This window comes from Phodopus roborovskii, unplaced genomic scaffold (assembly GCF_943737965.1).
Source record: "Phodopus roborovskii unplaced genomic scaffold, PHOROB, whole genome shotgun sequence".
NCBI classification, from domain to species: domain Eukaryota; kingdom Metazoa; phylum Chordata; class Mammalia; order Rodentia; family Cricetidae; genus Phodopus; species Phodopus roborovskii.
Window position 1 is genome coordinate 14,321,174 of NW_026126469.1, and position 144,179 is coordinate 14,465,352.

General features: G+C 43.8%; 1 protein-coding gene and 1 pseudogene across 1 annotated transcript; one reads left to right on the top strand and one right to left on the bottom strand.

Annotated features, from left to right (window-relative positions):
* Window positions 1–9,764: 9,764 nt before the first annotated feature.
* Mb21d2 (Mab-21 domain containing 2) lies at window positions 9,765–108,334 on the bottom strand. The gene is made up of 2 exons (XM_051191259.1): window positions 107,585–108,334; window positions 9,765–12,609 (listed from the first exon to the last, which is right to left on the bottom strand). Exons 1-2 carry the CDS (start codon window positions 107,793–107,795, stop codon window positions 11,345–11,347), a joined length of 1,476 nt encoding a protein of 491 aa, XP_051047216.1. The 5' UTR covers window positions 107,796–108,334; the 3' UTR covers window positions 9,765–11,344.
* Window positions 108,335–132,543: 24,209 nt separating this feature from the next.
* Window positions 132,544–133,042, top strand: LOC127226842 (ubiquitin-40S ribosomal protein S27a-like; annotated as a pseudogene).
* The last annotated feature ends 11,137 nt before the right edge of the window (window positions 133,043–144,179 follow it).

The window sequence follows — 144,179 nt, forward strand, 5'->3', positions numbered from 1 at the left end:
CAGAAAGGAAAGTATTAGGGAGAGGAGGAAGGGACCAGGAGGAGGAGGAAGTAAGCAAAGCACAATAATGTATTACATATAATATATATTTGCATGTGTCTACATATTTGGAAATGTCATTATTAAAATTCATTATTTTATACTCTGTCTAAACAATAATTTTTAAAAGAGAGAGAAAAAGAAATTCCAGATACCGGCCAAAAACAAATGCTCTAATGTGGAATTTTAAGCTTAAAGAAAAAACAAAACACATGGGAAGGGGTAAAAAAATGAAGACTTTTAAAATGGCACCCAGAGTAAAATCAATCGTCAATTTCACCAAATGGCTTTAAGGTTCTGTTCTTGGCTGCTTTTCTAGTTTGCTTTTTGTTTCTATGATAAACACCATGACCAAAAGCAACTTGGCTTACAGGTGACCGCCCATCACCGACAGAAACCTAGAACAGTGGGAGCTAGAAGGAGAAAGCGGAAGAACACTGCTTACTGGCTTGCTCCCCCAGGCTTGCTCAGCTCCTGCAGCTATTCTTATACATCCCAGACTGGGAGTGCTACTACTCAGAGTGGGCTGGGTCCTCACACATTAGCCAGCAACCGAGAAAATTCTCCCAAAGCCATGGCGATAAGCCAGTACGACAGAGCAAGCCAGTACGACAGAGGCAATTCCTAAACTGACATTCCCTTTTCCGAGGTCTACCTTTGCAAAAGGCTGACAAAAAGCAATCAGCACAACTGCTAAGAACTGTTCAGTTCAGCGGATTCGAGGAACTTACGGCGGTGTGACTAAAGCATTGGCCTTGACGAGTGTGTATACAATCACTGAAGTGGGAATATTTTCAAAGAACTTGAGAAAACTTCTGTCTGTACAGTCTGAGGTAGAATCTGCTAAAATGTGTAACAACTGGTAATTTGTATGTATGTATGGGAGTGTGGGGTCTGTGTAGTGTCTGTATGTGGTGTGTGTATGTATATGATGTGCTGCTGGTGGTGTGTGTGTGTACATGTGTATATTGTGTGTTGTGTATGTGTGTACTTAATGTGTGTGGTGTGTGGTATGTATGTGTTATGGTGGTGGTGATGCATGTGTATGTACATGTGTATAGTGTGTGTATATGTGTACATATGTATACTGTTTATGTAAGAAGGTGCATTTACCTGTACATGAACTTGTAGAGATCGGAGTAGACTTCAAATGTGTTCCTCCTCTGTGTTCCACTTTCTTTTGTGGAACAGTCTCTCACTAACCAGGAGCTCACCATTTCAGCTATGCCTGGTAGCCAGCAAGCCTCAGGGATCCTCCTATACCTGGCACTGATCCCCCAGCTCTGGAGTGTTGCAGGTTACCCTGCTCGGACACCCCTTGGAGGAGGGGGTGAGAAGATGTAGCACCAATGATTTAGGCACCTGGAGTCAGTGAGTAGCAGAGCGTGCTGCACAGTAGTTTATTAAAGAAGTTACACCTGCCTTTATGCCCCTCCCAAGGTCCCATTGGCTCAGGCGGCTGACTCTGCTGCATGTCCTTTCCTCATTGGTGTCTCTGGGCCAAGTGTGTCTCCATCAGCAGTCTCTGGTGGCTTGGTGGCTTTGCTCAGGAAGGAAGTGCCTGCTGCGCATGGGCATGCTCATTTGGGCTGGCGTGGGCACTAGGGTCAGGGTGAGTGCGGCTTTTGCTGTGTTTCTCCTACACTGGGGTTACAGGCACATGCTGCCTTGAATAGCTTCAGTATGGGTACTGTGAATCCAAACTCAGGTCCTCATATGTGTACAATCAGCACTTTATCCACTAATCCATATCCCCAGCCCATCATTGTATTGTATGTGTTGTATTGTTTTGTATTGTTATGTTGTGTTGTACTGAGTTGTGTCGTGTTGTGTTGTATTATTTTGATACAGAGTACCACTGAGTTGATAGGATGGCCTTGTCCTCATGATCCTCCTGCCAGAGACCCTGTGGATGTTCTTAATTTCACAACCACACAAGAGACTGATAACATGGCACCTGTAAAAATATTTTTGTTTATGTAATGTTTTTGGCATTGGCTAAGACTGAAAAATTTCTGAATGAGAATTGCCCTCTGTGACTATCATTAGCCCTTGAATGGCTTTGGAAATTAACCTTTTCTATAATTTGATGCTTTTTAAAATAAACCCAACCAAAAATAATACAGCAAAATAGCTATCATATGTCACCTGATTCAGCACTAAGTCACTTCAATGACAACAAACATTTGAATCTCAAGTACAGTCAAGCAAATGTCCCATTCATTAAAAACTAAGTGGGACTCCATCTCCACACCTTGCTACAGCTCTATTTATAAAGCTGGTATTGGTGCTGCTGTGGCGGTGGTATTCTTCAGACCCTCACCTGTAAAAGATGAGTATACCTCTGTTTCCTATCTCCATTTCCATTACCCTTCTGTGCCCTTTCTAAAGTCCTCTTTCACTGTAGAAATCTTTCCTAACCATCTGGACAGTTTAGTCCCATTAGCCTCCAAAGCCCAATGTTAAGTTCAAGTTTGATAATGTTACTGATTTTTCATTTGAACTTTACAGAATAGTCCTTTTGCTACTTATTATATATTCAAATTCATAATTAATACCTCTCCTTATGTACTTTAAGTTCCTTGAAGGAAGAGCTACATCCTTATATGTGCTTATGCGGTAAGCACCTGAGCCACTAAATTTCCCACCCCACTTCCTGAAAAGCTACTTCTTGATGAGTATGGATCATACCTATTGCAGGTAATATTTGTAACATGGAGATCTGTTGTTTGATTAACTGCTGACAATCATTTTCGCAGCTCTAAGCAAACCTATCATGAATAAAGAACTATAGAAAGGCTCAGCAATATTTCAATATTCACAAATGCAATCAATCTAACAAGCATTTGCTAGGTATGTGCTCACTTTTGGCCAGGAGACACACAAAGCTAAAACTGTTTCTACCCTAAGTAAATAAAGGTAAGTTGGAATTATTTATTATGGTAGCTTTCAATTACAAGCAATTTCATTCGCCCAAAGGGCAGTTGGAAATGCCTGGAGATGCTTTTATTGGATGTATGTGGAAGTGTGGGATGCTACTGACATGTGGTAGTCCAGGCAAGAGAAGCTGCAGAGCACAGTGAATATACAGAGCCGTCATTCACAGAAGCTTGCCTCAAAACATCAGCAAAAACAAATGTGGGACATCCTAAGTTGGCATGCCAGTGTCAACATATATGTGTCTTCTTTTGTTTGTTCACTTTGTTTTTCAAGACAGTGTTTCTCTGTGTAATCCTGGAACTCCCTCTGTAGACCAGGCTGGCCTCTACCTCCCAGCGTTCCACCTGCCTCTGCCTCCGGAGTTAAAGGCTTGTGCCACCACTGGCTTCAGTGATATGTGTCTTTTAAATTATGAAACTTTCACATGACTGCTAAGTTTTGCATCTGAGCATCTAGGACTGTTTGCTTCACATTGCATTAGACTAAAAAATTCTAGGACACTGGACTGGAAATAAGTTCTCTTCTTTAAGACTCTCAGGGTTTTTTGTTTGTTTTTGTTTTAATGATGTGCTTTGAATATTTGTCAAGTGAATAACTAAGTATTGAAGTATTAGAATACTCCTCATTCTCAAATATACTAGTTTAACATTTGCATTCTAGAATTCTAGGGCCCTATTACTAGGCAAGTGCACTAACACTGAGCCTCATCTCTTTTATTTGGAAGCAAGTTACCCATTCGGTAACCTAGAATAGTCATGAACTTTTGATCCTCCTGCCTCAGCCACCAGAGCAACCAGATTATAGGCCAACTCCATTGCTCCTGCCTAGAATAAATAACTTTAAAGATCATTTCATGGCATGCTTTTTAATGGCCACTGAAAGTAATGTAGTTTTCCTCAAAAAAGTTTCTATGGGAAATTTTCGTATGTAAGGCAAACAAATGCAGTGTTCTACTGAGCCAAAGGACACCAGCAGTACACCGAGGGGGACCCTGTCTCCCAGAACCAAAAAGGTACATACTGAAATATTAATGATCAAAACTGGGCTAAAAAACAGAGACAAATGAATTGCATGGCTAGACAGAGGTAGACGGCTGCTTTCACCTATGAAGTACTCTGACACACAAACACAGAACAAAGGCTCTTAATTTGTTGAAATAAGGTAGTGTTACACTACCTCTATAAACGTGTCACTAAAGACTTCTGTGTGGTGGTCTCTTTCCTAGGGCTGGTGTCTTCCCTCACATTCACACCCCTTTCAACAGGACAAATTTCCATAAGGCTCCAATCCCTTTCCAGTTTTAATGGGAAATTCTTTCAAGGCTGGAACAGACTATATGAATGAACTAAATAGATAGTTTTTTTAAATCATTTTCTCCCAAAGCATTCTGTTCTGAGAATCATTCAACCTCAATGGCATTGCCACCCAAAGTTGAGAACTACTGATTGAGCAAAGGGAGTTCAGAAATTCCCTTCACTGTTGGCGTGCCCTTCCTCACAGGTGATTGTTGATGGCATGGACTGCTGCATAATGGCAGTTGGAAGCTGGAGTACAGCCAGTCTGAAATCAGTCTGTACATTCATTCTTATACAAACTCCAAGAGAGCTTGCCAAGACTACTTTGGCGGGGTAATGGGAATGCTTAGAAGCAATCTTTTTCTAAAAAGTCATGGGAAACGGGTGGGGTGGGAGTGTGTGAAAGAATCAAGAAGTTGAAGCATGAGGGTTTGAGATCTAATAAAAGAATACAGGCTCTTAAGAAAAAGGAAACAGGTAATTTCATGGACAGACTTGAGAGGGACCTCTTAATTAGCCCCACGTCCTGAGTGGCTATTGCCTGAAAATACTATAAAGATAGAAACTGGGAACTGGGCATAGATAAAGAGAAGTAATGGGCAACTGTGGCCAAGTTGAGGATTCATCCAGGCTGAGCCCATCCTTGTAAAGATAAGGGAACCAGTCTCCGACCCGCCCTTATCCTTCTGCTGTACTCTGTAAGTTTCCTCCCAGAGACATTAGCATAGAGGAGAAGGCCAAAAGGTGAATGTGACCTGGAGGAAGGTTTGTCCTGGCCGGACTCACGCTGTGATCCTGTCAGAGTCACAGGATTTTGATGGGAGACACTGTCCCCAAAGGTTTCCACCACAAGGTGAACACATGAGAGGTAAAGAACAAACTTAAGTGAATTATATATAAAATCTAGTCACTATCACATGATCCCAAATGGTACTTTTCTTTTTCTTTTAGAATTCCTATCTAAAACTGAACAAAAGTGATGTGGGAATTAGTCAAGGTCAGTGCTTTCCCTATATTTAAAATGACTCCAGAGTCAGAAAGCCTTCAATTTCCCAGAAAATATCCTTTTGTAAGCAATGGCTTTTAAAATGCCACAAACAGCTATGTGGAAAATTCAGAGAGGTCTAGCTGTACCTGTTACAGTGGGCCTGACTGTGGGGAGCTCTCAAAACCATACGTTTCCACAGAATAAAGCCTGGATCAGTGTCTGCTCATCACTATATCCTATTGGGTGTGTGTTGGGGGGGGGGGACTGTCACCTCCTTCCTTAGTTCATCTAGAGCCCATGCCTGAGTCTGCAAATTTTACTCAACAGTCCTACATAGGTTGTTACTGCTTAATCTTCTCTGTGTCTATTTTTTGTTCAGGTGATTATTTTTCCTCTACAGCCAAGAGTTATCCATGGGAAGGGGATTTGTAGAGGTCTACAAATATCACCCATCTGTGTACAAAGAGCAAGTGAATCCTAGAGAAGGGAGATGATTTCCTCAAAGTCATAAACTCTGATCTGGGAAATGTAAAAAAAAAATATTTTGGAAGTATCTGTCCATCAACCCAAAAGGATGTGATGTGTTCAATTTTATTTTACATAGTGAAATGGGAAGTTTCTTTGCATTTTAATCCTGTAGGCAAGGACAAGTTTGGCTTGTACAAGAGGTGTGTGTGAGTCTTCCAAGAAGAGGCTGTGTGGAGGATCAAAGGACAAAAGTTGAAACACAGTTCTGGTTTTCAAGATAGCAATGGTCACCATAAGTCGGCTCTCCTGTGGACCAGGCACTTACGCTGCCATTGAAACTGTATCTTATTCTTTAATGTGGATTAGGGTAAAGTTATGAATGTAAAAATATAGGTGTGGACAGGGTAAGGGCAAAGAATTTAGACTGGGTTTAGTTTCCCAATGTTTTTAAATAAATGCTTGCAAACTGTTACGCATACTATTTTATTTTATTATTTTATTTTATATAACAAAGTCCAATTAAATGAAAACAAACATTTATACACAATATTTGGGAATTTGGGCGTCATTCTTTCCAAACTACTTCCTGCTGGTAAGGGGCGCTGTCATGGGGGATTCGAAGAAGATTCAGAAATCCTGGCTATAGTCTGTAGGGCTGCTTTGTCCAGCTGTTTTGAATGTAGGATCACCTTATACTCTGTTTCAGGCGGTCAGGCATGATCAAACCACGTTAGTCTGGAAGGAATCCACATCTTTTCATTTTCTGTGGAAACAACAATAGAAATCCTTTTCCCCAGTAACTTGTCCTTCAACTTAAATTTTGGAGTCAAAGCATTTTTTTAATTTAATTTATTATTTTACATGTCGATTAAGCATACCATTTTAAGCCTTAAAATTATAAATACACAATTTAAAAATTACTAGATGGTCTATTCACATGTCTTTCATTTTTATATCAAGGTGTTGGTTGCCTCCAACTGGACCCAACATCTTGAAAGGAGTAATATTTTCTTGATACTAGCCTTTTTTGTTTGGCTTCCTCTGGCAGTCAGTTCAGGAACTACAGTGACTGAATCCTTACTAAAGCCCCAGTAACAGTTCATGGATCCTAGGCAGAAAGAGGATGAGCACAGATAACAAGTGTTTGCCTGAGCTGCTACACCAAGCTAAGATGAATGTGTCTTAGTTGTCTCTGTAATAATGGGTCCTGTGTTGTTGTGTATTTATTGTTGTCTTGAGAAGAGGCCTCATTTAGACAAAGCTGGCCTCTAACTTGCTATAGGAAGTGCAAGATCCCATACTTCCTTAATAATGAGCACACAGATGGGATTCAAGGATGCCAAACAGCTAGAACATCATTCTTCTGGTTGACTGTGGCCATGGTGCTGTGCTACCCTACAGCACTGTGTAAAGGCTGTGCCTTGCCCTGGATGACCCATTTTAAGTACCCTGCACCACTGACACTGGGAACACCAGGCACAGGATGGTAAATAACTTATTCTTAAAAGTGAAAGAGTGCAACTATAATCTTCTCACAGATTGGGTTGGAGGGGCAAATGGGCACATTAAAATCCTGTGAGGGGAACCAGGCTTGAGAAATTATTGAACAAGCCAGACCAAGGCAAAGGTTCCACCTCTCTTGACTGGACACCAGAGGACACAACACCATGATGGTGAAGGACCCACCTGATGTGTGCTTCAAGGGTCTGATAGAGCTCCTGTCTGTCCCAGCTTCAGCCCTATTCTAATACTAATACAGCCTACTCAAGTTGCCACTTGTCCCTGACTTTCTCCTTTACAGCCCCTACTCCCATGAAATCTGTCTTACATCCCTATCAAGATCCTGTTTCTGCTTCTTAATGAGGCCTTTTGGGGATTCCCTGAACTCTGTTGTGGCCTCTTTAACTCTTCGTAATTATTCTGTCACACACACATATATGTAGGGACACACACACACACACACACACACTCACCTTTATACCTTGGGAGTGGTAGAGATCTGGTCCAGTGGTTAAGAGCACTTCCTGCTCTCTCTGAAGAGTAGAGTGTGGTCTCATTCTCTTCCTGCTGATCCAGATGTAGAACTCTGAGCTACCTCTCCAGTACCATGTCTGCCTGTGTCAGTCCATGACACTAATGAACTAAATCTCTGAACTGTAAGCCAATGCCAATTAAATGTTTTCCTTTATAAGAGTTGTCATGGTCATGGTCTCTCTTCATAGCAACAGAAACCCCAAGACATAAGGTCAGGCCCCAGTAGCCACATCAGGCCCTGTTATCTTCAGCTCCAGGACAACCAATGCCTCTGACCTCTGTAGACATCTGCACTTGCATTTATAAACACATCCATATACACATAACTTAAATTTTTATTTTAAAAAAAGCTGAATTCCTTTAAAAGGGGGGGGGTGGATCTCTCAGCAAGTAAGTATCTGAAGCAAACAACCAACAGTTGAACCAGGAAGCATTACAAAGTCAATACCTGGAAACGTCCAGTAGATGACATGGGAAGAGTACACAGTATGATATGGAAGTGTTGGTTCTTACACTAGGTCTGGATGCCTCCTCCTTGGTCCTCATACCTACACCCCTTACGGCTCCACATTTTCTATTAAAAAATTTGCACAGTAACTTCAGGAATAGTCTTACTTTTAGAGTGTTTCAACTTGAGTGACCGCATTAAATCTGAAACCAACTGTTCCTTGCATTTATATATCAGCCACAGGTAGTTTTAAAATTACGGCTCTAGCTTTAAGGAACTTTATAATACAAACAACACAAAGCAATCTTCCAGGCTGCAGATAGACAGCCTGGTGAAAATTCAACGGCATATGTTTAAGGGGAAGATATTAAGCAACATCCCATATATGTACCCTTGACTTCAGAATGTCTTAGGTTTGTGGCCCGGACAGGAATTCTGAAGATTAAACAATGGGTGCTAAAATTACCAACACCCAAAGGTCTTTGCACATTACTGTGTGAAATTTAAATATTGTACTCTCTACTATGACCAGATGTGGCAAAAAGGGGAAACATCAGGATTAATGCACTAGAACCTTATGGTGCTTGGAAATTTTATCTGAAAGCACCACATTTAAAATGAAGCTAATTGTACTTGAGGCACTGGATATGTTCTGACAGTACAGCAGACTTTAGAGCAATAGCTTCTGGAATATATTTGCCCATATCAATTGTTGTAATTTAGTTTTGTTTTAATTTAGTCAATATAACAAAATGGCTAAAAATTACTACATATATTATGATTGAAATCAGCATATACAGCTCTAAATACATGTACACAAGGGCATGAATCTTTCATAGCTGTCCCTGAAAGGAAAGAGACACACCATCCAAAATGGCTCAACTTAGCATATTAGATTAAATGGTGATGAACTGAACTTAACTCAAAACTGACTGAAATACTGGTGATGCGGCAGTCCACCTAAGAGGCCTTGCACTCAAGGTTCTGAGGGCTTGCTTTCATTTTGAATTCCCACGATGCCATCTGATGGCAGCTGCCATGACTGGGTGACAGTTGTCAGTACCAATATAAACCAAATGCTTCCTCCTCCATATCCAGGAGGAGTATGTGCTTATGTCCTGGCTCTCCACAGGGTATGTCCCCAGTTGTGCTAAGTGAGATTGGATGGTACTCATTCATGTTTATGGACTAGGAAATACGGGTTTGTATCCACTGGCTTTTCCAATCAGGAGGCACATCTGGATCTGGGAACCAGCTGTTTAATGAGGTCAAACTTTGTGTGGAAGATACGTATACACCATGGGAGGAAAGAACACAGGCTGCTCACTACATAGACTTCTAGACTATTGACCATGACTGCATTGCTAAGAAGGGGACCATTTCAAAGTTAGGTGTGGTGATACATACTTGAAATCCCAGCACTCATAGCTCTGATCGAAAGATATAGAGCCCCAGGCTAAAAATAAGGGGCTACACAGTGAAAACGGAAGGAAGTGGGGACAAGGAAGGAGAGAGAGAAATTTAAGATCACAAAGCAATAAAGGCAATAAAATTCCAAGGCCAGTATGTTTCTCTTTTATTGTTGTGTTTGACTTGAGATTGTTGAATGATTTATAAGCATTACATTAATTCCCATGCAAAACTCCAAGACCACATATGCCTGATTCCAATTGGCCAACATCCAACCTATGAGTCTGGACATTCCAAACCAAAACCACCATGTTTCTTGACTTTTCCATTAGCAGACATCATGGGTCATCTAGATCAGCAGGCCTGTCAATGACTCAAGCACCACCGTCTGCCTTCGGTTCACACCAAAACAGGGGCCAATGCCCCACAGCACCTAAATCTGGCAAATCACTTCAGTCAGAAGATAGGGCTCCTTTATTCCAACACAACCACTTAGGTATTTCCTGGTTCCTGCTCTCCAATAAGCCTGTTCTGAACAGGCAGGGTATCTTAAATTGGGGGATAATTCTGCCTATCGGTTTCCAACAAGGTCTCAGGAGAAATAGACATTAAAAAAGGAAAGGAGAAGAGAAAGTTCTCTAGAACCCCCTCCCAAGAAATAAATACATAGATACCCACTCTGTCAAGTATTATCTTCCCAAGCTTTCGCTAGTCAGTGAATGGGTATAAAGCTTTAAAAACTTCCCTCAGTAAGGCAGGAACCAGAACTATCAAAGAGGGCAAAACAGGACCCACAATTAAAGGAGAACTAGACAAATGCTGAGACTCACTCTATTGACCAAGAGAGCTGGACTAAATGAAAAGCGACAGCATTTCCAGAAAGGATGCTAATGTACACTGAGACACGCATTGCAGCTATGACAATGGCAAAGACTTCATTAGTGCAAATAACAATTAGAATGGTGTGCTCTTTAATAGGATTTAAATAAGGCTTCAAATAATTACAAACACTAAAACTAACATTTGGGAACCTTAATTCTATTTGGAAAGCTATGAAACCCTCCCTCCAAACCATCCAATGTTTGCTGATTCGAGGACAATTACATTCAATGAGGTTGCTGGGAAACCACAACGTGCATCATTCTCTCTCCTGAAGTTTTCATCCGGTGGGAAGGGGAAGCTCTTCTGATTGCTGATCCAAAGAAATAAATGCAGCCAGCATGCACAGGGCCTCCAGGTTCTGAGGACTCTCAGATACCCATCTCAGTGAAAACCCAGGAGAAGAACCAGGTCAAAAACAGAACATAAGCAGAAGAGAGTTCGACCAGTAAGAATGAACCGCATTTGCCCCAACCCACCAACACATCTACACTGGGTGTGAGACAGAAAGCAAGAAAGAGGATTCATGGGCAACGTCGTCTATATGGCTCAAGTTCTCCTTAGAAATGAACACCGTAAAAAACAACAATAACAAAAAAAAAAAAAAAAAAACAAAAAACTATGTGACAATAATTAGAAAACAAACAGCAAAACCGGGCAGAATATGAAATAGTAATAATACTGTTTCAGAGCCTGCACCATCCTGCAGAACACTTAAAATGTGTCCTTAACAAATCCAGTGTCAGGTGGATATGTAAGAACAGAATGACAGAAATGCAAACCACACTACACCTTATGTAAGTCTTAGAACCAAGGAGGGGGCCAAAAAGGTCAACAAATCATTCAGAAAAATTTATCATCGATTCTGAAATGGGGCCTCGTGACGTCATCGGGGTTAATAAAGACTGAGATGGACTTCCCTGGATTCTCAGTCACTAGCTGCTGCAGTTTTTTGGCCAGGCGGTCATCAGGCTGATTGGGGTCCCCTCCATCCGACTGCGGGGAGGGGATGCTGGTGGTGCTGCCTCGCCGCTGCAGCTTCAGCGTCAGCCGGTTGGCTGCCTTCACGTGCTCGATGGCGGTGCGCAGGTGCTCAGCGGGATCTGAGCGCACGGAGGACAGCTTCCGGGCGTGGAGCATGACTGTCTCCTCCGACAGGTGCTCCAGCATGTTGCACTGAGGGATGAAATAATTTGGGCACATCTTGTTGACCAGACAGTGCTGCAGGTCGTCAATGAGACCCAGCAAAAAGTGGGCGGCATAGTCTTCTTGAGCCAGGTAGCTGGCCGGGAGTCGGTCACAGGCCCAGAGCATCATGCTCCGCAGGTGATAGGGGCTGATAGCCTTGGGCCTTGAGAGGAGTTTGATGATGATGGCTTTGCAGGCCTGGTAGGCTTGCATGAGACTACCCGAGATGCACTTCTTCAACTGCACCTCGCTCCTGGCAAAGGACAGCCGCCATTCGTTGTCCTTCTTACCTTTGTAGGAGCAAGCTGGCACCAAATAAAAGCCACTGATGACCTCTTCCTCGGTGATCTTCCCATCCCAAAAGTGGTTCTCCATGAGCCAGCTCTGGGCCACCGCTGGCCAACCTTTGAAGGACACCACAGGGACGATATCGTACAACATGCGACTGCTCCCCACGCCCAGGATGATGGAGATGATGGTCCCGTTTTTCTCGACCTTTTCCACCTTTGGCATCCCTCGCTGGGGTTTCTTCTGTATCTCGGAGAGGACAATGCTGATGGAGTCATAGAACCAGTCAGCCACTTTGGTGGGAGAAAAGAAGTAGTTGGTGGCACCATTGATGTGGTCGGCGATTGTGCAGCAATCTTTCCATTTACTGATTGTCCCTTCATCAAAGAGCCGAAGGCTCAGCCAGGAGTGGCACAAGGCTGAGTGGCGCATATCGAGGGTCACGGGCTGATTACGGTCATGCAGCTTAAGGGCTGGCACCAGAAGGGTAAAATCCATGTCGTAGTCAGTGCCGCGGGCATAAACATTTAGCTCATCTAGGTCCAGGTCCACCACACCTTCTCGGACTCCTCCAGAGAGCAACAGATACTCATTAGCCACAGGAAGTTTTTGATCTAGCTTTTGTACCATTCCTAGGAACAAAAAGAGAAAATGCTATTACTACAGGAAACACACAGCCATGTGTGTTAGCAGGGAAAACTCTGACCTCCCTGAATGGCACCAACACAAAACCAGATCCCAGGCGCTGTACAGATGCAGCTAACTACACCGTTCAGGGCATGCCCTTTCCCAGGTGGAAGGACTGACAGATCATTAGCATGAAAAGTAGTACCCCTTTCACCATCAAACAGGGCCCCTCTTCTCTAGTCATCCTCTTGAGTAATGGGCTCTCCACACGCTCAGTCATTCAGTCTGGGAGACTCCATATGCTCCAAATCGTCTTGACCTTGCACCACCAAAACTGACCCATAGCTCATGTCACCCCCTCTGTGTGTGTCTCCCTGGTCTCCAGGCTGATGCCATCACGTGAAGTCAGCCTACTGTTTTGGCAAGGTGTTTTGCTGCTTCTTCCAGCGTCAACATTTCTCTGACTCCGAAGGTCTCAATGTGGCTGTAGAGGTTTTCAAAGGACAATGTGTTCCTGCCTCTAGCACATCCTCTGGCCTTTCTGTTTGGAACTTGCATGGAGTTACAAAAGCCACTGTGTGTGCAGCTATGGGTGATTTAGTGGCAGTGTTTGAAACAATGCTGGTAGGTACCGCTCCTTTCCTGTGCTATTACCACTAGCAGTAATAAGTGGACAGTTACGGATGTAGCTCAGGGGTAGAGGGCTTTGCTTAAGCAAGTGGAAAGCCCCAGGTTTGGTTTCCAGCATTACAAGCACATGAGTAAAATAATACATAAGCAAAACTTATGTTTCACTTAAGAAATCCTCCATGATTTAGAGTGAGGAAAGAGTGTATAGTGTGTGTGTGTGTACATATACACACATACATTCATGCATACATACATACATATATATTATATATATATATTACGTGTGAGTGAAAAAATCATATTAAAACACACTGTTCCATAAATAAATACACCAACAATTTTTAAAGAACAAAATTCACTGCTAAAGAAAAAATGGGTGGTTTTATTAAATCTCACTCTTTGAACGCTAGAACAAATGATTCCTCTTCTTATATTTGGTGTGGCAGGTAAACTCAATCATAGATGTCCAACTCAAGAACGGAGGCTGACTCCAGGAAAAGCACTTGGGGACAGAGCTGTGTCTTTCCTACCTGCCCTTCCTCTGCTCCCTCCAAGGATGTGGATACTGGAATGTTCTGAGAACCCCCCAGCTGTCATGTTACACCCCACCCAGGCAAGCACAGGCTAAGGACCCCACACACTACACTACACACTACCCAGGCAAGTGTGGGCTTCACTAGACACCACACAGAGGCACTTTATCTTCCTTTTAATAGGGTTGAAGAAAGTCAAATTAGCAACAATAAATACCCCATCTCAGCTGTTACAGTGTTTTTAATATCAACCTTCTCTTTTTGTAAAGATACCATGGCTTTTACTTTGCAGGAAGAAATGCCTTTGTCAAGCTTATCCAAGATCCCAAGTGGGCAGGGCTATCTTTTTCTAAGAACATCACCATCTACAGACTTCTTAATGGCCCAGTTTGTAGGTTTTGGCATCCTTCAATCATATCCAGCAAATCATCTGTCTGAATATTCTCTCTCTCCCTCCCTCCTCCCTCCCTCCCTCTCTCTCTTCCACACAGCTTTAGTGACCTAACTAAGAGCATCATCCTCTTCTCATATATGCTGCAGAGGTCAGAGCGCCACATATATACTCTTCTCTCTGTGACAAGGACCCAGCTTGATAGGAATGCAAAATGGCTTGGGAAGGAAGCAGCCAGGCTCCCCAGCCAAAGCGATGGCATTGTATTTTTGTTGCTGGAAGCTTTACTGTGACCTTGGACCAGTAGCAGATCATATCTAGCTACCTACATTTATCAAGAAAGAATGGGCACAACTGGCCTTGAAAATGTCATTAATATTCCCAAATAAATAGCCTGCACAATTCTGGAAACACAGAGGGCACTGGTGGGACCATCTGGCTGTCCAACAATCTCCTAGACACCATTAACAATTTCATTACTGTAAGATTTTACAAGCCAATGGGTCATTTTTACTTTGCACAATTGCATAGACAATAGCATGGAGTTTTACTTAACACTTTGAAAATTTGATTTAAAAATAGAGCCATGGCAATGGTCGTGGCTATTCCATAGTACGTATACAAGAGTAGGAATAACTAAAAAATGTCCCCCCAAAGAAAGAACTTCCTTGGTCTTTGTCCATTTTGACCCTGATCAATATACATGAGTGCTGGGACCAGAATAAAAGGACTGGGAAGGTGTTCTGGATTTGTCATTTACAATTTAGATGAGCCTTATAAGATATTTAACCTTCCTGAGCCTCCAAATCCTTATTTAAGCAAATAAATAAACCATCATCATAGAGTTGATACCAAACACCTAAGCATATAAGACATATTCATTTTACTTATATGTGCTTCCGTTCCCCCTAACTATAAGCCTGGCACAGCAAACTCCATAAGGGTGGTTTTGAAGATCTAATTAAAACATTCCATCAAAAGCGCACATTGAAGGTGCACAAAACATCAGATGAAGTGAGATGAACATTGTAGCCTCTCCTTTGGATATAACTTGACTTCTCCTGGAACAAGTACACGTCCTTGGGTCACCATGTTGGTGGACACATAGTCTGGCAAGCAGAGGACAAGCTGGATTCCACTAGTCCCCCTGTGATCTGTGGGCTAAATAGCTTGAGCAGCTCCTTGGAAGCCTTGACCTTGACTAAGGACAACCCTTTTCATCACATGCCAGCTTTGAGGTGCTTTCTCATTTCTAAATCAGGTAATAACAAAACACACATGGCATGGAAATTATCAATAGGCTTTGCCAGTGAAGGCTATGCAATTGCAAAGTCTAGTAGCTCCTTGTAGTCAAGGTTTTATTTTCCCATGTCTAGAACAGATTTCGGGATTGGAAGGCAAGTGCTTGTGCAATGTAGCATGTGTTTCAATCAGTTTAAAACTTCATTAACTATACCACGGATCAATGAAGGGCGGGCGGCATACATGTATAAAATGGTGTACTGGTTGTCAAGAAGTCAACTAGGTAAGGGGAATCAGAAGCCTATTTCATTATTTTCCTTTCAAACTGAAGTTCTAAAAGTCAGTAGCCTTTTCAAGGACTACTAAGCTATTGTAGACAGCATGAGGGTTTCAGGTCTGTAGGTGTACAATGATTGTGATTAAGCACTCTAATGCCTCTCTTTTCTTAAAATTGCAGAGTAAAAACTCTAAGTTTGTAAGGTAGCCATGGTGAAATGCGAAGCATACACCTTATAATAAGAGGTCAGTTGTTTGGGTGTCAGTCAGTACCCTCCAAGTCCAGACTTGTGCAAAGACACACGCTAGCAACACATCTCCCACGTAAGAACACTAAGCTCAGTTCTGAGGATACACAAAGATCATGGCTTCCGTAACTCAGAACATGCTGGCAAGGCTCTCTAGTCTCGGCTTTGCACAGCCACGTTCAAGAATGAAGAATGCTCACTCCTTGAGAACAAAGACAGCAGAAGTAGAGCCAGTGCCATTGTGGGGCCAAGTAACTATGCTAAAACAGAAAGGTGGGACTGAGACCACATGCAGAACAGTCAAAAACCTTATCACAGAGACCTTCAGACTTCAGTCAGCCCAGTCCAGCCGCTTTTGCATAAGAACCAGGAGGCTGCTTCCCACTGCTTTCTCATTTGGGGTTGTGTGCACAAACTAGTTAATCACTCTGCAATGGGAAAGTTGAGCTTATTGGGGAAAAAAAAGGACTCAAAGCTTGTTTCATTTATTCATGCACGGGATGTAAAATTTAACACCCAGACACCGGGGTACTCAGGGTGAAGAGACATGGTCTCTCATGCATAATGCTTATTGTTTTGCAAGGAAGCCAGATGCTGGCTGTATCCATCAGGAGAGGTGAGACTGTGCTAAGTAATAAACCCCAGCATCTCAGAGACTTGAAACATAGTGTTTTACTTTCCACTCGCATGACAGGATTGCTAAGGGTAAACTGAGGGCTTGCCTTTCCTTAACCCAGGACAAAAGTGGAGGAAGCACGCTTACCCCTCTACTGTAGTAAGAAAAAGCTCTTAGGGAAGGGAGTCTTGGCTAGAAACCATGCATCATTTCTCACAAATCAGTATCCCAAACTACTGCATTGTCCCAGCCAACCGCAGGGAGGAAAATATACCCTTCCCACATGCTGGGATGGAAGAGAGACAGGAATACCTGACAAGCAGCACACACAAATAATCACGTTTAATGAACATACTCTTATATGTTGGGATTAAAAATGTGGAAGGAAATTAATAAGGGTCTTAGCCAAAACACAAGAGAAAGAGAAGGAGGGAAAGATGTTTGTCCTGGAGAATGGATCATTCAAGAAGGCCTAGGGATTCCTTGATAACTGATGGATTGTGCTAATAAAGGAGAAACGAGTGTTACCTGTCCTTTTGTATATAGAGGGTATGGAGATAAAAAGCAAGTCCACCATACATGGAATGCATCTTCTCCTGGCACGATTTTCTAACAATGCTAACCATGAAAGCAGTGTGCTCTTCAAGAGATGACCAGTCATCATGTTCAGCAGGGAATAAAACTAAAAATGACAGCATGTGATGGAGTCCGGGGAGATGTTTCCCAAGACAGCTGCCCAACACAAGAGCCTGATACTATACACGAACAACAATGTGCCTCCAACAGCCCTTTGCTGGCCTAGTGCAGCCCCAGTAACGGTGGCAACATCCAGGGAGTATCGTAACCAAGTGCTTGGCTACTTTGTGCTGCTCTCATGTGGGCTTAGGGATGGCTGGCATTTGAATTTTGCAGCCAAGCTGTTGCTCCACCCTCCGAGCTACCTTGCCAATTTTAAAGACAGAGCGCTTAGCACTAGAGCAAAGAAGGGGCGGGATGGGGTGCGGAATGTGTATAGCTCACGTTCCCAAAGTATGTAGGCCGGGATGGATACCACGGGGACTAGCACCGCTGTGCACTAAGGCATGGGCTGAACACGTTCCCTGTTTCATTCCACCGGTTCTCTTGACACTCTCAAGCAGGTGCTGTTCCCTCTTTACAGCTGGGGAAATCAAGATGAGCGAGCGACCGTGGAGGAAACTGTCCCGGGTCAGAAGAGTGGAGTTGGAGTTCAAATCCAAGTTGATTTCCCACTCTCCTCTCCCACACTACTTTCAACATTACTCTCTCCTAGAGGAATAAGACACTCATATGTTCAGGCCTTTAAAATGATACCACAGTACACTGGAGGACAAAGTGAGAAGAAGATTGCTTTTCTATCTAAAAGTGGGGGAGGGGGTTACTTCTACAGCCAACTTTTAAAAACAACATTAGCTATGCCGAGAAAATAAAGAATACGAGGCAAACGGGTCAGATCCCTCCTACCCCCACCCTGCATGTCCACTACCTGGTTAAAGAGCTGGACCGGGCATCCAGTTAAGAAAAGCGCTAGCCTCATAGAAGCCCTGCCCAGCCTTGTTCCTCCTTGGACAGTATCTAACACAGTCTCACTTAAGTACAAAATCCCTCTCAGGTTCACTGAGGAGAAAAAAAAAACCCATGAGGTTCCTCTAAATCCTGTTAAGGAAACCAAGCCACAAAACACCAGGAAGAGATGGGAAAGAAAAGAACAGGAACCCCGATATCCCCTGCTGCCTGGGCAGAGGTCCTGTGGCTCAGGAGAGGCTCGGGTCAATGGACTTTAAGTTCCAGGTCACATGAGTTTGGGATTGGGAGAGGGAGGAGGTCCTCTAAGAAAAATTAAAAGGACCATTAGCTAGTCAAAGACCCTGCCTTAATATCAGTTTACTTAGGACACTTCAAATGCATGCAATGGTGAAGAGTGTTTCAAGAACCGTATTCGCCAATATCACTTACTATCCTTTCTTTCTTCTACAATAGTCCAAATGTCATGTAATTTCACCCACAAACACTTCAAAACATCTAATAGATAATGACCTTAGAATACCTATTCTGTGTTCTCACACTAAACAAACTGAACAGTCCTTTATTATAAACTTAACTTGGTTTTACCTTTTCCCCAATACGTATGTGTAAAGACAAGACAAGGTACCGAGTGTGCCCTGCTGTGTTCCCAGTATGCTCCCAGTTCATCTACAGCCAAGACAGGCAATTCCTGCCGCGTGACAGTTTCCCCCTTCCGGTGCCACTGCTGTTCCAATCACCATCAGAAAGTCCAGGATTCCTCGTACAGAGCGCACCTCTACCCATGCTGGAGAGGTGGGACTCTGTGTGATTCTGGTTTCCACAGTTTCCTAGAGGGCCACACAGTAACTCCTGTCCTCTTCTGCTTACACAGAACTTTGCTCTCTGCCTCAAGGGCTCCACTGTTTCCTGCCCTGATCTCAGTATTGCCACAATGAACTTATACACCCCAGGCCCAACTGACCATAACAGCAGTCATACAGGCCAGCAATAATGAGCTACTTATAATATCCTGTTAGTATGTATAATGCGCCCCTGCCGTAGGCCTTATAAATTGAGATCCGAGAAAAACTGCCCCCAAAGTTCACTAGGCTCTCTGATCAGCGTGTGTTCATCGTGTTTATAGTTTGCTTCTTGTCTGGTTATTTACTACCTGTTGATAATCAAATTCTGCTGGCCAGTCAACAGACACTTCGGGTTTTTCTGGATCTTTTGAAGCATGAGGAGTTCATGCCCTCCTTAGCTATGGGTGTCATGCATGCCTAAGGTATGGGTCATTCTTAAGTATGGAGTGAACGGTGGAGAGTAAGGATTATAGGGTGTGGGAGACAAAGGAGGCAGCTTCCGCCTTGAATTGGCTATCCCCATTTTTCTGATTGTGTGAACTAATTTCCAAATGCATTCCATCTCTCTATCTGGTGACTTTTCTCACACCAAATTACTAATTATTCAATAACCTATTGGTTTTCCCTTTGTTTGACAAGCTATGTATCTCCTAACAAACAGTGCAGCAGATAAATAGATCATATACCCTGGAGTAAGCTGTCTTTACAGATAATTATGGGTAAAATACTGTAGAATGACAGTGTCAATCTGTTAAGTCATACTGTCACTTTCACACTTTACAAGAAATTGTATCTCATTCACGTCCCCAAGCAAAGGCAGCAGACGGACAAGAGAAGCTCATTCATGGAGCAACTATGAGATAGTTGAAAGCCACAGTCTGTCAATAGAATGGTTATGAAATAATCTAAAGCCACAGAGATACCACCTCTTGTTCTCTGATGAAACTTTCACTTGAGAACATTCCAAAGCATCATTCCCAACCATCAGTTCTAGCAAGGAGATAGGAGGGAAAGTACAGCAGGGTTAAACTGTGATCAGAATTTGAATTCCCAGGAACCACCAACAGGTGGCATCCATGCTCCATCCATTCACTAAGTGTGTGCAGCGGGCTCCCAAATCATCAAATCCTAAAAGAAAAGCTGGAGGTAACTAGAAGTTTTGTAGAGGGAAATGCCTCTGTAGGTCACACTAAAACCAACATCCTTGACCTATGCACTTCCAGAGAATCAGCATCGGTGGTTTTCAACCATGTTAGTCTCGAACCCCTTGGAGGTCAAACAACCCTTTCACTGGGGTCGCCTAAAGACCATGAGAAAACACAGATATTTACATTATGTTTCATAACAGCAGTAAGTTACAGTTATGAAGTAGCAATGAAAATAGTGTTAGTGTTGGAGGTCACCAGAAGATGAGGAACTGTACTAAAGGGTCTCAGCACTGGGAAGGTTGAGAACCACTGCTCCATTGCCTCCTGATTTGTAACTTGGTCTTTACAACCTGGAAAAAGAAAAGCCTAGTGTAGAGCTACAGCTCCATCAACACAGAACCAAGGCCAAGAGAAGCTCTGTCCAGACAGGCAGCACACTAGGCAATGGATTCCCGAGGCATAGAGCCTTCCTTGCTGCAGGAAATGGGTTGTCAGCTCCCATTTGCTGACATTGCGAATGAAAAAAACAAAAAGAAAGAATAAAGGCTCAAACTCCAAGGAGAACAAGACTCGGGGAAAGGGAAGCAGCAGTCCATGATGCTAAGACTTTAGGAGCTCAGGTGACTTAAATGGGGAGATGAATTTTCTAAGCAAGCTTCTGTCAGTCATAGTAGGATTATTGTTGTATGACACGGCTGGCTGGGGCCTTTTCCACTTGTGCTGCAGGTGGGCCTACGGAAAACAGTGTGGTCCTCACCAAGCAAATGAAGACACAAGACCAAAGGCTCCTGGCAGCTGTGCAGCAAGCCAGGGCAAGCACATTCACCTAGCTCTTTGACCTAGCTAGACAAAACTAACGTGGTCTCCATCATTATATTAAGGAAGGAAGGAAAGATATGTCATCTGGGTTTCTTACCAGAGTTGCCAGTGTGTGCTTTGCAACAATGGGCTCGAAGGTAAAACAGGCACTGGGGGGCATCCACAGATGGTAAACAAAGAATTTCAGTTATGTCTAGACTACGTATACACTGTGCCAACAAAATACACATCACTCCTGTGGAGGACACTGCTTTTAAGTAATTAATAATTTTAAGTATTAAGTATTAATAATTGATTAATACCTATTAATCAATTGTCCATATGATTTATCAATAAATACCCTGCCTTTACTTTCGTTTAGCAATATACTAATATTCCCTACTAAACAAAACAATATCCCAAGGTCCTGTTATTTGAAAAACTGACTGAGTTAAGGTGCTTCAAGATTTCCCACTGAATAAAGCTGGAATGAGCCAGGTTACTACAGATCCACCCACATCTACAAGCTACATGGGAGGGGGGTAGAAGTGGGGGAGTCAGACAAGCCCCCAGGGTAAGCAGTCCCAGGAAAAGGTGCCAGCATTCTGACTGATAGCAAAGCACAGCATTATTTTCAAGACACGATTGGCTATCTGATAATTATGCTTAATATCGGGAACAAGCTTGAAGATGCTTGCAGAAAACAACCAGCTGCACCCCCTATGGAGGTGCAACTGTGCTGGCAGATCATCTGAAGAAGGTGATATATTGCAGTATCTCAATTTCACATCTGCCCCACGAAAGCAAGAAGCCACTCATGATGCTTACAGCAGATGAGGAGTCACAGTCACCATTTCAGCTAGATGCAAACAGTCAGTAGCTCGGAAAGTAGAAGAACATGCACCCGCTGCCCTTCGACAACACTCTTGTCATCTGAATCTGCAACTAGCTGCAGATCCTAGACTCTTGGGAGTGAAGCTTAATATACATTAGTGCTGTCCACATAAAGAATGGATCCCAGTACTTGGGAGACAGAGGCAGGCGAATCTCTGTGAATTTTGAGGTTAGCCTGGTCTACAGAGCTAGTTCCAGGGCAGTCAGAGCTGTTACACAGAGAAATCCCGTCTCAAAAACAACAACAAAAATGGATGAGTCAGGTTACTGCAGTCAAATTTGACTTCCAGTTTTATTACTGCAACAGAGCACAGGTACACAGAGCCAAAGATGCTGGGAACAGAGTTTCAGATTCCCTGATTTGTAACCCACATCCACAAGGCACTATGAGGCTGTGTGTGTGTGTGTGTGTGTGTGTGTGTGTGTATGTGTTTGTGTGTGTGTGTGTGTGTAACTTTTGAGTCTATGTCTCACATCAAAGGGCAGAAACATAACCTTCAAGGAAATGTGTGTTTCAAACCATCAATACTGATATTATTTCTCCCTCAATTTTAAATCAAAGTTTAACCACACAGAACCAAGACTTTGGGTTTTCTATCAGAAAAGTCTAAGAATTATTGCAAGTGCAGAGTGGCCCACTCTGAGTTCTGGAAGGCACAGCTTAAGTGAGACTGTGATTAAATTTCAGGAAAAAAAATGTAACATGTTATATTTGCCCCACCTCTGACTTTCCCAGCATCCATTTTTCTTTAAAAGAGAAGATGTGTGTTTTGCTAAGGTTTCTCTGATAGTTATCTGTTCACATCTCAAACACCAACCAGAGAGGGGCAAACTCATCTTATGGCTAGAGTGCTTAGGCTGAGAGTCCTCACAGAGAACTGGCAAAGCACTCTACCCTGTAGGTGGGTCAAGGAGTATCAAGTGCCTCTGGTGATGGCACAATTACAGCGCCAACCTTGAAACCAAAGATAACACGGTTTGAATGGCCTACATTCACACAGGTACAGTTTCCAAAGCTACTGGCAGCCCAGGAGCTGAATTTTGACCCAAACGATTAAACGATGGCATGCACATTCACACTGTGTACCCCTCAAAAGTCTATTCAGATTAGAGTTTACAGTTAGGTAGGAAAATGATTACAGGGTGAGAAGTCACAGAAGGACATAAACCCTGGCTTGCTCTAATTGGGAAGCAGAAATCCAATTCCCAAGTAGTGTCGAAATGACCCAGATTGAACTTTTTTATAAAATTAAAAGCTTTCAACTTTGAGATTAAAATTTGTCTTAAAATTTTCAGTCTTGAAAGGGGAGGAAAAGGCCTGAGGAGAAATCCTCCAGCAAAAACCCTGACAGTTCTTGTTCCTGTCCACTGGAGGGAGGATTTTCCTACTCTCCACTGGAGGGCTTCCCTTCCTAACTTTCCCTTACAGTTTGTACAGGCTTGAACCCAAAGATGAGAAGCCTAAAAAAATGCCTGAAGGCTTGACATAATTTTGTATACTCCACACCTGATTTTACCGATATGCTTTGAAAACGGGTCAGGATACTGTGCTACGTGCTGGGGATGATCCCTGACACCTTCATGCAGTTTGTAGCAATACCCCCACCTTTAATGGAATATCACATATCACTGATAAAAGTCCACAGTCTCAGGATGAAAAGAGACCAAGATGCCCAATGGATAATGTAGATGGTGTCATCCATATGTTCTGAATTCAGGAATAGAGACAAGCCTCACAATTTATATGCTTTGCAACATTTGGATAAGCAATTTGATGGCATTGTGGGGGGGTCTACTGTGTGTGTAGGTACATGTGTGTGTGGGCCACTGTGTGTGGTGGTGCATGTGTGTGGAGACTCCTGTGTGTGCAGGAGCATGTGTGTGCAGGTGTCTCTGAGTGCAGGTACATATGTAGGGGACTACTGTGTATAGAGGAGCATGTGTGTGGAGGTGCATGTGTGTGGGGGCTACTGTGTGCAGGTGCATATATATGTGGGCTACTGTGTGTGCATGTGTGTGTGGACTCCTGTGTGTACAGGAGCATGTCGGGGGGTGCATGTGTGTGCAGGCACATGTGAAGGCCAGCGGTAGATGTCAGGAGTCCTTTCCTTCACTCTCCACTTTAAACATGTTGAGCCAGGGTCTCTGGCTGTCCATGAACTTAACCAATCAGCTGACTGGTGAGCTTCCGAGACCCATCTCCAGCCCCGGAGTCCTAGAGGTAAAGATGTGCGGGCCATACCGGGCTTCCTTCGTGGGTGCAAGGGATCTGAACTCAGCTCAGTGGGTGCAAAGCACGTCCCTGGCTTCTCCTCATCCCCACTGGCTTTTCAAACTTCAGTTTCTTCATTTCTTAAAAAAAAAAAAAAAGAAAGAAAGAAAGAAAGAAAGAAAGAAAGAAAAAAAGAAAGAAAGAAAGAAAGAAATGGAGGGAGGGATAATACCACCTATGTCATGAGGCTCCTGCCAGACTTGACTGAAAGTTCCATAAAGCTCTCACTACAAAGTTCTGGAACCTAGAGGATGCTGAGAATATAGAAATTTCTTTGTAAAATATTATACTATTCAGAACACTCTGGGTCAATTACAATACTGACTTTTAGCATTAGCTGCATGGGCTCTGGCACTTGGCTGTGCTGGAGAATTTGTTAAGATCTGACTTGCTAGGCCTGCCCCTTTACTATCTGCCCTGGTGGGTGGGCGTGGATAATTTGCATTTCAGTAATTTCCCAGGTGGCAGAGGCTGCCAGTCAAGGGCAACACTCTTAAGAAACCCTGGATGAGCACAGACACAGAATTTAGCATCAACTGTGTGACAGAAGGGAAGCCAGAACAATGACCTCGGACTGCAACCCTAACCTTCCAGCAATTCACCATGACAAGGGCAGCATGGCCATCCATTTGCTGCTTTACTCTGTACAGAAGTATAATATCTAGGGATGAGGTCAGAAAAGGGTCGAAGCAGGAAAGGGATAAATTAAGACTTAAAAATACCTAGAAGACTCCCCATAAGAGGAAGCAATCAGCCGAGCCTGGTGGCCCACACAGGACGTCTTAGCCCTGAGGAGAGGGGGCACAGGAGGGACCAGGACTTCAAGGCCATCCTCTCTTTTAGGTTGGAAGTCAGCCCTATCTCAGAAGATGGGGGAGGGGAGAGGGAAAGAGGGAGGGTTAAAGAGAAGGGAGAGAAGAGGGAGGAGGAATTAAAAAAAAAAAAATTACATAGCTCTTCTTAGCTGTAGTCTGCCCACTACATGGCCAAAACACTGCACCAACTTACCTACCTAAAAGTAATGCCAGGATATCTGAATCTTCTTCGAATCCCCCATGACAGCGCCCCTTACCAGCAGGAAGTAGTTTGGAAAGAACGACGCCCAAATTCCCAAATATTGTGAATAAATGTTTGTTTTCATTTAATTGGACTTTGTTATATAAAATAAAATAATAAAATAAAAAAAATTAACCCTTGCACGGGATTTCAACAGAACATTCCATTCTATAGTAGCACAACTTTCTGTTCTCCCACCACTACCAATCCCTCGGCGTTCCCTCAATATCCCGCCTTCTCAGCTTTAGTGGTTGTGACATTCTCCTATACCTGTTTCATATTTCTCAGTTCACTATGAAACATATCTGTTTAGCCAGTACCAGTCTTGATGGTGGATGGGGGGAAAAAAAAAGTAATGCCCTGATTAAATCAGCACTTGAACAGGGAACAGAGCTCTAGGCAACAGGGTCAACATCATCTCCCCACCTGGGGTGAAGAACAATGCACTTCCATTCCACTCCAAGAGAGCACCTAACCGTGGTCTTCAGACTGACCCAAGACAGGTCAGTTGCACGAAGGCATCAGGTGTGACCAGCTTTCTCCTCCTTCACAAGCTTCTTAAGTATTTAACCCCAGCTAGCTTGACAGTAGTTTCTGCTAAGAAGGGTACAGCAGCCATCATTAGATGGGCATCCCAGAGTTGGAGATCATCAATTCAGTTGTCAAACATTTGACATCCTGTCTCTGAAAATGTCTACAGATCCCATTGTTGTTGGGTGTCCCTGTCACCAACCGGCTAGGGCCTCACATCTCACCAGGGACAATGGCAATGTCTCCTCCCTGGCCTTTCTTCTCCCATCGCCCCCACAAAGCATCTCTGTAAAGGGTCTTCCTAAGGACAGGCTCTAGTCACATTAGCAGACCGCACCATGTCGTCTGGCATTGCCCCATCCTTGTAGCCAAGCCCTCCCACACTCAGGCCAATCTCATTCCACTCCTTGTCTAGACCATTCCTTATGCCCCCCATGAGCTCCCATCCCAGAAGGATTCCCCAAAATACACCACCCAGTCAAACACTGGCTTGCTTACTCAACCTCCCAATTTTTTTCTCACATTCCTCTTTTGAGTTTTTTGCCCTGTGTCCTTGACTGAAATCGCCTTGTCTGCCCCCCCCCCCCAAAAGCCTTTGCCTCCTAGCAATCTACTACCTTTCTCACTCTGGATAGTATTTTGTGTAGGGTGATATTTTATGAGACTTACAGTATAACAAAATCATGAATTCCATCAGGATGGAGACCTCTGCTCTGTGATTCCTTGTCTTCTTAGGTGTTGGCCACGGTGTTCTACAAACAGCTTGTCTTTTTACATAAACTGGTATGTACAGGACTGATGAACCAACACACTTCAAGTACTGCTGTTTCACGTGTAACTTTCTCAAAATGCTAACATTTTATACAGCCAAGGAATAGCAGTACACAAAAGGCACTCAAACACAGCAGAACACAGCACCCCAGAGAGGGACGCCCATGGTCTCCCCAGCCAAACAGCGCATGACACTCAGGGAACTGATTCCCTTTGTCTAAATCGTTTTTCATCAATCCTTAGTGTATGGAGTGTGTGTGTGTCTGTGTCTGTGTACTAAATACAGGATCATAGTATATAATTCTGACTGAGTTAGGAACTCAATGCATACACCAGGTTGGCCTTGAACTAACAGAAATCCAACTGTGTCAGCTTCCTGAACCTTCAACTAATTTTTAAAGATAAAGTCCTATGTTGGCATGTTATTTATTTGTTAACATTGCTAATTGCTTTAAAGAGTTTTCTGGCTCTAAGTTCAATAGTTTTGGGATGCTTGCCCAGGACCCCTGCTTTCCAATAAGTTACCTTGGTTTGAGAAGACAAGTTTTCAGAACACAAGGACATACGGACATATGTCTACTGTATTTTTTTGCAAATATGTCTGAACTACATACACTCCACACAGCCAGGGGTAGAAGGCAGACCACCTTTCTTCACAGCTCAATGAAATTTCCTTGCCTATGGGTTGTATAGGCCAACTGGGTTTGGGGATCGAGCATCTGCTAGAAGCTGTAGCTTCCAGAGGGAAAGATCTTGAGCCAGACAGACTAACCAAGCTAACAGAGGTACACGGTGGCTCTGAGTTTTCCTGAAGAGCGAAATGCTTGCAGAGTGCTGGTGCCAGCACCCTCTCCCCAACCAGGCTCCTGAAGAAGGCATGTGAGTAGAGAGAGACAAAGAAAGGGGAAATGGAAAATGGTGTGGAGGAATTTGTGGGTATTTTTGTTTGGTTGGTTTTTAAAGCAAGGTTTCTCTGTGTAATAGCCCTGGCTGTCCTGAAACTTGCTTTATATACCAGGCTGGCCTTGAACTCACCAAGATCCGCCTGCCTCTTCCTCTCCAGTGTTGGGATTAAAGGCGTGTGACACGGGGCTATGGAAGAGTTTACAGTACTTTGCATGCATGGCCCAGGCATATTACATGTCATCTGAGGTAGTGCATACAAAAGTCTCCTGTTTGACCCTTAGCTGGAAGAAAATCAGGCTTGGTACTTTTGGAGTTGGCCTATGATGACTGATGGAATTCTGAATCTAGAACACTGACTTTATGCTACAATATGGTTTCCAAACAGCACCCAGAGCCAGGCCTCCCATGGAGCCAGCTGAGGGAGGCTGACTGTGAAAGGTGAAGTGTGAGGGGATAATCTGTGTAGGGCATTGCAGCTTGGATGGAAATGTATCCTGGCATAGAGTCTAATGATAATGTTGCCTCTCCTTCCAACCCCCCATTGTTTATTAATAAACAAGAGGGGGGGAATGCAGGGTAAAGGGAGGCCAAGGAAAAATATCCTAACCCTGACTTGACCCCAGGACCGGGGATTGAAATCCCACTAATCCCTAAGCACAGAATCCCACCAATCCCTGAGGTCTCTGAATTGAAATGCCACCGATCCCTGACCTTGCCCCAGAATGGGGCCACAAAAATCCACTGATTCCAAGCCACCCTGAAAAGCTCCCTCCCCCAAGAAATCTTACATAAGGTTCAATTTGCTGCTGCTTTTCACCCAAGGGAGCCACCCTCCTGGATTCTTCCTCCCCAGTAAATCTCTTGAGTGAGGATTGTTGAGTGGTGTGACACTTTCACAGGTAGCCCAGCTCTAACAGCTTCCCTGGGGAAACTGCCTCCTGCCAGAGCAGAGTTGTTAAGCTTGCATTGGAAAAACCTTTCCCTGGAGCAGAGCTGTGAGCTGCTACAATTATGGTGACTTTGTGGGATTCCTTGGCTCCTGATTGCCAGGATACCTTTCCATCTGAGCTGTAACACTTACAGTGTAGGCACCCCACCCACTCCTAACTGCTTAAGAGCACAGGCTTCCTCTTAGGTGTCCATTTGAAGTCACAGCCCTACAGTCGGTTTCTTTCTCCTTTATTCCCATAGAAACCGGGCTGCAAATAACTGCATCATCAAGCTATCTACTTTCCAATTCTGCCTGAGGCTGGCTGTCAGCAGAAAACTACATCAGTACTTACAAAAGATCTACCCCACACAGAACACTGTGGGAGGGTCCCTAATTCCCTACCTCTAATCATTCCAGGACTTTCTAAAAGACTTCCTTTTGGCCAACTTTCCTCCCTTGTTCAACTACTTCTATTCATATCCAGACATTCCAAGACAGAGCATGGCATCTGGACAGCAGGTCCCTCCGCCAGTCCTCTACAGACAAGCCCTGGTAAGCACCGAGTCCAAAGCAGGGCACCTGGGGTCCAGCCATGCCCTACCAGGAGCAGTGTCAATTCCCTGACTCTGCTTCTTTCACTGCCAATCAACTGCCTGAACTAAATGGTCTAACATGTTCTCTGACTTTCAAACGTCTCTGGATAAAACATGTGCTTGTGTCACTGTGCTAAGAGAAGGGGAGGGTGCTGTGTTTAAAATATATAATAACATGGGGCTAGAGAGATGGTGTAGCTGTTCAAAACAAACACCACTCTTCCAGAGTGAGCCAATTTCACCTTCCAACACCCAAGTTGGCAGTTCACAACCACCTGTAAACCCAACCCCAGAGTGTCTGATGCCCTCTTGTGGCCCACACAGGAACCTGCACACAGGTGTACATATCTACATAGAGACATACACAGATACAGGCTGGTTGGCACCTGTCAGGAGGCAGGCAAATAGGATTGCTGGGTCAAGGCCTGCCTGGACACTTTAGAGTGACTCTGTCTCAAAATAAAACGTGAAGGAGGGGGAGGGGAAACTGTGGTTGGCATGTGAAATAAATGAAAAGAACTAATTTTTAAAAAGGGAAAATATTTGATATAAGGTTTTTATAAAGGTGGAAGAGGGCAAGGAATAAATCCCACTTGTAAAGAACTTGCCTGCAGGGTGCAAAGTCCTTAATTCTACCCCCAGTACAAAACATAAATCAACAAATAATGATAGTGTATGTAAACAGGCCCAGCAAGTTGCTAATTAAGGGAGAGCACCAAGGAGGAAGCTGTTGCTAGTTCGCTGTGAGAGGGGTAGGAAAGTCCTATGGCTGAGACCCCGGAAAAGAAGGACATGAGGGAAAGTGGATGTGACACAGGTGATGCTGGGGCCACCCAGGAAGCCACTCTCCGAATTAAATGCCCGAGTCACAAAGATGATTTAGAAAAAGAATGGCTAATGACTCTTTGTGCCTGGGACATAGGGGGTACACATTAATCAGTTACGATTAACTGATACAATCTCAACTGTTTAAAAAGTCACCTCCAAGATAAATATGTAGATATGCATAATGGCTTTTCATGTATAAGAGTATATTGAAACCTACCCAGGGTGTCAGGATATTAAAATCAATACATTAACTAATTATTTTTATTGTGGTGCGAGAGATTGAACCTGGGGTCTCGAGTATGGTAGGCAAGTGTTGTAGCATCAAGTCACATCCCCAGCTCTAAGTGAACAGTGACCCCTTTTCATTACTTTAAAAGTACATTACACAAGAACAATAGTTAGGAAAAACTTCAGGCTCTTGCTAAAGTTCAAGTGGCTGAATACCATCCACACTTTCATTTCTTTCCTGGGACTAACTTTGTTGAATTTTCCATTTAAAACTGTGACTATTCAAATTGTATCTGTAGAAACACAGACTCTTCTGACAGATTAGTTCTTGAAAATGCAAGCATGACAGGGAACACATTGTCAAACAGTAAACAAAACCATCTACACGCGGCTGTGTAACTGATGGATTATGAAACAGAGCTGAACCAAGCGCCCTGTGACCCCCCCTGCCCACATAAATAGTCATTTCACACCTCTGCAAAAAGCATTCAAGATCCAAAGAGGATGCCTGGTGTTTCAGGGGCAGGACACACTGCAAGTTTCTTGGGAGTGGTTAGAAAGAAAATAACTAGCTTTATAGTCATCTCTAGACAGTGAGGGATATGTCACCTTCCCCTTCTGATATTGTGGCCTCAGCCAGACGACGCATGACTGCTGATAAAAGTGTGCATGTCTCCGAACAACATGTATCCCTCCAGCATCCTGCCCCAGGCTGCCCATGCAAAGCCCACCACCCTTTAAGCAGCTCTTCTGGCTTCATTTGGATTCATCCAAACTCCACCACCCACTGTCTGCCTCCACTAACCCACTGGACAAAGGCTAAGTCTCTCAGCACGTACCCTGCAAATAGCAATGCAGAGACATCTCTCTGAATGACACTGCTGCCCCCAGGTACTCCTGTCACTGTCCACCCACTCTTGAACTCTTATTGACGGGGTCTGAAGGGTATTTTGGTATTACCATTGTCTTCATGATGCCTCCGTTGATGTGAAAAGATGGGACACGCTTGAGGCTAAATGATCACCCAAGTTACACATTCTGTGGATTTGGTGTTTGAACCCAAGTGTCTTTCTTGACTCCAAAGAAAACACTGGCTCACAAATGGTGTGGACTTCCTACCCTGCCCTGCCCACCCCCCCCCATATCCTCACAGCTCCACTGCTGCCCCAGGAGACAGCAGAGCCACCCACCCTTTCACATGCCAGGGGTCCCAAAATGAAAGACCCTGGGAACCCACTGGCAAGCAAGGAGGATTTAAGCCTGCAGAGGGGATTTTTTTTTTTTTTAAGCTGAATTTTCTGGTTTTACCCCCTCATCTTGCCTGAAACCCTAGCAATTAAGTTCACAATTAAGAAAATGGAAAGTTGTCTCGGGGAAGTTAAAATGCTAATTACCATTTAATCCCCCAAATGTGTTAAACTGGAATGCAGCACTCTGACAGCAGCGGAAAACACCTGCCAGGGTGGGGAAGTTTATGGAACCAGAACTGAGCATCTGGAGATTAACTGGTACCAAGGTGGGGCATCAGCTAAGAGGTCAGAGGATTCGACAGGCAGGCAGAGTGCACGGAATGTCATGGAGATGTGTGGATGATTTTCTTCAGTTTCTTCTTCCTTTCCTACCTCACAGGTGGCTTCTAATTCCCCACGTCAAGGTTGATATGATATTATCATTCACTTGCAAAACAGTGGCAGCTGTGAGTCTAGGAGTCACTGGCAAAGCTTTTACTTGGGAATATGTGATCTGACTTTTAAATTCATTAGCCATCACATTTTTCAATGTGAAGCTAGCAAGAAATAAATTACATGTGCCAAAGAGCAAACAGTACTGGTCCAGGCGAAAGTGGGTGGTGGATATGCCTAAACTGCTTGCTCCTAACAGAAGCAGGCTCTAACCTGCTTCAGCCTCAGTCAGTGGCTCTCAACTGCCAGTGAGTCCCTTTCACAGGGGTCACGTACCAGATATCCTGCACATCAGTGCTGATATAATGATTCATAACTGTAGCAAAATTACAGTTATGACGTAGCAAGGAAATAATGTTATGGTTGGGGGCCACCACACACGAGGAACTTTATTTAAAGGTCAAAGCATTTAGGATGATTGAGCAGTGGCTCCAAGTGCTGGGATTACAGATGGAAGACACCACACCCAGCTCACACACCAGCCTTGACAGTGCAAAAGAGAATTCAGAACTAGAATGGACTGCAATCTTGACACGTCTCTTGATGTGTCACTTAAATACCTACCTAGATGTTATCCCATCAGAATAAATAGCTAAGGCAAGGGCTTGGGACTGGTGCTCACTGAGTGACAGAGACCATGCAGGTCAAGAAAAGGAGAGGAACAACAATGTGATGAAGAGTGGCATGTCCCTGTGAGCCAGCACTTTTACCTGTGGCTATGCGAGGCCCTGGATGCTTCATGGTTTTTGCTTTTTGCAGGGCTAAATCTGAAGGTAGGAGGGCCTTACTCCCATTCACCCACAGAGCACTTTGGCTAACGGTTTTGTCCTACAGATGAGAACACCGAAGACCATGGAGTCTGTAACTGAAGGTCACATAGCCAGTAAGTGCCAGAGCCAAGAGTAAACTAAGGTCCTCTCTTAATTCATTAGCCAGGGCCCTGAGATGACTGTACGTGTGAAAATCTAAATCCCTCCCAGAGCAGTCTGTCCATCACATTGATGGCCATATCCGGCTACCTTTTGCTTTCCAAAAGTCTTACTCAGCAGCTCTCTATGATAGGGTGTAACAAGAGTTATAGCTGACACATTGTAAGTGGCATTCAAAATGAAGTCAAATTTCTTGTCTGAATTTCCACACTGAATATCCTAAGCTTTCCCCAATAGCTTTAACAAAACATGTGCAAAATAAAGTCAAGATTACTTTGAGATTCTCTTTAGAACAGGTTCACCTTTAATTAAAAATCCTATAAACATGGATCTGGTTAACTTTCAAACCCTGGGGTAGGCATGGTAGTCATGTTCTATAATCCCAGACATTTAGAAAGTTGAAACAGGAAGAGCATTGAGCCAAATTCAAGGCTAGCTTGGGCAACATAACTACCTTCAAATAAATAAATAAAATTATCTTCATATAAATAAATGCAATAAATATTTAATTATCTGTTTGTAAATGAATGAGCTGACAGATGAAAAAATTAAAATAAAATTATACGCCCAGTTCCTTTCACCAAGAACATCTGGACCACAGCCTGTGACTTTATAGGAGTGACTGTGCTATAAAGACAGGATCACTACAACACATCTCTGTTTGTGCTCAGCAGGGATTTGCCTTCATGAGAAAATAAGAGAAAAAATCTTGCCAGGATATATCCAGATTATATCCAGCTTTCTTGAGAGTCTTGGACAGTGAGAGTATACTTGGAACGCAGAGGGACTTTATCCCAGAAGATTACATCCTTTAAAGCCACTTGAGCCTTTGTAGGCATAAGATTTGCTGGATTTAAAAAAAAAAAAAAGTCAGGTAACTAAAGGAAGCTGGGAGGTGAGAAGACCCCAAGTAACATGACAGAAATCAAGGCACAAACTAGGGGCTGGCAGAAAACAAAGAGTATCGTGTGCAAAGAAGCTTCTAGAAGCTGGTAGGACCCTACAGAGATGTAGAGCCTTGCTCTCCCCCAGTGAGCCCCACTTCAGCCCAAATTAGTTCAGAGAGAAACACAATCCCACATCTGTAGATATCAATTATCTAATGGGAAAATTATGAGAACAGAAACCGTTGCACAATTTCAGTGATTTGATTAAAACAGGTCATTCCATAAAGGTGTTGCTTAAGTTCACCTTGTGGCCCTCACCTTGTGGCTCTATTTAGGAAGGAAAATATATGACCAGATTTTTAAGATTTTTTTCATTTAAACATTTTAAGCCTTGCTTAAAGATGTGTGTCAATCTTGTTTTCCCCCAGCGTCCATATCTTTTCTCTACATTTTATGTTGTCACCTTAGAAAACCCCATGTTTTAGAACACATTCACAGTCCTTCCTATAGAAAAGAGCTCAGAAAGAGTGCAAAGCACAGCGCAGTTGCCGGGGCTCATCCCGTGCCCAGTCTCTATCTGTGAGGCACACAGCACAGATCCCCGGGGCTTGTCCTGTGTTCAGTCTCTACCTATGAGGGTCACAGCACAGTCCCCCGGATCGTGTCCTGTGCCCAACCTCTACCGTTCCATTTCCAGAATCTACCTGAAAATGCTGCCAGCAGCAGCCCTTGGCTGTTCCCAGATTAGTCAAGGGCTTCCTTCCTCTGGGCTGTGGTCCTGTCCTTTGCTCCTCTAGCACACCCCGCCACACATACACACACATACACCTGCCTGTCTCCCCACTAGAATGGCAGCTCTTGAGAAGAGCCTGGGGATGCTCCAGATGGCCACCTCCTTTATTTCTGGCATACCATACACTTGTTGAATGAACCAGAAGCTGAATGTTGTACAAAACAGAAGCCTGTGAGGGGGTGCCGACTGTCTCAGGCAAATTCTTATGCCACAGAAGTGAAAAAGAACAGAGCTTGGAAGAGACCTTAAAGCCCACTTTCCAGAAGCCAAGGAGTATTGGCACAGTGCCCCATTTCACATAAAAGAACATGTCACGAAACATAGGAAAGAATACTAGGAAAATAAAAACTCTCCCCTAAGGATAAAGACTCCAGACCACGAAATGTGCAAGCAGAATTAATATTTCACAAGACTAATTTTATTTGGCTTTTATTAGTGGCTTCAAACTTGTCCACCTATTACCAACTGGTGTCGAATTTCCTGGGCTCCATTACTTAGTATGCAGATGAGGCCAGAGTCTCCCTCCCCTCCCTGCTTCACTAGCCTTTCCGTGCTCATTAGTACCTCCAACAGAAGGCAGAGGAAACAGAACTCCAATTTATCAATGTCAACTGTTGAACCAGCAAATCGCATCAGTCCCGCCCCCTCATGGAAGTGTTTGGACAATTCTGAATCAACAAGAAGTTGGCAGCTGTGTTCCTATGGTTCAGTAATTGCACTGTTTCCTACTGTGCTCTATGGGTTGTGAAATGAATTTATTAAATAACCCACACAAAGAAGAGTGTCCGGGAGCTAGGGGAAACAGCTCTGGGCTGGTATTGGGATCTCGTCCTTATCATCTGCCACTATGACCAGTCTTCTTAGCTCCAGTTGCTTTAATTATCCGGCTCTAAAACTATTCGAGATGATGGTAATTCTGCCCTGGGCAGCAGGGAAATCTTTATCACCGAAAACAGCATGTGCTTTCTTGCCCACACAGAGACTTAACACATATATTCTCTGCAGACTGGAAAATAGCATGCTTACTTTTAAGCTCAAATTATGCCCTTTAAGTACAGCAAAATATGACACACAATGGTCCAAGTGCCAGATAGGACACATTAGCATCCTAAGTCTGACTGACCACTTATTACTGGAAAGCACCGGTTAGCTAGGAAAACTGGTCACACAGAACACATGAGCATATTGTAGAGGGATCCAAGCTCATGGGAACCAGGAACCAATTCTATTGTCTTGGGCATGCTTGAGAGTTGACACTTAGCTAGTTGTCTTTGCATTAAAAACTAGTTGTTTTGCAAATCTGATATACAACTGTGTAACAGGAAGAATTCTCTCAAGTGAGGATAAATTTTCTCAAGTGGAGGAAGATTTACTTAGAACATTACCTCCATTGTAGAGCGAAGGACTTAATTCTCCTAAGAGTCAACCACAAATACAGTGAGAGTTGATACACACCCATAAGCATTTGTTAATATCTGCAGGCAGTACGATGGCTCTGGCCAGGACCATGACTGCGACAGATGATGTCCCTGGCCTCAGGACCTTCCTCCCTACATAATGGGGATAATTTTGGGATTTACTTTGAGGCTTATCAACACTTCTTTTTCTTCTTAGCGGCCCACTGTGTGCATGTTAACACAGCCCATCCATTCACCACGGTGGAAGTTCTTGCGGGCTTGACTAAAACTGCTATAAATGTTTGTGTGCAGGCCCTTCTGTAGCTCTAAATCCCATTTTTCCTGAGTAAAGACTTAGGAGTGTAACTGGTGTGGTATTTCAGTGTGCTGTGCCTTCATTTATTTACTTTTTAACAAAGTGTTACGTTATTTTTTCGAAGGGGTTACTGCATTTTTGCACCCTTACTGGACATATACAAACTGGCTAGTATTCAGTACAGTGGCTCAACAAATGACGGTTACGTCACTGCAAGTGACTGTCCCTTCTGTGGAATCTTCCACAGCAGAGACCCTATATAGTGCAGCACAATGGCCATGGGCATAGCACCAAGTGCACATGCAAGGCAGACACAGGACTGTATGCTAGGAGCCTTTTCCAGCTTTGTTGTGTTCCATCAAAACATGAGATTTGAAAAGAGAACTCACTGGGCGAGGCATGAGGAGCCCACGTTTTCTGTTTGATTCCCAAGCCCAAAGTCCCCTCTCACCAGGCGTACTGTTGACTTCACTGCTCTATCACACACAGCTGTGTGTGTCTGTGCTTACAGATAAGCAGAGTGGTACGGAGATACAAAACAGACATGACTCCATTCTTGTGGCACTCAATATGTTCCTTTTAAGAGATGTGTTAAGCACACAGGAGAGAAGTTTTACCAGAGGCGAGAAGAAAAGCAGGTGCCAGGGCCAGCATTCTGGCTTCTGTCTAAGCAGTTTAAAGGATGTGGCTCTCATGAGACCATTTCAGAGTGGAATGTGAGTGTGTGTGTGTGTGTGCGTGTGTGTGTAAGAGGAAGAGGGTAGCAATGTGACAAGCAGCCAGTGGCCGTCATCTCCAGATGCCCGTGCCATGTGTGATATAGCTCACGGTGAGCCAGGATTAGTCTGTGTGGCAAATGAATGTACAGAAAAGCTAGTGGGAGATTACTTAGGATAAAACACAAGAGCGCTGTGTCCTTTCCCTTGCCTTGGTCCTTGGAATCATCGGAGGAAGCCAGGCACTCTCATTCTGCTGTGAAGGTGTTTACATTGACAGTGTGGGTCCTTCAGTGTTTGAGTGACAGCAGCCTCAGCTAACTCTACACCACAGCCTACCAGATAATGCCAAATCAGAACCACCCGGCTTGGCCTCCTCCTAAAATTTGATCCTTGGAACTTCTGTGAGATAATATCCACTGATTAACCCACCATGTCTTGAGGTGTCTGCCAGTAACTAGTGGAAAGGCAGGGAGCTAATCTGGAGTTCCCAGGCTCATAGTGGTGTTCCCTGGTCATGTCACCCCCTCAGCATCTCAGAGGACTGTAAAGGGAGCAAGCTCAGCCACTCAAACCTTTGTCTCCTAAGTGCACCATTTCTCCTAGATGAAAAAAAAAATTAAATGAAACACATCATCAATCTTATGCTCACACTAATGTGAGCGATGTAAAGTTGAGGGAAGACACATACTGAAATCAATAGAGTAAGGTTATTAAACTCCTCCTCCCTAGACTGTGATGCTGTGAAGATCAACAGTCCCAGCTGAGAAGGCACCTGGGAGGCGACAGCTTCCTGAAGTAGTGTAACTTGAGGAAAGGCAATGGCATCCCAGCTCTCCAGGCCAGCTAATTAAAATGGCTCTGCTGGGCTCCATCCTCTCACTTGTAATGCTATTGCCTCAGGCTCCTATCACCATTTGTACTTGAAAAGGCTGCTACAGAGCACAGCTGAGAGGGGAAAAGAACTGCAAGGAAAAAGCAACTAGTCTCCCTTCGCGCTCCCTCAACCTGTTTTGGCACAAGAAACCACTTGGTGCAATTGTTAAGTATCCACACAGACTCTGAGGCATTGATTCTAGGGACAGAGCAGGGGTCAGTATTAACCAGAGCCCCACAGATGTCTTGTGAACATAGATTTTAAAACCCTGATCTAAATAACATAATGACCACATTTTACTGACATGTGTTCTTCTCATTAGATTGTCATGAAACCTACATCTCCAAACACCTCCATCTAAATGTATGATTTCACTGACATCAACACAGAAAACTTTCTAAGGACTTATCATCAACTGAAAAACTCAGTGGTGTTATGGCAGGTTATGTCACTCCACATGACCATAAGTATCATATGATGAGGGTGTTAAAGAACACATCTCCCAACAAATTGAACTGTCTCCTTTTTTGCTAGTCACTGGGATGAGCAGGCATTTGTTGGCATCTCCCCAGGAAAAGGCAAACAACAACACACAGAAAATACCTTTAAGACAGGTGTGGTGGCTCACACCTGTCGTTTTTGGCACTCAGAAGTCTGAGGCAGGAGGATCACTTCAAATTCAAGAGCAGCCTGGGCAACAGAGTCAGACTCTGCTCAAAATCAAGCAATAAATAAGCAAGCAAACAATAAATAACGTTAGCATGGCTCTTCACAAAGGCTCTTGAAGCATCTTTCTCAATAACACTAAAATCCCTCATGATTTTTAAACACCTCACTCATGAGTCTTAGCTTCCTTCAGGTTTCCAATGGAAATTCATCCACCGTCTGAACTTCTAAATATCGCATAAACATCAGTTAGCCCAGGCAGGGGCCCTGCTGTAGAAAGGGCATTTCCTGACAGGTGGTCCACCAAACAAGAGCATGGGAGTCCTAATTACACTTCCTCAGGTACGTAGCATGTGGGGACATGGGGCAAGGACTTCACATCTGTCCTGAGAAGATGGGAGCTGTAAATCTACAGAAGAGTATATGACTCTTTGGAGTGCTGAGCTGTGCTCTCGCTGTCCCAGTGAGTCATTTGTAATTTAAGACACTACACAACTTTTTTCGCTGAACGCTTGGGCTAACTGTACTTCCTCATCTTCTGGTAAAAAGTTTTTTCTTCTGTAAAAACCCTCCAGACTTCTCTTCTCTCATCCTCCTCTGTATGCCTACAGTACCCAGAACCAGTTGTTCACTGTGTTTATCTCTACCGCTGGACCTGACTGCTGGAGGCCAAAGACCCCGCTCATTCATCCCAGGATTGTAGCATTGCCCAGTCCTCAGTAAATGTGTAAGCAGCTACATGAATAATGGATCCAAGAGCACTCAGATTCTCTGACCCAAACTCAGTCATAACATAAACAAGGACCCAAGTTCAGGAAAGTGAAGTGATTTGTCCCAGTCACAACAAAGAAGGAAGAAAATTTTTTTAAAGAGACAAACAAAACATAGGCTCTCATCTCCTATCCACTCATTATGTCACTTCTTTGTAGAAGTCCTTCCTTGTGTTAAAGTCCTTGTCTTCTGGCACACTCTCTCCAAGTCTCCCCAATGAACTTAACTCATTCCTTTCCTTCGTTCTTGCCAGGAACTAGGTCCTCAGCAGATCCTTCAAGCCTGGAGCATGCTTTTTTGGTCTATTTCCATCATCTTTGAGAATCATATTCCTTCCTTTGGAGAATTTACTCAAAGCGGTATGCACTCAAACTCAAACTATTGTACCAAAGCCTCTTTCTCCCCCTTACTAAAATACAAATGCCCTTTGTTAATGTTCATTCCTCCTGCCTAGCTCGGGAAGCCCATCTCAATTTTTGTTGAATAAATCATCTGTTGAAATAGAGAACGGGTCCACAACATAAATATTCCATCACATGATTAACACAGAGACAATAAGCCCAGCTAAGTGTTCTTGTGTGTTAAAAGACATCTCTTGTTTATGCATTCAGATAACTTATGTATAAATAATGTGTAGCCAGTGCTGAGAGTCAGACCAAGGCTTCTGGCTACAAAGTCTGGAGTGTCATTCCTTTTTAGTGGCTTCATATGACGCATTAGACCTGGGTCAGCAGAGCGAGACCAACTGCAAAGCCAGTGTAGAAGTCCTCGCTGGTCATATGGACAGCTGCTTCCCAGTGCAGTGCAGGTATGTTTTTAGAGCATTATCCATATCTGATTGTGTGGTTTTCAAGACATTTTTTAAAACCACACATCTGCACATTTCACTCCAGTTAGAGAAAAGCCACTCTTGTCTGCTGCACAGATTCCAAAAAGAAATGGCGACAAGAAGATGAGACACTGTAAAACACGGCAATTGTCTGTTAGCCCTAAAACTAGTTAGACACAGGAATCATTTCCCATCTTAATTCTAAATTAAATACATAAATAGATAACTTCAACTACTTTCTCTTGCTGAACCCCATTCTGTTACAGATGTAACCAGCTTTGATCCTCAATTCATGGTGAGAAATCCAACTTCCTTTAGGAGATCAAAAAGAAGAAAGCATTAAAAAAAAAAAAAAAAAAAAAAAAAAAAAGGCAGGGGGGGGACCTCCTTTGGACAAAAAACTTTTGATTACACAATGTTTTCAGCACATTTTTGGTGAGGTATTCATCACTGCCTCCCTCCTTGGTGCTTAAAAAGAATAGCACATCACTCATATTGGAGCATCTCTGGAATGTTGAAGCATCTCTGGGATGTTGGACTAAGGCCAGAGTAAGGTCAAAGAGTCTGGTTTTCTGTCCTCATTTATCTTAGAGTGGATGGAACTGCATTGTAAACCAAAAGACCTCATTATAAACCTAGTTAAATCTGTTCCTGGCTGACCCTCGGCTTCTTTAACAATAAATAAGGGTATCATTCAAAGGGCCCTTCAACACTGCTGGCATTCTGTGTTTCTAACTTTAACACCATGTAACCCACAGAGAGAATCTCAGAACTCATTTCCAAAATAGCAAAGAACATGTCCAATGTCTTTAGAGGTCACTCCATTTTACCACTGCCATGGGGACTTAAACCCTGCTTCACAAGGACTTCTCTAAGGAGAATCGTGGGGTAGTCTATGTCACCCTAAAAATCATACTGAAGCCCTAATGTACAGTACCTTAGAATGTGGCTGTATTGGAAGATAAAGACTTCACACCACATGACAAAGGCAATGTGAACCCATATGGGTAGGCTCTAGTCCAATCTGACCTGTGTCCCTATAAGAGGAAAATTATACACAAGGAAACACCAGGTGTATACAAAGGAAAGCCCAAGTGAAGATAGGGTAAGAGGGAGGCTGTCTGTAAGCCAGGGTCAGGCCTCTGGAGAAGCCAGCATCACATGACACTTCTAGTCTCTAGAAATATGAGGAAACAAATCTGTGTCACTTATGTCACCTTGCCTGTGTTTTATTATGACAGCCTCAACAAATAAATACAATACTGAAAAAGGATTGCCTATTTAGATGAGAATATATGTCTCACTCATCTTGCCCAGGCCTCTCCTTTCTCTAATGGCTCCAATCTAAAGCTGCCATGTAGTGTTCCCAAACTGTCTTACTTAGGGTTACTATTGCCCTGATGATGAAACACCATGACCAAAGCAACTTAAAGAGGGAAGGGTTTATTTGGCTGGTGTCTCCCTATCACAGTTCATCACTGAAGGAAGTCAGGAAGGGAACCCTAGCAGGGCAGAAACCTGGAGGTAGGAGCTGATGCAGAAGCCATGAAGGGGTGTTACTTACCAGCATGCTCCCCATGACTTACTCAACCTGCTTTCTTGTAGAACTCAGGACCACTAGAATGCCATGGGCTGAACCCTCCTACCAACCACCAATTAAGAAAATGCTCTAGTAACTTGCCTATGGCTTGCCCCACCTTGTGAGGTACCATCCCAAATGATGTCCCTTCTCTCTGATGATCTTGCGTGTGTCAAGTTAACATAAAACTAGCCAGCACAGAAGGTGACAGTGTTACTTAGCGCTCAGGAATGGTAGCATTGAGCTCACCAGGTATATAAAAGCCCTTAGCCACCCAAGCTTTTCCCTTTAAGCAAATGTAGATCATACAACACACACATTGACACACTTGGCTGGAATAGACATCCTAATATGATACATCAGAGATCACACTCAGTATAGTTACAGTGCTTGCAGAACCCATTTTAAATTAGGATGATGATATTTCATTGGCAAATTGAAGGCACATTTAAAATGTGCCCTGTTGGTATCAAAATTCTCCATGCATTTGTTAACTAAAGAAGTCACAAGACTCCATGCTCCTTCACTCTTGCTGGTCAACAAGGTTCCTCATGAGAATGTTCTCCACGGCTACTTACTCCCTCTAGGGTTCTTTTCTTTCCCAAAAGGGACCTCTGAAGTCTGAATACATGGAACAACTCTCATACATAAACATGCCTGTTTTTAAGAATAACACCAGGCAATAGCTCAAATGCTGGCATTGCAGTCTGTCTCCATTCTTGACTCCTGATAACACTCAATGCTGAGCCCTTGGATGAGGTCTTGGAGGTTGGGCTCAAAGGCAAGAACAACATAGTTCATTGACCTGAAGTACCCCAGCCACAAAAAAGCATAAAGAAAGCTCCCAAAAGTGAATGAAAAGGCAATAACCAATGCAAACCTTGACGATCAGACCTGAATTGTGGAAAAGGAAAGAATTTTATCTGAGTCCCAGATTGCTATTCCAAGAATAAGTTCCCACCGCCTGTTTCTGCAGCTCAGGTGACATGGTTCTATGTGTTTCAAATGACCCTTTAGTAATTATCTAATTTGAAAAGCCTGTTGCACACTTTTCAGAGTTAAAAGAAACCATCTGAGCGGTAGCAGATATCTATAAACTTCAGTCCCTATCACTGACTCATTGCCTTGGACCACTAGAGCAATGAGACACCTGCAGCAATCCAGGGTACTATACAGCCATTTTTGTGGCAGCTACTTGCCCTTGCATAGCACAAAGCCCACCACCTGTAAACTATAAACATTTCTTATCTTTCAATTTCTCTAAATTGAAACTTTAGGAAATTAGGTTAGAGAGAGTAGGCATTATTTGGGGGGGGGGAGTCTTGTGATGGTTTCTCTGTGTAGTCCTGACTGTCCCAGAATCACTCTATGGACCAGGCTAGCCTCTTGAACTCAAAAGATCAGCCTGCCTCTGCCTCCCGAGTGCTGGGATTAAAGATGAGCGCCACCACTGCCTGGCTGGAGGCATTTCTTACACTTTCTTAAAAGACTACAGAAGAGTCTTTGGCTGGGACATCTGTCATCCTCTGCCTGGTTGGGGAAGAAACATGCATTTACAAGTCTTTGAGCAAAGAGCTATGTCCCTTGCTGTTATTGGCTGAAGTCTTCTTCACTACATGGGCTTCTGTATGACAGGTTCAGGAGCCTCAGGAAGGCAGCTGTCTTCTGACAGAGTAAGCCATCCAAGAGCAACAAGGGAAAAGCCAGGGTCCGCTATGATTGACTTTCCTGAGTTGCACACTGTTACTTTCAATCTTTCTGCTCATTACAAACAAACCACCAAGCCTCATCTAAATTGAAGAACAGGTTGTCTTTTGAAAGCATGCATATATATATATATATGTGTGTGTGTGTGTGTGTGTGTGTGTGTGTGTGTATATGCTTTCATACGACCATACAAACATATATATATATATATATATGTTACACACAAAGAAGTAAATTAGCAATCACAAATGCCCCCGTCCCCAACACAAACCACACAGACACACCCCACACATCTCATCTACCTACTTAGCGCCCCACCCCCACACAGTCTTGCGAAATCTAAGCAGCCACGGGAGCAGAAAGGAGCCAGAACACGTGATTGTCACACTCCCTTCATGAAGTCAAGCTGAGAATATCCAGTTTGTTGGAGGCAGAAGCACACCTATGTGGTGAACAGCAAACGGGAGGTTGAATTTTACAGCCCTAAGCTCCTACATCACCCTCCTCTGCAGTTGTAGGGTGATACAGCGCCGGTGAGTGGGGCAGACGGCACAAGGACTCTGAGTGACAACACAGGGAAGAAGACCCACTGCAGCGCTGGACAAAGCTGACTGCCCCACACAGTTCTGATTCTTAGCATGTCTGTTGTTGAAACACATCTCTCAGAAGGCGTGGAGGACAGTGAAACAGGTGACCCTTCCATTCCATTCCGTTAGCATCACATTCTTCTACATCAGTGTGCCTTCTGTCTGGATGCAAAATAGAGCTTTACCATATGGCAAGGAAGCTCCACCCACAGGGCATGCATCTATCTCCTCCCTCTTCCTACTCCTACTTCCTTTCTGGTGGATATGTACCTTTGCTATTTATTCCCAGCAAAGACAATCAGTTGGGGCTTTAAAATGCACCTGAACAACTGTTCAAACCAGAATAACCACAAGTCCATTTCTCTTTGAATATCTACTTACATTCAAAGTGACAGTGTGACTGGGAAGGCACTGAAAACAAATATGGAAGTTTCTAGAAATATTTTGTATACGCAGGTATATCTATACAAAGATATTCAAGTACTATTTGTTATGGTGGAAGCTTCACCCCAGCCCCTGGCATCCATATACCCAAAGGATCTGGGATGTTAAAGTGGAAGTTCCACCCCAAGCTCACTCCCCTATCTCTCTCCAAACCCTGCTGCATCTCAGAAAGCCTGACAAGTGATGACCCCTCCCCCAGAGATGCTCAAGTCCACTCCCACTGGGTATTTAACCTTGCCCCAGAAAACAGCTGCATAGTTTTCCAGTCTCCCTTTCCTGTCTCCTCTCTTGGGAGCTGGAAGGCCATCCAGGAGCACTGTATCCATTAAATGAGGGTTTGATTTGGTCTGATTTGTATCCCTGCATCGAAGGAGAGGCTTATTGGGGTGCAGAAACTTTCCATTATTCATATAGATATAGGCACAATGTGAAATGTGTTATAAGATTCTAGCATCAGGAGGGAACACCCCAGGTCAAAGTAATAAACAAGGTGCCCCAGAGTGAAACTGCTCAAGCAAGTAGCACTGTGCATAGGAACCCTCCATCATTTCCCAGGAGCAGGAAAACCTTTGAAAAGAATATCCTCAAATCTTCAACACATCCCCTTCCCAGCTTCCCCTTTCCACCATTCTTCACTGTGCATATACATAAACACGTGGTGCGTGTGTGCACAGATACATGGACACACACATACACACAAAGAGCTTTTAAAAAGAAACAAACCAATACTCAATAAACTTCTAATCATGCAGGGAAACAGAGACCAAAAAAAAAAAAAAAAAAAAACACTCTAATTTTTTTAATGTTATCTTGAGCTCCAGTGAGTTTTTTAAAACTCCAACAAGCACTGGGAGAATAAGTACGAAAGTCCCCCACAGACTCGAAAGTGATGACGAGAAAGAAAGCAAAGTGAAGGCCTGGAGTTCTAGAGAGCCACCTGCAGTGTCCCCCTTTTCAAAGAAGAAAAGGGAGAAAGACTGAAATTAGAAACACAGACTCACCTGACACTTTCAAAGCCATACATAGGGGCCAGAAGAACTTTGTTCAAAAGGACAAAGGAAACCAAAGCTCCTTTATTAAATTCAACCAGCAGAACTTTGTGTCAAGTCAAAGGCTTTTTCTCCCTCTTTGGCTAAGTCTCAATCTCTGGAACCGTTTATTGGGGGATTTTGTTGCAGCCAATACCACCAAGCTGGAAGCCTACAACTGTTCTTACCTGTCAGGCAAGAATTTTAGTAGAAAGTTTCTCATAAGGGAAGGGGACAGGTGAATCCCCACTGAAGGAGGAAAATGTGGCTGAAATTCATGCACAGGTGGACCTTCTGAGCATCCATGTCCAGTACAACACTCAAGTCAACCAGAGGCCTTGGAGAGGCAACCACTGAATAAAGGTCTAGAACTGAACAAAGGCCTTAGGTGGTTAGAACATCTTACACCATCTCCTGTCTTGGAATACTGCATACCAGAATCTAGTAATGACTGGGTGCCACAATGTTGATACAAGAGACACACTGTAGAAAGCAGCTTATAAAATAAAAACCAGCACATTGCTTATACCCAGAAAGAACACCGGTTTTCAATCAGAAAGACCCAGGAGTGGTTTTCTGCTGGGCCACAGAGTGGCTCTATGGTCAGATAAATAGCTCCTCTAGACCTGAGTTGCTCCATTTGTTTAAACATCCACAGATTGGTGTGGAGAGGCAAATAAGCAATAAACTGGGAACCTTGACAGGCGAAAGCCACTGCTGATCTCCAGGACAGACCTGGAAAACAAAACACATGCCATGCAAAGGCCAGGCAGGTGCTACAGCCAGCCTCCAGGGACCTACCTCCCTTTCTAGTACTCACAGGCTTCCCCAGCCACAGCTACCTCCTGTGGATATGGAGGCTGGCCACCATGACCCCTTAGGAGGAATGGTTTAACTTCCCAGATTTCATCACAAGGGGGACTGAGGCTTCTCTTCTGTCCATTTCTGTTAGTCCATTTCTCTTACTTTGGATAATAAGTCAGCTGCTATGCAACTCCATCACGATGACAAAAGGTGGAAATCAGGTGGCCCAGAGAGTTTAGGACAATCTCCTTGACCCTTCCCTCCCCAGCCAAATCATCAGAAGATTATAGACTAGGGGACAGCTTGGCTACAGTCCCATGAGTAATGTGAGCTGTATACCCCCAGCCAAGCCACTCCCACATCCCTGGCTCACCTAAACCCCAGGAGTCATGGGGGTTTGTTTTTGTTTTAAAGTGGTAGAATAATCTAGAACAGTGATAGTTACGAAGCACATAGTAAAGTTGCAATGCTTAGTGAAGTAAGAAATCCCAGGAGCTTGGGGGTGGGGTCTTTATCAAAGAGAGTGAGAGCTGTTAAAGGAAGAATGCATTTGTGAGTAGTGATATGCTACAGATATGAACAACATATCTAGAGGTGAGGCTGCCAGTTTTATAGTTTGAGTGTACAATGTCCCCCATAGGCTCGTGTGTTTGAACACTTGTTTCCAAGCAGCCAATGCTGTTGGGGGAGGGGAGTGACCATTCTGCACACAACATGGAGCTAGGGAAAGCCACCAGGGCCAGCTCTCACAGTACAACATGGCCCTATTTCTACTCCATTCTTTTCTGCTCCCTGATCAGTCAAGATCAGCCTCACATCCCTGCTGCCACAGACTGACCGGTTCTCTACCACCAGAATCCCGTCCCTGATGTGATGACCTGCCAGGCCTTAAACCAATTGGGCAGGGGGGGGGGAGGGTTGAGGGGCTGGAGAGATGGCTCAGAGTTTAAGAGCACTGACTGTTCTTCCAGAGGACCCAGGTTCATTTCCCAAAACACACATGGCAGCTAACAGCTGTCTGTAACTCCAAGATCTGACATCCTCACACAGACACACATGCAGTCAAAACATCAATGCACATAAAATAAAAATAAACCAACCAACCAACAAACAAGCAAATAAATAAAGCATGGACCAGAATAAATCCTTCCTCCCAAAATTGTTTCTACATGGCGAGAAAAGGAACTAGCACAGCCACAAATCACACAATGGAGGGAACAGAAGGTCCCTGAACAAGGCCAGGCCTGGATTGGGACCTCAGGTTACTGAGTCTGCCCCTAGGGAATACAGAGGTGCTGCCTGCACCACACCAGAAGCAAATTCAAACAGACCTTATGTAAGTAGGAGAGAGGCATCTGAAGTGGAGCTTGGCCAAGTAGAAGCAGAGAACATGACCAAGAGGCATACCATGAACCCAGGCCTCCATCCAGAGCGCCACTCTTCCCACCCCCAGCTGCCTGCAGAACCAGAAGCCTGGAGCCCACTAGCCCATTTAATCTATACATATTTAGTTGCATGCCTAGGACAGTGTCACCATGGGACACATTTTTTCATTCAAATCATCGCCATCACGCATATAACACGCTGTTCTGATACCCAAGCTCAGTGTGCTACAATATTAATGCCATAAATATGGTGGACTTTATAGACAGAAAATCATAACAAATATGTAAACTTCACCTCTTCTTAAATCGCCCAGACCACAAGAACTGAGACCAACCCGCACTGTTATCTTTAATTTGAAAAAAAATCAAATAATAATAAAGGAGGATACGCTACTGAACTCAGACAAATTCGGGACATGGTCCTGAACAACAGTGCCAGGGTGGAGGAGGGAGGCACTGAGGAGTGAAAGTAGCAGCATCAATCTCATTCGGTCATCCTATACCTCAAGGAAAAGCCACCAAAAAGCCAGTGCAAATCAAAAGCCATTTGGGTCCTGGAACCTTTGGGGTTCTTTGGCAAATATTCACTGTCCAGTTATTCAGAGGCTGTGAGATCTGCTGCTCATGTTTAGTTCAATCAAGGCCACTCTGTGAAACTTGGGCAGGGCAACCGACAGAGGGCCCTTCCTTTTGATACTGTCTTTGCCTAACAGAAGCCCTTGGGTACTGGAAGGAGCACTATGCCACCAGGGAAAAAGAGCATATGTGGCCACTCCTTCCTATATATAGAAGGCCAGTGCCCATCTGGTCTAACCAGCAGTACTCCTTTTACAGTTAGGGAAACTGAGGTTAGAAAGGTTGAAGCTGCTCACTCAAGTCACAAAACCAGGAGATTCAATAAAGACTAGTATTTGGCTGAGTAAAAGAATAGCATGACTCAGACCCTGGCAAGCAGGGGCTCAGACAACACATCCGGAGCCTTTCAAGGAATCTATTTGTTAGAACTGTTTAAGGCTCTACAAAACACACTAGGGAAAGAAAGCACCTCACTGTTGTTGACAAGTGCTGTGAAGACGCTGGTCAACCTTCCAGTGATGGGAAAGTGTCAAGAACCACTTACAATTGGGTATGGAGATCTGTACCTGTAATCCTAGTTATTGGAGGGTAGAAACAAGAGGATCTAGGGTTCAATGTCATCTTTATAAATTGAATTTAAGAGCAGCTTAGGCTACATGAGACCCTGTCTCAAGAAACACAACACAAGCAGACACAGGCAGGCAAATAAATGCATGCACTCAAGCACAAACACACACACACACACACACACACACACACACACACACACACACACACACTTAGCTTCTTTTCTTCTTTTTCCTCCTGCTATAACCAGACAAGGGACTTAATTACAGATCTGCCATTATCATCTGTTTTAGACCACAGAACAACTAAGAATCCTCCTAGATTCCCAAGCAATGCAAAAAGGAACAGTTGCTGATAAAATCTGAATGTGACAAACTCACAGGAATATAAACACTTCTATTTGGGAAACAGTAAAGTCTACCAAGAGAAGTGTGTACATGTACATACAAACAAGAAAGCTAGGTCACAGCCTCTCATGCTAAAGGTTGTGACAGAAGCCCGGGATTCACCTCTTGGCTTTGCCAGTTATCAGCTATGGCACCTAGATATTATTTCACCTTGCTGAGCCTTGTTTTCAACAACTGTGAAACAGAAAGGACCATTTCTTTCCTTACCTACAAGACAAAAGAACCTCCAGTCCTGGATGCAGGCTTGGGAGCAGCCATGGCCACCCTCCATGCACCAGGAACTTCCTAAAACCCACATGCTTTTATATACCCAGGACCTACATGGGTGGCAGACCCTATCCTCCCAACTCTGGTACCCACTCCTCTCCTGCCATACCATTTTACCTGCTGATTATGAAATATGCTATTACTGTCCAGCTTTTGATTTCTGCTCAACTTTATTCTTCCTAATTGTACCTTCTTGCCAGAAAGCTATCCCAAAACAGCCAGTCCTCGGGGAGAGACATAGCCAGGCCCTCTCATTACTTTGCCCCTTCCTCTATGATGGGGCCTTACATGGCACCCATCAACACTCAGATTTATTCTTACTTTCAGAGTGTTTGGATATCTGAAAAGAATGCTCTTGGTTTCTGATGTCCTAAATGTTAGTGGGCGGCCAGCCTGTGAGGTACTCTTCCTAGCTCATCACCCTGCTTTGGTTGGGTGGCTCTCTCAACCATGGCTGTTTCAGATGCAGGGTGTCCTCCCCCGAGTCCTACACTCAGCTGCCTGTGCCTCCTCTGCTGTAGTCAGTCCCTACAGCCCCTCCAGAGTCTATCGGCAGACACATCCCATGGTGCCAAAGTTCAAAGAGCACTGGGCATCGTCTCTACTTTTGTCTACAAGCACAGCTGCCCACAGAGCCAGTGAGAGCCCACTAGAGAACTGGTAGACGGATGAGACATTTCTGTGATGCAATGCCCAGATTCAATGGGCAGGGAATCCAGTGGGAGATGAAATGTCTTGGTACACCTGCCATCATGTAACTTTTCTCCATGTGCACTCAGGCTCAGAGTTGCCTTCTGATGTGAAGGCAATAGCCCCTGTTCAGACTCCCATCTCTCAGCCAGGGTTGGCAGCCTCTTTCCCTCTTTTTCCTGCAAAGGAGGCCAAGAATAAAGCTCAGCCCTCTCACAGCCATTTGGAACAGGTACAACTGGTGATACCTGCTTCTTAAATAAGGCTGCTCCTCTGCTCACTAAGATCACTAAGTGAGTTTGATTCAGATGTAAAAGAAACATGTATTCACTGTCCCACTTCCTTGGGAAACCCAGAAGTTTCATACTGATTAAAAAAACAAAAAAAAAAAAAAAAAAAAAAAAAAAACTAATAAAGAGTAAAGAGTAAAGGGGAGATTAGCAGGTGACCAGCACATGTTCTTCCTGAGAAAATCTGCTGAATCAGCGAATTTTTCCACCTGGATAATTAAGAGCCAGGATAAAGGAACTTAAACCACTTCCATCAGTTACAGTCATGAGAACAATGGGCACCCCAAACCCAGATAACTGACTGGACATCCTGAGGCTCTCATTTCCACCCCACACTGAGAGTTTCCTACAGGAGATGGCTTGTGACCATGCATCACTATCACCAAATTAGACCCTGTCTCCTTGTCAACCAGCATTCCTGCCTAAGCCTCACCATGAATCTGTGCCCAGACAGAGGGCTGCAGGTGATGAAACCCCTAGCCAATGCCTCTTAGATCCTGCATCTGCTTCACCTGCTAATGACCCCACGACCTTTTCGCTTGATGCCCTCTGCCTTCTCTCAAGGCACTCCAAAGGAGCTCCAAGGAAGGACAGCACATAGACAGAAATGCCAAGTACTACGCTGGCCCCTCTTCTATACCAGAGGCTAAGAACAAGCAGTATATGACGGCCTGCATGCATTTTTCTTCAACAACGCTTCCCCCAAATCATCCTAACATTCTGATTAGATGATCAACCCTTTAATATGTCTGCTTTAAATGCTATCACATTTGCCATATAATTCTGTGATTTATGAATGTCATAAAACTCACATAGCATCTCTTACAAATTCACATAAGCCTTTCTCCTGTGCATGCATCATATATACATAGCAATAGTAACAAAGATGTAGTAATAACACAAAACAGTATTTATTGAGCACTTGTGAAGCTTAAGGCATTTCATATATATTATTTCAATAAATTTTCATAAAAAATATGACAAAGGTGAGTAGTTATAGTGTTTAGTTTGTTTTTATATCTAAGTGCCTGTCTAGTCCTTACCTTTCTTCTTTTCCAAACTACAGAACACCATGTACAAAGCCCCATCAAGGAGCTAGCCATTGCATCCCCCATCACAGGGCTACGCACTGCAACCACCATCATGGGGCTACACACTGCAACCCCTAAGCCAAATTCATAGCATAGCATCTCCTGAAGTGGGGGTTTGGGACAACTACATTTGCTATTAGAAACATACCAAACCACCCTAAATAAGAGTCATGTAGTTTCATTTAGGACTAAGCCATGGCCAGAGCATGAAGTGTTCAGAGAATGGAGTTCAGAGCCCAGAGCATGCACACGTACACTAGGCTGCCTTTCCTTCCTGTTCCTCACATCAAAAACTCTGAGTCTGTGGGCTTTCTTCAGATTTCCCACCAGTTTTCTGTTCTATCTGTTCCAAGCCAAAGGTAAACATATTGATTCCTAAGAATACTTCACTAACACTAGTGTGGATGGGCACACTGACCCCTGTGAACACTTCACTACACTAACCCCAATGTGCACAGACACACTGATTCCTGAGAACACTCCATGAATATCAATTAATTTAAGATCTTTTATCAAATGATTTAAGGATCCCCTGACTGACCCCAGTTGGGTAAACTTTACCACATTAGAGGAGAGGATCTGCAAACAACCCCAGCAGCAGCTAGCTAATCTTCGACTTCCCGGTCTGAATCAGGGGAGTTGGGGAGGACATACACCCTCATTTGTCTTCATGTAATCACAGGATCATTTGTCAAAGTGAGATCTGTTCTCAGCGATCAGCACCATTTTGCTGAGCATATGTTGAAAATCAATTCATAGGCAGGTAAAGACACAGGTTCTCTAAAGATTATCCTGAAATCCAGAACACTAGATGTGTTGCTATCAGAGATTGCCATGTTCCAACAATGACATCAGAACACTAGATGTGTAGTTATCAGAGATGTGCCATGTTCTAATATTGATGTCAGAACAGTAGATATGCCATATTGATGCCAAACAAGTATCATTATGCTACTTTAAAGCCAACAGGACACAAAGTATGTGGGCTTGATGCAGCTGGGGCTGGGTCCACATCTCCGCTCAATTCTGCCACTAGCAGCAGTCTTGGGAATGTTGTAACTCAAAAGATAATCTCCCACATATATATATAGGGTGGGGGATTAAAATCAACTCTCTGTCTTACACACACAGACAGACAGACAGACACACACACACACACACACACATACAATGAGCTCAATGAGCGTTATATAAGCTGTCACATGGCAGCAATGTCATCAATGTACACACAGTTACAGTAACCAAACACCATTTACCACAATACCCACAGGCAATGACGTTCTTGCAGGATCAACAATCCCCAATTCAGTACAGCTGCTCAGATTCTTCAGAACTGTAACAAACCCTGAACCTGGCTGACAACTTACTTTAAAACACCCAACACCCTAAAGCTGTGTGTGCAGTCCTTTTCCCTGGAGAACTGGAGGTGAAAAAAGACTTCTGGGAAAACGGTAAGCAGTTGCATCCATCTTAAATGAGGGTTAAAAACTCCAGCCAATAAGGGCAGGTGAAATTAATACCCGTAAGGAAATTCAAATATAAACTCAATTGAAGCTTAACTTGGAAATACTGCACACTCAAAAAATAAAATATAATGGACCAAAATATATTGGTGTCTACAGCTGCAGCATTAATGCCGGTGGCAGAGTGTTTGCTTTCATCAGCCAAGAAGTGCTCTTCCGTCTGGTCACACACCCAGCATTACACACATATTTTAACGTTACTCAAATATTCCAGTTGTGAAAACAGAGAGGTTATTCCATGTAGGCAAGTCTGGGAGTGGTTGAGTGTTAAATATGCCACAGAGCTCCTGCCTAACCTGTGAAATGACATTTTTTTTTTCTTCCAGCCTGCCAGTTAAATGCCTACTCCGCTTCTTAAGGCATTCACACAGTTCCACAAACCCATGTGCTGACATTTTGTGACAAAGCTATCTTACAAGCCCCTAACGGGGAGGGCGAATGGGAAGCACAACCGCTCACTTTCAATGCAGGACACAGAGAAATCAGTCTGGCTTCACCAGCAAACTCTCCCTGCTGTCTGTTTTTTCACAAGGTGTGAGAAGGTGCAGTGCAGACTGCTCGGGAAGGAAGACATCAATGTCTCACCCATGTCTGCAACCCGCACACCATGACTCTAATCTGTCTGGTACACTGGACCCACTGGTCTAGCAGTAACAGCTGTTATGAGGGAAACTACCAGACCGGTTCCACAGGAGGAGTTTGCTTGTTACTACTGAAAACCTGGTCAAAGGACTGTGGTTGGGGTGGGGGAACCCAACTGTTATTGTCACATTAAGTCACAAACTGCCTACAAAACATTTATATTCGTGGCCACAGGTTTGGATGCTCTCAATTCTATTCAGAGAGGCTGCCTTTTGCATTGGGGAGCAGTTATTGCAGAGAATAATGTCTGATCAAAGAGCCAAGTATAAGTAAATGTATGCACTAGCTGTGGACGGGCCAACTGTAGTAACCTCTCCCCAGCCAAGGGTGGGTAACATCAGAGGAGAATGGACAGAGGAAACACATTGGTAGATCGGAGGGAGAGTTAGAAAATGCTGGCATGCCCTGGCTACTGTACACATTGACTCACAAAGCTGGTGGTTACCTGTTTAAGAGGAAGCCTGTAATAATTCCAGTGTAAATGGGGGAGGGGCTCCACTCTTGGCAGGGGCACTATAGTCAAGGGATGGTTGCTGAGGGAGGGATCCACCTTTCTACTTTGGGGACATGGTTGTTGATAAACTGTCCATGCCTCAGTGGATGGTTCCAAACCTGTATACATATGAGCAGCAGTAATCAGGCTCTGGGGGTTATTAATAAGAAAAACCACAAAGAGGACATGAACTTGGAATTATCATAGAGTAGGAAGTACTAGGGGAATTAGAGAGAGGCAATGGCAGAGAGATATATGTATCATACATTGTATAAATGTATAAAATTTTTCAAACAATAAAAATTATTTTAAAATTTCAACCATGCTAAAGTCCCCTTATAGTTTTTTTTCCTTTTATTCATGGTGTTTATTGCATTACCTTTTTTAAATTGTAATTTATAAATCTTTATTGCCTTATTCTCTTAGAATAACTAAGAGATCCAAGACAACAAAATGTCCGTCAGTAATTTGTTCTAAGGTGTTGAAAATAATTCTGGCATGGGGCTGGAGATAGCTTAAGTGTCTTGCTGCACTCCCAAGGCATGGGGTTCAATCTCCAGAACCCACATAAAAGCCAGTGCCATACACCTGTAATCCCAGCCTTGCATACGAGGATTGCAGACCAGACATTTTAGCCTAATCAATGAGATGGGGCCAGTGAGAAACTCTGACTAGAGAAACTAAGTAACTAAGAAAAAAAAAAAAAAAAAAAAAAAAAAAAAAGGCTCCTGATGAACAGGCAAGCTGATCTCAGGACACCATGAGGATAACCAAGGCTGTCCTCTGTCCTCCACATACATGTGGACACATATATCTACTCACTCACAAAGCAATACAAATTCCTAGCCCAAAGCAGACCTTTAAATATTTGCTGAATGAATAACTGAGTGGACACAAACAAAACTATTACATCACAGAATAACTTCTTGGACTCCACTAAAACAGAGAGTAGATGTGTCGACGCCATCTTCTAAAGCAGACATTACTCTATGAAGGTGCAGTGATGTCCCCAGAGACACAAGTAGACATGGGCATGGTGTATTACAACACAGCCTGCAAGGCACTCCTCCTGTGAACTCTTCAAATTGAGGTGCAAAGCTCTCAGACTGAGCACCTAACAACCACATGGCTCAGTTACTCATGCTGTATCATGTATGTGATGACCTGGGCACTTTCTATGATGGGTGTGGAACTCCTCTGTATTCCAGAGAACAGAGCTGCCTGCTCTCAAGTCTCTACTTGCCTCATCCCACCCAGATAAACAGGTCTGGAAACCTTTGGCCTCAGGCACAGCCCTTCTGGATCATGAGTCAGCTATGTATGCAAGTGGGCAGAGTAGTAGGAGCTCCACCCAGCTCTACATTAATCCTGTAGCCCTAAACCTATGCTCTATATACAGCAATCCAAGGGTGATTCCAGTACAGCACCACGGTATCTAATTCACAGGTGGTTTATTAGGACCATCACAACTCTGTCACCAGGAGGTATATTAAAATATCTTGTACACTTTGGCCAGTGGGGTCACAGTGGCAAAGGGCACAGTCCTCAGTTAAACAAAGCTTGTCAATCAAGTGTGAGCTTTAAAACCTATGTAACCTGTCTCCCTTATCCCAAAGGGGTGATAATGATTATGTCTGCAAAGCAGGATGATTATGAAGACCAATGAACTTCAAGTAAATCTCATGGGATTGTGAACACAGAGAACACCCCAAACACCACGCCTACAAAGAAAATGTCTTCTGTTACCAGACAAACCTGGAACACCAGGCCAAGTGAAAGAAGGCAGACACACAGAAGGCTGCGTATGGCATGAGTCATGCGTCTACTAGACAAGATGTTCAGAATAGACAGATTCTGTCTTAGACAACTAGAAACTGCCAGTTGTTGTTGCCAAGGATTACTGGGGGGAGGGAGGAGGTGATGCTAATAAGAGCGGAGTATTCACAGCAGGCAGACACTTTTGTGGATGTACTAACAGTACGTTTTGAAGCTTTAACATTAAGCAAGAAAGGTTGTAAAGGTAGTATTCTCCTAAGCTACAAGAGGGCGATACTCAAATCTTCTCCCATTACACCCTGAAGTATCTGACACAAGGCAAGACAAACCAAATGTCAAATAAATCAAGTAGCCGATGACAGGTGTGGAGCCAAAGTTTTCTAGGAATGCATGGCCAGCATGAGCAAAGTTTTACCCCCGGGGCATCTGGAGTAGTGCCAGCCCACACTGATTCACTGTGGCTGGGGTCAGAGGCAGGTTCTGCCAACAGTGAGATGATCAAAGGAGAACAAGGTCCAACCAGTTCAGGGAGACAAAAGACGAGGGAGGGAAAAACCTCCCCCATCTCTTCCAGAGTTCACCCTCAGGGACAGCAGTGGCTAGCAAGGCATCAGTTCCACACAGTCAATGTTCCAGCTATGAATCTGAATGAACTGGCAAGGAGGGCTGAATGGAGACAGCCTTCAGAAACAAAGAGGCTCTTATTTCAAAGCAACAGTTTCTTTGCTTGGATTGGCAGCCAGCAAAGAATTCTTAAGTACATCCCAGGGTTTGGCTGACATCCTTGCAACCCATCCCATACACATGTTCTCTGGGTCACTGTCTCAGCTGGAAATTTTAATGGGGGAGAAAACAGAAGAGGAAGAAATGAGGTAATGTCTCCAAATAAGGAAAGAAGTCTCTTGATAATAAAGAGGAAACATTAGATTGTTCCCTCCCACATTTCCTAGACTCTATAAGCTGTCAACCTAGAACAAGGAAAAAGCCAATGCCCTCTTGTCAGTAAAGGTGACATAATTAGGGGACACGGTGTGTGGGGGGAGGTGTAAGAAAGCTCACAAAAAAATCCTGAAAGTGTACCCAGACTTTCCTGCTTGAGCCCCCACAGGACCCTGCACGACGTTTCCAGCCATTTTCCTTGCAGTGCCTGCTGCCCTGGGTCTGCAGAGGTCGGGAAGCCTCTGGGATGGCTCTGGCTTTGCCTGTTCTCACTTCATGATGACCTGAAAACCCAAACTCTCACAACTCCCCGCCCCCACTCCTCCAGTGCTGGAGTTGGGGGCAGGGGCAAGTGTTCCAGATCATCTCTGATTTCTTTTGGCTACTGTTCTTTCCCATTATCACTGTCCTGAGCACAGTCCTCATCTCTTTCCCCTGGGACCACTGTTAACGCCTTTGACCTGGTTTATCTCTAGTGTATGTACTCTGGCCTCTCTTCAAGCCAGCATTGAGAATGTTCAAATAATGAACAAGCCTGACCTCTTTAGCCTGGCCTTCAAGATCACCACACCCACTGGCCCCTTCTGGGCTCCCCATGCCCTCTCTCTACATCCCACAGGCCCAGCAGCATTCAAGCCTGTGAAGGCTGTTAGAACTCTGGCACTCCTGTGACAAGCACTTTTCTACACTAAGACAGCATTCAATACAGTGTGACTTTAATCATCAGAGGCTCACAGCAGACATAACCACATCTTGTCTGCCATTGCCTATGATGGGTCAAAATAGCAATTACTGCAGTATTAGAGATACCCGCTGAGTGCCCTTTAATGAATGCACAAAGCAGTGCAATGAGTCAATGATTCTAAGAGGAATCAGTACCTGGAAATGTTTGTTTTTCAACGATGCTAAATGATTTACACACACTTATGACTTATTATTTGTTTCTTTAAGCCACAAATGAACTTTCAAATGAGCATCTTCATTTATAATAAGGAAACTAATGTTCACATTCCTGTCTCAGAGTAAAAAAAAAGGGGGGGGGGCGGACAAACCAGGATTAAAACTTCGATCTGTTGAGTCTAGAATATGATCTTCAACATTAAAGTTTTCCCACAACTCTCCCCTTCTACTGTTCCATTTAAAAGCCAAAAAATAATGTGGCAGAGAAGTTGTAAAGCAAGGCAAAGACCCAGAGATACTTCATGTCTCCAGAGTTCTGAGCAAGTCTGTCAGGAGGAGTTTGCACCCAGAGGTGGAACCGAACCACTTGTGACATACGTCTCCACCTCTGCACACAGAGCACAAACACTTGGACCCACAGTCTGCACACAAGCAACCTAAGTGGATCCTTCCTTACGGCATTCCAAGCCCACCTCACGGGGCTACTCTGAGGGAATCGGGAGAACCAGCCAAGGAGAGCCATGAGCACAGACAGTTACCATCACTGCCTGACCTGGCCCAGGTCTGCTGGGCATTTACCCTTTCTGACAACTATCCCTCTTCTCAGATGTAAGCGTGGAAACCGGGTCAAAATGAGAAACAGTAAGCTGGGGGGGGGGGGGTCAGCACACAGACCAAGAAGGCAGTGGTGTGAGAATCCTGAGTGCTTGTGGGAAAACTCCGACAGAACAAGACAGGAGTCTAGTGACCTCAGTTTCTTCAAAACATGGAATTATGTGTTTTCCTGCCTCTCCCAGCAGACAGGAGTGAGTTTACTCCAGGTGTTGCTATTCATGAGCCTCTGTGGAAAAACATGTTTTTGCCATGCAGTGGCTTGTCCTCGTGACTGAACACCGTATTCATGCAACCCTTCCAAACCTCAGATTGCCTGATGCTCTGAATAAAGCTGGCTATTGCATGAGGCTTTAGTCTGCTTCATTTTTAGGCGCTGCTCTAGCTCGTCCACATCAGCAACTAGAGCGGAAAACAGGCACAGAACCATAATCACAGGGCTGGAGGCTGAGGTGGGAAGATGAAAGGTTCAAGGCCAGAGCTTCATAGAAATGGGGTGGGGTCGGGTGGGTGAGCTGGCCATTACTATCCTTGTGGAACGTACGCCAATAATAATGATGATAACAGATCACATACTACAGAGTAAAAAACACTAGAAAATTAAGTACGAGAATTGATTTCTTTGCAGCCGCCATGACAGCATGTTAGTGGAAGAGACTTAAGAGAAGAAAAGGGAAAAGTGAATGGCAGTGTGAGTGACTGGATCAGGACACCTAACTGATGCCCTAAATGTCTAATCAAAAGGAGCCGCCTTTGCAGTATAAACTGAAAGGCCTGCTCAAAGAGAAGCAATTTAAGGTCCAAATTGAACGGCCTCGGCAATCTCTAGGAGAAGGGATACTTTGAAATGATGTCATGTGGGAACAAAGAACAAAGCATTTTTATTTGAATCCCAGACAATTAAATGAACCTGCCAATTCTATGGGCAAGATGGGCTTTAAAGGGCCACCATCAAATTGGGGAACAGTCAGTCACTCAGAACTCAGAACTCATTAGATGCCGGAGAAGTTGCTACAGATTTAGAAGCAGGTGTCTCCAATCCAAGCCAAAAGGAGCTCATGGCTACTCAGAGCTGCTGAAGATGAAAAGGGAAAACACTCTTTAATTAACCCTTCCAGTGTGGGCCTTTTGCCTCCCTTCTGGCCTTGGTTCCTCCTGCAGGCGTCACAAGAGCACACGAGCATAACCTATGGCATTAATGAAAGACCACACAGGAAGAAAAGCCTCTTGCTGCCAGTCGGGAAGGTCTATGACCAGTCCTGACTCCTCTCATCCAAAGGCAGAAATTCCTCTTCATCTGTCACTTAACCAGGAGGGGGATGGGGGCGCACATCCTGTGGGGAATTCGGTCCTTCCAGCAACAGATGTAGCAAAATCTTATACAGTAAGGTTTGTAAAGCCATAAAATCATGCAAAGGGATAGGGCTGATGCGTTTTAATACAGAGGGCAGAGAAGGCACAAGGAAAGGTGTTACAGATAAATGTTTTGTTCACCTTGAAGATGTACCTTTGCCACAGTGTCTTCTGATTGGTTTAATAAAAGAGCTGACTGGCTGGTGGCTAGGCAGGAGATAAGGGGGACAGCTAAATAGAGGATGATGGAAGGAAGAAGGGCGTAGTCCCGGGAATTGCTAGAGACTTGTAAAGAAGCAAGATGAATGTGTCATGTTGAAAGAAGGTACAGACACAGGGCAGAGGGTAGATAAGAACTACGGGTTCATTTAAAATGTAAGAGTTAGCTAGTAACAAGCCTGAGCTATCAGTCGAGCTGAGACACTGATAAATTCCATCCACAGAAAGGACTTAAAGGAGAAGAGCCTTCTCCTGCTCTTCAGGACACTTAAGCCAGCCGCAGGGCTCCAGCCCCATGGAAATATTCTCAACCACATAGCTGATCTCCAAGTTACAGTCTTCCACCTTAAGGGTACCAAATCGAACTGAGTATTCTAAGTCCTATCTCAGGTCTGGGGGTGTCTAACACCACATACAAACAAAACACTCACAAATCAACCATGCCAGCAACACCGTAAGAACCTCCTAATGTCAGGATTCACTTTCTTCACCCCAGGAGTTCCACCATCTAACATACAACCTGTCTTCTTTTCAAGGCACAAGGCAAACACTGGAGAAAGACAAGGATGTCTTCATGAGTCAATTAGCCCTAAATGGTCTTCAACTGCACCTTATCAAGGCAGCAAGGAGGTTCCCAGGCTACTGCTGACAATCTGCTTGGAGATTTTCTCCTGGGGTGCCTAGTGCAGAAGACCATACACCTGGATTTGCTATTTTATAGTGTGCAGAGCCCAAGTCTGGACAGAGGAACCATCTGTGAGCTGGAATCATCAGAACAGACTTCCTACCTAAGGTGGGGAGATTAGAACACACATGAAGCTGTCACAGCAGGGAGAGCCTTCCAGAGTCATTCATTAAAAAAAAAAAAAAAAAAAAAAAAAACCTTATTTAAAGTCAAGTTAAATACCTGGAGGGTTCTCTGAAGGCTCACAATCTCCATAGACAAAACATGTCAGCAGGCCCCAGCACCATCACCCCAATGAACAGGAAGGTCCCAAGAGGGATCCTGGATCGATCCTTGAGCCAATATACAATTCAGAATAAATCTAGTTTCATCTCACTGAGAATAGCAATAAAACAAGGCTGAACAACAAAATTCACTCCTCAAATACAAACTAAACACTAAGAAAAAAACACAAGCCAGCCTCCTCCTGGGCCAGTCTGCTTAAAATTACATGTTTCCTGACCTACCATCTGCATGACCATGCGTGCGTGTGTGCACGCACACACACAGGCACAGTCTTCCCCCACCAGAATGGGAGGGCCACACCGTGATCCCAGGCCAAGCACAGAACCCCAGGCACATCAGGAACTGGAGAAAAAAGTTGGTGACAAGAATGAATAAAAGGGGAAATGAGAGAAAGTTTCAAGAGGACATTTGTCCTTAAATGATGAATAAAATTCAAGAACAGATATAGATGAGAGGTGGGACCGGAATGAGACATCAAAGATGGAGGGGGACAATGTGAAAAGAAATTAGGGGCTAGAAAACACCAGTGAAGGGCTGCTTGCAAAAAAAAGAAAAAAAGAAAAAAGAAAAGAAAAGAAAAAAAATGTTTAAATGAGAACAGAGTGTAAAACTTCTGGCAGACTCTGTCGACCTTGGACTGATTAGTGGGGGTGGAGGACCATCACAGGTTCTGAAGAATCAAGCTGGGGATCCCCTAATCTACACAAGCCCAGAGAGCAAGCAACTGTGCTAGAGGTTGGACAGATTCCTGGAAGCCAATGAGCAGAGCTGGTCCTCCCAAGCTGTTCCTCCCACAGCACCGGGTTCTAGGAGCCAAAACCCTGCTTCTTTTCACTCTGGACTCTGCCTTGACATGTCCTGGAAGGGCAGCGGGGCTCCCCAGCACAGCAAACCAGTATTTCCCACCTCAGGTTCAGACATGTTACCAACCTCTGAACAGAAACTCACTCTGATGTAGAAGGCTTTCCCTTTTCTTAAAGTCATTTTATTTAATTTTTTAATATTGTAAAGACTGATCTAGGAAACAAATACATTTCAAAAAGAGAAAGTCATTACTATGCATAACAAATAAAGGCAGGAGGTAATTGCTTGTGACAATTTAGGAACATCGGCACAGGGTGCCTCTCCAGTTCACAGAAATTGAGGGAAAATATAGTTCACATGGCATATTAAATGCAGATAATTTGGTTTCAGCACACACGCAGTTGCTGACTGTGCACAGCTAGGCCTTGTATGGTGCCAGCCTGCCCAGGAGCCAGCTCAGAAAGCACCACCCGGATCAAGTTTGGAGAGAAAGGAAGGCATAGGGGAATCTATCCACACATGGCCCTTTGTTGGAGGGCAGCAGAGTCTCCCAGGCAACCCAGACACATCTGAAATAAATCCACAGACATGGCAGAGGGACCCAATCAATATTCTAGAGAGAAAGTCTGAATATGCCAATTCTATTTCTTTCTCTTCCTTTATTCTGTTAACAAAAGCAGACTGGTAAATAAATGGCAGAAGCTAATGATTTCTAAAGTGCTAAATGGTGCAGAGAAAAGAGCATTGGGGCATCCGCCAAAAGGCTCAGTATAGTTCCTACTTTGAGTGGGCATACAGACGACACTTTGAGCAAATCATTTGACTTCCTTCAGTTTCTCCTCTGAAATGTACCTTAGCAAACATTGCACTCCATGGCTCTACATCCATGCAAAATGAGGTTTTGTCCCAAGGCCAGAAGTTCCTGGGCTTGGAGGAAACCATACTCAGGTGAACTGGAAGTGGAAACCCAGCAAGGAAGCTGGAAGTGGCATCTTCAGAAACATGAAGATCTCTCCCCTCCCCTGACTTTAATGATGGGAACAGCAGGGAGAGTTAAGTCTAAGATTGTAGATAGCATATGAAGACTTGAGGGAATGTGTATTGTTTGATATTAGCTGGCCATATCATAGATCAAGGCCCCAAACCTATGGGAAATTGGTAAAGCATCCCCAAGCTGAATCTGGCTTGGAATTGGCAAAACCTTCCTCTGTTCCAAGTGCAAATATTGATAGTGTGTACAAGTGCAAGTGTCCAAAAATGATTTATCTGTGTGTGCAAAAACTAGCAACCTTGGCTTCCTCTTTCCAGATGCTTATAGCCTAAGACTGCTGCCTACAGGGACTAGCTAACTCCTCCCTGCACTGCACATAATAAACTTGCTGAGGTTCTGGCTTGATATGAGACAGAAACTGAATGTTTCTTTTTAACAATATGCTTGGATTTAGAGAAGGAGACAGCCACAGTGCAACTCCACATCAGAGAGTGGGTGCCACTCCATCGGAGTGTGCTCAACCCAGCCAACCCAGGTGTTCTGCACTTCTTCAGACCCAGAACGCCCTAGTCAAATTCCAGGCACAAGTCTTGCGCAATACAGTATGAGACGTTTTTGATTTTTAAAAAATTTTCCCAAAACTGTTGTCTAGTTATACAATTTGCCACTCAGGACCCCTAGGGATCCTTCTCAAAGATGCAGTAGCCATCTGGAGGGAAGACTAAAGAGTTAAGGAGCTCTGCTTCAAGATAGTTCAGTGGTTGAATGGTGTCCAGCAAACAGTTACATCTAAGCCCTAACCCTCTCCACCCTCTCCCACCACAAAGCCCTGGTTTAAAATTTTAAGCCTCATGGGGACTGTTTTAGGAGCCTCAGTAAGGAGCCTTCATGGAGGGATTAGTGCCTGAACAAGAGAGACAGAGAGTATCCCTGCCCCTTAAGGCATGAAAGAACACAGCAAAAATGGTCACCAGGAAATGGGCCTTCACCTGACATTAAATCCCTGGTGCCCTGACCTTGTGTCTCTCAGTGTCCAGAACTGAGAAATCTAATGTCTAACCTCCTCACCCCAACCCCGGGTGTAACACTCAGCAGCCATGAGACTTCTTACAATGTCATTATATAACCTCTCCCCTATGGTGATCCCAGGCCTTCACATGCCACCAGCTTTCATTCCCATAGCAACTGAGGGAGCTGAGCAATGAATGTCAAGGGGCCTGAGAGGAGGCCCGGAGGTTACACCAAGTCAGCAGCCCACCCAAAGTTCCCTCTGAACCCAGGCTGCCAACGTCCTCCCTCCAGAGTTCCAGAGTTTCTAATGAAACACACACAAGGGTTTCTAGGAAAATGCTCAACAGAAGTAAATCAAACGTAAGAACAGGAGCTGCCTGCCTGCCTGCCCTTGTGGAGGACTGAGATGAGATGACTGTGGCCTGTGCTCTGGACTTCCCTGACTTCAGGACCAAGTGAGAACTGAAGCTGGAGGCATACATGGGTATAACGGAGCTCAGAGAGCAAATGTGGCCCGCAAGTCTGTTCTCCAAGGCACCCACCCTGTCCTTCTAGCCGCCCCACTTGTTCCTCTTGGCTTAATGTATGGCTGTCTAAGTCTGGCACCTTTAAGACCTTACTGGTATGAATAGTGATGAGATCACTTTGGAGCCTGACCCCTGGGTACCAATAAACTTTTCCTCAAATATCATAATTAAGCTAGCTGTTCATGTCTGAAGCTCAGACTTTCTCCCAAATAATCGGATTTCAAAAGCAACTGCAGCAGCTAGAGAGATGGCCTACTACAGAGGATCCCAGTGGCTCAACAGCACTGTAACTCCAGTTCCAGAGGATCTGATGCCTTGACCAGCAGTCACCTGAACATAAAGTCATCCAAGCACATATACATATGACATAAACAAACAAATCTATTTTTAAATGAAGAGGCAGAGTAAGAGAGAGAAAGAAAAGGAAGGGAGGGGGAGGGATGGAGAGAAAGGGGGAGGGAGGAAGGAAATGAGAGAGGGAGGGAAAGGGGGAAGGAGGGAATGAGGGAGGGAGGGAGGGGGAAGGAGAGGGAGGGAGGGAGGGAATGAGGGAGGGAGAGAGGAGGGCAGACAGCAAGCTGAGAATATGTACAGCAATTTAAGAGCCCCTGCTGCTCTTAAACCCAAGTTCAGTTCCCAATACCTACACTGGGTGGCTCAAACCATCTGTAACTCAGGCTCCAGGGAATCTGATGCCTTCTTCTGGACTTTTCAGGATCCTGTACTCATGATCACATGCCTACACACAGTCACACAGTCATATACACAATTACACACACATACACAGTCACACACATAGTTATACATACACATGTTACAATGCATACACATGCACACACACACACACAATTAAAAACAATCTTAAAACCAAAAGCAACTACAGAATCAAGTATGCCAATGCATGTTTCTATTATATCAAGGGAGACCAAGGTACAGGGCATGAGGTCATGTAGCCTAGGCTACATATACAGCATGAACCTGTATCCAAATAAGAAAACTGCAAACTCTTTTTAAATTTTTAAATTATTGTTTTTATATGGGTGTTTTGCATTCATGTATATCTAGACACCACTTGCATGCCTGGTGCCCAGAGATGCCGGAAGAGAGCATCAGATGCCCTAGAGCTAAAATAGACTGTTTGAAGATACCACACAGGTGCTGGGAAATGAATCTGGATCTTCTGATAAAAGTGCAACAAATGCTCTTAAACACTAGCCAACTCTCTAGTCCCGAACTGTAAACTTTAAATATATATACTAAAACTCCAATGTAAAAATATAAGCAAAACCACCTTCTACTGAAAACAGGGGCTAAAGAGGTGACTCAATTGGTTAGGAGCTCTGATTGCTCTTGCAGAGGACCCTGGTTCAGTTCCCAGCACCGACATCAGTCAGCTCACATCTGTAACTCCAGTTCCAGGGCATCTGGCACCCTGGTCCAGCTTCCATGGGCACCTGCATGAGTGTGGTACACAGAAACATACACTGGCATACACAAATACACATAACTAAAAATAAATACTTTTTTAAAACTGAAAACATTACTGGCAGCCTGTTCAATTTGCTAAAATTAAAAAACACACACACAAGAGGAAGAGCCCCCTTTCTCCAATTATGAAGAGAATTGATGCAAACAATAAAGGTATATAAATCTCTCCCTTGAACCTGGCTCCTGACTGATCCCTTTTGCCAGATCTACCGTAAAAGCACAGCGTTTCTTGGCATGCATGCACACACAGGCACACACACGCACATTTAACTCTAAATTATAGAGTAATTTCTTTTTTCCAGGTGGCCAGGCCGTCAATGAATTCTCGATTAACTAAATTGTTTTGCCTGTCCGGGAAGACTGCTTGTTTTTTGAGGCATGGTCACGTGAAACACAGGCTAGAAAAACAATCTGTTCTCCTGTCAGGCATTGGGTAACTCGGGAGAGGAGAGAGTCGTTATCTCTGGAAGAGTTAATTAGCCTGCTACATGGCTGGGCTCTCAGAATACCTCTTACCTCCTGCCTTAGACACCCAGAAACAGACATGAAGACCCATGTTAAAAATGCTACACATTCCCCTTCCTCCCAGAAGGGAGAGGAAACGAAGAGGGCTGCTTCCCTCCTCTCTCTCTACCTTTTACAACACATGAACACAGATGGCCAGAAGTCTCAGGTAGGAGGAAGGCAATAAACATAGAAAACACCACTTAACAAGTTATAAAAATGACTGACTTTCAACCATGACCTTCTGACCAGTGGTAGGAGCATGGGGTAAGAGAAGACAGACAGACAGTCCAAGCAAGGAACAGCAGATCTCAGCCTTTCCCCAGGTACAGATGCATTGAGTGCAATGAAAACAGTCTCTCCTCTGCTCCTGGGGGAACCCTGTGAAGCCCCACTAGGCTGAGGCTGATGCACAACAGCCCCCTTCCAAGCTGTTAGGCAGCATTTTGTCAATATCTTACTGATCTGAGCAAACAGCTCACCCTGGCTCATGCTCTGGGGTGGGGCTCAGGGATCCAGGAAAAAAAAGTGAAAAGACAGGAATTCTGGATAATTGGGTGCTGTTGTTTTCATTTTATTCCTGAAAACGGGGTACGCAGGGGGCTCCAAAATACTAGACCAACGGCTGCTCCAGCAAGAGGGCTTTGGATAGGTTCTAATCAGTGAACAGAAGCACAGATGGCCAGATAACCCCACAGCCATACATTTATGAGAAAGCCCCCTTCAAGGGGACAGGCTCAGTTCTCTGTGCTCTGGGACCAGAGTAGGCTCTGTGACTGCCTGAGGGCTAAAGAAATATAGGGTGTCACTTGGCTGGTTCCCAGGCTCCAGATTCAAGAAACTGCAAATTCTATTTATCTGTCAGAGAGCCCCGATGCTGGATACAGAAATTCTGAATTAGACTGCTGTGCTGTAAGAGAGGCATAAGCAAGGGTGGGAAGGGAAGCGACCCGAACCCTGGAGGACAGAAGTGTCTGGCCAGTGCCACCAGCTGCCATGACCTTTCTTCTACCATGCGCTTGTCCCACAGTGCTGCCCACAACAATGGGGACATGTGACCATAGACAGGGACCTCTATGAAAATGTGCAGCACTTTCCTCCTTGGTCTTAGGGATTCTGGCACTGAATACCACACCCTTCTAGTCCCAACAGCTCTCATTCTGTGATCCCTTGCCTCTCTGCGGCTCTCCACCTCTTAACCCATCCTCACTGGGGCAGCCGAGTTCTGAACTTAGGAGGGTTGGGCACATGGTTCCATTGCTGAGTTCCTCGGGATCTACTTCTCCTTTGGACTTGAAGCAGGCAAGAGGCAGCTGGGGAAGACAAAGAAAACCTCTGAAAATGTAGTCAAAGCAACGAAGACAAAACAGGAAAGGATGGAAACTGAGGACCAGGGCCTCACCTGACTTGTCTGAACAAGCCAGCTCTACCCATGAAATTTCAGTGGCACAGATCAACACACTCAAGTTGGTGTGTTGTGTTTTCTAGAAATGTGCTGCTGCTCAAACTAATCACCAGTTAATGGCAAGAAGTTATCAGGAGTCCTTGTTTATTTTTTCCTAATCCTAATTAATTAATCATCAGTAGAAAAGAAAAGAATCATGGGAGTGGGCTGTAGACACAATGTGAAAATACATTAAGGCCTGACTTTCCGGTCTTGAAAATGAAAGGCTGTGTGTGCTGTGCGTAGGGAAGGAAGGAATCCAGTGCATCTCCCTCACGCTGTTCCCTGAAGCAGCAGCGGGGTGGCACTGATGGATGGATAAGCAAACTGTCACACAAGCATCATGTGACTTGATGAAGCCGATGCAATAAATGCATGTGAGAACAATGCCAGCAACTGAAGCTGTACCTGTGAAATAAAACACCAAGCAACGGCACAGGCTGCAGACTCACTGTGGAAACACATACAGTACATTTCAGGATGAAACCTGAGTGAGAAATGTGTCTGGACTCGGTGCTAAAGGAGCAGAAGGTGTGTTCAAATGGTCTAGAACTTGGAGTTGCCCCTGGCTCAGGTCTAAAGTACCAGCATCTCTATCCTCTGTATCCTTAGAATGGACTCTCAGCACAACTACTCAGAGCCCCCTAATAGGTGGCTGAACCTGCTATCAAAGTTGGGATTCCTGATTGGGCCACAAGACAGTACAGGGCTATGTGTAAAGTTCAGTAGCACTGTGCTTGCCCGACACACACAACACTCTGGGTGGAAAGCACCAGCTGCCCACACTCCCACTAGACTTTCCGTGCCATGAGCCTGATTCTGCCTTGAACCCGAAGCTGTGTCCGGTTTCACAGGAAGGGTACGTGCCTGCAACAGAGGCCATGAGAGAACCTGTTAAAGCCCGCACAGACCAAAGCAACAATGAACTGACATTAAAGAAGAGAAACCCCACTCTTGGGCCACCACTTCAGCACTGTCCACCACCACCTGCTGGTGTGACTATGCTGGGGGAGCCTTACATTAGAGAACCTGAGGCCTTCCAGTATGTTAGTGTCATACAGAACAATTCTCAGGGGAAAATAAATCGCACAACTACAATGTCTGGATGGATCATGCTGAAGAATAAAGCAAGGGCCCAGCAGTTCATCAGAAAGGCTACTATAACACGCGTTACTAACAATCATCCCCAAATAAACCATGTGACCAACACTGGTGCTTTAGACTCAGGACTCTGTCTGGAGGCACAAAGCTCTCAGCACCACACAGTCACATGACAGGTGGGAATGTCTGTGAAGGCAGGGCCTGAGTCCATCACTTCTAGCAACCTACTTTCTACCCATGCTGACAATCCCCCAGCATGGAAAGCTACGAATATTTTGAACATAAACACACTTTAAAATGATGGTTACTTAACAGTTGAGAATAATCACTGCAAAGGTTAAAAAGGAAAACTTTGCGGGCTGGAGAGAGAGTTGAGCAGTTTAAGAGCAGTGGCTGCATTTCCAGAGTACTTAGGGTCCATTCCCAGTCCCACATGGTAGCTCACAACTGTCTGTAACTCCAGGTCCAGGGGATCCAACTCTGCTTCTTCTGCCCTCCAAGGATGACAGGTTTGCATGTCATATATAGACATGCATACAGGCAAAACACTTATACATATAAAATAAAAACAATCTTTTAATGAGAAACTTCACTGTAAAGCACGTATCTGTTTTCAATGTCTCTTCTAAACACAAACCATATGCTCAGCACTGCACGAGGTGCTGAGATACAGAAGGAAACAAGACCATAGAACTAATGTACCCAGGGATGGCCTTTTATGAAAACGATTAGCATTCCTAATAACAAATGACTATCAGATACAGACATTAGAACTAAAAGAAGAACCCCAGCCTTACCCATGGGGCCAGGGAAGCAGACCTCGGGAACAAGATGGAAGAAGCAAAGATAGCGTGTTCAAGGTGCAAACTCCTGAGTGAGACAGGAAGATTATTAGTTGAAGGTCCTCTTCTCCCAGCTCCATGCCAGCCTAAGTTACTATGTGAAATTCTGTCTCAAAGAAACAAAACAAACTAAGTGTAAGACAGTCAGGCTAAAAGCACACAAAGGAATCCAGACCAGAGGAAATAAAAGGGTAGAGACTGAGTGAGGTAGAGAGGTGAGCAAAGGCAAAGGCATCCTTAGACACTGGTTACTATGTTGGGGCTGCAGAAATGGCTCCTTGGTTGAGAGTGCTCATTCCTCCTGCAGGTGATTGGATTTCAGTTCTCAGGACTCATATCCAGCAGCTCATAACTGCCAGTTAATCCAGTCTAAGGGATCTGACTCTGACTTCTGGCCTCCGAGGGTACCACCCAGGAGGTACACAACCACAAGATCTCTCTCTCTCTCAGTGTGTGTGTGTGTGTGTGTGAGTGTGTGTGTGTGTGTGTGTGTGTGTGTCTGTCTGTCTCTCTCTCTCTCACACACACACGCATACACAAATAATTCTTATCTTTTCAGACTTAGAGGCATTTTGTTGCTGCTGGAAAGAAACAGACTCTCTACAAAGCCTCAACCTCCTGCGAGCTGGGGCTACTCAGCCAGCTGCAGATCGTTTTAAGTTAATGATCATGGGAGCCATGGCAACAGAGGACTGACATACTGGAGGCAAGACCATCCACTAGGAAAGCCACCAAACTCTCACGAAAGCTAGAGAGACTCATGACTAATCAGGAACTTTACAGCAGAAGCTTTCAGGTAACATTTGAAAACTCACTCGACCCCTGGCTCTCCAGCCTACCAACCCTCCTCTACTCTCTACCAACTCTCTTCATTTGTGACTTTGCCCTCTGAAAACAGAAGGCTCTCTCCTCTTCAGCACTGAGATGGTGCCTTCCCAATATAGCAATGGTGATGTAAAACATACCTGGATAATTTTTTGTCAACTTGACATAAGCTAAGGTCATATGGGAAAAAGAAACAACAATTAAAAAAAAAAAAAAAGCCTCTATCAAACTAGACTGTAGGCAAGTCTGTGGAGGATTTTACTGCTAAACGACTGAGGGGAGAAGGCCTAGACCACTGTGGATAGTGCTATCGTCCCTGGACAGCTTTTAGAAGAAGACAAGCTGGTGAGCAGCATTCTTCCAGGGTCTAGATTCTCTACATTCCTGCCTTGAGTTCCTGTCCTGATGTCACTGAGCCTAGATCATTTTAAGTCAATGATTGTGGGAACCATGGCAACAGACTACATACTGGAGACAAAACTATCTGTTAGGAAGGAAGGCTACTAAATTCTCATGGAAGGAGAATTCATTGCTAGTCGGAAACTTAAAAGCAGAATCTTATGGGTAACATCTGAAGATTCTCTGAACTGCTGACTTTTAGTTGGGTCTGTGTTTGAAGGGGGACAACCCAACAAAATCAGCAGGGAAGAACTTCATTTTCCTGATACCCTATCTTCAGAGTCACTGAAGCTGATTTTTCCCCTCCAGCCTCTCCATGTGTCTATCTGTCTCTAACAGTGTCCAGAGTATCCTAAGCCTTTGGCTTTGATGGGTCTAGGGTGCCTGCCAGCCTCTAAGATAGGGAAAGTAACATGCTGATAGTTTCTATGCACTGTGGCCATCTCTCCAGCCCTTGCATTTTCTCTGTTTTTGTTTTTCTTTCACTAAATACCTTACCACACTGGAGGACGTTTTTATGTAGGGATGATTTACAAAGAATGGCCACAGTGCAATCCCTAGTTACCCCAGCACCTTTTCCTCTAATCTGTGAAGCCCAGCTTCATAGCACGTAGCAGTTAGAAGATAGCCAGCTGTATGACAATGCATGGATGGATGAATAGATGGATAAATGGATGGATGGGTGAGTGGGTGAATGGATGGATGGATGGATGGATGGATGGATGGATGGACAGACGGGATGGATGGACAATATGGTAAGATATTTAGTGAAAGAAAAACAAAAATAGAGAAAATGTCAGACCTGGAGAGATGGCTTGGCAATAAGAGCACTAACCTCTCTTCCAGAAAATCTGGGTTCCATTCCCAGCACCCATATGGCAGCTTACAATGGACTTTTACTCCAGTCCCAGAGTATGTGACGCCCTCTTTTGGCCCCCTGCAGGCACTGTATGAACAATGGTACACAACCATACATGTAAGTACACCACCCACACACATTAAATAAAAATAAATAAATCTACGGGACATTGGTGGCGCACACCTTTAACTCCAGAACTCAAGAGGCAGAGGCAGGCGGATCTCTATGAGTTTGAGGCCAGCCTGGTCGACAGAGCTATTTCCAGGACAGGCTCCAAAGCCACACAGAAAAACCCTATCTCAAGAAACCAAAAATAAATAAATAAATCTTTTTGTTTTTAAAGGATGTGAAAATGCAAATTAGAATTACCATATGGATATATCAAGAAAGGATTGTAAGTATCTAAAGCTTGAACTTCTGTTGTTGTTATAGGAAAAAAACTGTGGGTGGATTGTAAATTTTTAATTTTTCATTAAATTTGTTTATATAGCAATAATACATAAAAAGAAAATATTTTTGTTCCAGTGAAATCTGGAATGAAAATGGAAATGTAACAAATATACATTCATGTAGTTTATGGATACACAAATAGAATACTAAAATAAACTTCAAGAGGCAACCAAATGATTAAACATTAAAGCTGACTCTCCCTCTGTACATAGCTATTAAAGAGTAATTAAGACTTTCCACTGAGTTAAGCAACCACTTGCCTAACAAAGTTGCCATAACTGTGCTGAAATGGGGCAGATGGAACCAAATGAGATACCAATGGGGCACAACCCCACATGGGTTTATGGTCTGGATTCTAACTGTCAGCAATTCTTCCCCAGAAGACTTGGGACTACAGGGTCTATGTCTAATGTGCTTCCAGAGGCCACTAAGTCAACTATAGGAGCTGGTGATGTGGGATCCAGTCCTGGCTCTACCAGTTCTGAGTGTGTTCCCCTAAGCAAGCTATTCAGCTCTCTGCTCCCCATACCCTCATGGGTAAAACTAAAGGTCCCTGCCAAATCACAAGTCCCCAGAGTTCTGATGTGCGATGTTTTCTACCTCTAGAGGCCATCAGCCCACAGGGAAAGGTGTGGGATTGTTATCACTCCCTGCTGTTTCCCAGGCACTGCCAGCTCAACATCTCCCTCTCCTCCTGAGACCTGTTCCTTGATAATCACACTCCTTTTCTGAGGACAGGTCCACCATGTGGTCTGGGGTCCAAGAGAAACCTGGCTACCATCCTGAATCTCTGCCTCTCCTTTACCTCCGCCTTAAACATCAACTCTGCTCGTTTGTGTCTTCTACTGATGCCTGGATCTGTTCCATTTTCCCATAATTGCAGGCTCTTGCTGTCTCTTTCCTGAGCTGCTGCAGCACATGCTTACCCTGTCTTCCTTGTTACTGTGATCACACTATTCCCAACCACAGCCGCTGTGGTCTTCCAAAGAAGTGTGTCTATTGCATAAATCTTTATGTAGATAGTGCTATCAGGGTTCTGCCCCATTATCCACAGGTTGGTACCAAAGGCTCTTGCTTCCTGTTCCTCTGTCTCACTTCCCCATGCACCCCACTGTTTAGTCAAACTGAAAAGCCCCAGGAAACCATCATCCATGAGCCTCGTGGCTTTTGAATGTTTCTTCTAATCTCTTTCCTTGGTCTGGCTATTCTCTACTATTCATTGATCCTTGAGCCTCTAACTCTCCTTCAGGATCCAAAATAGGAGTAACTGATTAAAATGGCTTGGATGTAAAATGTCCTCTATATGCTCACGTGTGTGAGTATTTGATCCTTAGCTAGTAGCAGTGTTTGAGGAAGTTGTGGGAACCTTAGGGAAGGAGGCATGGCCAGTGAGGTGAGTCGATGATGAGAGACCTTAATGGTTATTTATAGCCTGGCATCTCTGCTTCCTGCTCTGTGGGGATGTGGGGATGTGAGATGTGGTGGCTGCTGGCTCTGGACACTCCAGTGCCATGAGTTCCCCACATGATGGGTTATACCCTCTCCAATCCTTCCTCTCCTGAGTCACTTCTGTCAGGGTTTCTGTCACTAATGAAGAACTCTTCTGAAACCTCTCAGAAGTTGGCACTTACTCCTCATAGTGTGTGGTGTCTGAGTGAAAATTAAAGGGAAAATGTTAGTCCTCGCTGCTTCCCAGGGCCCAGAGTAGCATCTATAGTGAATGGCCAGCACTTGTTTATGGATGGCACAATGAAGAGAGAGAAAGGGGGTGGGAGTAAAAAGCAAGATCTTCGGTACACTTAAGACCCTGTCCTACAAAGGGCTGTGTTCCCAGGACCCGGAGGACTGCATATGGGCCTCTGCTAGACACATTTTCTTAGTTTCCTAACTTAGGAGATGGAATAAATCCCCATAGATAATCATAGCTCCTCTTCTGCATCAAGCATGATTACTTTCCAATCATTCCAGATGGCTATAAACATCACTAAAGGAACATCTGTAACTATCTAGGTCATAATCTTCACCAAAAACAAAAACAAAACTAAAAAATAGAGTAAACTTTCAAAGCAAATATATCTGATAGTCATCCTAAAATCAGAATCATTTCAAACTAGCTGCCCTTCATGAAGGTCATGGACATGCTCTGTAAAATCTGAAGCAGCAGCATCTGAGGGAGTTCATGCCACTCCCTCTCCCTAAGCTCTGCCCATTCCAAAGGCCAGCCCATCTGTGAGGCGACCCTGACCATCTACACCGGGGGCTCACTGTCTTCCCACAACACTTCATACAGGCAACTTCCTATGGTCTACACAGGCCATCAGTGAATTCTCAAATACATGCTGTGTGTATAGTCACACAATGCATCATGGGAAATTCTGACATAGCAGAAGTCCTGGGCAAAATGTTGCGCTTGGTGGGATCCGCCCCTACACAAAGTCCTCAAGCAGTTTCTTCTTGTTCCTCCCAACACACAGAAAAAAAGGCCATGAACCAAATTATTTCAAAAGGCTTTTTGACTCTGTGGTATATTGTCTACTTCTAACTCCTCTTCCCCTAGGCAAATTCAGTGGCAAAACGAAGTCATTTAAAAAATGGACACAGACGAACGCCTTTATAGGCCTCTCGTCCCTTAGTGAGAAAATTGGACAAGAAATAAAAAGCTTAGCGATTTCTTTGGTATCAAGGCTTTGCCTGCTGCCATCTACAGAACAGACTAATTCACCTACACCTTCTGCTCCAGTCTGCTCTTTCAGGGGGAAAAAAAACAACTTATCTATCACAGTTTTTAAAACCTCCATTAAGTAAGGGCTTTGAATGTCTGTGTTTATAGGAGCTATGTCTACGGACCTCCCGGTGAAAACCCAATTGCAGGCTTCATGCTGTTCACTTGGTTGAACACCATGCTGAACAGCAGAAGTCAAAACAAACCCTTCTCTCCCCAAAAGACTGAGGTGCAAAATAAGCATCTCTCTACCGCAGGCATTCCAGGTCACTGACTTCCAGTGTGGTGGCCACTAAAGGCTAAATATCCTGATGTGAGCAATTCACTGGGTGCTGGAGTGGGTGTGGGGAACACAGGAGTCTCTCTTTGTTTCCAAGTATTTAGTAGAAATACTTCCATGTCTTGTTCTATACTCTTAGGTTCTAATGCTCCCTTCCCAGGATTGAGACACAGAATACATGCAACATTCCCCATGATGAAGCACTGACAACCTTGACCAAGGCAACCAACTGATGGTGTGGGGTAAGGTGCACTGCTGCACTCAATCCTGGCCAAGATGGAAGGCATTTGAGCAAGCAGAGCTGAAAACAACTCTCTCTTAGGCCTCAGAAAGGCCTTCCTCCCTTCATGCCTCCCTCTCCATCTATTGCCTCTGTCTAATCCATTAGCAGCACAACCCTGTCTGCTAGAAAGCCAGACTGGAGGAGCTGTGCCAAGCGCAGCTCAGAAAAAGGGTGTCAGTCATCACATGAAGGGTCTGAAACAGCAGCATGAAGGGCTGTTGGAAGCAAAAACAGAACTCCTAGCTCATCAACCCTGAGGAGCTTCCGGCGTTCAGAGACACGGCTCCCAAAGCAAGTAAATCTTTAATTGATTAATGTCATAAACCATTAAAACGGGTTTTCCCTGCAAAGACTACCCACAGCAAGAAAGACTTAAACTTCCTCTTAAAGCCACAGAGCAGTCAGTGTTGACACCTGGCCCTTGGCCAAATTCTTCCCATGCTGAATCTTTCACCAAAATAGAGAATGGAGAACAAATGTGGAGATCCCAAGCACCTACATCCCACCGGTATCCCAGGCTACACCAGCAAGGGGCTGCAGTAGGAATAAATACAGAACACAGTGCTGCATGGCGGTTTCCCAGGCACAGAGACAGAGGCTGAGCCTAAGGCTGAAAAGAGGAAAAAGGCCAGGAAAAAAAAGCATTGCACCTCAAGATTGAAGGGTGCCAGATGTCTCTACCGGCAGGTCTCCCTGGAAAGGGATGGCCCAGGGCAAGCAGCTCTCTACAGCAGACCCCGCCCCCAAAAGGAGCTGACAGCTAGGACTGTCAGTCTGTACTTCTGTACTGTTACCAAGTCCTCCTGCCAAGGGCACCCCGAGTGGCATGCCTGTGCACTCAGCCACCCACTTATTCCACAGGCACATCCTGACATTCTATTTATAATTAAGTCTTAAAAGGTTAGAAGTTTGAAGTTATATTGTTGAGAATAGGCTACGATAGGTAAAATGTAAGTAGGGAAAATTTCCATTAGTACTTAAAATAACTTGAAAATTGATTATCACATTGGAGAGAAACACTGAGAGGAAATGTAGGCTCTTCTCGTTTATGGGGAGACTCATAAAGACACAAACATGCATGTGCCATAGATAGATGGAGGTGGGAACTGGTACTGCAGAGGAAAACAGCCAAGACTAGACAAACCTTAGATCTGGTGACTCCCCATGCAGCAAAGGTTGACTACTGGGTGCTCGTATCTCAGTTTCCCCATGCTAGCTGGGGGTGGTGGCGCTGGTGAGGGGCTCCTGAATATTTTATAGTTCTAACAAAAAGGCTCGCTGCCACCACCCCCACTGTGTGAATAAGGAAATTAAACTTAACTAATAATACACAAAATTCCCTGAGTAGATGCACAGATTTGCAGTAGTAAGAAAACTGCATTGGCAGCCGTGAAGTCTGAGCTCTGCCAGTTTTCAATGCTTCCGGGGGAAATGCAGCCTCTTGTTCAGGACTTTACACAGAATCTGGTGAAGGTGATGCTGCAAACCGATCAAACCGGAAAGGAACACATCCTCTGTCCTGTACAGACACCAGGAGAGCATGCCAGTATCATCCTACTGGGATTGGCCAGCCAGGACTGCAAATGCCCCTGTGAAACCATCACTGGGGACTTCAGAAGACAAAGAAACACAAACAACCAGCATCCATACTTATCCCCAAAAGACTGGGTGCTGGCTGTCATCCTGTGTGATATTTACATGTTCTCCTCACTTTATAAGACATAGGACCCAAAGGGGCTGTGAGTCAAAAGAAGCCTTGCCTCCTGGGAAGAACATTTACCTACATGACTTCCTGAAAGATGCCTGGAAGCAACCCCAGGACTCTGACAGCAAGGGCCCCATGCTTCACACCTAAGTATCTCTAGTTTCTACCTTGCCACTTGCCACAGCACAGACCAAAGGACCAAGTGAATGAATACATATGCTCCTAGGCTAAGTCCAAGGACACAGAATGCATTAAGGCAACACTAAAAAATGAACCAGAACGAAGGTAGTGTGTATGCCCTTTGAAGACCAGACTGGAGCCCTAGAGAGCAGAAGTCACACCCAAGCATCATATGAGTTTCTAGAAAAACTGCTCATGCTGTAGATCTTGTGCGGTCACATGTCTACTTGGAGATTTGTGTTCACTGTAGGGAAATATGATTTCACTGGCTGGTAGAAATGAGAGCCCTCAACATTGTTTTATTGCCCTGTAAGGACACCAAGTAGCCCTGCACCTGCCCCATTCCAGGGCCTATTGCTACATGGGCTACTCAATGCTTTCTTTTCTACCAGTCTCTCATCAATGAATTAAATCTTTGACATGTACTTACTTTTCATTTGTAACTTTAAAAAATGATACAGACAAGCAAAATACAAATAAATAAATAAATCTAGCTTGTTGCCTCTTGTGAGTAAAATCAGAGACATAAACATGCACTTTGAAGATGAGAAAAGCCAATACAGATATAATCAGTGACCAAAGTGCAGGGCATTCAAAAGATGGCTTCAGGTCAGTTCATAGCTGGTTTGAGGACACAAATCTCTGCAACAGTAAGGTCGGTGATTAAAATTAAAGTCCTGAAAATTTTCCGGAAAACGCAATGACACATTGTCTGGATGCTAGCCTGCAGCTCCAAAGTTACAGGGTTCCTGAGTAGTCCTTTGACTGGAGAGAGGTCATCCCCTACCTGGCTTCCTCCATCCCTTCAGAAGCATCTCCATGAAGGAACAGAGGAGCTTGTTAACTGTATTTTAAAGAACTACCTGCATCCATGGTGGCCTGTGGCCTGAAGGCAATAGTGAATGTGGAATAGACTTGGTCCTTTTCTTAGGCTGTCTTTGGACACCTGAGATTCTATGACAGCAAAGGACCTAGACAGTAGTTAATGCCACTTAAGAGTCACAGGAACAAAACTTCACACAATGAAAGCCAGGTCCAAAGTCACTGGAGCTTTGGGGCTTTAGAACTATAGGATATTTGAGACAACTCCTTGGCTTTCAAAGTCAGAGTGTACTGCCAATACATGCTGTTAAACTTGTGTTTTAAGACTGGGTTCAGTGGCACCTGACCATGGTTCTAGCTTCTTGGAAGGTTGGAGGAAAAGGATGCCCTGGTCCAAGGAGATCAAGACCAGTCTGAGCAACACAAGATTACCTGTGCAAGAAATAAATAAAATGGAAAATAAACTGAAGACTGTGCTACTGCATTGGATTGCAATTCATAGTTAGTGTTTATTTTTAAACCAGTCAGTTATGGGCCTGTCACTCTGCAGCTCTCCCACCACTTCATAACAATCCTTGTTTCCTCATCACTATACACTACTGTGCAGTCCAGTGAACTACAACAGTCTTGCAAGTGGAGATAGGGCTGGAGAGATGGCTCAGTGGTTAAGAGCATTGACTACTCTTCCAGAGGACCCCGGTTCAATTCCCAACACCTACATGGCAGCTAACAACTATCTGTAACTACAAGTCTGATACCCTTGAGTAGATACACATGCCCCCAAAAAATATCAAGGTAAATAAAATAAAAATAAATTATTTTTTAGAGGTATAGAAGAAAAAATAGTCATTATTGAAAGTGGAGAAAAACAGAGAAATACATGGGTTTGTTATTTTGTCCTCTAAAAAAGTCAAACGATTTGGAGATTAAATGAAAACTGAAGGCCCTCTCCCCACAGGTGCATGCACACATTTCTCCTACCCACACTCCGCCTTCCTCACAGAGCCTCCCATGGCGCCCTCCACAAGGGAGGAAGCTGGTAAGTGTCCAGTGAATATCTGACTGAGAGAACAAATCTATGAATCACTCAGATAGGGAAAGACTGAGTATTATTCCCATTCCTGAGAAATAAAACCTGATTCCCAAAGATTTAGGACCATGTAACAGCCAGGAAGCAAATTCTCCTGCTACATCTGGCACAAGCCAGACCCTTAAAAAATAATTATATATGTTTTTAGAAGATTAGAAATATTTGAGAGTTGAGATAAGAGCAATAAATATGATTAAGGGGACAAGAACCAGTTCTGGATGAAAAATAAAATCATACCAGCAAGGGTTAGATCAGACCAGAGGCATCCTTGGGACTCTCTGCACATTCCAGGTGTGACTGCAATCGTAGGCTCCACTCCACTGCTTACAATAAAACATCCACAAGTAGGAGGCCTCGATGCCGGGCCAACGTCGTATTACCGAAGGTCTTGGAACACACATTTAATCATTTTTGTCACCATGGCTTAAAGCGATTTCAGTTCCCCTTCCCAGCATATGCACACTGGTTTGAAAGCCCATGTCTTCCCCGTTGCCAGAAAGAGTATCAACAGTGATTGGCTTCAGTCCACTCACATGAATAAATATAAATGTGTGACCTTTATCAGGCCCTCCAGGTATGGATTATTATAACAGGAACACTGATCAGTCCCCCGGGTGTGCACAGCAAGCAGACTCTGAAGTAAGGAAGGATTTCGTAAAGGGAAAGGTAATTAAGGAGAAACAGTTCCTTGGGGGGTCCTAGACTCCCCTCCTTAGAGATATGTCATACATCTGGGTCCCCTCAAATGGTTCAGAAGAGGTATTGTTTAGAGATGGGAGAGAACAAATGGCAATGCAGTGTGTGTAACTGTGAGTCTAAGATGCTTTAAGGCCACAAGGCCACAGCAAGCTGGGTCGGTGCCACATTGAATCTTTCTTGGAAGTAGCAGAGCTATGAATTCCAATACAGATGAAACCCGTCACAGTCTAGCACCAAACGCCTTCAAAACCCTGTCTCTGTCTACGTAAGTGGCAAGGGGACCAGGCCATGTGGGGAGTAAAAGAAGACAGGCTCAAACTCTGGCAGTGCACACACTTCTAAGAATTAGTTTTTAGCCTTTAATTCAACCAGGAGCCCCACCAGCTAGATTATTTTCATAATGTTGATATGTAGTCTTGACTTTTTTGTGATGAGGCTGGAGCTTTTTGGTTTGTTTGTTTGTTTGTTTGTTTGTTTTTGCTTTGTTTTGCTGTTTTTTTCCAATTACACCTTGGCCATGTGTGATGTTTTATCTATTTGATCCCATTACCTAGGAGGTAAAAGCAGGAAGATCTCTGCAAGTTTGGGCCCAGCCTGGTCTACATAGTGAGTTCTAGAACAGCCAAGGCTACATAGTGAAACCCTGTCTGCCTTTCTTTCTCTCTCTTAAAGACAAAAGATATTTTACTAACATTTTTGAGAATTTCAGTTTATAAACTATTTTCACACAAATTGATTTCTATCAAGTTTTCAAAACAGAGGCCAGAGGTATAACAAACCCATGGTAGTTCATGTGTTTAGACAATATAAGACTCTGAGTTCAAACCCCAACACCAAAACATAAATTAAAAAAAAATAAAGCATCCAGTTTCTTACATACATTTCTCTTGTATTCCAAACATGCATAAATAACAGAAATGATGCCACAAATGCCATGTACACACCCATTGGCTTGTGCTCACCCGGATATTTTACCACACCACTTCGCCCACATATCTGGGGACAGGGGAACATCTACAGATATAATTATTCTATTCCCCTCTCCTGTCTTCACAGAGGTAGCTCCTATCCTGAAAGGTATAGGATGCATCCCCAGTACCTTTTCATACTTTTACTATGTGTGTGTTCATAGACAAGTGATAACTACAGTTTAATTAGGTGAATGATGTCTAATTAGGTGGATGATGTCATGTGTGCCTAGTGCCCTGCTCCATGCTTTTCTGAACTTGTCTGAGACTGTACATCTGTTATCTCCATCTAACTCAACGTTCACAGTCAGCAGCAGCATGAAATGACTCCGTAAACCACAAGGTCGAAGAAACAAGTGACTTTGGCTTCATATTTAGTAGACAGTGCTCTTCCTGCTGGAACTCTCAGATGGATCTCTGAAGGGAGGAGGCTGGAGATTACAAAACCCTCATGCAAAATCCCACTGTGCTGCAAACAGAGTAGAAAAGAAAACCCTTGTTGTCACCAAGATCTCCAGATTTTTTACCATACCAACAGCACCAAGAGGGAGAAGGTTTGAACTCATGACCTCAGTGCCTTGATTACTTTAAGCTAAACTCCAGCCTGCAGAATGTACATTTGCTCATGAATCAATGTTACTTTATTTCCAGACAGGGTCTTCCTGTGTATTGCTGGCTGTCGTGGAACTCACTCTGTCCACCAGGCTAATCTCAAACTCAGAAATCCACCTGCCTCTGCTTCCTGAGTGCTGGGATTAAAAGTGTGCACCACCAAACCTGGTTAAGGCTGTACTTCCTGACATTGGTGCTATGGCTATCTTAGGGAGAGGGAAGTACTGCTTATTGACTACAGAGTTATCCACACAAGAAGGGAAGTGTTCCGGAGATGCACTGCACAGCAAATGTAACCCTCAGAGGAAACCTGTCTCCCAGAAGGGCCATGCATTCTACCCACAGTCACACAGGGAAAAGTGAGATTTAGGGGTAAAGAGAAATGCAGCTTACCTCTCTTAAAAAGATTTTAAAGGAAAGCAGTTCAACATGACAACAATAAAAGTTCTATTTCATTAGTGAGTTGGTGGGGACTGTCAAGTAGAAATAAAATTAAGGTGTTCTGTTGTTGTTTTGTTTTATTTATAGATGCTAACAGTCCCTCAGACCAGCTTTATCTTCTGTGGGTCTAGAATTGCCAGGTCCTTCTCAAATTGGAATATGTGATGAACAGGTGCTTTTCAAACGGCAGTATGTAAAAGAAATACCTCAGGAAACTAGAAATGCTAAGTCCAAAACACTGCATTCTAACTAGCTCCTGGGCAAAGCTGTGGGCAAACTACATGTGAGGATGGCATGGGGGACAAGAAAGCAAGCAAACTTTTGCAAGGGGAAAGGCCAGTGGCTTTCATCAGTTTGCTCTAGAGATCAGTGAGGTCTGGAGGAATCCTAAGGACCAGCTAGCATCACTCACCCACTCAGTGGTAGCCTACCAGAGAACGAACACACACACACACACACACACACACACACACACACACACACACACACACACTCCTTTGGGGGACAGCCTCCTGTATTTAAACTCATTAAATAAAAATAAAAACTTCTCTAACTAATCAGATTCTGCTTCTAATCTGGTACATGATGACTCCAGGAAAAGACTTAGCCCAAAGGCCAAAGTTCAGAGCCCTGGGCAAGCCTTGAGAATCATTAACAAACTGAGAGAAGACTAAAAGAAAAGAGAAAGAAGTTTGAGAGAGCAAACCATCTCAGGAAAGGCTTGGGGTTTTAACACTACCTGGCTGGTAGCTGGTGGAGCTTTGGGGAAACGGCTGCACTGTCTGGATTGAGTGAGACCTCTCACAAGGGAAGAATTCACTGATCGATCAAGGCACATTTTGACTTCACTCCTGGGAGATGGTAGAGACTCAGGAGGGAAGAAGTGGGTCAGGGGACATGTTTTGAAGGACATACTGGCCTCCAGTCCCTGATGCTCTCTGCGCCCTAATCAGCTTCAGTTTCCTCACTGTGCTCTATCATGTTTCAACTTTGCCCCAAGCCAGGAGCAACAGAGCAAGCTACCCAAGGGCTGAAATCTCAGGAACTGTGAGGCAAAACAAAGCCCCTCTCCCAAGCTGTTTGTCCCCAGCATTTTGTCAAGGTGACAAAAAGCTAACATAAGATCAAACAGATTTTATAGGAAGAAGAAGCAGATTCATTTTAGCACAAACACTCTTACTCTATCAATCTTTAAAAAAAACAAAACTGGCCGGAAGGTGGTGGCCTTTAATCCCAACACTCGGGAGACAGAGGCAGGCGGATCTCTGTGATTTCAAGGCCAGCCTGGTCTACAGAGCTAGTGCCAGGATAGGCTCCAAAGCTACACAGAGAAACCTTGTCTCAAACAAAAACTGAAGTATTTCTACTCAGTTAAAAAAAAAAATTGCTCACAATTTCTCAGTGATTTCTGCGAAAGAATTACAGTCACCAGGTTGACCTAGCCAGTCTTCTGAGCAGAGCTGTGTCTCTGTTTTATACCAAATGTGCTCAAAGAACAGGGTCAAAAATGATGAGTTTCTTCAGTCATCATCAGGCAATACTATCCCCTAGTTCCAGTCAGAGGGCTCAAGGTGCAAGGACAGCAGTCCACACTTTATAAGAACTGTCACACAATACAATACCCCATCCTTATTCACCAGATCGCTGAGAGAGATGGACAGGTGTCATCCTCTGCTAAGGAGAGCAGGTTAAAGTCATCCATAGTGCAGGGGTGTGCCCCAAACCTCTGCCTTTACATAGATGTGGAGAGGCGGCCAACTGGAACCAGAAATATTAGAGAAACGTGTACAATACCCACCTTCAGCAAACAGTTTCGCCCTGGAAACATTACTAGGAGGGAATTTTTTAAAGACTTTTGGTATTTTATTATTTACCAAATGGAAACAATCAATCTCTCTACCTATTTATCTGTCTCTATCTGTATATCTGTCTCATTTGTAGACACACACACACACACACACACACACACGTGCAAGCAGAGATAATCCCTCTGGCAAGTGATGAAAAGACAGGTACTTCCAATGCATGAAGGGAAACATGAACTAAGGCATGGAAGCATGTGGGGACCCATAGCAGAGAGCCTGTGGAATGGCTGGAATGCAAAACCCTACACTGTTGGGCTCCTGCAAGAAAATAATTCATTGCCATTCCTAAGAGGCCAGCTGGCTCAGAATCCTGAATTGTACTTTAATTTTCATTTAATATATAATATTATTTAAGAACAATAAATATGTTTCATTATGACTAGCCCTGAAAGCATTTTCTTGAGCTACAGACTGTGGGTAAATTTAATATACCTGCCCTGGCCTTAGAGTTTATTGCAGGAATGATACCTATAGTTCTGCACATAATTTCCAGGAGCTGTGTCAAGGATAACTCAAACCCAAGCCAAACTATCTTTCAAATTGCTTAACAGGGAAGTGAAAGCTGTGTATTCAAAGTGGGAAGATTTGAAAAGCGTTTTTTGAACTCTCTGGAAGGCATGCACCATGGCAGTCTTATACTAAGACAGAATTTGTCACCTGCAATTACTATAGTTGTACTCCTAGGATTAAACTCAGTCAAGATTTCATACTGAAAGAATGAAGGCCCTAAACGCATGCACATCCATTCCCCAATGAGTCTCACAAAATAAAGCAATAAAAATATTGCTCAGTGAATGAGGAAACTCTAAGAAAATGCAAGGAATCCAGAAACTTCTCTGTGAAGATTTCAAGAAATAATATTGCTATTTCTGAAACCACAACTGATCATAAAAACAATGCTTTCTACATTCACACCGCAAGGACATTTGCTCATCTATGTTCATAGCAGCATTATTTGCAATAGCCAGATCTTAGAGACAACCTAGATGCCCCTCAACCGAAAAATGGATAAAGAAAATGTGGTAAATTACACAATGGAGTACTACTCAGCAGTAAGAAACAATGATATCCTAAAATTCACAGGCAAATGAACAAAACTGGAAAAAAAAAATCCTGAGTGAGGTAACCCAGACCCAGAAAGACAAATATAGTATGTACACACTCGTAAGTGGATAGCAGACATAAAGCAAAAGATACCCAGCCTACAATCCACAACCCCAGAGAAGCTAGAACCCTCTTCCAGAAACAGACGGAAGCAGATGCAAAAGTCCACAACTAACCAATGGGCCAAGCTCCTGGAGGGCAATCAAGTGAGGGAGGAGCGACAATATGGACAAAGGGGTCAAGACCATGATGGGGAAACCCACAGAATCAGCTGACCCGAACTAGTGAGAGAACACTGACTCAGGTCTGACAAATGGGGAACCTGCATAAGACTGAACTAGACTCCCTTAATATAGGTGACAATGGTGTGACTGGGACAATATATGAGGCCACTGGTAGTGGGTCCAAGATCTAACAGTAATGCACAAACTGATTTAGTGGAGCCCAATCTATATGGAAAGATACCTTGCCCAGCCTAGACACAGAGGTGTGGGGGTGGAAAGGTGCCTTGGTCCTGCCTCAGTGAGATGATGGGACAGATGTAGTAGACTTCCTAGGGGAGGCTTTCCCCTTTCCAAGAAGCAGATGGGAGGTGAGGGGGAGAGTGGGGGACAGGAAGGGAGGAGGGAGGGAAACTAGGATTGGAATGTAAAAAAATAACTTTTAAAAAGGGGGAAAAAAGGCAATGCCTCTCACCTGTGTTTATTACTGGAATAAACAGAAACAAGTTTTTGTGACATCATCCCACTGTTTCTGGAAAACTGCCCTCTGCCCCTGTTATAAACAGTTCAAACATATTCCTGTGTCCCTTGTGGGTAGGTGTGAGGATGCACTGGATGGAAAGCATCTTGTGCACCATGAAGCCAGGTGCAAACAGCACTCCTGTTGTCCCAGAGATGGTTTGTTACCATGATCACAGATGCCAGAGAAAATCCCCACAGAAAGGTGCGAACTAAGAAGGCATAATTTTTCTGGTACTTTCAGCTTTGGGAGATCATTACTGGGTAAATCTCAGATTCAGGACACCAAACACAGTTTATATATATTTGCCCTTGAAAAATCTCACTTTTTGTAAGTTCAGAGTCTTAGCTTTAGACCAGTGGTTCTCAACTTGTGAGTTGAGACCCCTTTGGGAGTCAAGCAACCCTTTCACAGGGACACCTAAGACCACTGGAAAACAGTTATTTACATTATGATTCATAAAAGTAGCAAACAAAATAATTTTATGGTGGGGGGGTCACCACAACTGATAAGGAACTGTATTAAAAGGTCACAGCAATAGTAAGGTTGAGAACCCTGTGGCATCAATTTCTTCTATCCAAAATCAGAATCCCTCCCCAGCTCCCCCACACCCACACCCCACACACAAAACCCAACCTGCAGAGAGGGACAGAGTTTTGGAAGACAGGCCATTCCCTGTTGTGGAAAATTATTTTCACTGGGCAAAGATGTGTTACATTTGTTTATGCTGTAGAATATTACTTTAACTGTGTAAAGGTGGGTTACATTAGTTTATGCTGCATTTGTCTAATTATGAAAAGATGTGTTGTTGTTTCACTTTCCTGCCTAGGACACCTGATTGGTCCAATAAAAAGCTGAAGGGTCAATAGCTAGGCAAGAGAGATTAAGTGGGGCTGGTGGGTAGAGAGAATACATAGGAGGAGAAAGCAAGGCTCAGATGAAGAGAAGGAACACGGAGCAAGGGAGATGCCCAGGGCCAGCCAGGCAGCCGCCAGCCAGCAGACACAGAGTAGGACATACAGAAAGAAAGGTAAAAATCCCTGAGGCAAAACGTAGAGAGAAACAGATTAAAATAAGAGCTAAGACACGTGTTCATAACTAGAACGTCTCTATGTCTTGATTTGGAAGCGGTTAGGAGCTCAAAAAAGAAAGCCTGCTACCATTCCCCAAAACTGAAAACCAAAGACTGGGTTGTAGATGAACTCAGCTTTCATATGGCTCACCGTTTAACCCCAGCATTACCAAAACAAAACACCAAAGCAACCCTAACAAACTGTATAACATCATGACATGCTGCTGGAGGCCTTATGCACATCAATCAATAGAATCTCAATAAGCTCTGCATTTCTTTATTTATTCAATATAAACATTGGACACCTGCTGTTACCCACCCCACGTACTGTAGAGAAGGATGGGAGATGGCATTAGTCACCTGAATATGTGTACAGAAAAGGCTCAAAAAGCGTTAAGTGGCTTGTCAAGTCAGTGTCAAGTCAGAAAGAACAGTAGAGAAAGCCTCTTAACAAGACACATGATGGTGTTCTCAAAATACCTCCAGTCACTTATGAACACAATGCAAATACAAAGGGCTTTAATAGGGATCGCCCCATTCAACATTAGACCTCTGGCTTTGCTTAGGAGAACACTGTTTCCTCCTTTCCCCAAATGTTGGGTAACACAAATCATTTTGTCAAGAGAAGACCAGAGCATGGCATCTTTTTATTCCTGATGAGGCATGTGCCATCGTGTTAGAGGGACTTTGTCCTTCTTCCATGCAAAATGGATTTAAGCTTAACATGTCCATCTGTCAATGTCAAGAAAGCAAGTCACCTCACAAAGAGCAAATACCCAATTACCAAACTAAGCCTGATTCATAAGCTGACAGGCTCAGCTCCATCTTGCATACATTTACCGAAACTCTTCTATGCCAAAGCTTATTTATTCCTGTCTTACCATAACCCTCCCAGGGACTTCGAATTAGGTGGGAAAGAGAAAAAAATATTTCCAATCTGTAGAGAGTTATTTGGTGTTGGAATATAAAGAAAGGCCCACACAGCCATAATTTTTCATGATAAACCATAAATGTACATTTTCATATACTTGTGTGAATTTTTAGATGTTACCATCACATTCAATCATGCGTTTGTATTTATTATAATGAGGGCAAAACAAGATAGATCTGCAAGCTACATTCTGGGGTGCAGATGGACAATTCATACCATGTGGATTAGAATACCAGATGTAACCCGAAGACAAGCAAGAAAAAACAAAAAAACAAACAAACAAAAAAAAACCACACACTACAACAAACACTGACTTTTGCTGTTTTCAACCTGGTAGACAGAGGCCCCTGTGAGAGGGGAGATGGTAGGCACTCCCTAGCTGAAGATCTTCAAATACTTCCCTACACAGGATTAACACAATACCAATATAGCCCCTGGCACCTAGTTTACAATCAAGAAATGTCCATTCTTTTGTTATTTTATTGCTATTAAGACAAGAAAAGCCCAGGGGTCTGCCCTATTGGTTGTGTAACCATTGAGGAGTTACATTTAGCCCTCTGTATCCTCAAGGCTTGCACACACAGGTTCAAGGAACAGGGACCAACACCTATGAAAAATACAGAAAACTGCAGACTGCATCTGTACTGAATTTGACAGTCATTCACACTGTATAATCTATTTTTCACATATATATGTATGTGGTGGGTACACATACACAGACTATGTATATGAATGCTTTCAAGGGCTGTGGTACAAGCTTGGGTATAAATACATGAGTGTGTGTGTGTGTGTGTGTGTGTGTGTGTGTGTGTGTGTGTGTGTGTGTAGGCCATCCGCTGCCTCCTAAGAGAGCCAGGCTCTCTCATTCCACCCAGAGCTCATCCACTTCACTAGTCTTGCTCAAGGGGAACCTGTCTCTACTTTCTCAGTGTCAGCCACCGGTCCCACCAGCACTAACATAAGCTACTCCTCGCACTTGTACAGTAAGCACTTTACCCATTGGACCACTTTCCCAGCCCCAGGATTAGCTATTGTAAGTGACCTAAGGATAAAACATTACATTGGGGGCATTATATGCAAACTGTAGACCATTTTATAGGAGGGGCTTGAACATCTGAAGACCTGGGTGTTCTTGGGGGTCCGTGAATCCATCTCTACTTCAACATCAGCACCTGTCCAATCTGTTGGCAACAGACCAAGCTTCAAAGAGGCGTTAGGTCCCACCGTTGCTGTAGAGGTGATAGGAACCCTTCCCAAGGCAAGGCATAGTACACAAGAGAAGAAAAACTTCCTGAGCTGTATTCCTGAGCTGTAAACACAAGCCAAAAGGTTGAATGAATTGTCTTCCAATCGGATTTTAGGCATCAAGTCTGCACCTTCGCTGCTTAATCCACAGAGTAACAAAATACAACACCATTTATCTGACAAGACTGAGAATTAAAGCACTGTGTAGACTATTGTGCCACAGTTCCCATTAGCCCAAACATTATGTATGAAGCTTCTACTCCACTGAAGCACCCTGAGACCACCAGGACGCTTGCACAGCACCTCCTTGTTGCCCACCCACACTGGGAACTGTGCTGAGTCCCATCCCTGGTCCCTGCCATTCCCTTCTGAGTACTGTCGGCCTCCCTCAGCAGGTTCTCACACTCACCACTCACAGGGCCTGGGACTTGAGATGATGCCCACACTTCACACACAGATGTTGAGTTAAGGAGACTGGGTTTCTGAACCCACACTGCACCCTGCTACCTGTATTGCTCAGAAATCCCCAAAAGAAAGATAAGGGCATCTTAATTCAGGCATCTGCTAGATTGTCTTTAATTTGTAGTAACTGCTTGTTAATATGGCCAGTACAGACAGACTCAGGGCAAATATCACAGTAATCCAAAAGCGGAACATAGCTCTGTAATTACCTTAATGTTCCTAATAGAGTTACACAATGGGCAGAGAATTATGTACAGAGGGGGAAAATTGTATTAGACACCTCTGAACCTTTGAAATTGTATTACTTAGAACCTTGGCAAATGAGCAGTTAAGTATTTAAAGAAGATTAAGATGAATTTCCCATTTGGTGTCCTACTTAATTTGCACCACAATATTTGGCTGTCACCTTCAGTACAAACTGCTCAGGGCCTTCCTGGTGCCTTCTACTCTGCAGTTACACTTCTGTTAAGCATGGCCCAGAGCTGTCATGCCACCAACAGCAACAGAGCCAGGGTACCAACCTGCCAAGGAGGGCTTGCACTCTCCTGGGGCTTAGTCACCAGGCTGAGAGTTGGGGAAATGTGTCATGTGTGATGTCATAACTTCCTCAAAAAATGAGAACACAAACTTGCTTTCCAGAAATTCGATTAAAAAGTGATTTCCTGCCTGCCAAACCACAACAAAATTCCACACTGACTGGAAACTTAACATTTAACAAATGTCCCATTAACCAGAGAGAACGCACTGTGCACAGAATCCAAAGTCAGAATGGGAAGGGAAGCCCAGCTTTCTACTTCTACAGATGGGAACCTAAGGGCCGCCTGCACAGAGGAAGTGGCTGGCTGGCATCTAACCCAGTGGTTTTATGAGAAAACTTCACTCTTCCCGGAACATCTGGGAAACCTCTTTAGCAGCTCTCTTCCGCACTAGATAAACAGCTGCACCAGATACTACTCAGGGGCCAGCCCAGGCTCCTCTCAATGACCCCAGGGCTTGTTTCCTTTCTCTTGAAATGCCCTAGCCCCATTCTATCATGTCAGGCTCTTCACTCCTAATTGGATTCAAGCAGGGCATGGCTTTCCCAGCTTCTCAATCAGCCCTCTACCTGACTTCTCCTGAAGGTAAGTACACAGCTATTTCCACTTCGAAATCTTCATCCCCCTCACCCTGAAAACAAGACAACCAGGAACTAGAACCAACATATATGCTACTAGAATCTTACAAACTTTTTACTGGTGGTGTGAATAAAATACATAGTCTAATTCTTTCTGAGATGCAATCTGAATTTGAGCTTCTACTATTTCTGAAACAGACCCCCTTGTCCTATCCTTTAAGAAGCTCAACTTCAGACACCCTACACGTCATTGTCCACCTCCTACCTGAGCAACAGGAACATGCATTTTGCTATAGTTTGAATGTAAAAAACGTTCCCCACAGGCTCTTGTGTTTGAACATGCAGTTCTCAGCAGGTGGTGCTGTTTGGAAAGGATGTAGACCATTTAGGAGGTGGAGTCTTGCTGTAAGTCCTTCACTGAGGGTGGGGCTATGACATTTTATAACCCTATCCTTCTTGCTGTTCATGCTGCTTCCTGAGTACATATGCCATGTGATCAGCCAACTTCCTCCTCCGCTACCATGCCTTGCCTGGCTGCTACATAGCTTCTATCCCTCTGGAACTGTAAACCTGAATAAATTCTTTTCCCCTTAAAGTGTTTTTTTCTGGGATATTTCATCACAGCAACAGAAAAGGAACTAATACTCACACCAAAGAGGAGATCACCCAGGTCATAGGACGGCTATTCCTTCAAGGAGAGACTGACATTGGGCTTTTCCTCACCTAAGGACGGAGACTGACAATATGGATAAGACTGACGTGAAATCCTGAACTGGTTCAGCAGTGAAAAGGTGTGTGCTGTGTAAGCCTGGCCTGGCAATGTCAATTTAATCCCTGTAGCTCACAGAAAGGGGGAAGGAGAAGATGGACTCCACAGAGCTGTTCCTCGGCTTCCTCAAGAGGATCAGGGTCATTCCTAGTTTCACAGGAATTCACAGGTGAGTGCTCCACCACCCCACCCAAACACACTCCAATCAGACCTAACAGAGCATTCTCTAATTCTCCCTGTCTTCTTTGCTAGCATAACTATCAACATAAGCAACAAAATTAAAACATCAGCTGATGTCAATTCCTCCAATCCAGTCAGACAAGAAGTTTTGGTGTGTGTGTGGTATGCATGTGTATGTATATTAGTGCCCAGGTCTGTGGATGTGGAGGCTGGAGGGTGACCTCGGTGTCTTCCTCGGTCATTCTCCACCTTGGTTTTTGAAGGTAGCATCTCTCTCACTGAACCTGGAGCTCAGGATTTGGCTAAAATGGCCAGTCAGCAAGCCTCAGTGCTGAGATTACAGGCCTGTGCCAAGGAGCTGGCCTCTTACATAAGTGCTGGGAATTCAAACTCAGTATTTATGTTTGTGCTGACTGAGTCGTCTCCCCAGCCTTGGCAAGAGGGTTTTAATCCATGTAATTAGTTTAGTGAGATGGAAAGGCACTTCTCCATCCTCTAGGCCCCTTGGGGAGGGTTTGCACAATGGCCAGAATAAGCGCCTCATTTGGCCAATCCTATACTATAAAACGTCTGGGAAAGCTTTAAAGAAAAAAGAAATTTACGTTTCCTGGAAAATCACCTTTCTTTTATCCACAAAACCTGAAAAGGACACGAGGAGCTTCTATCCTGCATGCTCAACAATCTGTTGACAAAATGTTTTCACAGAGAACTGCAAGAGCCCTAAGCAGATCTCACTGACTCCTGGAGCTCAGGCTGCCACACCCATCTCAGTTAGGGAGAATGGGGTTTAAGGAACAGGTGTCATGTTCTGTGTGCCTCAGGCAAGACCCATATAAGTACTGTCAGTCTCTGAAGCAAGCCTGTGAAGCTGGCTTTTCCCTTCAGAGTCTTAGGGACCCACGACAGGCTATGAATGAAGATGAGCACACTCTCTGGCTCCAGCTGCACCAAGGAAGACTTTAACATGAGGACAACTTCCCCAGTGTCAGCTGGGGCTCAGGTCTGCCTGACCCAAACCCACATTCTCTCTTCTCACTGCACCACTGTGGATCTTTCCTGTTCCTCTACCCTTCCTTTCCAGATACAGAAGGATGGATACAAAATCACTGTTCACCTCAGACAAAGAAACTTAACATGGGAACTACAAATTTTGCCTACCTCACAGATAGAAACCACATTGTCCAAGCCAGCCTCATTCCCATTAGCAGAAATTATCAACACCACAAGTCTCAGTTACCAAATATCTCAACAGGCAATAATCTAAGCAGTTATTTGATATTTGGAGAAATGTCTCACATTAGGGTATCCTGAGCCACTATAAGAACATGTAGGACCACAAAAATGGTCATCAGTAGTGCCATCCAACTGCCCGAGTGCAAGAACAAAAACAAAATCACCAATAATACTAGCAATACTAGTTCAGTCTCCATTGGACTGTGTTTCATACGAAGGGCCATCTTTGAGATAGATGTCAAGGTAGTGAGAAACATCAGATGTCAGTTACAAATGTTTACAAATTCATAACCAGCCACACCAGCTAGGACCTATGAAGCTAGAGTATCAGCTGCCACCTCTCAAGAAAAGCTCCTTTGCTGAGGCTAGACTGTGAGAACACATGGGGCTGGGGACAGGGAGGGGAACACACGATACCGAATCGAGGATGGAGCAAGGGGGATGTGAGGCTTGGGGGGGGCGGTGTCGAGCGTGGAAGGGAGGCTGGAGTGCAGGGACATTCAAGGCTGGAGGAGGCAGCACTGGTTCTCCTGTCATGGTCAGCTCTGAGTCTCCACTTTAACAAACAACTCAACTCAGTGCCTCTACACAGTGCCTGTCCCACCTGGACCAGTCACATGTGTGACACACACCTATGTGACCAGCACTAGCAAGGAGGAGGAAAGAAGTGAAGGAGTTTGAGCCAGCCTGGGCTACCCAGACCCATCCCAAACAAAATTACACAGAAATAAAATTATTAACAAGGTTGTTTCCATAAGCATCTACTTTGTTCAGGGGGATATACCCCCCCCAAGGCCATGTACACTTCTGTTGAGACTTTTACCTGCGCGGAAGAGGTGCGGGGGAGATCAGAATGAGGTTTCTCTGCAGATTCTGACATCATCAATACCAAGACCTCACAAAGGACCCTACCTTGGTTTCTTTTCCTGTGACAGAATATTCTTCAGCAACGTATGGGACAAAGAGCTTGTCCAGCTGACAGTTCAATTATCCACCATGGTGGGAAAGCCACAGAAGTGGGAGTTTGGAGTCACGATGCACACTTGGTCAAGAAGCAGAGCAGCAAATGCATGCTGGTGCTTAGCTCTCCCTCCATGCTTGACACTGCCCAGGACTGACCAGGAAAGGGTACCGCCCACCCACTGTGGATGAGCTTTCCCACCTCAACTGATAGTAACTGAGATCATCTGGCACGGCCATGCCCAGAGAGCCCCATCTCTCATGTGGTCCCAGATTCTGTCAAGTTGACAGTCAATAGCCACGGTGGCATATGCCAATATGTTCAGTGCTATACAACAAGTTCAAATACAAGCACAGACCCATGCAACATGGGGAAACTAGGCAGGGCTATGGACTTTGAACAAAACACAACAGTAAGGAGGCAGATCCTTTGCATAAAAGCCCATTCGTCTAATAAGTTTTTATTACAAAATAAACTTTTCAAAAGTACACTGCCATCAGTCTTTCACTAGGAAAACCATCTGCTTCCCACCACCCCCAGGATAGACCACATTAGCTATGCCCTCATTAAATGTTCTAAATCTGAAGTGAAACCCACTGGGGCGGGGAAAGGAGTGTCACAAAACTGCTTTAATTTACTCAGTGCCAGGGGCCCGGCTGACTTCTGTGGAGCTTGAATCAATCAATTAGCTGGGGCCCACCTTCTCACTTTCAAAATGAGGGAAACTGGGGACAGGATGAGGTCGCATACAAAAGACTATTCATACACAAAACCACAGCATCAAAAGAATGCCGGGCCTAAGGGAATGCCAAAAAACATCCAGTAACAGGACCGTGCCAGCCCGGCTTCTGGAAGAGTAAAACTGCTCTGTTCTCCACCTTGCCTACTATTCCTCACGTCCACTTGCCGCCCCACCCCCCCCCAAACATTTGTCACTAGCCCAGGTTCTCCATCATCTACCACACAGAGCCTGGGATGGTCAACTTCCTGATGATGCAGAGAAGGGATGAAGAAGTCATGCTGCCTGGCTGAGTAGTCTCTGGTGCTGGCCTAAAACAAGTGATTTCAAAAATACCTATCCCCTCAGCTGCAAAGTGGGGATGGCAAACAGCCAGGCTCAACACCTGAAACAACGGGGACAGTGTCCCCTGATTTTATCTCCAGCATCACTGCTGCCTGGCCCTGAATAAGTCTCTGTCCACTCTGGGGGTTAAACATCCTGTCCATACAGTGATGCCGTAGGTAGGTCACATGACCTCAGGACCAGCACCAGTGTGTGGCTTTCCTGCTTCATGATTCTTTTCACCCTGTTAGAGTGCTAAGTTCTCAGGACCCTGAGATCCCAGACCTCCAACCCCAGGAGAGGGTAATGCCAGCCCTCCTTCACCCCGAGATGTAGCCAAGATGTAGACCAGACTACAGAGCTCCCACTCTGCTAACCACAGGGAGGGCCAGCCAGCCTTCCTTATCCCAGATTTGGATTGTTTGGAGATCAAAATAACCATCTGAGTTATGAAAACAGCTCAGGTGTAAAAGGACACACATCAGAGGAGAGAAACCAGAGAGGAAGGGACCGGGAACAATCAAAAGGACCAGAGCAAACATGACAGACCAAAACACACTCAGCCCATGAGGTTTCCTTTTGAGCATCCTGACTCTAACAGCAATTAAGAGAACTTCAAACTACAAGGAGGCTTTGTAGCAGAGAAATGTCCCCTACCTTGAGGCAGAGCCCTCCTGAAATGACTTCAAAGCCAGGCAGTCTTCCCTGGGAGGCAAACACACAGCCAGCTGTGTGTTTGTACAAACACTGTGTGCAGTATCACCTATTGCACAACATTCTGCGAACCTCTTCTCTCCCCAAAAGTGAAGCTGGGACCCAAGATAATGGAGCCCCTCCCCTTTGCAGCCCTCAGTTTCCATGACTGTAAAATGGAGGAGTTTCTTTGGAATATTAAATAGTATGATTCTTTGGATGGCTTCCACTTTTCCATGAGAAAGATTTCTTTATTTGTGTTTCTCTTTAAAAAAAAAAAAAAAAAAAAAAAAAAGGTTTAAAAAACCACAGGCTATTGCTGTTCTTCTGGAAGACCTGGGTTCAATTCCCAGCAACCATGTGGCCAGATCCCAGGGCATCTGGTGCACCAGGAATAATGCGTTAGACACAAGCATATGTACAGTCAAAGCACCCACACACAAAGAAAAATGAATAATAAATAAAATAAAAAGAGGGAAGGTATAAACTTATGTCCTGGTTTGCCCTCAGCCACTATGATAAATACCATAACCAAAGGCAACTTGAGGAGGGGAATTTATTTCAGCTTAAACATTCACAGTAGTCCCTCACTGAGGAAAGCTAAGGCAGGAAGTTGAGTCAGGAACTGAAGCAGAGACCACGGAGGATGCTGCCCACTGATGTCTCCTCAGGCCCACATCTTCACACAGCCCAGAAGCACCCGCCCAGGATCGAGGGTGGCGCCAGCTATAGGGAGTGAGTGGCCTAGCCCTCCCACATTGATGTCTCACCGATTGTTAATTCACAGGGCAGTCTCATGCAGGTATTTTCTCAGATGAGGTTCCTTCTTCCCAGGTGCCCCTGGCTTGAGTTGATTTAAAAACCTAACTAGTACAACGTATTGGTTTACTGCCTGAAACTAGACCTCTTCGTTCAAACCACTCCCTACTCCACCATGGGGCACCACAATGGCTGGCATTAACACTCTTTGCTTCTGAGTTCTCATCGGCAAAGTAAGGGTTACTATTACCTTCTTCACAGCATGGTAATTACTAATTTAGTTAATAAAGGGCAAGTATGAAATACTTAGAATTGTGCCTGGGACACAATAAACACTAGTTAGTGCGATTATCATTATTTCCAATGTTACATAGCTAGATTTTCAATTTAAAAATAAAAGCAGCAAGACAGCAAGCTAGGGCAGACACACATACTCACAGAGGAAACATGAGATCGTGACTACCCCCTCCATGTAACTGGATGCCCTTGAATGAATGAACTATGGCTTCTCTATGCGCCTCAGTCTCCCTAATGCATTCAGACCAGAGGGGATCAGCTAAGAAGCCCAGTGTTGTCTGACCTACAGTCTCAAACCCCACCGTATTTCTTTAAAGCTTTACTTTGTTCTCAAAAAAAAAACAAAAACCGAAAAAAGGCTTTTGTATATTGCTCATTAAAATCTCCACACATCTCCAAGCTATCAACCCTAGGTCTTGAAGCAGTGGCTTGGGAAGTATGGTTCCCCAAACAGCAGCTACCTAACCAGATGTGTTAGAACTGCAAATTCAAGACTCCATCCCATGCCTACAACATCTGGCACTTGGAAGTAAAGTGGGGGAGGGGGGTCTTGCTAAAAGCAGACGTTTAATACACAACACACTCAAGCTCTGAAACCACCCAGCAGGCAAATACTAGAAAATGGTAGGCCTGCTTCATTGCTGCCCTGCAACACACACCTACACTCCCTGACTGACAAGGAAGGCTGGGTATGACCATCTGTGAGCCAACCATAGCACTGTTCCCTCACCACCCAATGGTCAGGGCCTTCAGGCCACAAGCTTTGCTGTAAGTCAGTGCTTCTCAACCTGTAGGTCACAACCCCTTGGAGTTTCACTTCAGATATTTTACATTCTGATTCACAACAGTAGCAAAATTACAGTTCTGAAGTAGCAGTAGCAACGAAATAATTTTATGGTTGGGGGTCACCACAACATGAGAAACTGCACCCATGTGCCAGTAGAACTGTGTTGCTCAAAATCAGAAACAGCCCGCATGAAAGCAGGCTGCGCTCACCAAGGGCACAGTTGTGAGAACAAACTGTGGAGTTTCCTTTATTAATCACAACACAAGCGGCACACGCAGCTGCTATTAGGAACAGCTGCAGCTGCTACAAGGGTGTTCTTGAAGCAGTCTAGAGAAGTGCTTAAAAGTGGAATGAGGATCCAGGCACTGGCACGTGAAGACAGACAGACACACACACACACACACACACACACACACACACACACACACACAGGCTTTGGGCTTCATCCTGCTTCAGATCTCTGCACCTTCAGGGCATCCAGAAGCCTGCTTCCTTCCACTCTCCAGGGCAGGCTGGGTCGGAACTGGCATAGAACACCAGGCAACTGGGCGTTCTTCAAAGGACCAGAGTCTAACACACCACCACCACCACCCCAATGCCGATGTCTGTGACCTTCATCGAGGTGCTGGCATTCTCTAGGCCATCCCTTCTTCCCAAGGCGTCCCAGGTACAATAACTGCTTTCCAGGGTTAGGTAAGTCAAGAGAATAAACTGCATGTGATGGTATTTTGGAAACTAGAGAGGACCAGACAAAAACAAAAGGCTTATTGTCATCCTGTGAACACTACAGAGTTCACAAATCAACCCAGGATTTATTTTTTCTAGCCCTGCCTGGGGTTATCAGAGGTGAAATCGGAGAATAGCAGGGCTCCAAAGGGCCTCTCTGGCATCTGTCACCCTGCTGGGCATAATGGTACAAACAATCAGAGGCTCACCCTCACTGCTGGGGATTCTGATGCCACAAGTTCACAGGCAGGCTGGACTACACAATGAATTCAAGGCTCATCTGGGCTACACAATAAGTTCCCATCTCCAAAATAATTATTAATAATAATAATAATAATAATAATAATAATAATAATAATAATGGCTTTGTAATCTAACGTTTAAGGTCCCCCTCATCTCCATCCCTCTCCCTAAATGCCAGGGACAAGAAAAGCACCACCAAGGGTGGTCCTACCTGGAAAACCTCCATCCACTGGAAATATACTACATTCCCAGCCTTGGTCAAACTGAACATAAACCATTCTTCCCCACAGGCAAGACTAACTGTAATTTAAGTAGCCCTGAAAGACACTTGCAGCTGTACCCCCTTACACTGGCTGTTTTGTCCACCCAAATACACCCCTACCTGAGCTTCCTGCAGCTGCCGCCTTCTTGTGCTTCAAGTGAATTTGCTTCAAGGAATCCTTCTCTATGGCTTGCACCACAGCCAACCCCTCGTTGTGACAGTCCAAGTTACTTGCTTTCCCACATCTCTTCATTTCAAGCTTAATCACAGTATCCATCCTCTAGAGAACAGAAGCCTCGGAGGTAGCCTTGCTGGTTTTATTCACTACTCCATGATCTTACACAGTCATCGAGTGATGGTAGCTTTACCAGCACACGGCTGGCACACCATTCGTGAATGAGTGAATGAATGCCTAGCACCATTCACCATGTGTGTATGTGGCAGACATTCAAACCCCAGTTAGAAGAAACAAAAACATAAATACAATCTAGACCAACTCCCACTCTGGGCTTCGTTTAATTCACAAATAGTAATCAAGTACTGAGGAAAATATATTTAAAAAAAAAAAATAAACACATAGCTAGGAGGTGGTGGCAAACGCCTTTAATTCCCAGCATTGGGAGGCAGAGGCAGATAGATCCCTTTGAGTTCAAGGCCAGCCTGGTCTACAGAGGGAGTTCTAGGACAGTCAGGGCTACATAGTAAAACCCTCTCTCAAAAAAAAACAAACAACAAAAAACCAAACTGAGCAACAGTTCCTTACAGTGGTTTACTTACAGCAGTTCCGTCTCTGGCTCTCTACGTTGTGCAGAGGGAATGCACGAAAAGGCAGCAGAGAATATAGCTCTTCCCTGGGGAAAGGGTCTCATGGAATGGCATAATTATGAACTGTCCGTAAGTGATCACTCAGCTGACAAGTACTAAGCCCCAAACTCATTGCAAGCAATGCCACCTACCTTAGGAACAAGCTGGATGGGACCAAGCAATCAGGAACTATGGCCACAGTGTTAAAACTGTCTGCAACACTTCCTCAGCTCAAGGGGGAAACAAAAAACCCCTCAGGTGAATGAGACACCTGTAGCCCTGGCCTTGTCTGAGAATACAGATCTGTTGCAGGAAGCCAATGAAAGATACCTGAGGGTAAAAGCCCTGTAAATTCTTTTCAGTATCCTGCAACAAGAGATACTTGTAGCTGAGTTGAGTCTTGCTCCACAACCAAATCTGCAACCTTAAATAAAGTGCCATGACCTCCTGGTCCCAGTGCCCCTTGCATAACTTGGAGTTAAGGCTGCCTATACAATCTCTCACAAAGGCCTAGCCCAGCCCCATTATACATACAAGAATGTGGACTGCAGTCTATAAAACACTTTGTTTACTGTGCAAAGATAAATTATTATTGGCTGTAAATACTCCATTTATAACTAAGAATTGCTGTAATTGGAGTCCCAGAGGAAGCATCTAACCATTTGAAGGATGAATGATAAGCCTACTCAACACCTGATTGGGAACAATGGCTAGTGCAAAGTCCCAGCATGCACAGGGGCTGGTTCAGGAGATGCCCAGAGCACAAAATTCCAGGGCCACAACAAAGAACCCGTGCCCAGGAGTTTACAAGGCACTGTTTGCTGCTCTAGCAAGCAACAACCCCCCACCCCCACCCAATCACACTGAGTATTTCTTACGCCTTGGGTATGTCTTAAGGAAGGTAGGAAAGTCTTATGTAGAAAAAGTCAATTATATTCCTCTACCAACAAAGAATGTAAGACCAAGATTCCACAGCCCCAGAAAAGATTATCAAGTGTGGCTTAACAGAGAGAAAATCATGAGACAATTTCGGAAGAGTTTTTTTATGTAGGAGTATTTGGCCTACCGATAGACATGTGCACCTGAGGATGCCAGAAGAGGGCGCCAGATCCCTGGAACTAGAAACTAAAAGCAGTTGTGGGCTGCCATGTGGGTGCTGGAAATCAAACCCAGGCCTTTTTCAAAAGCAGCCAGTGCTCTTACCTACCGAATCATCTGTCCTGTCTAAAGAGCTCATAAAAAGAGCTTAAAATAAGCCAGGCAATGGTGGCACATGCCTTTAATCCCAGCACTCAGGAGGCAGAGGCAGGAGTATCTCTGTGAGTTCGAGGCCAGCCTGGTCTACAAAGTTTCAGGATAGCCAGGGTCACACAGAAAAACCCTGTCTTGGAAAAACAAAAACAACAAGAGCTTAAAATAATAGTTAACGCAAGTCATCTTACATGTATTTAGTAGGTGCCTACTGTGTATACACTTTTTACTGAGTGCTAGAAACAAACACAGGGAAAGAATGTACTATGGGGGGCAAGGTACTAGGAGAACACAGGGAAGGGAAAAAAGGGCAACATTCTTCCTCCTTAGAGTTACAGGGAAGTCACATGAGTAAAGTGGCCTTTGAGCAGGGAGAGTATGTTCAACGGGACCCTTAACTACTTCTGTGGCAGAGATCTTTTTTGTTTGTTTGTTTTACAGCCCAGTCTATTCTACAAACTCCTGCCAGGAACATTATTGTTTGTTTAGTAGGGTTTTGAGACAGGGTCTTACTTTTAGGCCATGCTAGTTTGAACTCACTGTAATGTGACTCAGGCTTGCCTCAACTCAAGGTTCTCCTAGTTCCCAGGTTCTGGGATCACCCCTTCATGCCCGGCAAGGACAGGATATTTAAGAGAACAATGTTACCCAGATTTTCAAAGAAAGACAACATTAATATACAGGTTTTATTAGTAAATCCGAGATATATATGATTGTTAACCCAACAAATAAGAGCTAGCATATCTGGTGTCTGCCTTTATTGGGAAAGAACAGTCACATCTTTCTTATTTTTATTGCAAGTATTTATTCTGTATATGTGCACACATGCATGTGGCCAGAATTTGTGTGGAAGTCAGAGGACAACTTTAGAGAGCAGGTTCTTGCCTTCAACTATGTGATTGTCAAGGATCAAACTAGAGTTGTCAGGCTCATGGGCACATGCCTGTAGCCACTAAGTCATCTTAGTGGGCCAATTTCTTTTAGAATACATGTGACAATGTACAATGATATGAAATACCAGGGCTGAAAAGATGGCTCAGTGGTGAAGCATTGCCTGCTCTTCCAAAAGACCTGGGTTCAATTCCCAGCATCCACGACACAGCTCATAACTGTCTATAACTCCAGTTCCTAGGGATTTGATACCCTCACACAGACATACATACAGGCAAAATACCAATGCACATACAAAATAAATTTAAAATGTGATTCCTATTAGCAACAAAAACCTAGACATCACTAATAGTACTATAGTTTGTCACCTATTATTTATAATAGGAGGCTATGCTTTGTCTCAGAGGTTAATAAAAATAAAGATATCCTTTCTTCTCATTAAAGTTCACATAGTCCCCATTAACTGTTTCCATGGAGTCAGGTTAGAAAGCCAATAAATAGAGCAACCCAAGAAAAGGAAGAAAGGAAGAATCATAAGTCTTGTATGGAATGTGCAAAATGAGGCAGGAGATGCACCAAAGTCACACAAGCCAGAGGTCTGTCACCCTCAATTAGTACATCACACAGAATGAACTCTAATCTGAAAAATGTCATCTTAGGGGGAAAAAAGGAATGAGTGAAAGACAGGACAAGTGGTCATCATCCCCCAAGCTCGTCAGAGCCCCTCTTTCAGTGCACAGTAGATGACCCCATGCTGGTGAAATGTAGAAACAGCATAAATCCCATTCAGGTCTCTGTCATACAAAACCGAATGCATGTAAGTATCTACAGGTGTAAGCAGGGTACAAATATAAACACAGATGTCTAGTAAAATGTGCAAGGCATGCAGAATGGTTTGACTTCTTTGTGTTTCTAGTCATGGAAAATGGGCAGAAAAGCCCAACAGAGGCTGGGAGACACATGGTCACACAGACACCACTGACTACAAAACAGAACTCCACAACGCCCTTCTTTTGGGTTGCACAAAAGAGTTTGGATTCAGATGCCCATGCAGTCAAACATAGGAAGTAGGTACAGTCATTAACCACAACTGGCATGCTCTTCATAGTCAGAAACTGAGACACCCATTCCATAAATCACTTGGCAAAATTCACAAGGCAGCAATTTAGAAATCATGTGGTAGAATCTGGGTCTCCTAGCCCAGGTGAGTGGGGAATGCACTTCTTGCTGAAGGCTCCATCGATGCTGGCCTGACCTAGGTTATATTTCAGCCATGCTATCTACTTGCTGGTAGTAAATTTGGGCAAATTTCTGAGGTTTTCCATGGACCTAGTCTCCAAAGAAAACAGGGATGGCACTCACTGCACTTGGGGATGGCTCTAGTAGACAGAGAATGCACATCCTCAGGCTGTGAGGCTGACAGACAGACAGAAGTGCTGAAGGTCCAGTTTGGAGATCTCTGGGGATTGTGAATCAATAGCTCTGAAATGCGACCATAAAGTCTGAATTTTCCTAACGCTCCCCGGGAGAATTAAAAGGGCTTAACATTCAATGGCAAGTTTTCAGTCTGATGAGAGGGATTCTAACAGGCTGTGAGAACACTGAAGAGGCTCAGCCTAATCAGGATCAGTGTCCAATGATGGCACCAGCGCCACAAGAACCCAGACACACCACAGCTCCAACACTCTTCCATGGAGGATGAAGGACACAACTGCTGAGAACCAGCTGAGATTAGCACCAAAACAAGCGTGCAGAGGGACCCCACTGCCCTAAAGGTACATGCTGTCAGAGACAGAGCAAACTACAAATCATCTTGGAATCTATAAGGGAAAAGCACAGTATCGAGTGCAACTCTAAGCTACCAAGCTGGGGGGGGGGGGAGGCGATTCAGCCACATGTGCAATACATGTGGCTGGGTCACTTGGCATTCATATATCAGAAAGTCACTGCTCCCAAATGGCCTATAAATGGTATAAAGATTGCCCGGGAATATAGTAGACCCATGAGCACTCACTCAGTACTCTGAAGGGGCTAGTACTTTGATGGTGTTTATTGGGCTGATTGGGGGAGGGGGGACAGCCAGCAACCTATTCTTGGAGTGAATGTACAAGCAAGAGCATGGAGTCAAAACAGACCCATGTTGTGAATTTCTCAAGGTTTTTACTTCCTATTGTATTCTCAGATTCCTGCTAAGGTAAGGCAAACAGTACTTGTTAGGTTTAAAAAAAAGAAAAAGAAAAGGTACAAAAGAAACAGATAGCAATCAATGGGCAAAGAGAATCACCCCTGCTCTTACAGACAGAGCAGGCTAGTAAGCAGAATATTCCTCGGGCCCTTCCTGTTGTCTGAACAAAGGGCAAAAAGGGACAAGGGACAAAAGCTTTTGCATTGGAGATACCAGGGTCTAACAGATCTGACAACAGCAGTCGGTTTAAACTCACACTCTATGTGATCCTAGTATAAGAAACTGACCTCTTTGCACCCTCCGATCTCCATCTTTAAGATGGCATCTGTTTTATTTTCAAAACACATGGATGGGTCACATCCTTAAGGTTATGGAATTATAGGAGCTGACAGATTTAGGCAAAGGAACCAACTTCTGAAGCAGGCACACACTCTGCACTTAACAAATGCAAGTGAATGTTGGGATAAACCATGCTACCTTCGGCCACAGCCTGTATCCCTGGGACTACTGCAGAGTATCCTCCACAGTTCTTTCTGAAGTGAAGCTGTGGGAGTCATTCCAGCTGAAGTTCACTGTGTTTTCTCACACAGCACGTTTCTTTGGGTAAATAATAAAACCATGTCTGCGCCTTTTCCATTGAGAGAATTTTACATGCAGATATCATGTATAATGGATTTTAAAAAAACGAAGACCACACAGCCAGAATGAGGCTGGAACCACAGATTTTCCTGACTGTTTCTCTGTGATTTTCCCAATCAAGAATTCAAATAGGTGATCTTGTCGAGGAATAAAACACTTGAACTCAAGTGTCCCAGCAATCACTAGCAATGGCTGCATGTGTTCAAGACTCTCAGCCTCTCAGCTCAAAACAGACCCAAAATCCTGAAATAAGTGATTTCTCAGAAGATAGCCTCCCTCCCTGACCTCACTCTCCCATTTGTAATGGACTCAGGTAAGAGGTATATATCGGTGTACTAATCACTGGTCTTTGTTTTTTGTTTTTGTTTTTTTAAATCTTTAATGTCTTTATTGAGGCCCAATTTGGTTTTTTTTCTTATTTATTTTATATAACCAAGTCTATTTAAATGAAAACAAACATTTATAGACAATATTTGGGAATTTGGGCGTCGTTCTTTCCAAACTACTTCCTGCTGGTAAGGGGCACTGTGGTCTTTGTTTTGTTGTTGTTGTTTGTTTGGTTTTTTTATCCCACTAATTGTCAGCATCTTCACCTGTGAAATGGGAACAAGGACCCTGCTCAAAAAGCCCCCTGGGGCTCCTGCCCTGAGAAGGTTTGATCAGCAAATGAGAGCTATCCTCCTGACAGGGCCATGGCACCAAACCTTTGCCTGTTGGTGACTACATGTGTCCTGCTGCCTTCTCCATCTCCTGAACCCCCTCCCTTGCACATATGTTCCACTGAAACACCACCAGTCCCCATCCAACCTCACCAGGGAATGAAGATAACAAAAGATCCAGCAGAGATAGTATGCAAATATCAAATATTATTAAAACATTAATGAACTCTGGCAATTCCCCTGAATTTTGATAAATGGTATTTATTATGTACTGCCACTCCCGTCACAGAGTCTGGGCTCTCAAATATTAACTGGATAATGACAGCAATCATTCTCCGAATAGAACGAGGTATAGAGAAACAGAAGTCACTCTCGACGATGCCAGCTAACACCCGCCTCCAAAGGAACTGGAATGTCTGCACAAAGAACAGTTCCCAGGGTCTCCCACAACCCCCCAGTGGGTGACTAAGCCGGTACAGATCCTTGCTTTGACAGGACAGTAGGTGTCCTAGAGTGAAGGGTCACCTGCAGAAAATTCCCTTCAAACTAGGTAAAATGGAAAGATGGGAAGCTCCCAGGAGCTCAGTCTAAGCTAACAACCTTGTAACAGAGAGGCTTGCCTGGCCATCATCACCAGCTCCCAACTGCCCACTACAGAGGGAGCATTATGCACATTTCCATTAAAAAGGCTAGGACAAATGCTTTTCCATGTCATCCTGAGAGGTTACCACTTTTTAAAGCTGCTGACAGTTCTCAGGTGCAGCCCAGACAGAGAGGCAGAACACATCCCAAAGAACTAACCCCTCAACAACCCCCTGAAATGAAAGCCTGATGCCACCCAAGTGACACCTCAAGGGGCTGGGGACCATTAAGACACTTCAGCCGCATATTCATGAAAGACACGAGGATATGGCAAGTGAAATAAAGTGCATAAAAAAGAGGGTTTTTTTTTTCCTTAAGCCAAGTTTTAAAAAATTTAAAAAAAAAACAAAGCTGCTTTAGAAAAAGTAAATCCACATGGGGACCCTTGCTTGTCTACAACAGCCAGCACTGCCTCATTAAAGGAGACCAAGGGGCTGGGAGACTGGGAATGAATGCAGATCCACACACACAGGCAAGCTCATTCCGCCATCTGCCTGGTAGTATCCAGAGGGGCACAGGGCTTAAATGACACTCCTGGATTCTCTCTCCTGCAGGTAGAAAAGCAGAGTCCCAGGGGGGAGAAAGCATCCCTGCCAAGGTCAAGGGATTGAAAGGAAAGAGAAGCCAATCTTGTTTACCTGTCAGCACAATGCCACTGGTGACATTGAACAGGTGCATAAATTAAGCACCCTGGAATAACTTACCCTTTGTCTATGGCTTTAGACCTTACCAATTCACTGTGTCAGAGGAAGGAACCGGGCATAAGTTCCTACTGAACCAGGCATTTATTCTTACCCTCCCCCATCACCTCCCTCTTCCTGAGCCATGACTATCCTCTTTACAGTGAAGATGGGGGGGGGGCTATAATGACAAGCGGTGGTTAGTTATGCCAAAGAGAAAGACCATGATTAAGCTACTTAAATAAGTGCCCTGAGCTTTCTGTGTGTCCTATCCCACACCCAACCCCCGTCTTCCTGACAATCACTGGTTTGGTTTTGAGATGCCAGGGCTTTCTGAAAGCTGACTCTCACCACACTGTGAATTAAAATAATAATTAACTGAAATAGTTGAACAGTTAAACATCTCAATAAAGATCTTTTCTTCCACATTCACCACCTAAAATAACTTGTGGGGTGAGCAGCAAAAGGAAAACAGTTCCGTGTTAACGTGACCCATCCAACTTGCCTAATTCTTCACAGTGCCGATGGGTCCCATTCATTCTGTCTCTTCGACTTGGGCTAAGAGGAAGAGATTCTGGAGGGAATAGGTACCTTGCGGAGGGGGGGGGCAGCAACAGTGAGCGGGCTGCAATCTCATTAGATCACAAGAGAATGCAAAGACTTCGTCCTGGGGCCAAAGGGCCTTTGCCAATCACATTTAGCACTATCTGAAAAACTGACTGTGGAAACGTTTGTAGAGCAGGCTCCTCCAGTCCAGTCCTGCTGAATGTAAACCACGGGGCCACCACTGCTGCATGACAGCGCTACACTCGAGGCTCCCGGCAGCGGATGCTCATTCTACAACTCAGAAGCAATAATCCCACCGCAGGACGCCTGGGATGGGGCTGGATCGCCCGGAACCCATTATTTTTCTTTACCTTTCAGGGCCGATAGGTGAGGGACTGGGGGATGTGGTGTGGGGAAATTTTCTAACTCAGGGCGGCTCGGAGTGCACCTCCTGGCCAGCACTAAGACAATACACAAAGACCAGGGGGACAGCGCTCCTCCGCGGCCAGAGCTCCACTGAGCCTGGTCATTTTCGAGTAAGGAATTAGGAATTCCGAGCTCAGCAACAATCCGGAGAAGCACCGGAAATGCTCTGACCCCTTCAAAGGGAAGTCGATTTGCAAATCAAACTTGCGGCAACTCCGGGCGCCCGGACTACTTCCGCGGGTTACTCTGGAACACCCAACAAGTTTGGCCACCCGGGGCTCGGCGTGATAGCGCCGCGCCGCAACCACGACAGAAGCAACTTGTCGCTCAGGCTCGGGTCGGCCTCCGCACGCTGCTAGGGCCGCCCGGGCTGGCAGGGGACCCGGTGTCACCTGGCCCGCGCAGTTTCGGGGGTTTCCCCAGCCGGGAGGCATCTCCCGCCGCCGCCTCACCTGTCCGCCAGCCCCGCGGTCGAGGAACCAACAAAAGAGCGGGTGATCGGGAAGGAGAGAGGCACCCTGCGCCGAGCTCAGGCAGGAGCGGTGGGGGAGGCTGGACTGGCGGTGCAAAGGAAAGGGGACCTCGCGGAGCCAGGGGTGACACCCTCGGCAAGCGCCGGAGCGGGGACCAGGGCTCCCACCCGCTCCATCACACTCGCGCGCACACTCACAGTCACACATCCCCCCCCCCCCGCGCGCCCTCCTTGCCTTACCCAGCATGGAAAAGATGAAATCCTTGGCAGTGTGGATCTCCAGCGCTCGCTGGTCGTCGTATTCCCGCTGGTCGTGCCTGGTGAATTCCTGGATGAGTTTGTTCAGTTCCTCCACCCGAGCTCCAGACCTGAAATCCAGCTCCGGGAAGGCAGGCTTGTTGTTGCAGCCCAGGGAGGCTGCCTTGCTGGCGGTGGGAGCCGCCATCTTCATGCAAAACGCGCGGAGCAGCGGCTCGGCGGCGGCCGCGGCACCCACCCCCGCCCCCCACCCCGCCCCGGCCTCCCGGCGCGGCTGGGCAGCCCGGCCCGTGGGCGGGAGGGCTGGCTTCTGGGCGGGCCCCGCGTCGCGCTGCGCTCCCGGCGGCCGCGCTCCTTCGCGGGAGGAGCCCGGACTGCAGCGAGGTGCGCGCGTGTGGCCCCGGCACCCGGTCCTCCGGCCCCCGCCCGCTGCGCCGCTGCGGGTCCCTACCCTCCCCGAGCCGTGCTGGTTAGAGGCGGCGGCGGCGTTGTCCAAAGAGCAGAGCCGAACCGAGCCTCCCCCGGGGCAAGGAAAGTGAAGTGGAAACAATGTGAAATTCACCAGCGCCGAAATCAACAAGCTGCCGGCTCCGGTGTTACGGAGCCAGCACCAGCATTCCCATTTAAAGGGACAGCGCACCCGGTGGGAAGAGAAATAAATAAATGGCAGAGAGGTTCGCGCGCCGGGATCACTTGCCAGGCTGTACTCCGGCTGACGCGCGTGGTGTGGACGCTTTCTTTCTCCACCTCCACCACCACCCACCCCCTTTAGGGGCAGGGCTTGCCCAGCGCATCCAAGGAGAAAGGAGTCTTTCCTACTCTGATCTTAGGGCGGTGTCCCGGGCGAGAAGGTTTCTGTGGGCGCGTTTCTAATCTCCATCCCACGAACTTTAATGCCCTTAGATGGCGGAGAAATATGAAATGTATCTTCTGTCCTTTTTTGACTAGATTACCAAGAATCATAAAACTAGCGAATCAGAAAAGGGTGCCCATCCCGTCGTGTGTAGACACTCCCAATTAACCACGCAAGTATCTTTACCTTTGCCCTAGGTAATTAGTTTTCCTGGATAACAACTCATTCAACTTAACATACAATGACATAATGAGGGCCAACCTGCTGTAGCATATAGGTAGGGATCCAAATGCGAGTGTAGGGGAGGAAAAAATAATAAATTGCCCCAGGGTACAATGAAGATTGGCAAGGGAGAAATTCTCCCATTCGGCTAATAGAATTTGAGCACTTTGTTAGCCAAACTGGAATGGACAGGGACAAGTCAGAGGACTTGAAAACTTACCCCGCCTTCCCCCCCCCCCGCCTCTTCCCTCCCCCCACCACCGAACTGGAGCTGTCACTACAAGGCAGGTGTAGTTCAGTCTTGTCCTCTAAACACCATGGCAGATGTGGCTTCAGTGTTTATGTGATTCACAAACTAAGACAGCCTGTTGACTCCTGGGAACAAAGGTGAACTGTCCTCTTTCTCCATCCTGGCCTATGATCCTGTCAGGGTACTTTTAATTTTCCTCCCTGTCTTCTCATCACTGAAAATTCCATTATTTTGTAAGACCTGGAAAGGAGATCCAGGCCCTGCCATACTTCCCCATGTGAAATAGGATAATAATAATTAAGTCGTTGTAGGCTGCTTTACCGGGATAAGACTGGATGACCAGCACTTAGTATAAGGAATGGCATGATCAGTAGTGATTAGCTGCATTAGCTTCTGCTGTTGAAACTTTCAGTGAGTGCCTGTGTGTGTGTGTGTGTGTGTGTGTGTGTGTGTGTGTGTGTGTGTGTGTTTCCCTGAATGCATGGGCACTGCATTCTTGCCTGGTGTCCATAGAGGTCACAAGAGGGCATCAGATACCCTGGAACTGAATAGATAGATCCAATAGCTGTCGCTGGGAGCTGAACCCTGGTCCTCTACAAGAACAAGTGCTCTTAATCACTGAGCCATCTCTCCAGTCCCTTCCAATGTATCTTTACAAAACATAGATCTGGCCACTGACACCTCCCCTGAAACTTCCCTCCTACTTTGCTTTCTCAACTCTATGCCAAACCAAAGCCAACCCCATCCTTCCTGGTTCTGACAGATGTGTGCATGAGACACCAATGAATGGGCTTGCTTTATCATTGTTAATGCAAGTCTTCTCACATTGTGAGTTACTGGCATGCACCACAGTCTGTGCTTGATCCGCAGCATCACACACACAAAAACAGGACAGAGACAGAGCCTATATAAAATAATCAATGCATTTTGTTCTCTCTTAATTTCCAAAACCAGGGGTGACTCACTGCTCCTCCCTTGATTCTGCCTTTTGTTGTGATAATTGCATCCTAGAGAGAGACATCAGGTTTCTAGCAGAAAATACTCTTCTTGGGAGTTAACTCTGGATGTGGTTTTGAATGACAGGGTCAATGAATAAGATCTTCATTGTCTAAACTTCTTTCTTTTCAGCCAGATAAGAATTCTATGAATCATTGACCTTCAATGAATGTATTTATATTGACAATGTTACTGAATGATAAATATCTTACAGACCTGTGATAAGATGGTATGTCTACCTCTCTGTATTACAGAGAGGGAGGGAAGGAGAGAGAGACAGAGAGACAGAGAGACAGAGAGAGAGAGAGAGAGAGAGAGAGAGAGAGAGAAAGAGAGAGAGAGAGAGAGAAATGTTTTCTCCTCTGTGTCCTAGCAGACTGCAGATCTCCATCCCTTTTGCATGCAACTGTATTTGGTAGTTTCTGCCCAATCTTAGGTCCTATTTTTTCCCCTTGATTTTCTTTTAAGATAAAGTCTCACTATGCTGCTCTGGCTGACCATGAACTCACTATGTAATGAGGTTGACATAGACTTTCCTACGTAGACTAAGCTAACTTGGAAATCAGAAATCTCCTGCCTCAGCCTCCTGAACACTAAGATACACTAAGATTACAGGCATGCCTCTAACCATGTTGTGGTTTTAATCAATGCATGTGAATGAACAGACATCATCCCTCAAGGTCCCAGAGGTCCTTGTTCAGGTGAGAGCAACCACACAGGACAATGTCAGCTACCTATGACTTTCCACCATCACTCCAGAGTTGTTATAAATGTGCCTGGTAGCATTAATCCCAGCACTCAGGAGGCAGAGTGGAGGCAGAGTGACAGACAAATCTCGGCAAGTTTGAGGCCAGCCTGGTCTACAAAGCAAATTCCAGGACAGCCAGAACTGTCACAGAGAAACCCTGTCTTGAAACAAGCAAACAGCAAGCGAAGAGTTGCTATAAATGGAGAGACTGCTCTTTGAGTCCAGTTAAATGCTGCTTTCTTTCCCTTTTCACCTCCTATGCATGCTATAGGACATCAGAGAAAAAACAGGGCTGGAAAAGGCAAAGAGAAAGAACGCCTCCTACCAGATCATTACTATTTGAGCTTTGCAATAAATATGTAGAAATGACTGGAGAATCTATCAACTAAGTAAACACTCAAGTATGTAGCACAAATAATAAAAACACACAGACATATATTGGTGTTCAAGCTGAAGATTAGAAAAACAAAGCAGCCAAGCCACGAGGGTTCTCACCTCTACCAAGGCTCAGACCAAAGCAGGGGTGAGGGTGGGGGGCAATCCTGTCCTCAGAGTGACTTCGGATTGCAATGCTCTACACCATACCTCAGACCGCCCTGAGACTGCTCTGAGCTGCTGCCTTATATTCCTCTCTAGTGCTGGGATTAAAGACATGTCATCCCAAGTAGTGGGATCAAAGGTGTGAACTTTGTTTCTCCTTTAGACTGATTCACTCTCATGTAACCCAGGGTGGCCTTGAACTCACAGAGTTCTACCTGCCTCTGTCTCCCAGTGCTGGGATTAAAGGTGAATGCCCCACTGCATGTCCTCTATGGCTAAAGAGTGGTTTAGGTGTGTGGCTAACTAGTGGTTTAGTGTGTATATGGCTAAGTAGTGGTTTACCTCTTAACTAGGTGTGTGGCTAATTAGTGCTTAGCTCTGTACTCTGATCTTCAGGCAAGCTTTATTTGTTATATTATAAACAAAATACCACTACATAAGCAGGATTCTTCACTCGTGTCTCTAGCTGCAAAGCAACCAGAAACCATGTTTCCCACTGGGGAAAGGACCTTGAGAAAGATCTCTATGTTTGCGTCTCTAGAGCTGTTTGTCATTTAACACAACTTGGAAGGTTCATGGCAAACCCTCAGCCATGAATAGCTAGACTGTGTGGAGCATGTATTAAAAATAGCAAGCTCCACATTCATACAGTGAAGAAACAGACTACAATTTTAGCCAAAGTTTGCCTGACCTGACAGGGATTTAAATAGCAGCCTGGGATACAATTCGTGGCCTTCTTAGCCAGGTAGATGTTCAATAAAAATCTAACAAATGGGAATCACCCAGGTTTCTTATGATTTCCAAATGTATACAGGATAACAAAAGGCAAATGTCACAAATATTGATGGCAGAAGGGACTTGGGAGGTAAACCCCATCTACCATCTTTATATTGCAGATAGGAAAATCAGAACGTGGAAGAGGAAAAGAGCCTGGCATGATGAGTAGCAATAGCACTGTTCCTTTTTTTATATACTAACTTCAAATTTAGTAAATAATCATTGCATTTCCATATTTCTAGAGGGCATAGATGTCTCCATAAAATTGCATAATCATGATTAAGGTAGATGAGGAAGAAAGGAAGGAAGGAAGGAACAAAGGAAGAGAATAGTCCTTGGGCAAAACGCACTTATTTCACTTGAGACTTAAATATTAATAAACCAGGAATTACTGACATTTGGAATCATCTGTCTATGTTTTCATATAATAGATGCGTAATTAGGACTAGAGCTAAATCAACCTGCGGTGGTTTGCATGAGAAATGTCCCCCATAGGCTCAGGTATTTTAATAGTTGGTTCCCAAGAGATGATGGTATAGCTTTGCTGACAGAAATGCATTGTTAGGGACAAGCTTCAAGTTAACTTCAACTTCAAGTTAACTCTCTCTCTCTCTCTCTCTCTCTCTCTCTCTCTCTCTCTCTGCTTCATGTTTTCAGTTAAAGGCTTCCTGCCCTTGGACCATGTCTGTTGGTTGCTACCTTTCTGTCTCTGCCATTATGGATTTTAACTCTCTGGAAGCGTAAGTGAAATCTTTCTTCTATAAATTGCCTTGATCATGTATTTTGTGAAAGCAACAGAAAAGTAACTGATACATAATCCCCTCCTCTCCTTCTCATATGTGATGAGGAATTGAACTCGGTGCCTTACACAAAGGTAGCCATATGCTTAGTCTTATTTGGATGCTTTATGTTGAGTCTGAAAGTTTCAGTGAGTTACCCTGCTTGTGATCCTCCTCCTGCCTCAATCCCTACGTAGTTGGGATTACAAGATTGTGGCAACCATAGCTAAATCTCTTAAATTTACAAAATCTTTCAGTGACTATTATGAAGACAGAAAATGCTGCTGAGTGATGTGGAAAAGGAGGAATCCTTATTCATTTAAGTTGGTGGAGCCACTATGGAAGTTCAGTGTGGAGGTTTCTTAAAAGACTAAAAATAGAACTGCCATATGATACAGCTATAGCACTCCTGGATATAAATGAAAATAATGCTAATACAGAGATACCTCTGAATCCATGATTATTGCTACCACAGCCACAATAATCGGGAAATAGACTCAGCTGAGATGTCTGCCCATATCCTAATGAGTGGATAATAGACATGTGGTACATACACACAGTAGGATTACATTTAGCCATAAAAAAAAATGAAGGGACTGGTAAAATGACCCAGGAAACAAGAATATACTGTGTGTGGGGCTGAAAAGATGGCTCAGTGGTTAAGAGCATTGGCATTTCTTCAAGAGGACCCAGGTTCAATTCCCAGAATCCACACAGCAGCTCACAACTGTCTGTAACTCTAGTTCTAGGGCATCTGATATCCCCACACAGGCATACATGCAGGCAAAACACCAATGCATATAAAATAAAAATAAATGATATATATTTTTATAAAGTACATACTGCTCTTGCTGAGGACCTGATTCCAGTCTCAACGCCCACACCAGGTGACTCATCAACTGTAGCCAGAGCTCATCTGTGTCCTGCCTAGTATCAAAGCTACAAAGCTACTTATAAAATAATCACTCCGGGACTATATATTAATTATAAATGTTTGGCCAATGACTCAGGCTTATTGTTAGCTAGGTCTTACATACAAATTAACCCATTTCTATTAATCTGTGTATTGCCACGTGGCTGTGGCATTGTCTCATTCTACATGTATTATTTTCCTCAGCGGCGGGCTGGCATCTCCCTCCACTCCTTTTCCCTGTATCTCTGCTTCGATTTCCCACCTTGCTACATTCTGCCCTGCCACAAGCCAAAACAACTTTATTCATCAACCAATAAAAACAACACATTTGCAGCCTGCAGGACATCTCACATCACACAACCTCCTGAAAATCCAGTTCCTGGTAATGCAGTGTCCTCTTCTGGCCTCCAAAGGCAGTGCCCTCACATCACACACACACACACACCTCTTAGAAATAAATTAAATTTAAAACCTCTATTTAAAGGAAGAAAATAAAATAAAAAATTCAGAAAATGGATGGAACTGGAAAGTACTGAGTTACTGAGTGGGTAATGTAGGCTGGGGAAATGTATGTTCTCTCTCGTATGTAGAGTCTAGCTTCTAATTTTTATGTTTGCTTGCATGGGGGTGACTGTGTATAAAAGCCAGGAAACTAGAAAGGAACCCGTGAGAGGGAAGAACGTGCCTGTAGGGGCGGGGGTGGAGAAAGGATGAAGTAGTGTGTGATATGGAGGTGAAAGGGGGACCCTGAGGGTGGAATTGCTTAAAGGGGCAACAGGGACAAGAAAGGGAGTGAGTGAAATGAAGGGTGGGGGAACTGAACAAGAATGCCACAAAGAAACCTGCTACACAGTAAGCTAATTTAAAACAAAACCAAAGAACCTTCCGCAAAACACTCAAGTCTCTGCTTGGCACAAACTGGGCAGGCTTGTCTCTGTGAAAACAGGCCATTGCTATGCCAGTGAAACTTCTGCCCAAAAGATATGGCTACAGATCTTCTGTCTAATACTCGATTTTACCAAAGGGGACCAGTGGGCTCCATCTCTTTGGGTATGGGTGTATGTATGATTCTGAGGACCTGGCCCAATCTCCGCTAGTTCTCTGACAAACCACCATGAGAAAAACTACAACTGTGAAGTCTCTTATGGTTGTATCGATCTGGGCTTAGAGAAAGGAATGGGAGAAGCTGTAACTGTGGGAAAAGAAACAAAAACTAGAAATGTTTGTGACAAAACCAGATAACATTTATTAGCATTCCTTACATAGTGGAGGGCATTACAGTTCAACAAAGCCTTGTGGGGGAAACTCGTTCAGTTTCTCTTTGCCTCCTGCCAAAGCGGGTCACTCTGGGCTTCTGTAACTATTCCCATTTCTGAGACACAAAGACACAGCTTGGAAAGATGGCGCAAGAAATGCCATCCTTCCATTTCCTGATGGCCCTCCAACTCCACTCCCCCAGTGCTCAGGCTTGGAGACATCTCTCAACTCTCATTACCTTCAAGCTTTCTACCACAGTCTTGTTGCTCGGGCTTGATTGAAGCTGCCTGGTGCCTTTTGTGTCTTCTTCATAAGATAAATAAATAAGTAAAGTCTGCTTTATGTGCATGGTGACTGTGTATGTATGATACCAGATATATCCCCAGTCTGTACTACTGAATCTGAAGTGCAAGACGGGGTTCAGTAAATGCTGAGATTTTAAGAAAGTAGATAAAGGAGCAAGTGTCCTGCTTGGGCCCCTAATACATGCTCTTTCTTTCAAATTTCACTGGATCTGTCGGTGGCAACTACTGAGCATAGAGAAAGCACCAGTGATCTCTTACAGATTCGAGCTTGCAAACACTTTACCCAGCAGCTGACACATACCACCTGGGTCAACACTTGTCTTAACTTTATATCACTGCAAAAGTCGCTCTTTGCCCAACACTCCCCCACCCCCACCACCAGTTTAAAATCTAATCATAGACCATTTGTCCAATGAATTTATGACACAAAAACTTGCAAAAAAATGTGTCTTAAATTTCATTTCTTCCTTCTCCCAGTGACACCTGTTTGACATTGTTTCTACCCTTCAGGTGAGACAGGCAGAGTGATTGATTGCCAGCAATTATAAATAACTTTGGGTGCATTTTCTGCACACAAATGCTGCGCTGCTTGTTTTCATGTCACTGTCACCGAATACACGATAGAACAACTTGACTTACAGGAGGAAAAGTGTATTTGGGCTCCTGGTTTAACGGTGTCTCTATCTGTGGCAGTGGCGGGGTGGAGTGGCATGTCATCACATGGAGGCAGGCTGGAAGTGGGAACCAGTCCTTCTGGCCTGGTATCTACCCTACTTTCAGTCCTACCCTTCTCTTAAAGATTCCACAGTTTAACATCATGTCCCTACCTTCTCCACTTCCCAAATAACACAAGTTAGAGAATGACAATTGAACCAATGGGTTCACGGGAATTACTCACAGAGACCATGAATGAGGAGTTGCCTACAAAGCCATGGGTGTCTTGAAGGCAGCTACAGCACCAGAGAGCCCACCTTGATATGTGTGACAATGCATGAAAGCTAAATCCATGGAGCTTTCTGGTCAACCTGCAGGTATTCTTTCCTCAGCTTGTGTTTCCTATATGGGACTAGGGGCCATGTAAGAATAAAACCATAACAAATGCCCCTAATCCATTAGCTTCTGTGTGAAAACCAGGGAGCCTTTGTGACCAACTGATCCCCAGTGCTGTTATGTACATCCTCTTCTCGCCCATGAGCAGACTCAGAGGCCCAGTTCCATATCATCTGTGGTAAACCACCGGCATCCTTACTTTGAGTCCTTGCTTACGTGTCCCCAGTGGAGCATGGTTCCTTGCCATGAGAAGAGTGGGTACTTGTTATGTACAACTCATGAAATAAGGGGAAACTAGTGTGTGTGTGTGTGTGTGTGTGTGTGTGTGTGTGTGTGTGTGCAAATAGAGGTCAGAAGGAACACAGAATGCAGAAATGTCATTCAGAGACAAAGCTAGGGTATAGGAGAGTTTTCTAAATATAAGAACTACTTTGCGACAGTGTGTTGCCAAATGGAAGAGTGAACTCCCTGTGACATGTGTTCAGAACTGTGCTACATCTCCAGCAGGCACAGGTGACTGAGGAATGCCTTCCTGAAAGGACATACCCCACACAAAGCACAGCACTAGACAGCACAAGGCACTAGATATTCATTTTACAAAAAGCTCATGACCAAACATTTTGTCTTTTGTTCTTTTGTTTTCTTTTATTGGTTTTACACACACACACACAAATACATGAATGCACACGGATATACAGAGAGAAAGAGACATACACAGAAACACAGATACACACATTAAAACAGACAAGGGCACCCACACGTATATGTGATCACGGACACTTCCTTCCTTTTGGCTTTCTTATTGCTCACTTCCAGTTAAGTCCTTTCACTTCATCTTGACCAAAGAAATGTTGTAGTGCAAAAACATACCATAGACATCACATCACACACCACACCACACACACACACACACACACACACACACACACACACACCATACCTCAATTTGTATTCAGAAAGGATTTCGGGAAAAAGACAGTTTTTTCCCTTAGCGCATTAATTTACTGGTTTTATGACAGAGGTGGTCAGTTAGCTGAACAGATCTATTCTGCTGACAAGAGAATCATAGCAATGCCTGTTTTGTTTTTCAGCCCCTGTCAAAGGAGGCTCTCTAAACCCCACACTGTAACAAGTTTATTGAAAGCCTTGGCTTCCTCCTACCCAACAATGCCCAGTGCAGCTGTGAATAGAAGGAGTTGTCTTGTCTCATCTGAGACCTGGTGTGTTGCATGATGGTCCAAATCTCATTTTCAATTCCAAGTTGCAGAACCTGGAGAGAAGGCATTTGAGGAAATGCTGACATTCCTTTAGCTCAGACAACATTATCACACACAGCCATAAATATAGTTCCTGGACCATGCCTTCTAATTTGGAGTTTTCTCGTAGCACCATTTAAGCACAAACAAACAGAAACCAAACAAAATGAAAATTGCTCTCTCAAATGCTTTCCATTTCTCCATGTTTCTCACATAGTCTGGTGCAGAAAAAGAGAAAACATTGAAAGGAGAGAATAAAAAAATGGAAATTCAGAAAAGAAGAAAGCACCCCCACCACAAACCTAATTCTGAATATGACTGTGTGCATTTGTGCTTGCCTTAATTTTTTAAGAGGTTAGAGTAAGCAGGGAGAGATGGGATACATACTGTGAATGAATACATTCAAACAAAGGCAGTGATCCGCGAGGCAGGAATGTCCACCCCAGTGCACTGTTTCCCACTAGCTAGCTCCATGAGCAGAACCCCCCCCCACACACACACATACACACATACACACATCTCCCTTTCCTTGTGTAAATGAAATAGATTAAGATGTCATCCAGGCATGACATTCTGAGACTGTATCTCTAACATGTGAAGACAGATAAAGTGGTATTGTGCTCCTACGCATTTTTAACACATTTTGTCTGTTTATTTCCTCCAGTCTATCCTTGTCACGACTTGACACTCCACAGTTAGACTCCCCTACTTGCAGTACCCTCCCTCCAGATCTTTGTTCTAAAAGAATTAGCCTGAAACCAAAGCAAAGAGAATCCACAAGTGCATTAAGCACCCCCCCCACACACACACACCACCTTGGCACATCATGGCTAATTGCCTCTTAATTCTGCTGGGGGTGGGGAGTGGGTCAGGGATGAAGTATATTGCTGATATTCACTCTGCAGCTCAATCCTGGGACTTGCTTAAGCAGCCTTAGGTCCTTAGGACCTTACCAGGCATAGCAGGTGTGTCAGACTCCAGACAGCTTCCTCTCCATAAAATGAAAGGAAACTAAACGTATCCAAAGAAAGAACCCAAGGGATTATTTACAAGAGACCACAAAACAGTTGTAAATGGTTGGCCCTAAAATCCAGAGCAAAGGTTAGTGTTTTGAAGCCCAGATACAGTATGAATTTATTTATGGGCCCAAGGCATAAAGATGTGATATTTTTGGTGTAAAGCTTAAAAGAACATTTTATTTCTACAACTTGATAGGGTAGATATCCAGTCCTGCAAATCTGGGCTGCAGTTTGCGTTTTGAGAAGATCAACTGGAAAAAGTCTGAGGAACTAATCGTAGTCTGGTTTATAGAGAAAGAGAAACCCTAGCACAATAAATAATACCCGAACGAGTCAATTTGTCAATGGTCAAAAAATAGATGCGAAATTAAGGATAAGGCTATGAACAAAAATCACACATATTGGTAATGGGAGATGTTATTCTGTATATGTTCCTCTTATTAGTTGATGAATAAAACACTGTGGGAGTAGTGGCCAGGCAGGAAGGATATGCGGGGCTATCAGACAAAGAGAATTCTGGGAGGTGTAGACAGAGAGGATTCAAGTTAGGTGTTTTCCAGTAAGATAAGACCACACAGAGATACATAGATTAGAAGAAATTGGTTAATAATTAAGACAGAGCTAGCCAATAAGAAGCCCAAGCCATTGATGAGCAGTTTCATAATTAAGGAAGCATCCGTGTGCTTATTTGGAGCAAGGCAGTTGCAGAACTGGGCAGGAAGCTCTATAACATATTGAGGAAGAGAGGAAGAAGCTCTGAACTATATCACACCAAGGCTATCACCTTACCTATGCAGATGGGAGGTAAGCAGAGCTGCCTGTGGTGACACAGGGAGCCAACTATGGGCTTCATGTGTTTTGTTTTTTGTTTTCCCTGATACATACATCAATAAGAGCCTGTTATGCAACTTCTTTGGGGTGGGGGAGCATAGATATCTATTCACTCTGTATAGGGCACCAACAATTGACTACCCAGCTCTGAGAATCATAACTAAATAGGCTGTCATAAAAATGTTGACAATAAAAGGTTTCTGAGTACACAGCAACCAAACATTAGTTAAAATCAAACACATACTGAATCCCAGGTGCATTCTCCTGGGTTCCCAGACAACTTCATTTCAGCCTTGGTTCTGAACACACAAAATCACTATGCACTAAGCATGCCTTCAGACCTAGTAACACAGACAAACTGGCCAAAACACTATGGCTCAGATTAAAAACCATTGCCTAGATATCCAACAACAGGTGAATAGATAATGAATACATGATAGTTATAATAGAATTTTATTTGGCTTCAAAGAAAAATTAAACCATAAAACTTACAGGAAGAATGGATGGATCTGGGAAATATTATATTACATGAGATAATCCAGACTCTGTCATAAAGACAAAGATCTCATCTTCTCTCATTCAGGTCACCGTTTATTGTGTTTATATGTTTGGGTGTGACATGTGTGGGTTGGGTATAGTCTATGCATCGGGAAAGAGGACTACAAGAGGCAGAAAACCCCTCTGCAAGGGGTGGGAACACAGACAGACCTTGCTGTAAAAACCCTGACTCAGATTTGCAACCATTGCATATTATGAACTGTGGCATTTTTACCCCACACTCAATTATCTGCTCTTACAGGAACACAATGATTTTGCTACAGAAAATAAATTAATATTTTCCACCATTATTCCTCAGCATGTAAATGTCAAATTTATGTATCTTTGGATTGGATTGTACTAGAAAGTTTAACTTTAAAAATTGCTGTTTGAGTTGCTGACTTGAGTTTCATAAAAGGAATCTTAAAATGAATTTTGCCAAAAATTTCTGAAATGTCCCTAAACACACTTATCTCATTTTTTTTATTTATGCAAAGTATCGTTCTCAGCATTGATGATTATAAAGTCAAAATATCAGTCAACTCTGATAGAGAACCTGCAGGATCAAATAGTCATCCAAGATTTAATTCTTTATGTAGAAATCAACAATCACAGCCAACTCATTAGTATGCAAATTTGTTTTCATTTTTCATAAACAGTGAAATTATATGGATACTAGAGCATTGCCTTAGAACACATTCCTTGGTAATTTATTATCAATGCATGTTTGAATTGTATATCTATTTTGTGTACCTGAGCTCATGTAAAAATGACTCGAGTGAAAGGGATTCATAGTGGAAATGTTTGAGGAAGCCTTCACATAGGGTAATTGACTTAAACTCAGTTTATTGTAGATGTTAACTATATTTACAAATGCATGCACAACCAACACCTAGAGTAATGTTTGACCAAATACCTAGGCTGAGATTAGCCAGACTGGCACTGAAAACTTACCATCACACTATCGTGATGTATTGAGCATTTGTCATATGCCAAGCACTGAGATGAATCATGCACACTGGCTGTCCCCTGAAGGATAGGTAGGCCCACGTCATTTACAGAAACAAATGACTCTGCAGTCATAGCAGAGAGAGCACCTGCTCTCTGCAGATTAGGAAGAACATATAATCTGTTCAGGTGAAGAAACAGAAAAATTGAAAACACACACATACACGGGACCTTGTCCTTGAAAAATGGGTGAAATTAGAGCAAGGGAACCAGGAGAGGGGCTGGTGTCCCTGAGGGGAGCGGGTGGCAAGAGCAAAAGTGTAGAGTCAGGAAAATGTGTGGTGAATACAGGAATACTGAATGGTCCAGTGTGTCTGGGAATACAGAGCATTCATCAAAATAGCTTTCCTTTAGCCAGTGATTGCTCCGTAGTTAAGCAAGTAGTCATTCCAAATGCAGTAGCACATTTGCAGATGAGACAGAGGGAACCCAAGATTCTTCCAGAGTCACACAGAAACCCTTCTGGGTGCTCCTCTCACCCAGGCTTCCCTCGGGCTTCTCAAATGGAGCTTTGCTGCCCCTGAGGAGGGAGGGAGTTGGTTTCTGTTTCTGTATTAATGCTTTTGGACTTCTTTATTTGATTTGATGTGCATTAGTTTTTTTTGTTTTTTTTTTTGTTTTGTTTTGTTTTTGTTTTGTTTTGTTTTTTGTCCCCCCCCCCACGCGTGTGTGTGCATTCCATTCTAGAAGAAGGCATTGGGTCCCCTGGCAATGGAGTTGCCAATGCTTGCAAACCACCATGTGGGTGCTGGGAATCAAACCCAGGTCCTCTGCAAGAGCAGCAAGTGCTCTTAACCACTGGACAATCCCTCCAGCCCCCACTTTACTTTTGAAAAATAAAACCTATTATCCTTTCATAAAGGAAAGACATTGATGAGGTCTTGACTTTCAGTGAACTATTGATTCTTCAAACCTTACTGCTTTAAAATTACCACCCAATGGTGAGTGTATTCTGTGTTGTAATGTGTATAGGATGCATGCACCCTGACTAAATTGCTGTGCTCAGGGGAATTGTGTGCGCAGAGGAAATACAGGACCCACACCTAGGTAAAACTCACATAGACACCATTGATTTTATACATTCTTTTGAACAGTCTTGTCTAGGTGCCTCTCTCCCCACTGCAGTATTACAGAATAGCTGTTGTTTAGCAAATGGCTAGAGTGTCCACTAGTTCTACTTACTCTGTGACCAGCTCCAGCCATGCTTGCCTTAAACCCAATCACCTTTTTGCTCACATCTAAATCCATTTTTTAAAAAACAAAGGAATGAGACAGCTATGAGTTTTCATTGAGACCAACACTTTTAGGACATTTAAAACAGTGAGCCTGGCTTTGAGCTTGGTGTAATTAAAAAATAAGATCAAGGAATCAGAGATGCCAGCCACTTTCCAGAAAGATCTTTTTTTTTTCTTTAGGTGTATAGTACCATGAATTGAACAAAAACAAATTGTTCACCTCTTCTCTCATCCCCATCCTGCTTTCATTGAGTGAAAGGGAAGCTGAGGCCTTGACCAGGAAGTGATGTCATCAAGTGCCTGGCTTCATATCTTCATATTTCCCCATAAAATGCATTACTTTAATTAAATCTATCAAAGAAGCTAATAAAAGGGAGACTGGGGAGAAATGATGTTATTGATCATAGGTATTACATAAATGGTTGTCACCAGGGATGAACATTAGCAGACATGTAGAGCTCTTAAGGGTCTCCAGAGTTCAACGTCCTCTATGACCAGCTACACATTTGTCTCATGGTGATGCTCTTCAGTTCTCTTCCAAAGATGAGAGTGTGTTTAGAGGCTCAGAACCAGATTACCTCACATTTACACAATGCTTTAGATTAATTGTGCACCATCCAATTTTAGTGCCAAGCCCCAGTACAATTTTATAAGAAAGGTGATCTGTACATTTGCAGATTTCTAGTACCACATTTTGGAGAGCATAGTTCAGTCACTCCATTTTACATCAGTATACATTTGTTTCTGCTTTGTCAAGCTGACACACACTACAGTAATCCTGGAAGAGGGAACCTCAGTTTAAAAGAAAAAGCCTACATCAAATTGGCTTGTGGGCAGTCTGGAAATTCTACGATGCCCAAAGAGTGAGAATCAAACCTAAACTTTGTTTGCCCTCTATCTGCTTGCATAGAAGTCTATGGTCTTCACCAGCACACGGTGTGTACTGTACTCCTGGTCATCTTCTAGAGAGTGTGATGACACCATGGGTGGGTCACGTGGGCGGGATATGACTGTGTTAGAGGAAAGACCTTGGGTTTTATAATTTGGTGGTTGTATGCGTTGTAAGTTCCTCAGCTTCTCTGAGTTTTACTTTTTCTCCTCTGCAAAATGGACATTACTATTTTGTCCTAGCTGTAGAGTTATTGTAGAAGACATAGACAACAATGGAAAATATAAGACAATACTTAAAAGGATGAGAGATTGAAGGCTTTCTCAATTCCAAGTCTCTAATTATTGTTTTTAAAATATTGCTTATGTAGATGTAATTTTTGCCTCATGATTTTATTACCTTTACTCTGACCATGCACTTTTCTGCCTCCTCCATCTCTGGATGGAGACTCTCCCTGTCTCTTTCCTTCTTCCCAGCATCCTCTCTGCTCCAAAAGTCCTGCCTAGCTTTTGTACATTCAGCTTTTTATTAAAAACCAATCTAAGTGAAAAATCTTCACAGTGTGAAAAAAGATTACTCCACAACATATTTCTCTCTCTCTCTCTCTCTCTCTCTCTCTCTCTGTGTGTGTGTGTGTGTGTGTGTGTGTGTGTGTGTGTGTACATAGTACATGTATGGAGGTCTGGAACAACTTTGTGAAGTTGGTTCTTGCTTTCCACATTTATTTGGGTTCCAGGAATGAACTCAGGCCATCAGGCTTGTTTGATATCTCATGGACCTATCATGTATTTTTTAATGTAATTCAGGAATTGATGAGTTGAAGGCAGCAGTGGAAAACAGGAAACATGTATTCCTTTCTCAAACACTCCATATGATGTGTGTCTGCAGTAGAGAAGAACAGGGACCCAACAGCATTTGAATCACTGATCTCTAGTGACTTTGGCCACCATGTTGCACTGAAATGAGATCACTTCTGTCAGTTACTGGGAACTTATAGGAAATGCCACTTATTGGAACACCTCTCTGAATTGCTACCTGAGTTATAACCATTTTGTTGAAAATGAAATAAAGAAAAATGTGGCCTTACTGCTGGCCTCCAAAAAGACTTTGGCCAATTCAGCACCTTTAGCAAGTGTAAATTCACTCCTCAAATTGTTTACATATCTCTCTCTCTCTGTCCATCTTAAAAAAGAAGTGTAGCCTGTTCAAAATTGAAACTTTACTTACCATAGAAATATCACTGTGGAAATGTAGTTCGACAAGCATTTGTTGGTTATTTTATGGGGTCTGTATTATGCTAAGTACTGAACTGTTGCAGGCTACTGGGTGTAGACACTGATGCGTGCTGCACCAGTGCTTATGACACGTAGTCCTTGCCCTCTGAGTAATAATAATTCCCACGGGAATGGTGCTAATACAGGTGGATTTTCAGAGATAGAATATGCTTAAGACAAATGGACTGAAACCAGATGTCTATATAAAAAAAATAAGTTGTCATTTTTATGTGTTTGGATTAGGAAAGGTAGACCCCTTCTGGGAAGGCTTTGGAAGAGAAGCAAGAAGCTGTAATTTGTTTTGGGAGCCATCAATGTGTCAATGAACACAGAATCGTGATGTGATAGAAAAATGAGGCATCAAACCTAAATTTAGCCATAGTAGGGTCCTTTCAATTTTGAAAGTTTTATTATCAGCAACAACTTAAATTAAAATAAACAAAAGTTGTTAGTGGAGAAGGCTATTGGCTCTCTCGACTGGAAAGTCTGTGTAGTGACTCTGCCCGTGGGTGCCCAGGTTTGCAGTGTTATCAGCTGCTTCACCGGCTCTGTATCCATGCAGCAGTGAGATGCCTGCCAACAGATCCAGGCTTGCACGGCCTCCAGAGAATAGGGGCCCAAGGAAAGAGCCTTTGGAAGGGCATCACAGGGAGCTGTGACAGGCTGTCACGGCTCGACAGGCCCAGCTTAGTTTTTGTGCTCTTCTCTAAAGAAAATTCTTTGTGTGCAAAAGCATACATGGGATCAGGTACTAGACAACCTCAGAGGTAGAAAAAATAGACCTGATGGCAAAATCTTCTTTAGCCACATGAACTGCAAGGATGATGCAGTTTCTCAATATAAGGGATACTGAGTAGGCTCCAGCACACATATAGGGCTATGCACATTCACACAGGCAAACACACACACACACACACACACACACACACACACACACACACACACGACAAAAAAACAGCCTTCAGCTTGATAGCACATTTGCAATCTGAGTTACGATGCCTTTCTTTTCTTGTACTTTGTTTCTTTAAATTTGCTTTTATTCATTTATTTTATGGGCAATTGATGTATAAGTCATGACTCCTACTGTTCACTTCCTTCCACAGATTTGACTCCTCTTCTTAACAAGAAAACAGGTTAATTTTTGCAAAATAAGCTACAAGCATTTTTGTTTGTAACAGAAATAAAAGGGAGGGATTTTGTCTTACTGTCTATATTTTTATCTCCATCACATAGAATTTCATTAGTCTAAGCAGGCATGTCAGCACACACCTTTAATCTCAGCACTCAGGAGGCAGAGGCAGGTGGATCTCTGTGAGTGTATATTATGAAACCCTGTCTCAAAATCAAGACAGACAGACAGAAAAACAAAGGGTTAATGATCTTCAAAGCTGAGAAACCAAACATTCAGTTTTCCTTACTGCTGTCCTAACCTCTAACATATTTCCAACAATAACCAATTCATTTCATATGCTGGAAACTGTGGAGACAGCTCAACATTCTCTCTTGAAATTTCTGTCCACACTATAAAGACAATTTAGTAGTTACCACATCTTTACACATTGTTCCTTTGCTTATATCCCATGATCCACAAACTATCTATGACTACTTACATTATACCCGCAGGAACACCAAGCTTCACTTTCAAATCCCTTAGCAAACTCAAAGCCTCCTGAATGAGCACACTACTGATGCTACAGTCCCCAAACTCAGTCTATTTAGGCTCACCAGTCACGTTTCCTCTGCTCTGGGTGAGTACTGCTGATTGTAAAGGTATAGACAATAGACAAGCCCTTGCATCTGATTCTAGAACAGCTCTTTGTCTTCATATATCTTCCTGCAGTCAAGGGTACTGTGCGTTTTTAAATGTGTCCTATCCTGTGAACATGGTTATCTTATGCCTTTTACTGCACTCTAAGTACCTTATCTGCTTTTGTATTTATTATTATGGATTAATGATTGTTGCAAAGCAGTTGAAAACCTGGCACACATAGCAGATATTTATATATGTATATATAATATATTCATAATTATGTAACATATATTATATATCCTATACACAAAAGAATGTTTTAAAAATAATAAGTATTTGTTTTGTGTTACTTCTACAACAAAATAAAACAGCCAATGTCCTCTGTTGATGGTTATTTCAGTTGATATATTTTTATGTTGTTCTTAGCTTTGAAAATATGTATGGATGCCCTTGAGTTGTAGCATCATAGAGAACTGGAAAAGTTTTCTCAAAAAGTTTAATACCTGTGCTTTTTCAGGAGAGAAACCTGAGAGCAAAAGACTAGAGTGCTTTGTTTCTAATGTTACAGGCAAACATTTTTTGAGAATGTGAATGTTAGTAACAATGAGAATTTTTCAGATTTCTTTAAGCCTGGTTTGTCAGTATTTTAAACATACACCCGGATAATTCTAACAAGCAAGTACTAATAATTATACACACTTATGGGGCAGGGTGATGTTTCAGTACATGAACATTGTGGAATGATCACTACCTCAAAAGCCCACCAGCCTTTAAATTCACACTTTGTTCTCACCAGCACAGCTTCTCCTCTAAGAACCTGTGGTAGTTTGAATGTAATTGACTCCCATAAACTCATGGGGAGTGAGACTATTAGGAGGTGTGACTTTGTTGGACGGAGTAGGTGTGGCCTTGTTGGAGGAAGGGTGGGCTTTGGAGTCTCATAGATTCTCAAGCCACACCCAATTCCTTCCTTCAGATCGTGATGTGGAGTTCTCAGCTCCCTCTCCAGTACCATGTCTGCCTGCAGGCTGCCATGATAGCAGACTAAACTTCTGAACTGTGAGCCAGCCCCAACTAAATATTTCTCTTTAAAAGAGTTGCCATGGGGAGGGTGATGCCTGTGGAGTGGGAGGGGGATGGGATGGGAGGGTGGTTGGGGGGGAATGGGAGGTAGGGAGAGAGGGAGGGGGGAGAGGGAACTGGGATGGACATGTAAAATAAGAAAAAACAAAGAATATGGAAAAAAAAAGAGTTGCTATGGACTTGGTTCTTTTCACAGCTATAGAAGCCTTAACCAAGATTGCCCCTAAAGACAGCAGATCCTGAGTAATTAATTCATGGGAGATGGAGAGTAGAAACCCACTCAGGGATATAGGAAGTGGTATAGATTCTTGTGTATTCTTTCAACTCTTAGGCTCTGGATAAGTGAGGAAAAGCAGAAAAGCTTAAGAGATCAAGAGCTGTGAAAGACAAGAGGGGAGGGGTTTGGTGCCGGGTCAGAAGTTTAAGGACCCTGAAAGTACTGACACTGTGAGAACTCAAAAAATGAAAGCCACCATGTGACACTTTAGATAAGGACGGCCTCCATTCGCTCATATATTTGAATGTTTGGTCATCACGAAATGGCACTACTTCAGAGGGATTAGGAGGTGTGGTCTTGCTGGAGGTGTGACCTTGTTGGAGGAAGTGTGTCACCCACACCAGTCCCAATGTCTCTCTCTTTCTGTCTTCCTGCTGCCTGTGGCTCTCAGTACCTGTGCAGTACCATGTCTTCCTTCCTGCGTGCTATCATTTCCTGGTGATGAAAATGGACTAAATGATTTCTTTTCTAGGAGTTGCGGTGGTCATAGTGTCTCTTCACAGCAAAAGAACACTGACTAAGACAAACCACTTTCCCTTTACTCACAGAATTAGTTGCTAATTTGAAATGTGATTTTTCTTTATTCCCCTACTGGGAGCTGAACCTAGGACATCACACATGCCAAACAAATATTCTGCATTTGAGGCCCACCTCCAGCCCATCTGTTTGTTCTGGATAGAGGGTCTCACTGTGTAACCCAGGCTGGCCACAAACTCCTGATTCTCTGGTGTCTACCTCCTAAGCTCTAGGGTTTATAGACATGAGCCACCATGCTCTGCCATAAATTTAGTTTTGTCACCACCACAGACTGGAGGAGCCTGCTCTTTGTCAACCAGTTCTGTGGACAGTGCAGAGATCTACAGACTAAAGTTTCTAAGGGTAGGAGCTGATAACATCTCTTGTGTCTCTGTCTGTCTGTCTGATCTCTCTCTCTCTCTGTCTCTGTTTGCCTCTCTCTCTCTCTCTTTCTCTCTCTCTCTCTCTCTCTCTCTCTCTCACTCTGTGTGTGTGTGTGTGTGTGTGTGTGTGTGTGTGTGTGTGTGTGTGTGTGCTAGCTGCAAGCCTTACTAGAAAACTGGATGGGATAATGAGAGCCCAGTTGGAAAGTGCCCCTCGCTGTGCACCAGCTCTAGTTCCTTTGTAAGATTAGAAACTTTCTGTATTTTTCATGTAAAGCTCTTTAAACTGGAGGCAGGTGGCTAGCCTAAAGGCTAGCATGGAAAGTTGCAGCAGCATCTCTCTAGAAGTGAGGAGACAGTACATCCCATTCTCTAAGGCCATAGACAAGGAGGACAAAAAGATCTCCATTCTCAGCAATGGCTCCAGAAAGGAATTTTAGAAAATGCACACAGGAGGTGGTGGAGGGGGTGGTGATCACAGCCTGACTGCCTCTTCTTGGGCAGGCACTCTGGTGATGTAAGGTAAGTACATGAGCACGTTGCTGGCAGTGTGGGTTAAACACACAAGGAGCCAGTGTGAAACAGGAGGGAGCACCTAGTACCCTTGATTCCTTCAGCCAGTACGCGTGAGCCCCAGGAAGAGCAGGGAGGCTGGCTCTTGTGGAAGAAGATAGAGAGGGCTTGAAACCTATCAGAGGGACATTGTTCTTGAGGAGATTCAAATTAATTCACAAGATGGGCTTTTGCAAATGCTGCAAATGCTGGGTGTTGTAACGATTTTAAAACTCGGACCTCTGAGGGAAGAGCTTGGAGGAAAGAAACTATTTGATGTACACAGTCACATTGGTATATATCCGACTACACATTGCATCACTGAATGTATTTTTCTTGATTCATGTGTAAAATCAGATATTTTCCCTTTAATGCATCTTGGTCACCTCTAGGACATCAGGGAAAACAACACAAAGCAAAACATTCACTTGATTTTAAGAACATGATTAGCAAACTGGGTATCTATACAAAAGTGATTTGGTACCTCAGCAAAAGAGTGCAGGCAGCAGATAATTCACTCTTGTGTCCTTTCATTAGCTAAGTCTCCCTCGGGGCAACTTAAAGGTTAAAGCTCCACTCATCCTACTGTCTCAGCTTCTGATAGAATTGGCTCCAATTCACAAGGGAAGTAAAGTTAAAAAAAAATAGAAAGAAAACCATAACTAAATGAAAAAAAAAAAAAAAAGCCATATCACCTCTTCCCACATTATCCCTGTCATGGAGGTGGATACCATGTTGTTGAGTGACTCATAAACCAGGTGGCTTCTGTACACTATTCACCTTCTCAACAGCCTGCGATTTAGAATTAAGCCCTGTTTAAAAGAAAGAAATCCGTTTTGAGAAGATAACTAATTTTTCCAAGTCACAAAGGATTAAACAGCAGTGTGTGTCCCTATGACACCCATGGTCCTCTTGTTCTGCTTCATGGTTTTAAAACAGCTCTCCCCTCTAAGCTTACCCCATGGAATAAAATATCCCAACCATCATTATGTCTCCAGGGACAAAGTAAGTCTAATAGAAAATGCAAATCCTTCAATCTGCCAGGGGCAAAAACGTGACCTCATTGCTATAATGGTTTTCATAATTTTTAATGCCGTAAAGTCTTACTCACAGCCTGCTTATAAAAACACACTTTATTAATACATTTATTTGGTGATGTATCTAAATGCATAACATTTGGTTATTACAAAGAATTGAATTATCTTTATAATTATGAGTATTTGATATTAAGGGCAGCAATACACTTAAAATTGGCTCCACTTTCAATGAAATAATAAACATTCAAGTGCTATTTGATTCACATCTAAAAAGCATCAGAAGCTGGGTGGGGGGAGAGACTAGACTTTTAGGAGTTATGTGTGAAAGAACATAGCATGATCACAAATCATCTCAGAAATGAAAGCATTTAGGGAAAGGCAGAATTTTATGGAAGTTTGACAGGGATGGCAATTATGGCTGGTTGGTGGGGTGGGGATCTTGGTAGACTTTGGAAAAAAAGGTAGCTCTTCAAAGATGGTTGAAATAATGCAGATGTCTTAAAGATAATGTATTTTCAGGTGAGGGGACCAATGATGACAGAGGAGGAAAAAGAGCAACTGTTGGGAGATAAAGGATGGGAGAAAAGCACCAAGGAGATGAGTAGCACTGGAAAAATGGCCCCCAGGCTATAAGTAATGAGGCCATCAAAACATTGTGAGGCATGGAAGTAGAGTGGGGGTCAGAAATACTCACAAGACCCTAAGGGAAAATTTCCTGATAAGAAAAACAGTTAGCTTTTGAAGCAGAGACCCTAAAACAATGGACTCCAAATAATAAAACTTTGCACAGAAATCTCATGCTGGGGAAGGAAAAGATCAAATCGGCAGAGGAGAAAGTTGATTCCCAGGAAGAGATCTTAACAGCACAGTTTTAACAGCTTACCTAACAGTTAAATGAACATTATGTGCACTGGCTGGCCTTTGTTTCATCTTTTCAATAAAATTGGAAATATCATGGAAAATACAGAGAGAAACTAAGTCTCTCTGTCTCTGGTTAAACAAAACTATAAGTCCTAATTTCTTTGAATGCTTGGAAACTTAGGTGGTGTGTTCATGCACCTAAGTGCACCTAAGGTTACATGGTAGGAACGGAAGAATACAGAGACATCCCTGTGTGTCACCCTCAGTAATGTCTGCCCAAATCCATGTCCTCTTGAAACCCATGAATGTGACTTTTTTTTTTTCAACAAGGTCTTCACAGATCTCAAGTTAAGTTAAGGTTATCATAACCTAATGCCTGATACTCTCTTGGGAGAGAAGGGTTTGGACACGTGGGCACGCACATCCCTGCAGTCCCTGCCCCTCTCCACTAAACATGAGGTTGAAAGGCACCAGGGATTTCTGGCAGATGTAAGAAATCAAGAACAGGCAGGGAACATTGTTTTTCTAGAACATGGCCTAGTGAGCATGCTGACTTGGACTTCTGACTTTCAGAGCTGTAGAAATCATTTTAGTTGTTTCAGGCCATCAATTTTGTGTCCATTTTGTGAATTAGTTCTAGGAAATGAACATACCTGTTGTCCTAGTCAGGGCTTCTATTGTTTCAATGAATCACCATAACCAAAGCAAGTTGGGGAGAAAAGGGTTTATTTGACTTGCACTTCCATATCTTAGCTTACCACTGAAGGAAGCCAGGGCAGGAACTCAAGCAGGGCAGGAACCTGGAGGCAGAAGCTGATGCTAAGGCCATGGAGGGTGCTGCTTACTGGCTTGTTCTGCATGACTTACTCAGCCTGCTTTCTTATAGAACCCAGGACCACCAGATGGGGAATGGCACCACCCTTAATGTGCTGAACTCTCCTCCCAGATCAATCACTAATTAAGAAAATGTCTTATGGACTGATTATATGGAGGCATTTTTCAACCAAAGGTCTCTCCTTTCAGATAACTCTAGCTTGTGTCACATTGACATAAGACTGACTAGCACATTTGCACAATCCGAGAAAGAAGGGATGGTAGCTGTTACCCTAAGGGACAAAGAGTCATACCAAGTCAGTATTCTAAAGTCCACACTTTAGGAGACATATTCGCCAGTGGCCTATGTGGAAAGAATTAGGAGCTGTTGCTAATTGATCAGTCTCATACATTGATCAGTGGAGAGTATGAACAATCGTGGAAGGAAAGTGCCTGATCAGAGACCGGCAAGGAGACAGCGAGCTGGGGACAGGACATGGCTAAAACTCACTGCATCATAAAGTGGGAGCACTGAGCTTGAACCTGTTGTTGGTTTTTCAAGATAGGGTTTCTTTGTGTAGCCCTGCCTCTCTGTAGACTAGGCTGGCCTTGAACTCACAGAGATTCACTTGCCTCTGCCTCCTGTGTGCTTGGATTAAAGGATGCACCACTACTGCCTGGCTTCCTCTAGTTCTGACCCAGATTGTTACAGGACAGCAAAAAATAGGAAGCCAGTTGTGGTACATATACCTGTAATTCCATCACTGGGAAGGAGGGGGCTAAAGGCCAGGAATTCAAAGTCAGACTCATCTTGGACTACATGAGTCCTTGTCTTTTTGGTTTTGTTTGTTTGTTTGTTTGCTTGCTTGCTTAAAATATAAAGCCATGGGCTTTTTTGGATTCACCATCTGTGGTGGAACCACCACCAAGATGCAGATTTTCATGAAGGCCCTCACAGGGAAAATCATCACACTGGAGGTTGAACCCTCGGACATGATAGAAAATATAAAGGCCAAGATCCAGGATAAGGAAGGCATTCCTCCTGACCAGCAGAGGCTGATCTTCAATGGTAAGCATCTGGAAGATGGCCGTACTTTGAGTACAACATTCAAAAGGAGTCCACCCTTCATCTTGTGTTGAGACTTCGTGGTAGTGCTATGAAGAAGAAAAGAAGTCTTACACCACTCCCCAGAAGAATATGCATAAGAGAAAGAAGGTTAAGTTGTTTGTGCTGAAGTACTATAAGATGGATGAAGATGGCAAACTTAGTCGCCTTCACCAAGAGTGTCTATCTGATGAAAGTGGTGCTGGAGTTTTCATGGCTAGCCATTTTGACAGACATTACTGTGGCAAGTGTTGGCTGACTTACTGCTTCAACAAACCAGAAGACAAGTAGTTGTGTATGAATAAATGAAAAGACAGGAACTGAAAAAAGATAACACCATGGCATGGAGAAGTATCTTTTGAAAGGAGGCCTATGCTTTCCCCCAATTCATCCCTGTTTTTAAAAACCACTCAAAATGGCAACATGATAATTAGCTTGCTGTTTCTCCATTCTCTAGCCCCTCACTCTGCCCTAGTGTCTGAAAGTGCTGTCCTGTTCCTTTTAGATCCACAATGAACAACAGTGATGATATCATTGCTTTGACCATTTTTAATCTTATCAGCAAGAATAATTGAAACTTAGAATAAGTAGGTCATTACAAGTTCAGAACAAATGTGTCAAATGTCTCTGACGTCCCTGCCTGGAGTATAGACAAAGGAGATCATTCAGCTGGGTAGGCATTTGATACATGCAGCTCATCACACAATGATACTGCAACTCAGCTTTACTTGGAAACCAGGCAGGTCATTTATTTCCCCTTTTTAAAGGAAGAGCTAAAATATGAACCACTCCCAGAAATGATAACCTGTTTGCCCAGGCTTCGGTCAAGGGCCATCTTTGCTTGCTCACAGCTCCTAGGATGCTATGGGAAAGCCATCACTTGCCCTCTTGGTGAATCCAGACAGCCCTGGAATAAGCTCTTATCAGAGCACATATTCTTGGGGTCTACAAAGTTCAATTAATATTAGTGTGTGTGTGTGTGTGTGTGTGTGTGTGTGTGTGTGTGTGTGTGTAAACTTATAGGCAAGCCAATTGAGACACACAGAACATTAATTTCCCAAGGGTCTGAGCCAGTCTTGGGTCTGAGATTTCTGCTTTATTGTATGTCCTGCTCCACTCTGGACACTTCATTGGAAAACAGAAACCAAGACATATTTCTCTACACCAGAAGAATAATTTAGCCTAATTGTGGAGGCCTTGGTTTCCTGGGCTCAACTTGTGTCTCCATCAGTTTCTAAAACAAGTGGCTTGACAGATATGTATGTGTGCCCTGTGAAGCAATTGTAACAACTGATGTGTTCCCATAGTGTATCTGTGTCAACATCATGTGACCTCCAGACAAACATCTTGACTTGATGCAGGTAAATCACAGTCCTCATGCTCTCCTTTGTCACCTATCCTTATACTTCCTACTGCCACTCAGGTACCTGTGTCTTGGGGGTCCTGGTGGGTGGATATAGAAAGTCTCTTGGGAAGATGGAAACTGCTGAGTTGTATTTTGTGCAGCTGCTGGGTGTGGCCTTCTGAGAAGCCAGTCTTAGGAGATGCAGCGGTCCATCGCATTTTATGGTACCTGATCCATCCCATGTTGTTGCATTGATTCTTTCTCTTCCTGTTTCCCCTCACTCTTGTTATCCATGGATTGTACTCTGAACACTAGAGTTTAGCTTTATTCTGAATTCAGACAAGATGACATCCACCTTAGAGGATTGCATCAAGGAATCAATAAACGTGTAAAACTGGGTAAAGTACTTTGAATAGTGCCTGCCAAACTGAAATTACTGTGTAATTGCGAGCCACACTTTTATTCTGTACTGTAGTCTTACCCTATGAGATGATAAATAATTAGACTATGTAGCTACATAGAAAAATACATGTGGAATGTTAAAGAACACATCAGAGCACAAATATCACAGGGATTATAACTTCGTAAAAATTATATATATGCACAATGATGACAGGAGAGAGAGCAGAGCTGGCAACTGTGGCTATGAAGGGAAGAGGTGCCATCTTTATGTTTCCACAAAGGTAGTTATTTATTCAGAGTATAGTTAAATAAATAGAATAAACATGCTCTTTTGGAGGCTATATACATTTCTGCTCAGAAATACTCTTCTGTACTAATAACCCCTCATAGCTGGAGAATTCTTATGTTCAGGATTATTATTATTAATAATAATTATTATTATTATTAACTATTGTACAGACAGAGTCTCACTATGTAACTCAGGTTGTCCAGGAACTCACTGTGTAAACCAATCTGTCTTAGAACTTACAGAGACCTGCCTGACTCTGCCTTTGGAGGGCTGAGATTAAAGGTGCTAGGACACTCCTTTTGTATACTATATTTTAAACTACTTTGTTATTTATGAAGACTGGGAGCTGTGAGGCAGAGCTTGTGATGAAATACCTTACCCTGCTTGAACACAAGGGTCAGTGACTACTTTCCTTGGGGCTGTGAGACGGTGGCCTCCTCCTTTAAGTACAGTGTTGTCCCATGCTTGGGGCCAAGCCTCCTCTGCAGTGAGTCCTGAATGGATGTTGGCTCAGCAAGAGACAGAGAGTAGATTCCCTCTTCTATTCTTCCTCCTCCTACCCTCAGAGCCTTGAAACCCATGGTAGGAAGAAGCAGTATATAAATCTAAGAATTGGGGCCCAGGATGTGTTTTTTGTAGGGTTGCACATATGCCATCTTTGTTCAGCTATTAGCTTGATATGAGCTGGGAACATGGGGAGGGATGGGGGTTGGGAGACATTTTCTGCTTTTAGATTTTTGAGTTCCTTGTTCTGTATTTGTCTATATGACCTACCCTGGCCTAAACTCTCTAAAGGCCTCTCCTTGTACTTAGGCTTAACTCTGTTTCTGTTCTAACTGTAACCCCCTTCCACCTGCTCTACCTAACACACCACGCCCCCTTCCTCGCAGCAGAGTCAGCGGGTTGACCAGATGTCCCATATATATATATATATGTGTGTGTGTGTGTGTGTGTGTGTGTGTGTGTGTGTGTGCGCGCGCGCGCGCATCTTCCTTGTGCATCATTACTGAAAGAGTCAAACCATCATGCAACAGAGCTCATGTGGAAAGGTTTATTTTGGGGGAGGGAGAGGAGGGAATAGGAAAGGGTGGAGGGAAAGGGAGAAACCAGCCTGTAGGGACAGAAGGTGTGGGAGAGAGGAAAGAGAGAGGGGGAGGGGGAGAGGGAGAGACAAAGAAGAAAGAGGGAGAGACAGGAGAGGAAAAGATGTGCAAGGGAGCCCACCTTTTACAAGGGAATATAGTGAATGTGCGAGGGAGGTGTTCTTAGTGGCTTCAGCTGAGGGCACATCCTGTCAGGACCCTAAGGACAAGCCAGCTAACATTTACTCTCTTAACTATAGCGGCTGCTATATTTTGGTTTGTTTCTTTATCTTGCTAAGGACATTTGTGTGTGAGCCTCTGGAAATGAATGGCCCATAATAATACATTTTTTTTCTTTTTTCCAGACAGGGTTTCTCTATGTATTTTTGGAGCCTGTCCCTGGAATGAGCTTGGTAGAGCAGGCTGGCCTCAAACTCACAGAGTTCCACCTGCTTCTACCTCCCAAGTGCTGGGATTAACTCCTGGCTCCAGAATACTTCTTCACATCTGCTCACTTGTTTTGTCTCTTCTTCATTCAAGAGTTCGGTGTGAGTGTCACCTCCTCAATATAATATTAAAAGAAAATGAAATACTTTGCTAAGTAAGAAATATTTATATAAACTAAATGCCCACAGTAACTCTCAACATTAATTATTTATTTACTTAGCTCTGGGAATTGAATCCAGGGTTTCATGTGTGCCTCCCCTATGTTGGGCTTGTAGGCCTGTGCCACCAGGACCAATTCGACATCCTTTTCATACCTGTTCAAACAACTCAACGGTAAAATGCAAGGAAGACACCAAGAGATACTGATCCATCTATTTGAATGACCGAAATTTTAAGTCACTTATTGTGTCAACTTCTGATGAACACAGAGCAACAGGGACTCTCATTCACTGCTTAGGAGAAAGCATACTTGATAGCATATTTCAGGGGTGGGGGCAGGAGGAGGAGGAGAGGACAGCTTGGTTGCTTCTTACTGGTTAAGCTAGCACCATATGACCTGACAAACCCCACCCTTAGATTACTGCAAGCACTGCACACTCTCAGAAGCTCTTTTCAGAAAGATTACAAACTGGAAGCAGCCCAAATTCCTTTGCAAAATGCAATGAATAAACAAATAGCATCCACCAAACAGAGGGATCTACTCATCAATGAAAAGACACTGAGTACTGTTACAGGAGTCAGTATGAGTTAGGTTCAGCGATGGTTACTCCATGATAAAAGCCAGTTTTGAAGAAGATATATTCCACAGGTTTCACTTTCTATCACATTGTCCAGAAGGTAGGGCTCCAGTAAGAGACTAGAGCAGGGAATGCAGGAACCTGCCTGGGAGTAGAGCAGGACTCCAAAGGATAACAGTGATGAGCTAGCTAGAGAGATGGTGGCATAGACTGTGAACACGTTAAAAGTCTTACTGCCCTGAAAAGGCCAGTTCCGTCACGTGTAAAAATTTAAAAATACAATTTAAAAACTGGGAACTAGGTCTGGGAATGTAGGTGTGTGGTAGAACATGTGTCTTGTATTTACAAACCTGTGAGTTTGAAAACCAGCATGGCAACAAATAAAAAATGGAAACAAACAATTGAAAACAACAGCTAATTATCAAGACTTTGAATCTAGGTCTCATTGCTTTCCAGCTGCAGTGTGTTGGACCAAGTACTGTATTCTTTAAGCCCGAGTTTCCTCATCATCTAAAATGGATGTAATAAGGGTATACACCTCTCACAAGTTTGGTGAATTAAATGAGGTGTTGCAAATAGAGTCATGGGAGATATTAGTGTCACTCTTGGGCACAAGGAACCAAACACTATCAACAGTCAAGTTTTGCATTCTTTATTTCTGTCAACATGGTACTTGTCCTCTCTGAACTTCAGCTTTCTAATTCAAACTCTTGTATAAAATTCATTTTACAATGCTGTGGTGATAATCACCAGATACTTGTACCATGCCTGGTACTTAGTGGATGCTCAATAAAGGATAGCCAGCTACAGTTGTGACTTAGAGTGTTTTAATAAGTAAATTGTAGTTTCTTGACACTGCACTGGGAAATTGTGTTTACAAATGCATAATCCCAAATGATTAATTATGCAGCCAAGGAAAGAGCTGATGTTATGCAAATGTTTTATTTTGGTTTGCACTGGCCATTCACATATTTTCCTATTTATAGGCAAAATAGTAATTGGTCGACATGAGCACTGCTGCATCTCAATGAACTCTTAAGGAGGAAAAAGATTTCTCTAACATAGTGCAGAATGGGTTTTTCTTGTATGGTAATATGAGCTTTTCTATTTTGTTGTTTAAATCTGCAAAGGAAGCCCACAGTTCTCTACAGTGTTTCTCTCTCCATCTTCTGTTTTCTATCTTTCATCTCAGGGGTTTCTTTCTGAGTAAATTGAAGTCTGATCCAAAAGAACTTAGACCTAAAGACCACTGTGGGTCAGCTGTGTAGACATGAGATGAGTTCTTACTCAATTTGCTTTTCTGCTGTACTACCTTCATCGTTCCCATCATCACCAGCTGTTTGTCCAGTAAGGGCTCTTTGGTTTTTACATTTTCCGAATATCACTTAAGCTATTGTTAAGTTTCTCTCTTTGTCCATTTACCCATAAAAAGGGAAAGCTTTAATATGGTAAAAATACTGGACATTAAGGAAGATGCCATTCTCCCACTCAGATACATAAAAACATGCCTCCATCAAAAGATATTTTTGTAAGGTTATTTTTCGGTATAAATAAAAATGTTCTGAAATGGCTGATATGCTTCGTTGTTGTGCAAAATAGTGTGGGGTTTTTCATGGAAAATAAAGACCAGAATAACTGAAGCACAGATTTGGAAAGAAACTTAGGAATTTAACCCAACCCAAGATCAAGGAGATAGAGAAGAAAGTGCCTTGCAAGTGTTACTCAACAAGCCTCTGTCATCAGGGTAGGATATTCTCTTATCATACCATCTCTCCCAAACATCCCTTGGTTTTCTATTCTGTTTCTGTCTCCATTTCTGCAAAGCTTATTTAATTGTACTCATCTACCACTATTTAGTGATACCTGAAGTCACCCTTGTTTAATTATTATACATTTTTGTCTAGTCTGTTGTTCCCAGCTTTCTTCTTTACATAGTTGTCACTATGAGAAATACCCTAATGGAAGCAACTTAGGGAGGAAAGGATTCATTTGGCCTGCAATTCCATGTTATAGTCCATCGCTGAGGGGAAGTTAGGGCAAGAATTCAAAGCAGTCAAATCATGTCCACAGTGAAGAGATGTCACAAACAAATGGACCTATGTTGCCTACTGTGTTTGGCTGGTTTTCTTCATTCCTATACCTCCAGGGCTCACCTTAAGGAGTGGTGCCACCAACTGTGGCTTGGGACACTTAACAATCAAGGCAATATCTACAGTCATGCTCACAGGCCAACCTGATCTAGATAATTTCTCATTAAGACTCTCCTCTTGGGTAATTTTAGATTATACTAAGTTGATAGCTAAAACTAACCGGGACAACCCCCAGTCCCCTTTGGGCTGTGTTTGATATGTCTCTAAACATCACTTCCCGTCTATGCTTTAATTTACCTACAACTATATTGTGCAGGGAATCTTCATTCAATTCTGGGCTTTTAGGTTTAGCCCTGTGGCTACATTTATTTAGAAAATAGCGTGGCTATTTCCCCCTAATCAAACACTGCATCCTAGAGTGAGGAAGGAGTTTTGGTTTATAAGAGTCAAAAAGCTAAAGAAATTTCCAAGGCTCATGAAAAAGGAGATTCACAAAGCCACACATGGAGCTTCGAAAGCTGTAAGGGGTTGCTACTGAGAGGAGACTCACCAGAGGGTAGCTCCTTGCAAGAAGGACAGGGAACTCCAGGGAAACGACTTTCATGAGTCATTACCCTGGGTAAACAGAATGAAAACATGCAAAGGAAGCGGTATTTGCATAGTTAAGGACATTTTCATATTTAGAAACATATAAAATATAGTTCAGTCATGGTATCAGGGAGAAAGGGCGGCAAATGGCAGAATAGAGAAAATTTTATAATAAATACTGTTTTCTGGCCTTACAGTTGCCTTTGATTTACTTATGCTCCTGTAAATAACCTCTCTCATGCTCTTTAAACAATCACAATAAACTCATTGCTTCACTAGATAGATCTGTGTTGAATTGTTTCTTCATTCAATTGTGACTGAACTCTCTGGGGAGAATAGGAATCACACAGCAGTTAGTCATTATACCATGGCCCTGAGTTCCAACATATGAATGGGCCATATTTTACCTACCCATTTTTCTGTGATGATACATGGTCATTTCTGGCATTACAACCTGAAATACCACCACAGTGTATTTGTGCCTCCTATGTACCCTATGTATACTCTCTGGGAAATCTTTTCTGGGTATTCCCGTTAGTAGGTTAGCTGTGTCATAGAGTAAGTATGCTGTTAAATATTGCCAGGTGCCCATTTACAAACAAAGGCAGTGGGTCTGACAGAGAAAAACTGACAACTCCCGACTGTCTTCTCACACCCTCATCAATATTTGCTGTTGTCTTCTGTTCTCATCGCACCACTGAGAGGTTTCTGTATCCTGATATTAAACCTCTCTGATGATGCACTAAATCAGACCAGGTCAAATTAATAAATCCGGGTTTAATCTGAGCAAAGCATTCCAGGGTGGTCCCTGGGGAAGAAGACAAACCATGAAGGGAAACCATAAGGAGGGGACTTTAAATGCCCTCTGTGAGTGGAGCCTCTGATGTCGAGCTTCCTCAGGGGCAGGGTCTGGAATGGGAGGTATAGGGCTGGAATGAACTTCCCAACAGTCATTTTAAGGGGCATAGGCTTGAGTCTTGTTGGCATAATTTGCTTGTGACTGCTGTCTCCTTTTTAGGCACCATTCTTGTTACCCAACTTCAGACATTTCCATCTGCACATTAGCTCTTTATTCCATCTCAGTGAGTTTCTATTCAATGTCTTTCCCTTCCATTGTTTTGTGTGAATTCTGACCTACTGGTTCCACTTAAGATTTCATCTGAAGAGTTTTTTGAAGCTGAATAAACTTTTGGTAAGTCACCAATACTAACACTTTCCATAGTTTTCTAATGTCTTCCTGTTATATTACAACCCGGCCCTTGCATACTAACTTTAACTCATTGTTATTAGTCCAGTGTTAATTCTATTTTCAAGTTGATTGTTGAAAATAAGGGGTAAGACACCTTAGCATATTGCTGTGCACAGTGAGGGCCAATCAAAAAGCCAACAAAAGCTTGATGAAAGGAGTGAAGAATGGGTCATCTTCATTGTTTGCTATCAGTGAATCACAGAAGAAAAGGGCGGGTGAAACAATGGTTAAAGAAGCAAATTGTTAATTCTCCCTCCCCCTCCCCCACAAGCCAAGTATCATTGATATAATTTCCAAGAACTTTTAGTAATCCACTGTTTTGAGAGGTGGGGTGAAGGAGCTCTACAGTTTGAAATTTCAGTTCAACATTTGGAAGATAACTGATGGAAGTACTTTCCATAGCTACCCGATGTATGTCTTATTGCGTGTGTGATAAGTCTCTTGAGTGAGCCTTGTACTCAGCTACTTTGGAACAGATGTGGTTCTCTCTCTCTCTCTCTCTCTCTCTCTCTCTCTCTCTCTCTGTGTGTGTGTGTGTGTGTGTGTGTATTGTATGTTATTTAGGGAAAAGTCTTGTTAACAGTCATGTGTTCATAAGAAACTAGATAGAAATCAAACTTGAACGTGAGCAAGGATGAAAAGATTTCCCGAATGGGAATGAAAGTGATTGTTGAGAAACTATTGGAGTTTCCACCCAAGGAAAGCCCTTTACAGGCATCAGACGTCTGGCAGCAAACCAAGCTTTATTCTTTAGAAAAACTCCCTGGGATCCTTAATCTTATTTTTAATGGCATCTTTAACTAACAGGGTGGTTCAGTGGAACAGTTCCATTCTGCCCTCACACCTATGCAGAGAACTCAGCAAAGGCAAGAAAAGCAATTAGCTTTGGATGAATACCTGGCAAAAAGGAAATCTTTGTGGGCAGGGTTTCTCCCACATGCCTGCTCATAAACTTAGTTCATTTCTTTGTAATTTATATTTTATCTGATATGTGAAAGCATTACAAAAATCACACTTATTAGTGGTGTCCATATATTTTATGTATCTTATTTTGTGACGTGCTTAAAACATTTGAAATGGTTTCTTGTAGCTCTCTACTTAGTGCACAGTATGTGAATGTTATCCATACTCACCCAGTTGTGCCAAAGCTCCTCAGATATCTTGCTCTTAATTAACTCTGTCCACTGCTCCTTACCCCCACTCTCCATGGTCTCGGCCAGTCACTCTATTCTTCAGTTCTATGAGATGATCTCCCCCCCCTTTTAATTATCATTTGTAATCAACACCATGAAAGAATTGCTTTCTTTGTGTAGCTTCTTCTGCTCTTCCTATCACTTTTCTGTCCCCTTTGAAATTCCTTTTGCAGTGCTGGGAGTTGACTCCAGAGCCTTGTACTTGCTACACAAGCTCTGTTCCACTGGGTCACTTCTGCCCAGGACCTCTGTTTCTTGATTGTTTGTTTGTAGCCCTGGAAGCCTGAAAATCAGAGGTTTACCTGCCTAGGCTTCTGAAGTGCTGGAATTCAGGGCTTGTGCTACTAAATCTGGTTACCAGGGCTGTGTTTTGATCTGCAACTCTGACCATAGCTCCCACTTTCAGTGGTCAGATAAATTTAACATTTGTGGGCAAGATGAGGAACAAAGAATTTCTGTCATTTCCCCTATAAAGTCAAAGGAAATGAGTGACTCACTCCAACATCATGGAATATCTAAAACAAGGTTTCTCTTTCTGTTTGAAGGAAATTTTGGCAGGATGTTGGTAAAATATTTTCCAACTCAGGGAGCTCTTGTGAACTGTTCTCTTCATTTGCAATTTCAATGAACTTTTTAAAATACATATTTTGCCTGTGCTGGAGGATACAAGCATAGATCGATTACATCCACAGTGGACAGCACCATCCATGCCCAATCTCATGTTTACATTCTGATGGAGGAGAGACTATGATTACTCACCTGAAGACTCTGAAATGCTCACGGTTAGATTGTAATGGTGGGCAAAGGCATAATCTTGGATAGAATGGGTGGGAAGTCTGAATGCCTAACATCTGTTTTGTGTATGTATGTATGTGTGGGTTTTTTCCACCCTTTGTCTCAAGAAGATACAATAATTTCCTCTATACTAGTTCTCACTTTAAGCAAAGGAGCCAGAACAGAATGGATCATTAGTATACAGTGTAATCCATGCTCCAAGAAGGTGAGAACAGAGCGCCGTGAAAGCTTTGCCAGGGAGAATCAGCTTCAGCTCTAAGCAGCAGAGTGCTTGACTATGTGACATTTTCAAAACTCGTATAAACCTGGGATGAGGGAAATCTGCCTCCATGAAGAAAAAGCTTACATTCTGGGACTGCCAAGGACCACAAATGGGTGAAGGCATCACTCTCTAGATGGAGAAAGGCATTTAATATTACATTAGTCCATGCTCATTACAGATTCCTTGAGACAACCACATTTTACATTAATGACAGTCAAAATCGGGTACTTCTGCCTCCCTGCAGAAGGTAGGAATCTTGCCTAATGGCACCTCCTCTTACACCTAGTTCCCTGCCTGGATTGAGATTTAGCATGCTCACTTTGGGTCCTTGAGAAGCTGAGTTTTTTGTTTGTAGTTAGTTCAGGACTTCATTCTCCTCCTCTTACATGCTCCAAGTTCTCCCTTGTTTTCATTTCACACCTACTTTATAGTCACACAGATGACTCCAAAGGCAAAGTCTAAAATGTATCTACTTTTGAGAGAAAATGCACCAAAATGAGACCCCCAAGATAAATTCTGGTGGTAAACTTCACATTTTCTTTATCCCAGTTCCTCTTTGTCAATTAATTATATGCAGGCAAGTAGCTTAAATTCCATTGGGAAATTGATTGCCTGTTGGTTAAGATCTGTCCTCATTGCCTACTTAGTCTGATTTCAGAGGAGTGGCCACCTACAGAATCCAATCTCCTCTGGTCCCAGATATCAAAACCTTCTAATAAGGGGACAGAGAAGAAAGAGAGAAGAGAGCCCGGAAGCAGAAAGAGATGAGGAGAGAAAAGGAGCCTGTGGGTCAACACTCAGAAATAAATGGAAGAAGCTTTGCAAAATGCTGGGATAATGTTGTAATAAATCACCACTTCCTAGCAGTCTAAAAGAACGGTATCCCACCAAGAGCCAGTAGGATTTGAGGAAAAATATCAATCTTCAGTAAACTTTATCCTTCTGAGCTCAAATCAGTGGGCATCATTATGTCTGATCAATC

Bases quoted from the DNA above. Each gene is read 5' to 3' on its own strand.
- Mb21d2 (XM_051191259.1), bottom strand. From the start codon at position 107,795: ATGAAGATGGCGGCTCCCACCGCCAGCAAGGCAGCCTCCCTGGGCTGC. The intron at 12,610-107,584 runs GTAAGGCAAGGA...TTTTGTTCCTAG, and splicing joins TTTCATCTTTTCCATGCTGG to GAATGGTACAAAAGCTAGAT.